Raw genomic sequence first — 118,524 nt, 5'->3', positions numbered from 1 at the left:
GGAAGGGAAGGGAAGGGAAGGGAAGGGAAGGGAAGGGAAGGGAAGGGAGGAAGGGAAGGGAAGGGAAGGGAAGGGAAGGAAGGGAAGGGAAGGGAAGGAAGGAGGAAGGGAAGGGAAGGGAAGGGAAGGGAAGGGAAGGAGGGAAGGGAAGGGAAGGAAGGGAAGGGAAGGGAAGGGAAGGGGAAGGGAAGGGAAGAGGGAAGGGAAGGGAAGGGAAGGGAAGGAAGGGAAGGGAAGGGAAGGGAAGGGAAGGGAAGGGAAGGGAAGGAGAAGGGAAGGAGAAGGGAAGGGAAGGGAAGGAAGGAAGGGAGAGGAAGGGAAGGAGAAGAGAGAGAAAGAAAGAGAAAAGAAAGAAAAAGAAAGAGAGAGAAAGAGAAAGAAAAAGAAAGAGAAAGAGAAAGAAAGAGAGAAAGAAAGAAAGAAACAAACAAAGAAACAAACAAAGAATCAAATGCACTATGGAAAATTCCTTAAAAACAAAACAACAACAAAACAAAACAAACAAACAAACAAAAACACCAAATGACCCAGAGATCCATACCTTAAATCTCAGTATTCAGAAAGCTGAAGCAAGAAAGTCATATTCAAGGCTAGCTTGAGCGACATAGCAAGACCCTGCTTCAAAATAAACTAACCTTCTCTCCCCCCACCCCACCCCTGCAAGACCTCAAAATATTTACATGCTTGTTCATAGCAGTCACATTTACAATACTCAAAGGCAGGGCAACCCAAGTATCTAGCAATGAATAAACAGATAACAAACAAAATGTAAATTATATAAAAATGGAATGTTATTCAGCCTGAAAAAGGATGGAGGTTAGGGGCGTAACTAGGTGCTAGAATGTTTGCCTGGCATAGATAAAGTCTTGTATTTTATTCATATCACAAAGAAATTCAGAGATACTCCAATATAACAAACGTTTAAGACATTCCATTAGTAATAATACAGTAAGACAAATACTGAATGATTCCACTTACATGACATTTCTAAAGCAGGCAAATCTGTAGACAGAGTAGAATGATGGTTGCCAAGAGTATAGGGACAGACAAGAGAATTGTTCAATGGACCAGAGCTGGGTGATGAACGGTGGTGACGGCTACATAATTTCAAATTACTTAATGTCACTGTACATTTAAAAATAAGGATTTTTTGTTGTATTCTACCATCCAAATGAAACCCAACAACAACAAAAAAATGCTGTCTGATAGCCAAACTCAGCTCTGCAAGGCCACCTCAGGCCAACCTAGACATCATACCTTAGTGAGGTTCTCAAAACAAGGGTGTGGTGAGCGTTGCTGGGGGAGTAGAGCTGCGGAGAAAGGAAAAACTACCTAGGCACATGGTCTAGAGTCCAATCACCACCTACGGAAAGAAGAAAAACAAAACGCTTTTTAAATGGGTTTAAAGATAAATGTTAAAGGAAAGAATTTAAGAAAACTAGTAACTAGTAACAAGCATCCCAGCATAAGTACAAGACTGAGGAAACCCTCTAAGTTCAAAGCTGGTCCCGCGAAGGCGAACCTCCAGCCCCTGCCCCACTCTGCCTAGGTCACCATGGTGGTTCAGCGCATAGACACTGCCCAGATCAATAGTCCACTGGTAGCCAGTTAGCCATGTGATCTTGGGCGAGCATCTACACCCGTGCGTCTGTTTCCCAGCGTAAAACGTAGCTGCCACAGAGCAAACAAACATAGTATTCATGATGATTTGCAACCTTGATGGCAAGCAGGCTTTCCTTCAGCCCTTCCAGACCACCAACAGGAAGTACATGCAGGGAGGACAGATGCAACAGTAAGGCAGCTCTGCCCAGCCCCCTCCAGTGCTCAGGACACCACTCGATGAGGCAGGAGTGACCTGGAAGCTGGGGAGCATGGATGGGGAGAGGACTGTGGCAGCAAGTACTGACAACTGATGACAGAAAGAAGAACCAGGACCAGCTGGCAGAGCATTTTTTAATTAGGTGGTTTTCAACTATTGCTGAACTAGGATTACCTTGGTTACCAAGATTCATATTTTCTTGGCCAGGGTTCTGAAATACTAGTCGACAGTCCATTAGTTCTCACAAATGACTGAATAAGAACAGGGTGTGGTAGTTTACCTATAACCCCAGCATTCAGAAGGCTGAGGCAGGAAACTGAGACTGAGTCATAGACAGTTACAAGCTGCCATGTAGGTGCCAGGAATTTAACACTTATCCTCTGGAAAGTGCTTTAACTGGCTGGAGCCATCTCTCCAGCCTGAGAAAAACTTGGTTGTGATAATCATTACGGCAGCTTGAGTGAAACTTACTTGACACCAAAGAACTATCTGCAGCTGCCTGTATATCTTACATGTATCCTGTTAACTTTCCTGAAAGATTTAAGAGCTTGAATGACTACCAAATTTATTTTTTTATTATTTTATTAATTACAATTTATTCACTTTGTATCCCAGCTGTAGCCCTCTCCCTCATCCCCCAATCCCTCCCTCTTCTCCTCCCTTGCCCCTCCCCCAGTTTTTAAACACTGGCTGTATAGCCCAGTCCACTGATAGGGGAGGTCCTCCTCCCCTTCCTTCTAACCCTAGCCTATCAGGTCTCATCAGGATTGGCTGCATTGTCTTCCTCTGTGGCCTGGTAAGGCTGTTCTCCTCTCAAGGGGAGGTGATCAAAGAGCCAGCCACTGAGTTCATGTCAGACACAGCCCCTGTTCCCCTTACTAGGGTACCCACTTGGACACCGAACTGCCATGGCTACATCTGTGCAAGGGTTCTAGGTTATCTCCATGCATCGTCCTTGGTTGTAGTATCAGTCTCAGAAAAGAACCCTGGGCCCGGATTTTTTGGTTCTGTTGCTCTTCTTGTGGAGCTCCTGTCCCCTCCAGGACTTTCTATCTCCCCCTTCTTTCATAAGATTCCCTGCATTCTACCCAAAGTTTGGCTATGAGCCTCAGCATCTACTTTGATACCTTGCTGTATAGAGTCTTTCAGAGGCCCTCTGTGGTAGGCTCCTGTCCCGGTTCCCTGTTTTCTTCCTTTTCTAATGTCCATCCTGTTTGCCCTTCTGAATGAGGATTGAACATCTTACCCAGGGTTCTCCTTCTTGCTTAGCTTCTTTAGGTGTACAGATTTTGTATGTTTATCCTATATTATATGTCTAATATCCACTTATGAGTGAGTATATACTTCTGGGATACCTCACTCAGGATAACCTTTTCTAGTTCCCACCATTAGCCTGCAAATTTCATGATTTCCTTGTTTTTAATTGCTTAGTAGTTTGACAAAGATGCCAAAACCATACAATGAAAAAAGATAGCATCTTAAACAAATGGTGCTGGTCTAACTGGATGTCTCCATGTAGAAAAATGCAAATAGATCCACATTTATCACCTTGCACAAAACTAAAGTCCAAGTGGATCAAAGACCTCAACATAAAACCAGGCACACTAAATCTGTTAGAAGAAAAAGTGGGGAAGAGCCTTGAACTCATTGGCACAGGAGACAACTTCCTGAACAGAACACCAACAGCATGGGCTCTAAGAGCAACAATCAATAAATGGGACCTCATGAAACTGAAAAACTTCTGTAAAGCAAAAGATAAGGTCGTCAGAACAAAACGACAGCATACAGACTGGGAAAGGATCTTCACCAACCCTATATCTGACAGAGGGCAATATAACCAGAATATGCAAAGAACTAAAGAAGTTAAAAGGCAATAAATCAAGCAATTCAATTAAAAAATGGGATATGGAGCTAGGCAGAGAAGTCTCTCTAGAAGAATATAGAATGGCAGAGAAACACTTAAAAGAGATGCTCAACGTCCTTAGCCATCAGAGAGATGCAAATCAAAACAATCCTGAGATTTCACCTTACACCCATCAGAATGGCTAAGATCAAAATCTCAAAAGACAACACATGCTGGAGAGGTTGTGGAGAAAGGGGAACCCTCCTCCATTGCTGGTGGGAATGTAAACTTGTACAACCACTTTGGAAATCAATCTGGTGCTTTCTCAATTAGGAATTCCAGCCAGGCGTGGTGGCACATGCCTGTGATCCCAGCACTCCAGGAGGCAGAGGCAGGTGGATTGCTGTGAGTTCGAGGCCAGCCTGGTCTACAAAGCAAGTCCAGGACAGCCAAGGCTACATAGAGAAACCCTGTCTTGAAAAGCCAAAAAAAAAAAGGAATAGTGATTCCTCAAGATCCAGCTATACCTCTCCTAGGCATATATCCAAAAGATGCTCAAGTACACAGCAAGGACATTTGCTCAACCATGTTTGTAGCAGCTTTATTCATAATAGCCAGAATCTGAAAACAACCCAGATGTCCATCAATGGAGGAATACAGAAATTGTGGTACTTTTACACAATGGAATACTACTCAGCAATTAAAAACAAGGAAATCATGAAATTTGTAGGCAAATGGTGGGACCTAGAAAAGATCATCCTGAGTGAGGTATCCCAGGAGCAAAAAGACACACACGGTATATACTCATAAGTGGGTGCTAGACCTACAAGATAGGATAAACATACTAAAATCTGTACACCTAAAGAAGATAAACCCAGGGTAAGATGATCAATCCTCAGTTAGAAAGATAAATGGGATGGACATTGGAAGTAGGAGAAAACAAGTAACAGGACAGGAGCATCCGCAGAGAGCCTCTGAAAGACTCTACCCTGCAGGGTATCAAAGCAGATGCTAAGACTCATAGCCAAACCTTCGGCAGAGTGCAGGAAATCATATGTAAGAAGGGGAAGTTAGTATGACTTGAAGAGGAAAGGAGCTCCACAAGGACCAAATATATCAGGGCACAGGGGTCTTTTATGAGGCTGTTTCTCCAACCAAGAACCATGTATGGATGTAATCTAGAACCCCTGCTCGGATGTAGCCCATGGTAACTCAGGATCCAAGTGGGTACCCTAGTAAGGGGAACAGGGACTATTTCTGACATGAACTCAATGGCTGGCTCTTTGCCCTCCCCCCCCCACCCGAGGGAGGAGCAGCCTTGCTAGGCCACAGAGAAGGACATTGCAGCCAGTCCTGGTGAGAAGTGATAAGCTAGGGTCAGATGGAAGGGGAGGAAGACCTCCCCTATCAGTGGACTTGGAAAGGAGCAGGGAGGAGATGAGGGAGAGAGGGTGGGATTGGGAGGGAATGAAGGAGGGGGCTACAAAGTAAATAGCCTGTGATTAATATAAAAATAAATAAAAATTATTAAAAAAAAAAGAGGGCCGGAGAGATAGCTCAGCGGTTAAGAGCACTGTCTGCTCTTCCAAAGGTCCTGAGTTCAATTCCCAGCAACCACATGGTGGCTCACAACCATCTATAGTAAAATCTGCTGTTCTCTGCTGCCCTGAGGCACACATGCAGGCAGAATACTATATAAATAATAAATAAATCTAAAAAATAAAAATAAATAAAAAAAAAAAGAATCACACCTGGAAAGCAGCTATGCTCACCACTTAGGAGGAGTTGAGGGAGGGGGCTACAATCGAGATATACAATGAATAAATTGTAAAATAAAATAAAAATGTGCCATGCATACAAAAAAAGGGGGTACAGAGTTAAACAGAGAATTCTCTGTAGAGGAATATAAAAGGGCAGAGAAAATCTTAAATACTCAACATCCTTAGTCATCGGGGAAATGCAAAGTAAAACGACCCTTAGATTTCACCTTACACCCATCAGAATGGCTAAGATCAAAACTCAAGAGACAACATATGCTGGAGAGGATGTGGAGAAAGGGGAACCCTCCTCTGTTGCTGGTGGGAATGTAAACTTGTACAACCACCTTGAAAATCAATCTGGCGTTTTCTCAGAAAATTAGGAATAGCGCTTCCTCAAGATCCAGCTATACCACTCCTAGGCATATATCCCAAAGATGCTCAAGTATACAACAAGGACATTTGCTCAACCATGTTTGTAGCAGCTTAATTCATAATAGCCAGAATCTGGAAACAACCCAGATGTCCTTCAATTGAGGAATAGATACAGAAACGGTGGTATATTTACATAATTATATTTTCTTATTAAAGGGTTTTGTTGTTCTTGTTGGGGTTTTGTTTTGTTTTTAATAAAACACATCTGTCGGGTGGGGAGGAAGAGGATGGAAAAAGGCTTTATCTCTTCAATTTCTTTTTCTGTTTACTTTCTCGCTATGTAGTCATATTGGCCTCAAACTCAGAGATCCTCCTGCCTCTGCCTTTCAAGTGCTGGGATTAAAGGCATGCCCAACTATGCCTGGATATCTCTTTAATTTCTAATTATCCTTCTTCTGCCCTTTCTCACTCCATAATGCATTTCTCAGCCTGACTTCATTTGTTGCCTTTACTTTGACAGATCAGCATTTATTTTAGATTCTAAGTAGAAATACAGATAATGTTAATGGAAATGTGGACGGGTACCTGGTACCCCAATCTGCAGAAAGGAACAGAAAAATAAATTTTCTGAACTTTTTCTTTTCCTGTTTGGATCCTAACATTTCAAGACATAAACTAGTCAAGGAGTTGGTGGCCCATTCCTAGAATCCCAGCACTCCAGGGTTGGAAGCAAAAGGATCAAGAGTTCAAAGCTAGCTTGGGCTACAGGAGTTGCTTCTCAAACAAACTAACAGAAAGTGTAACATGAAAATTAGGACAAAGGCCAGAGGCTGGTTGCTGAAGAGGTACATGTGGATATTTGGCCTCCTGTCCAGCTGTGAGTAAGCTCTGAATGTACCTGGCTATTCACTGCAAGGTGACCTCAGTGGCTCCAGCCATGGGGCTCTAGCCCATTAACCATGAGTCTCTGGTGTGAATAAACAGTCTGGCGACAGAGGCTGGAGGCTCCACTTAAGCAGGCGGAAAGTCTCCCAAACCACTGAAATCACAGCCTCTGGGACTGAAGTAAGAACTTTACCCTCACCTGACAAGAAATTCGCAGTGGCTGAGCCCAACTAGCACTCAAAGCTCTCAGGCTCCTTCCTGCTTCCAAAGACCAAGATGCCCTTGTAGTAAAGGCTCTGAAGCTCTAGGCATTTTTTCCCACTTCCCAGCATGGCATAAATTTTCCTTCAGTTTGGTATTGAGACAGTCACTGTAGCTCTTGTCATAATTATGACACACTTTATGCAGTGTTGTAAGACCAGGATTAGAAAACATTGTTCTGGAACATCTTTCTAGATTAGAGGGTTTTTTTCAACATCAGAAACACAAAAGCCTGTCAGAGCCAAAGAGATTCCAGGAACCCATTAAATTTAAGCCACTCTACAAATAAAGAAACAGAGGTCCAGAGAGGTGAGGTAATCACATCAGAAAAGGTATACAAATTGAAAAGAATGTTTGTTACCAGCAAGGTTCTTAGCATCCCTGGCAAGATCACAAGACCTGCCCCAAGGCCTTCCCACCACAGGGCCTGATAGTGCCTGCTCACACTAACCGCCGGATCCAGCAACATACTAGACTAACCACTGCAGCTCCAACCAGTGTGCTCACCCTAACCGATGGCTCCCTGTCCAGTGCTGAAGAGCGAGCTGATTTAATCCTTAGTAATTCTCACCCTGGATGAAGCTAACTCCAGCTCAGACCAGTTGTGTCTCCAGCTCTCCGGTGGGCCCTGCCCTCATACCTTCCCCACCTCCTGAAGCACTCTGGCCTGCAAGGTTTTGCATCTGCTTTCCCTCCACGCTGATCACCCTTCCTTCAGATGCTTATACAGTCAGTTTTCACCATCAGATCTCTATAAAGATCTTTTCGTCAGTGACATTTCTCTGATTTCCTTCTATTTTTCTTTGAAACAGTTTTTCTTTAATGACTAGGCTGGTTTCCTTTCCTCTTGCCTCAGACTCTTGAGTGCTATGCTTGACTTCTCATTCATCCATCCATCTAATTTTGCTGTGTGTGTGTGTAGAGGTCTGAGGAGGACTCCCTCTACCATGTGGATCCCAGGGACAGAACTCAAGTCATTAGGCTTTTCTACAAGCTACCTTACCCAATGAGCCATCTCCATTAAAAAAAAAAAAAAAGAAAAGAAAAAAAAGAAAAAAGAAACTGGCTGGGCAATGGTGACACATGCCTTTAATCCTAGCAATCAAGAAGCAGAGACAGGTGTTTGAGGCCAGCCTGGTCTACAGAGTGGAGTTCTAGGACAGCCAGGACTACAAAGAGAAACCCTGTCTCAAAAAGCCAAATGAAAAAGAAAGAAAAAAGAAAGGAAAAGAAAGAAGGAAGGAAGGAAAAAAAGAAAGAAAGAACAAAAGTGGGGGCTGAGAGCTGGCTCATGGCTTAAGAATACTGGCTGTTCTTCCAAAGGTCCTGAGTTCAATTCCCAGCAACCACATGGTGGCTCACAACCATTTATAATGAGATCTGGTGCCCTCTTCTGGCCTGCAGGCATATATGCAGGCAGAACACTATAAATAATAAATCTAAAATAAAAAAAAAAAAGAAAAAAGAAGAAAAAAAGAAAAACCAAATGAATGAATGAATGAATGAATGAATGAAACGATAAATCCAGGGACTCAGTGATTAAGAGCCAACTCCAAGCACTCACATGGCAGCTCATAACTGTAACTTCAGTTCCTGGAGATCCAATCCCATCTTCTGGCCCCTACAGGCTCCAGCCTTGTATACAGTGCATAAACATATACACAGGCAGAACACCCATACACATAAAATAATTTTAAAAAAAGCTTAGAAATAAAATAAACCCAGAGCTGGAGCTGGAGCTCAGTAGTATGGACTTTGCCTAGTATATGGCAAAACCCAGGTTCAATACCCAGTATCAAAGAAAGAAATCTGTCTCCCTAAAGCCACCTACCCAACACACCTACTTTGTTTTCCTTTATATACGTCTCGGCATCTTCCATATTTGGTATTTCTTGTTTACTGACTATGAGTCCCCAAATTCCTAGGAAATATGCTCTATGGAGGGAAGCTTTTAATCACGTTCTCTGCTATGTTCCCAGCACTTAGAACAGCGCCTGGAACACAGCCCACCTGCCTATCAGAACCACTAATCTCAAAACATGGCCTGCCAAATACACTGACCAGAACTCAGTAGCCTGAGGGGGATACCAAGTTTGAAGGCGATACAGAGACCCTATCTTACAAAGAAGAAGAAAAAAGAACTTAATGAAACAGAAACCATTTGAAAATAAGTATTTCTACTCGAGTTAATTCCTCTAAGGAGATTGTGAGTCAGGCAATCTGTCCCGAGTAACAAAGCTATAGAGACAGAAAGTAAAGCTGGAAGGAAATGATGGCATATTATTTCAGACAGCATCCTACTGTACTAGAGCTGTCAGATAAAGGATTACTCCACCCAAAGCAAAATGCTCTCAGCAGACCAGAAAGAACAGGCTCTTCTCTGGGGTGACCCTCAGAGATGAGAACAAGGAGAGAACCTCTACTCCCCATCACCATCCACCTAAGACAGCCTCTGCTCCCTACTTCCTCTTCACATTCACCTGCTTCTGAAACTTGTTTGAAACCACTGATCTGAAGGTTGGCAAGCTTTAAGGCCTCCGTCAGAGGCTACCCAGCAGAGGTCATCCTGCCATCACCAAGTCCCACTGATACCATTTGTTCCCTTCATGTCTGCCGATTTTCTGTCCTGTTGTCTCATTCTTGACCACCTCTGGTATTGCCCTATAAGATCACTCTGTGTGACTCTCTAAGCCTAATTCCCCTCAAGCTCTATTTCATCACATGATTTACTAAGCTCAAACCAAACAAACCTAAGAGTTTCTTTCTGCCCACCATCTCAGATTTCACCAAGGCTGGGCTTTCCGGAAGCTTTAGGATGTAGACCTAACCCAAATCTTCTGACCTGACATTGCAGCAGCTCTCCTTCACGTCCTCAGAACACCTAGCCACTGCCTTTCCTGGTATACCACCAGTTAGGAGACAAGACTGGAGACTATGATACTCAATCCTGTCCACCCTCCACTCCTACCAAGAGCGCTCTCATTCTCCCAGCACCTCTTTTTCCTTCTTTTCATCTTCCAGCTTCCAACTCTATGGCGTTCCCACCCCATATGCATAATATGTACATACATACACACACACACACACACTCATTCAATAATAGTTGCCAGTGTGGTAGTTCATGATAGTAATTCCAACACCCAGGAGACAAAGGAAAGAGGGCTCTCCCAAGCTTGAGGAAAGAAACACTGGTTCCCAACAGGGAATCAGAACGCCTTTCTCAGTTGGAGTTCCTACTTTCAAATCAGCAATTAGAGGGAATATTTCCTCAGTTCTGAAACACGTGGAAGTGCAGTGTGAATCTGGAAAAGAGGTTTTCCTCTTTTAGGCAGATGAGGGGGGGAAAATATATATATATATATGTGTGTGTGTGTGTGTGTGTGTGTATATATGTATATATATATATATATAAAATATATATATATATGTCCTGAAACAGGAGCAGAGGGAATGAATGGAGGTAGATTATGAAAGGCTACTGGAAAGACTTACTTTTAAGATTTGTTTTATTTTTAATTATGTGTATCTGTAGGTGTCTCTGTGTGTACATACTTGAGGAAGCTAGAAAAGGAGTTATATACTATGGAGCTGGCGTTATGTCTCTGCAAGCTGGAGTGCTGGTTCTCTGTAAGAGCAATATGCACTTTTTTAAAATATTTTTTCTCTTTTTTTTTTTTTCAGTATTAGTTACAGTTCGTAAACTTTGTATCCCAGCTGTATCCTGCTCCTTCATTCAATATGCACCCTCCAGATCCTAGAACTTGGATTTTATTTTATAAGGGAACTTGGGGTAAGGGACAATACATTCTATATTTTATGAGAGATCTATTTTCTCCTTATTCTAAAAAAAAAAAAGTTTTTAAACATTTAAAGATCAGTAACAATAAACAATGCTCACTTTCACATATATGTATATATATTTAAGCATTATGAATAATCAAAATAAAGCAAAATTTTATTCTGCCTTACCCATTTTATGTCCCCAGTCATTCTATACTTATCAAAAATACACTGTTTTGCTTCATTTTAATTTTAAACCTGTTCTCTGGCAATTTCACACATGCACATAATGTCCCCACCCTCTCTATGCCCATCCTATTCTTTCTTCCCCAGAGTCGGCCTCTCACATTCATCTTCTCACTGTTTTCTTGCGGTTTGTGTCTTATTGCACTATAGCAATATAAAAATTGAGTTTTAACAACATAATTTGAATCCAATAGTCTATAAGTTGGTTGACTTTAATAGCATTTTAAGGTGAACTGTAACATCATAAAAAAGGAAAAAAGAAAAATACTTAACCAAGTTTAGGAATTCTCTGATTTCTATCATCACAAATGTTTAAAATGATTTTAAAAGAAGCTTAGAATTACAGTTTCCACATAAAACCCTCCCATAACATTCTTCCATTGTAGAATGTTTCAGGTATAATCCCAACGTTCTCCCTTGAATTCATCCACATAACTAATTGGCTGACCCCACCAAAAACACGGATCAGATTTGCTTCTGTACTCACACTTCGTTTGTGCTCCACCCATGTTTACATTCATATGTCCTAATATCCAGCTCGCCGCATTAGTGCCTTAATGTGAGATTAAAGCACCTAAGAGTATGATTTAGTGCAAAGTCCACAAAGTTGTGTGACACGTGTCCTCGATGAGGGATAAAGTATCATTCTTGATGATATTTATCTCCATTGTTCCTGCTCTAATATACCCCAAGCCCTGTTCTTATGGTGCAGTAAAGTGCTAGGAGTTTAAGAGAGTCTATGAGTTTCAATTGATAAGAAACTTCAAATATGATTTATAGAGACAAATGCAAATGGTGAGAATACACTGAATTTTTTTGCTTTTCTTTATTATTTATTACAATTTATTCACTTTGTATCTCAGCTGTAGCCCCCTCCCTCATCTCCTCCCAGTCCTACACACCCTCGCTCTTCTCCCCCCATGCCCCTCCCCTGGTCCACTGATAGGGGAGGACCTCCTCCCCTTTTATCTGATCCGAGCTGATTAGGTCTCATCAGGACTGGCTGCATTGTCTTTCTCTGTGGCCTGGCAAGGCTGCACCACCCCTAGGAGGAAGTGATTAAAGAGCCAGCCACCGAGTTCATGTCAGAGACAGCCCCTATGGGCTGTCTATGGGCTTCCTCTGAGCAAGGGGTCTAGGCCATAGCATGGTCCCTGGTTGGAGTATCGGTTTCTGCAGGACTTCCTGAGCCCAGGTTTTTTGGCTCTGTGGGTCTGCTTGTGGAGCTCCTGTCCCCTCCAGGTTTTTCTGTCTCCCCCTTCTTTCATAAGATTCCCTGCCCTCCGCCCAAAGTTTGGCTATGAGTCTCCGCATCTGCTTCGATACCCTGATTGGTAGAGTCTTTCAGAGACCCTCCGTGGTAGGCACCTGCCCTGTTCCCTGTCTTCTACTTCTGATGTCTATCCTGCCTGCCCTTCTGAATGAGGATTAAGCCTCTTCCCTACAGTCCTCCTTATTGCTTAGCTTCTTTAGGTATACAGATTTTAGTATGTTTATCCTATATTATATGGCTAGTATCCACTTATAAGTGAGTACATAACATATGTATCTTTCTGCTTCTGGGTTACCTCACTCAGGATGATCTTTTCTAGTTCCATCCATTTGCCTGCAAATTTCATGATTTCCTTGTTTTTAATTGCTGAGTAGTATTCCATTGTGTAAATGTATCACAACTGTATCCATTCTTTGGTTTAGGGACATCTAAGTTGTTTCCAGGTTCTAGCTATTATGAATAAAGCTGCTATGAACATAGTCTAGCAAATTTCCTTGTTGTATGGTTGAGCATCTTTTGAATATATGCCCAGGAGTGGTATAGCTGGATCTTTTTTTAAATTAAATTATTTTATATTAATTACAGTTTATTCACTTTATATCCCAGCTATAGTCCCCTCCCTCATTTAATCCCACCCTCTCTCCCTCATCACCTTTCTTGCCCCTCTCCAAGTCCACTGATAGGGGAGGTCCTCCTCCCCTTCCATCAGACCCTAGCTTATCAGGTCTCATCAGGAATGGCTGCACTGTCCTCCTCTGTAGCCTGGCCAGGCTGCTCCCCCCTCGGGAGGGGGTGGGTCCCAAGAGCCCGCCACTGAGTTTATAACAAAGATAGTCCCTGTTCCCCTTACTAGAGCACCCACTTGGATACTGAGCTGCCATAGGCTACAACTGAGCAGGGGTTCTAGGTTATATCCATACATGGTCCTTAGTTGAAATATCAGTCTCAGAAAAGACCCCTGTGCCCAGATATTTTGGTCCTGTTGTTCTCCTCGTGGAGCTCCTGTCCTCTCCAGGTCCCACTATCTCCCCCTTCTTTCATAGGATTCCTTGCACTCTACCCAAAGTTTGGTTAAGAGTCTCAGTATCTGCTTTGATACACTGTTGGGTAGAGTCTTCCAGAGGCCCAGTATAGCTGGATCTTGAGGTGGCACTATTCCTAATTTTCTGAGAAAGAGCCAGATTAATTTCCAAAGTGGTTGTACAAGGTTACATTCCCACCAGTAATGGAGGAGGGGTTCCCCTTTCTCCACATCCTCTCCAGCATGTGTCACCCCTTGAGTTAAAAAAACTTTTTTTTTAAGATTTAATTATTTATACAGTGTTCTGCCTGCATATATGCCTGCAGACCAGAAGAGAGCACCAGATCACATTACAGAGCCACCATGTGGTTACTGGGAATTGAACTCAGGACTTCTGGAAGAGCAGTCAGTGCTCTTAACCTCTGAGGCATCTCTTCAGCCCCTCTTAAGAAAAAAAGGGGGAAATAACCAAATTCTACCTCTGTCCAAAAGCCCTCATACCCAATGTCAGACACACTTTACCCTATGACCCAACCAACAAAGCAGCAGACATCAGTAGCTGGTTTCACAGAGAAGGTGACTTAAAAGCTAGGAACTACATGGCATTGGTAGTGCACACCTTAAGTCCAGCACTTGGGAGACAGAGGCAGCAGATCTGAGTTTGAGATCAGTCTGGTCTTTAGAGTGAGTTCTAGGACAGGCAGGTTACACAGAGAACGCTTATTTTAAAAAAAAAAGTTTCTTTTGCTACCCTCAATTTTCTCCTGTCACTTCAGAGTTCTTGCCCCCAAGTGCCTGTCTGAGTCCTAGGCTTTCTCTCAGTCAAACTGATGTCTGATCATTAGTTTACTGTTTGATGACACTAAAGACTATAACCTCTCCCAGGAGTAATTTTTAAAATCCTAAATTAGGAATGCAAAAGTAATGCCATGCAGGCATGGAATGCAATGAACTGGGGCTCTTATTTTGTGGGTGGGGTTCCCTTTCCAAGAATATAAGGTCAGTGGAGACAGGTCTGTGGCTCGGTAATATAATAGAGTTCTATCCTAATGTCCAAAAGACCACAGCTTAAATCCCCAGTACCAACAAGTGAAATGGGGTGAGGTAGGGGGCAAGTAATGAAAAACAAAGTCATACAACTGCCACCATCTCCTTCCAAATGGTGTCGCTCTATTTTGGGTGCCAGAGAGTTCCTGAGACCTCAAAAAATGAGTGGCACTTAACCACCACCCTCAGAAAGAAAAGCCTCCTAAGGCACTTCTGGTCTAGAAGTAAATTATTCTGTAATTGCTCACAGTGAGAGAGCTCCTAAAGGCAAAGTTCATCTCACATGACTCTTTTATGTCCTACAAAGCTCAGTGCTTGGGCTGGGCCAACCGTAAGCCTTTCATACTTGACTGTACATTACCTAGCAATGATGTACAGGTGCAAAGAAATGCTATGCAGCATATTAAATACAAGTAAAACATTCCTGAGGCTGAGGCTCAAGGACTACAAATTTGATGACAGCCAGAGTTGCATGGCAAACTTCAGGCCACCCAGGGCTACACAGTGAGACTCTGTCTCAAAACAAATAGTGTGTGATGCCTGCATATAATAATGCCAGTCCATGGGAGTCAGAGTAAGAGAATCAAATGTTCAAGACTTGCATACACTACACAGAAATTTGAGGTCAGCCCACGCTATATGGGACCCTGTCTCAAAAAATAGAAAAATTAACCATACACGGTGGTGAAGGTTTTCAATCCCAGCACTTGGAGGCAGAGGCAGGTAGATCTGGATCTCTGTGAGCTTGAGCCCAGCTTGGTCTACACAGCAAGTTCCAAGACAGCCAAGACTATGAAGATCGACTCTGTCTCAAAACACACACACAGAGCAAAATAGGCCAAGACAGAGACTCTTTCCAGAAGAATCTATAGCTGCTTGGTGCCCACTCCTGGGCTTCTCGCTCCTCTGGAACGACAAAGCTGGGGTTTAGCTTTGTTTTCAGACCTTGGGACAGCATGGGTTGTAGTTACAACCAACCCATAGCTTCAAAACTGATTGCTTTGCCCTTTGCCTTGCACAAGTTAACACCTTTGACTTGATAAACTTAATTGGCAGAAAGGAGAATGCTGTAAATGGCAGCAAACAAGGGTATGGACATAAAGCCACAGCAACCCCACTGGCTCCCACTAAGGTAGGGTGGTAAAATGCTCCTGCATCCAAGGACTAAAACGAAGAAAAAGGCCCCACCTCACCCAAAGGGCTTAAAGGGCCAGGCCTGCAGAAAGGGAGAAGTCCTAGAAAGTTTATCCATGTTAAACTCACACATGGATTACACTAATCCCTTTCCTTTCCAATCTCCTGGCCTCCAAGTTATACCTTCAAGAGTCCTGGCATCTTTTATGTGGATGTGTAAGAGACTGAGGCCAGGAGTCCACAGAAGACAGCCCGGACCATACTGGAAACCAGGCCACCCAAGAAACAAATTGATTTCTCTGGAAGCTTTCATAAGTAAGCACTCAAGCCAGCCATGGTGACACACTTGTAGGCAGAGGTAGATGGATCTGAGTTCAAGGCCAGCCTAGCCTTGAACTACAAGGTCTTCCTGCTACAAGCGTTTGTTTCCAAAATTCCTGGACAGCCAGGCTACGCAGAGAAACCCTGTCTCAAAAAACAAACAAACAAACAAACAAACAAAAAACAAACCTCAAACTGTATGGTGGTACCTGCCTATATTCCTAGCACTTGGAGGGAGGGGGCTTGGAATTTTAGAGTTCCAGGTTAACCTGGAATCCCAGTGCTCAGGAAGCTGAAGAAGCTGAAGTGGCATGATTTTGAGTTGAAGCTATACTAGTCTACAAGACCCTCCATTCCACCCACCCCCAAAAAGAGACCAAGTTAGGTTCACACTGTACTCACTATACCAGGTTCTGTGGATTCAGGACCATCCTAACCAGAGGAGCTAGCCCACTGACTCTGACAAGACAAGCCATCTCAATGCACGTGTAAAAAGCGCCTTCCCTTCGGGGAGGCCCAGAACACACAGTGACCTCCAACATCACACTGCTTTTATAAGGACACTGCTGTAGTCAGTTTCAGTTTTTGCTACACAGCCTTCAGTGTTTGTCCCCAAAACGAAAGCACGTGTACTGAGTATTTAGTTTCCTGAAGACGAGCTATTAAAGCCTTTTAACAGTCAAATGATAGAAGAAAACACAAAGACTAACACTGAAAAACTACATGCCCCCACTCAGGCAAGGTCTCACAGGAGGCTGTCCTGGAGAGGGCGCTGTCTGCTGGGGTACAGCTGCTGCTGCTCTTGCCTTCTTTGCACGAGCCTATTTTTAAAAGATCCTTAGAGCTACCTCTGGACTACTCAAAAAAGTTCCAGTTAAAAAAATAAAAGCCAGGTGCGGCACTCCATGCCTTTAATCCTAGCAGAGACAGGCAGATCTCTGGAGTCTGAGGCCAGCGTGGTCTACACAGTGAGTGTCAGGACAGCCAGGGCTACACAGAGAAACCCTGTCCCAAAAATAAATAAATAAATAAAAAGTGAATGGCAAGAGATAGTTCTGAATATAGGATTTATCAGCAAGCTTTATTTCCTTTGTACTCCTATCTGCATCTCTAATTTTTCTATATGGATATAATTTTAGAGATTTTTTTAAACAAAGATTTCATTTTAAGTATGCGTGTATATTCCTGTGTCTAAGTGTAGGTATGTGCAGCTGAGTGTGGGTACGCACGAAGCCCAAAAGAGAACACAGGATCTACTGAAGCTGGAATGACAGGTACTGTGAGCCTCCTCGTCTCATATGGATACGGAGACTGAACTCAGGATCTCTATAAAAACAGTAAGTGCCAAACCGTCTCTGCAGCCTGAATCTTTAGTTTCAAAAGGAAAAAAAAATCTACAGTCTGGGTTACTTTTTGAACAACTCCAACACTTACGCCCATCCTACTACTCAGCCCCAAACTACCCACACCATGCAGAACCCGCATGTACTTTCTCTGTCAGCCTAGTTCTAAAGAACCTCTTTCATATCTCCTTGCTTTCTTAATTTTTTTTTTCTTTTGGCTAAGAAAAGGTCTCATGTTGGCCAGGCTAGCCTCAAACTTGGTATAACCCTGAACTTACCAATATTTCATTTTTTTAAGTTATTGTTCCTCTTTCTTAAGTTTCACAAGTTGAATCCCATCCAAATAACCCAGCACTGTTCACGTTCTCAATAACTACTATCAACTCTATGGAGTAGTGCTTGAAGATACACTAATGTAAAGAGAAAGGTTCATGTCCATGAAGCCTGAGAAAAGCAAATGGGAATTGAGGAGGGAGTTTGTTTGCTGCCCTAGCCCTAGCTAGAAAGGGGAAGAGAGCTGGGGAAAATGGCCAGAGGACAGAAACATCTGTCATTCCACAGTTCCATTTTCACGGTCAGTTAATAGTTTAGGTTTACACATCAGTCTCCTCCAAGTTTACTTAATGAGTCAGTCTCCCTGACCTGAATCAGCTGAAAATCTTACTAAACTCAAGTTCTGGTCTCCAAAGCTAGGACCGCATAGTCAGGGTCCCCCAGAGACAAAGCTGCCCCAGCTGACAGCGATCACTGCTCTCCAGCTGTGACACCCACCATGGATTCATGCGTTGCATGGATCTACCTCCCTGGTACTTCACTATGGCTTACAGAATACTACAAGCTTCTTGAGCTGTCTCTCACACAGCCATTCCCCAGCATATCTCCAGACAAGGAAGTCTCTAACAGTTGCATGCTTTCATGTTGTAGGAAAGTTCAGGGCTCTCTCTTTAAAATGTCCTTCACACACAATCTTACTAACCTGAAAAACTCCTATTCCTACCCCAAAGACCAACTCAGACGTCATCTCCTCCCTGAAGCCTTCTTTGCCTCTCACGAACTTTTAGGACCTCATGTATCCCAGGATGACTTCAAACACAACATAGCTGAGCTCCTGATTTTCCTTCCTCCTTCCTCTACCTTCTAGGTGCTAGGATTACAGGACTGGGCCTCCACAACTTGCTCCCAATAGCTCATTAACCACTACTATTTTAGAACATTTAAATAGAGATTTTAATTCACTTGTTAAAATAATTGACTTCTCCCAGATATTCTATTGAAAAAAAAAAAAAGGTATCTAACAGTTCTCACTTCGTAAGTTCTAGCATAGTATCGAAGCACGAAATGAGATCAATGTTGAATGATCATATGGAACACAGCATTGGCATTCAGAGGAAAGAGGGAAAGGAGCTAGAGAAAATTCAAGAACCGAATTATCACCAGGTGTGGTGGTGCACACCTGAAATCCTAGTACTTGGGAGGCAGAGGTAGGTGGTTCTCTGAGCTCGACGTGTGCGCCACCACACTTGGCAGGAAACTGAGGCATAGTGAGGTTAAATAACTTAAGGTCCACGGTTAACAAGTGTCAGGAGTAAAATGTAAAGACCTGCAGTCTGACTCCAAAGCCACTGATCGCTGGAGTCAGGCAGCTACAATCATCGTTGTGGACATATCACCTCACTCTCTGGGCTTGTTTCCTTGTAAAACAGACATGAGACCCTTGTCTCCTAGGGTGTACAAAGTAGTAAGGTAGCATCTAAAAATCCATTCAGATGGATTCTCCCACCCAGCAGACACTCAGAAATGCTACTTGATTTTCCCTTCCTAAAAGCTGTAAAGAACTCAGAGGACAGGATGTCCCCCATACTTAAGAGCAATCCTTGCCTTATCTAAGTCAGAACAGAGCTGGGGCCAGAGACCTTATAAAACGCAAATACTCCTAATAGCCCTAAACTCAATCCAAACTAAAGAGGGAAAGTCTGCTACGCGAAGGCCTGGGTAATGGACAGGCCCAGGTCTCGACACACTCTTATCTCCCCTCTCCCCTCTCCCCTCTCCCCTCTCTCCTCTCTCCTCTCTTTCTTTCTCTAGCCCCATGGACCTCTTTCACTTCCTCTCAGTTGCCAAGCTGAGTGCTGCTCCACACATGGTTAACTCTTAAGCCTTCTCTGGGTCACTACCTTCTGTAATGGTGCTTCCTCGGAGAAGCCTTCACTGAGCCCCCAACTCAAATCATTCTCTGTCCTCATTTTTTTTTCCTTGAACTCACCAGAGTCTATAACTTTTATATTGCCATTTCCTTCAGAGTTTTGTTCCAAACACTCATCTGCGGCTAGGCAGGGTAGAGTCTATGCTTAGCAAGTGAGTGAGGCCTAGGGTTGATTTCCCCCACTGCAAAAACAAACAAACCCGAAACACACACACACATGAGCTAAGAGAGGGAGAGGGTGGGACAGAGAGAAAGCCCTTCTTAAGGTTCCTGCCATTGTAATATTAATTACAATGATCCCAGCTTTCAAGAGGCCGAGGCAAGAAGATCTACACAGACCAGTCAGAAAGACAGAGTTAAATTGTATATAAAAAGAATAAAACACAAAAAAATCCACCCCACTTCACCTCAGATTCTTTCCCTCTTTTCTTTTCCCCCTTAGTATTTGGTGCTTTGTAACAAATACATGTTTATTAGACACTGTACTGATTGTTTCCCTCACACTAGAATAAAATTTCTACAACGACAGTTATATTTCATTGCTTTGTTTACCACATTGAAAGCATATATTTGTTGTCAAATATTTTCTTATTATTGGACTTTGTCTCTAGGCCAAGATCTCCAACACTAAAAGAGTAGTGTCTCTCTGGTTGACAGAGTATCTCTAAAGCCTAGTTCAGTCATGGCACATACGACAAGTGCTCAGAGAATTTTTTTACAGTCAGGCATGGTTGTCGTAAGTCCCAACTCTTGGGGAGGTTAAGACTAGAGCTTGGTGGCCAACCTGGCTAAAAGGGAAAATGGGGGAGGGGCGATTGCTAAATGAACCAAAGCCATCGACAGTGGAACAGTAGAAATGGTAAAGAAAAAGAAAAAAAAGGCATTGGCGTCAGGCTTCCGCTCCCTTTCACCGTGTAACGTACCTGTCAGTTTAGCAAACAGATCTCTGAAATCCCACTGAGCACTCGTCAGGGCAAGCATACTGCGAGCTCGGCCTGTGTGCACCTGACAGAGGCAGCCTCCAGCCCCTACGCCAACACAGGCTACGGGCAAGCCCTGGTCCAAACACCATTCCCTCCTAAGTCCCACTCCCCTAGCGCAGAAACTATCTAGGCTCGTCCCGGATACAAAACATGCCCCCTGGTTGGGCCTGCAGGTTTGTTCCAACCCTGGACTCTTAATGTCATCTCTGGCCTGCTCAGGAAAATAGTTTAAAAAATCCCCGACCACCTCCAATAACCCTACGGTGCTCGAGAGCAAGCATGCCTTAAGGTCATGGGACCCCTCCCCCTCACAAAAGCTGATCCAAGGCCAGGAGGCCATCTGTCCAGCAGACGCTCTCCCGTGCTCCCCCCGGGTCTCACGGAGCCTTCCTCCCCACCCCAGCCCCGAGGTTGGAAGAAGAGCCCCGAGGGGGAATGAATTCAACCCTGAGCAACAGGCCCGGTCACCCCCGTAAGGACCCCAACTCCGGAGGAGGAGGACCTGTCCGCCCCGGGAGAAACGTCCCCCGGGGTCAGAACTTGGGCGTAGCGGTGGGGCGGCCGAGGAGGGCCGACGCTCCAAGTGTGTCTGCCCCGTGCGACGGCGCCAGGTCCTCACGCGGCGGGGACCGCGGGGCTGACAGGGCGTCCCGGCCGGGTGAAGTGCACCGTTATCCCCGCCCGGGCCGGGGGCTCGGCGGGCGGCCGCCCGCGGCGCGCGCGGGACGGCGGCGGCGTGCCCCGGCCGCCCGGGAGGGAGCGGCGGGCGAGCGGCGGGCGAGCGGGCGGGCGAGCGGGCGGGCGAGCGGGCGGGCGGCGGAAGGGGCTGGCGACCCGGGCCGGGGGCGGGGTGGGGTGGGGTGGCGGCCCAGGCCCGCCAGGCGGCGGTCGGGGGAAGTGGCTGCCGCCTCGGGCGGCGGGCAGGGTCCGCCCGGCTGCAGGGCCCGGCCGCGGCTCGGAGCCCGCTGCGCTCGGCCTCCAACAGCTGGGCCGCAGCGGCCGGGGCGGCGGCCTCGCCCTGTCCGGGCGGCGGGAGGGGGGGCGCTTACCTGGCGGCGGCGGCGGCGGCAGGCCCCGGGCTCGGCCGCGCGCGTCCCCAGCGCCGGCTGCGGGAGCCACAACATGGCGACGGCGGTGGCGGGCGGGGCTGCGGCTCCGGGGGCGGAGCGGGGGCGGGAGCCGGGCTGGCGGCGGGACCAGGCTGAGGCCGCGGGCGGGGAGGGCAGGCGGAAGGCGACTCGGGCCTGGGCACCGGCCAGGGCGGTGCGGCTGAGGAGCTGCCCCGGCCCGGCCCGGCCCGGCCCGGCCCGGCCCGGCCCGGCCTCGCGCCTTCCGCCTCCCGCCCCTGGCTGGCGCAACCCCGGGGCCGCCGACTGCGGGGAGGGGAGAGGAGGAGAGGGGCGGGGACGGCGCAGCCCTGGGCTCCACCGGGGCTCCGACCCGGGCCGGCTGGCTCCCGCCGCCCTGGGCGCCGCCTCACACCCGGGGCGGGAGCGGCCCGCGCCCGCGGCCTCTCCCGGCCACCTGGGCCTGTGGGGCTCCGACGCGCCCCCGAGGCCTCGGCGCGGCCCAGGCCGCCCGCTAGAGGGACGAGCCGGGCCTGCGCGGCCGCGGGCAGAGCGGAGCGCGAGCGCCTCTGGAGCCCGGAAGAGGTCTTCCCCGAGACCTGGGCGAGCCGGTCCCGGGCACCGCTGTTAAGCGAAAGGAAGCCGGAGTGGAGTGGGCCTTGGGCGCTCAGGTTCGCCTTCAATGGCTGGTCACCGCCTCACAGGAGAACACGCTCGCAGGCTTGGGGGCGTGGGGGCGCTCAGACATGTTGCCTCTGGGGGAAAGCAAGGGCCGCGCGGGGAGTGGAGTCGGGCGGGGGTCTGGTAACCTCTCAGGGTGGACTGGCATTTCGTGGGCTTACCAGAGGGGCTATGCCTGCACGGCAAAAACTTGGAGAGGCGGGCAGAGGATCACGAGGATGACCCCGCAGGCCTTTCCAGGAACCTGGGGTACCTGGGGCTGCGGCGTTCAGGCAACAGGGAGGTCGGAGTGTGGGAACTAGCAGGCTGGTTCTGGTGCCAGGCGGGACTGCTAAGCGTGAAGAAATTCCTCCTCAAGAAACCAGGAAAGAGGTAACACTTGGCAAAAGGGCTGGAACTGACATTCAGCTGGGGCCTGAATCTGCTGCGAGCCAGGCCCTGACCAAACCGAACACTTGGATTTCGAGAAGCATGTTAGTGATGAAGCAATGAAGGCAGTTAAGAGAAATGATTCTTTCCAGAAGTTTGGCAGGGAGAGGGAGAGAAAACCAGGCCTCTATCTTAAGGAGGAGTAAAAAGAAAGGTTTGTTTCATTTTTTCCAGTTTGAGAGAGCGATAGCTCAAGTCAAGGAGCCAAAGGGAGATGGAATAGTTTGTATCCCAGAAAAGGTGGGAAGGAGGAAGTCCAAGAAAAGGGTGCTTTGTCCAACAAGATTTGAAGGGTGAATAAAGAGAAATATTTGTCCCGGGTCGTGGTGCGTGTGTGTAATCCCAGCTCTTGAGAGAAAGAGGCAAGAGGGCTTGAGTTCAAGGCCAGCTGGGGTTACTCATTGAAAGCCTGCCTTAAAAGCCAAAAAGAGAAAAGGGAAGGGTTTTATTTATTTATTTGAGGCAGGGTTTCTCTTATATAACTTTGGCTGTCCTGGGACTCGTTCTGTAGACTCGTTCAATCCAGTGCAGGGATTGAAGGTATACACCATCGCGCCGGACAGAATTTTTTTTTACGTCAGGGAGTCACGCATGTTGCCACAGATCAGCTGCCAAGATGGCCCTATGTGGCATCCAGAAACCAGTAGATTATTTTTTAAGTTTTAGCGATAGTCGGTTCAAATTCCCATGAATGTCTGTAATCCCAGCGTTCTACTCCTGAGACAGAAGGCTGGATAATCCGGATTTTACAGTTTTTATCTTGGTTATAGATCCACTTTGAGACTAGCTTGAGGTACGTGAGATCTTGCCCCCCACACACACCAAGAAACAAGAATAAAATCTATACAACAACTCAATATAGAAAATGACACAGCTAGCATAGCTGATATTATCACAGAAGTTTGTGGGGCACTTGATTTTTTTCCTAAATATCTGTGGTCCCAGCTTGTTTATTTTGTGTGCATTCCTGTGTATATGTGGAGGTCGGGGGACAACTTGGGAGAGTCCCAAGTTGCACCATGTGAGTCCCAGAGATTGAACTTGCATCATAAGGCCTGGCACCAAGAGTCCTTGCCCACTGAGCCATCTTTACCAGCCCTGACCCTAAACTTATTGTTTAAAACAACAAAAAACCCTTACAGAAATTTGTCTCCATTCCCTGATTATCAGAGATTTATCCCTCCCCAACTCCAATAATGTACTATACCCATGAACAAAATGCCAAGGATTAAAAAAAAAAAGTTAAATAAATTAGAGTTTATTTGTAGCCATTAAACTATGTTGAGGGGCTGGAGAGATGGCTCAGTGCTTAACAGTGTAGACTGCTCTTGAAAAGGACCTGAGTTTGATTCCCAGCACTCACCTCAGCTTGCCTCTGGCCTTCTCAGGTGCTGGAATTAAAAATTAATCTTAGCCTGATAGTGGTGGTGCATGCCTTTCATTCAAACACGGGGGGGGGGGGGGCAGAGGCAGGCAGAGCTCTGAGTTTGGGGCTAGCCTGGTCTACAGAGTTAAGTTCTGAGATAGCCAAGGCTACACAGAAAAACCCTGTCTCAAAAAACAAACATAAATAACTAAATCTTTAAATGAGTAGCTGGGCTCAGTGGCACAGACCTGTAATCCCAGTGCTCTGGGAGGCAGAGACAGGTGGATTTCTGTGAGTTCAAGACCAGCCTGATCTAAAAAGTAAGTCCAGGATAGCCAGGGCTGTACAGAAAAACACTGTCTCAAAAACAACAACAAAAATCTATGTAAAGGGATAGATAGTACAAAGATTCGGAATACCCACCAAGAGGGCTGTTTGGCCAAAGCCCAGGACTTCTCTAGAAAGCCTATCTAGAACAGCAGGGGAGGACTGAAGCACAAATGAGTCAGGCTGAACTCTAGACCTGGACGAACCACTGGAGCTTGAACTGTGCGGGCAATACAGTTTGAAGTGGATTTTACCTTTATCTCTTACTCAATAAGGTTGTATCCTTTGGCCCTAATAATTAGATGTTTGTTTGACTCAGAACAATGAGGCAGGGAGAACAAGCAGTATATGCCAGTTGTCTATACAATGAAAATCGACCACAGCTTCTCTAATTATTAATTACAATTTTTTACTAAACTATAGAGTTTTGTGTAGAAAAAAAAATATCAGAGAGATTGGGAAAAAAAAGGAAAAAGAAGCATGTATCTTAAATTAGGGTTCAAAAAATGTTCATTTTTTTGGTTAAATTTTAATATTTTTTTCTGTTTATGTATTTGTGTGAATATAGCCCATATATGGGTAGCTGTCCCCAGAGCCCAGAAGAAAGTACATAGACACAAGTGGGCTACTAGACGACCCTGAAGCTGAGTATTATAGGTGGTTGGGAGCTTCCTGAGGTGGATCCCGGAAACCATCATGAGAACTGAAGTTGGGTCCTCAGAAAGAGCAGCAGGTGCTCTTAACTACGAGCCATCTCTCCACCAAGTTATCCTTCCATCCTCTGCAATAGGGTCTGTCTCTCCTCAGGCTGTCCTAGAACCTACCTCTGTAGCCCAGCCTGGCTTTGAGCTCCTGACCCTCTTTCCTTTACCTCTTAAAGCTAGGATTATAGGCATGTACCACCACACCCAATTTATGCAGTGTTGGGGATCAAACCCAGGGCCTCATAGACGAGATAAATGTTGTACTAGCTGAGCTATATTCCCAGACCCCCTCCCCTTTGGGGGGGTTGGTTTGGGGTTTTTTTGTTTGTTTGTTTTGTTTTGTTTTTTGAGACAAGGTTTCTCTGCGTAGCCTTGGCTGTCCTCCTCTCACTTTGTAGACCAGGCCGGCCTTGAACTCAGAGATCCTCCTGCCTCTGCCTCCCTGAGTGCTAGGATTACAGGCTTGTGCCACCGCTCCCGGTTCTATTCCTAGCCCCTTGATTTTTGATTTTGAGACAGGGTCTAGATACAGTTCAAGCTGTTCTTAAACTTCCATTTTGCTCCTCAGCCTCCTGTTCCTTCCTCCTTACCTCCCTTCTTTCTGTAGTACTGGTGATTAAACATAGGGTCTCCCAAGGTTCATGCGTACTAGACACCCCAAGACTACAAACTTACTTTAAGTAGTTGAGGTTTGGTATGACTATCATAGATATCAAATAAACCAGATGTGGTTGCATATCCCTGTAATCCCAGCACTGGGGAATTGGAAGCAAGAGAACCAACTTTGAGAAAGTTTCAGGCCAGCCAGAACTACATAATGACATTCTGTCACAAAACGGACCCTGATACGTACACACTTCAAATTATTAGACTACTGAGGGCATTAGCAAAATGTACATGTACTTTCCAGTACTCACCCGTGATGAAATTGGTGCATTCAGAGAAAGTGCTGGCAGTGTAAATTAGCACAATCTTTTAAAAGCAATTCAAAGAGCCTCAGTACAAATGTGAGTCCCAAGGTGGGTGGTCCCAGCACTTCATAGGTAGAAGCAAGCACAGCTCTGTGAGTTTGAGGCCAGCCTGGTCTACAGAGCAAGTTCCAGAACATCCAGGGCTAACCATACAAACGTCTAAAAGAAAAAAAGAGAGAGAGAGAGAAAGAAATGTGAGTCCCTTTTGCCTCACCAGTACACTCCCAGAAACTTCTTGAGAACAGTCCTCCCTCAAGAAATAACTACATGCACAGCAATGTTTCCTATGATTTTGTTTGTGATAACTTGTAAACACAGTAAATTAACTGATGTGTATAACATTGTATAACTACACAGATAAGAGGCTGACTTGGAAACATTTGATTATGTAGTAAATTATAAAAGATACAATTCTCTAGTGTTACTAAGAACTATTGAACTACAGACTATAGATGTTGCTTTTCTTTACAAGATCAATTGTGTATTTTCTGCTTTTGTATCAGCCAAGAGCAGCAGGAAACAGATGGACCACTCAAAATGTGTAACTGAAGAGAAACAATGTACAAAGATAGGGAAACTGACAAGGAATTGTGACCCGCCCTACGTCTGCAGGGAAGTCACTATCAATCATCGGCCTAAAAGGCCAGAGAGATGAGACAGTTAGCAGTGCTGGTTAACTCTAAGACAGGAAGGACCAACAAGATCTTAAAGGCACATATACTTGCTTTCTTCCAACTCTGCTACAGTACCTCACACTATTTGAACCCAAATGGACACTAAGGTCAATTGAGCCCAGGTGAACTGTTTTTCATGGTCAGTCTCTATAGAAAAAGAGCAGAGTGGAGGAGCGTGAGGAATGGGTCAAAGGGCAAAGGCAGCTATCTAATTATGTGCAAACTGGGATTGCAGATGTAACTCAGTGTTAAAGCACTTGTCCAGCATGTACAAGGTGCCTGAGTTCAACTACATAAGAAAAAAGAAAAATTTAGAAATTAAAAAAAAAAAAAAAAAAAAAACCCAAAAAACCTAAGCATGTAGTCAAGGGAACCTGGGAAAGCAAGTTATCTAGAATTTGAAAGCACAGGTACCCAGGAAGCAGGACAGATAAAGAGGGCAGGAAAGACTGATTCATGCTGAGGCGAGGGTGATAGCTCCAAGTGAGGCCATTCTATTGTTTGTTATAACATTGCACCGGAGTGTAAGCCAGAAAAAAGTTAATCAGAAACGTACATAAAAAGGTTGGAGAGCTACCTCACTTGGTGCCAAGTGCTCTCTACACAGGCCTGAGGGCCTGCATTTGTTCCCCAGCACCCACAGAAGAGGCTGAGCGCGAGCCAGGTGTGGCAACCCATGCCTTTGATCCCAGCTCTCAGAGGGCAGAGGCAGGTGGGTCTCCTTCAAAGTCAGCCTGGTCTACAGAGAGAGTTCCAGGACAGCCATGACTACACAGAGAAACCCTGTCTCAAAAAAACAAAAAAGCTGGGTGTGGTGATACACACTTGTAATGAAAGCGCTAAGGAGGTACAGGCTGCCAGATTCCTGGAGTTCACTGGCCAGCAACCTAGCCTAATCAGGGAGCCCCAGGGACCAGTGACAAAACGTGGGCTGGAGAGATGGCTCAGCCGTTAAAGGCTAGGCTCACAACCATAAATATAAGAGTTCGGTTCCCAGCACCCAAAAAAAAAAAAAAAGCCAAAACATCTCCAAAAACATGGTAGACACACCTGAGGATCCACACCAAAGGCTGATTTCCTTCCTCTATATACACACCCATACAACCCCCCACCTACATATACATGTACAAAAATCATTTTTAAAACATTTAAAAAGATGTATATGAGCTTAAGCAGAGTTAAGTCATCTGTAGCATACACCATAGACAGTAGTGTAGATTTCTCTTTCCTAGCAAAACTTCATGCAGTCAGCACATAATTATGCGGTACCTATCCTGTACCAGGAACTGCCAGGCCCTGGGGACTGAAGCGGAAACAAAATTAACCTCCTTGCTCTGTGGCGTTTACATCCTGGTGGGGGTGGGCAGACAATGCTTAAGTGGTGATAAGAGGACTAGAGGAAAGCGGAATAGTTCTGCCCACTCTCCTACCTGCGATAAACCTCTTGATTTGAACCACATAATGCATTGTGTTCCAAACCCTCTGGGCAAACTGAGCCGTTGGTGTCTGTCACTTAGCCTAAGATCATAATGTCCGTAATTGACCATCCTGCCTCCTGCATCCTCCAGCTTCGAGGATCACTCTGAAATAAGTCATCTCAGTATTCTGCTTAAAACTCTTCTATAATATTGAGTAACAGCTAACCTGCTTATCACCACCCCTTTATTTTTTCGATTTTTAAATTTTTATTTTTATTAATTACAGTTTATTCGATTTGTATCCCCCCTGTACCTCCCTCCCTCCTCCCCTCCCAATCCCACCCTCCCTCTTCCCTATCCCTGTCCTCCTCCCCTTCCCTCTGATTCTAGTTTATCAGGAGTGGCTGCATTGTCTTCTTCTTGGCCTGGTAAGGCTGCTCCCCCCTCAGGAGGAGGTGATCAAAGAGCAGGCCAATCAGTTCCTGTCAGAGACAATCCCTGTCCCCATTACTATGGAGGCCACTTGGACACTGAACTGCCATAGGCTACCTCTGTGAAGGAGTTCCAGGCCATCTCCATGAGTTGTCCTTGGCTGGAGTATCAGTCTCAGAAAAGACCCCTGGGACCAGACTTCTTGGATCTGTTGCTGTCCTTGTGGAGCTCCTGTCCTCTCTAGGTCTTACTATCCCCCACTTCTTTCATAAGATTCCCTGCACTCTGCCCAAAGTTTGGTTATGAATATCAGCATGTGCCTCGATACCCTGCAGGGTAGAGCCTTTCAGAGGCCCTCTGTGGTAGGCTCCTGTCCTGTTCCCTGTTTTCTCCCTCCTCCTCGATGTCCATCCTTTCTGAATGGGACCACTCCTTTCTTATCTCCTGTCCATCCTTCATTTCTGCCTCCCTCATTCCTTATTTTCCTTTCACCTGCTATTACCTGTAGTTTATTGAACATGCCACGTTGCCTCTAGTTTCTGGTGCGTTCTACAGACTGTGTTTCTGCTCATTTTCTTTTTGCATTATTTGGGCTTGAAGCCAGGCTTTGCACATGCTAGATAAGAGCTCTACCATGAACCCTTTCACTCTTACCTTATTTTTAATACATATATGCATTTTCCATATGTGTGCAGGTGGTGTGTGTGTGTGTGTGTGTGTGTAGATACAGAGGCTAGAGGACAACCTTGGATATTGTAATTGTTTTAAGATTTATTTATTATATATACAGTGTTTTGCCTGCATGTATGTCTGCAAACCAGAAGAGGGCACCAGATCTCATTATAGATGGTATGGTTATGAGCCATCATGTGGGTGCTGGGAATTGAACACAGGACCTCTAGAAGAGTAGCCAGTGCTCTTAACCACTGAGCCATCCCTCCAGCCCCATCAGATGTTGTTTCTCAAATTTCCTTTCACCTTGCTTTTTGAGATGAGCTCTCTCATTGACTTGAAGCTCACAGGTAAGAGGCTGGCTGAGTATATCCCCCAGGGATCCTCTTCTCTCTGCTTCTCCAATGCTGGGGTAACAAATATGAACCACCACTTCTTACATTTTTACATGGGGATCAAGCTAGAAGTTATTGCCCCAGTTCAATTTATTTATACTATTTTTTTATATTTGTTCATTTTATTTGTTTGTTTGTAGTTTTTCAAGACAGGGCTTTTCCAGGCTTTCCTGGAACTCACTCTGTAGATAAGCTGGCCTCAGACTCAGAGATCTGCCTGCCACTGCCTCCTGAGTGCTAGGATTAAAGCTGTGTCCAACCATCGCCTGGCTTCAAAATTTTATTTTTATTGAAACATTTTTTTACATTTTATTTTGTATGCACCTGTGCCATGGTGCCATGTGCTGAGGTCAGAGAAACTTAGTTCTTGTCTTCTATCATGTGGGTCCCAGATTGTCAGGTTTGGTGACAGCCATCTTTACCAACTAAGCCATCTACCACCACCATCCTCCATCTTTGATTTTGAGTCAGGATTCGCCCTAGTTTTCCAGGCTGACCTTGAACTCACTTTGTAGCACTTGAATTCATAATCCTCCTGTCTCAGGCTCCTGAATAGCTATGATTACAAACTTGTACTACAAGGCCTGGCTTTATTTTATTTTTTTATTTTTAATTTTTTCAAGACAGGGTTTCTCTGTGTAGCCTTGGCTGTTCTTGACTCACAGAGATCCACTTGCCTCTGCTGAGATTACAGGCGTGTGCTGGGAGCCTGGGACTAGAGACATAGCCCAGCAGTTAAGAGAGTGCATAGATTCTCCAGAGAACCTGAGCTCCGTACTGTCCATAGCTGCAGATAACTTCCAAAAAGCATCCATATACACGCGGCATACACTTACACAGAAAGGTACACATAAGTAAAAATAAAATCTTCCTTTTTAGTATGCCAGGCCTCTTGGCCTGCTCCAGCAATCCACCGGCTCCTCCCCAGCCCTGGGAATCACAGGCAGATTTCATTATGCCTGGCTTTTCTGCCTGAGTCCTGGGGACTGAACTCAGGTTGTTACGCTTAGAAGGCTGTCTGAGCCATCTTCCCAGACCTCCCTCAAAAAAAATCCATATTTTTAAAAATTAAAAATGGTTTATGAAAAATAAAGTTGGAAGTGGTAATGCCTATTGTCTCAGTGCACAAGAGGCAGAGGCAGGAGGATCACTATAAGTTCAAGGCCAACCTGGTCCACGTTGTGAGTTCCATGGTAGCCAGGGTTATACAGGGAGACCCCTAAGAGAAGAAGAAAAAAAGTTGATGTTGAATGTATTTTTGTATATTTACTAGCTATATAGATTTTTTCTCTTTCATGAAGTTTCTGTTTGTGCCTCTTTTGCCTTCTTCCTTTTCTGGGAATCCAGGGTGCCTTTTTTCAGTCTAATCAAATACTGTGCCACTAAGCCACTGTGCGTCATCCTGTGTAAACTGAGCTTGCCTAACGTGTGAGGCCCTGGGTTTGATCCTCAGCACTAAAACATAAACACATGGATTACTTAAAGAAAATCCACAGTGGCACACACCTATAATCTCAGCACTCAGGGAGGCAGAGACAGGGGGATCTCTGTGAGTTCAAGGCCAGCCTGGACTACAAAGTGAGTCCAGGACAGTCAAGGCTACACAGAGAAACCCTGTCTCAACAAACAAAAATAAATAAATAAATAATTGAAAAATTAAAAGAAAAACAAAACCTTTTTTTACTGCTACCTCCACCAGCCTGCCTCCAAACAGGAATAATTCCCATGAACTTTGTTCCATATAGATAGAAATATAAGTGTAGTCATTGACACACACACACACACACACACGACATAAACGCTGGGCTCCACGCTCACTCGACCGTTGCCCTACCACTGAGCTGCATCCCACGACCAAAACAAATATTTTTAAAGACCAGATCGTTCTGTGTAACCAAGGCGGGCCTCGAATCTCAAACTCATTATACAGCTCAAATGTGCTGGCTGATTCTGTGTCACCCTGACACGAGCTGGGTCATCAGAGCGGAAGGAGCCCCAGCTGAGGAAATACCTCCAAGAGATCCAGTCGTAAGGCATTTTCTCACCTAGTGATAAGTGGGGGAGGGCCCAGCCCACGGTGAACGGCGCCTGTCGGGCTGGTGGTCCTGGGTTCTAGAAGAAAGCAGGCTGAGCAAGCCCTAGAGAAGTAAGGAGTAAGCAGCAAGCCAGTGAGCGGCATCCCCGCCCCCACCGCGGCCTCATCATTAGCTCCTGCCTCCAGGTTCCTGTCCCGGCTTCCTCTGATGACGAACAGCAATATGCAAGCATAAACCAAAGAAACGCTTTGCTCCTCAATTTGCTTTTTGGTGTTTGTTTCATCACAGCAATAGTAACCCTAACTGAGACACCAATCTGGCCCCAAATTCCCAGTTCGGCTTCCCAACACTGATTACAAGTGTACATCACCACGTGCAGTCCCTCCCACACATTTTTACCTTTGTTTCATTACGTAGTCACTCATTTATATCGTATGTGGGGAGCATGCCGCCACACTTGTGTGTGTGTCAGAAAACAACTTTCCAAAGTCAGTTCTGTCCTTCCACCATGTGGTTCCTGGGCATCAAACTCAGTTCTCAAGTTCTCAGCCTCGGCAGCAAACTCCCCTACCCCCTGAGCCATCTCTAAGACTATATTTTGATATATCTCTCTCCCTTGTTTTTTTTTTTTAATTTATTTATTTACTGTGTATACAATGTTGTGCCTATAGGCCAGAAGGTACCAGATCTCATTTTAGATGGCTGTGAGCCACCATGTGGTTGCTGGGAATTGAACTCAGGACCATCTGGAAGAACAGCCAGTTTTCTTAACCTCTGAGCCATCTCTCCAGCCCTCTCTCCCTCATTTTTAAAGATCATTTTTAAGAGTAAGAACTGCATTGTTTTTAGCTGTTGTCACAGCAGCTGTGGAGATTACAACCGGACTACCGACGTTGACTGAGCTGCTGGAAGGCAGCAGAGCTTCTCAGAAAATCAAAGTGTGAACAGAATAGATGATCCAAGCTGGGAGAGGTGGGAAGGCATACCAAAAGCCTTGACTGTTGCACTGAAGGATTTTTGGGTTTGCTTTTGTCATGCTGGAGTCCAAACCCAGTACTTTGTGAGCTGGCCAAGTAGGCTACCACTGAGCCACACCCAGAAACCTAAAGCATTTTATTTACATCACGGAGGTGGTGGGAGAAGGCGTTCAAGACCTTTAGATGGATGAAGTTATTTGCTTTACTTTTTTTTTTTCCAGAGACAGAGACATTGACAGCCTGGTCACCTAATAGCTTTCTGCAGGATGCTGAGGAAGAGAAGCAGGACATGAAACTGGAGACTGAATCAATAAGCCCAGGTGCTTTTAAAAAAAAAAAAATGCTGGTTAATGGGCTACATAGGGAGTGAAGAATTAACTTACAGCCTGTAGTCATTCATTCAGAAACACTTAGGGGCCTCCTTCACACAAGACACAGGCTGAATGCTGGGAACAGACACCACCTAACATCAGACTAGGGTGCAGAGTCGTACCTTGGTCAAAGGCAGACTCATGCCAGCCCTCTGCATTTCACCTCCTGCCAGGTGACCTTGGCTAACTTACTCAAGCCATCTGTACCACACAGGTGTTCTAGGCTTGAGCACTAAAGCTACCCTCACAGGTTCAACAATCCTCCACCCTTGAAAAGCACTTAAAATTCAGTGCCTGTAGGGAGCCCTGGAGGTGCCTTGAGACAGAAACCTAAGTTTAAAAAAAAAGAAGCAGAAGCAGCAAAGAAAGCCTGGGCTGGAGTTCTGTAATGTTAGCTAAAGTGAGTAAACAGAGATAGCCAGAAGGGAAGTGAGTGCAAGGAGGAATTCTTTTTCTGGTTTTGGTAAAGTTTTTCAGTTTGGCTTTTTTTTTTTTAACCTTTTGTTGCTCGGTTATAGTAAGGTTATGAGAGATCTGTGTTTCTTCTTTTTCTTTGGAGATTTATTATTTGCTATGTATATAGTGTTCTGCCTGAATATACACCTGTGCACCAGAAGAGGGCACCAAATCTCACTTTTGAACTCACCATGTAGTTGCTAGGAATTGAACTCAGAACCTTTGGAAGAGCAACCAGTGCTTTTAACCTCTGAGCCATCGCTCCAGCCCTGAGAGGTCTCTATATTTCTTAAGTGCTTCATGCAGTCATACTGTCAGCCCCAGATTGGGAAAACTGTCATTATCATCTTCCTCACCAAGGTGTTTTCTCAGTCACGTTCAGGGCACTCGATCATGTTCTGTTGGAGCTGTAAGGACCCAATTTCTTCAATGCCAGCAACTTCCTCTATCAGAAGACACAGCCTTTCCTTCTCATGGAGCTCATCTGCCTCCTGGAGGAAATAAGAAACAATGTCAAGGATGGTGATGGTGACCTTCATGTCTGGGGGAATGAGCAGATTCAGCAGCGGCCCCCAAGACTCCAGAGTACACAGCACAGTCAGCCGCAGTCACTGTCACAGGCCCTGAGAGGTCCCTGTTGCCAAACTAGTCACAGTCCACAGCTTCTTTATGAACTCTGAATTGTGCATTCTTTGGTAAGGCTACACACCATCAGCTGCTGGACATAGTGGCTGGGCCCAGCAGCACCATTGCTCAAGGCTCACGCAGTCTCCTTCTGGAGAGAGGACTTTGGGTGCTTCAGGAGCTGACCTAATACCTTCAGCATGCCAGCGCTGATGGCCATCTGGGTCTGTTGGTCTGTTTCTGTGACAATGTAGCCCATAATGCTGAGAAAATGGGTCAAAACATTGAGATCCCAGTTGGTCATGAACTCAATGAACCTGGGCAGGACGATAGAGAGACTATCTTTTATATTGTATGGAGGCAACACCTGTCAATAAAAAGACCTACGGCCTATAGGAAAGGGTAGAATAAAAGATGGGACATCTGGTAAGCAGAAAGGATCCTGAGCCAGTCAGGAGAGATTTGTCCAGAAAGATATGAGAAGGACAGATACATGCTACCTGAGCAAAGGTAACCAGCCACATGGAAGAATGTAGATTAGTATAAATAGAATAGTAAGTTGATAGTCAGAGAATAAGCATCAAAGGTTTTTTTTTTATGTCAGTTGTTAAAAATAAATGTCAAATGAGGGAGGGAAAGGAAGACAGGGCAGGACACGGTGGCAGAATCCCCTCTATTGGTAATAAAGTTCCAGGTTCATCCCATCGTGGATTTCATAGTCTCCCAGAGACACATGGTCCTTAAAAACTGAGTAACACTTCTTAAGAATGATCTTATTCCAGCCAGTGCTGGTTTGCACCACTATCAGTTCCTTGAGTCCTGGATCGTGTCCTCGGCGTTGCACTTCATGCGGACTTCCTTTCCTAGCCAGTCGCTGCAAACCACCTCAATCATTGTGGCTGGAGCTCTAATCTGCTCCTTGACGTGATGATCGTTGACTGTTGAAAACCCTAATTCGAAGCGGGTGTGGTGGGGCATGCCTGTAACCCCAGCACTCCCAAGGAACAGGCAGGCGGCTCTCTGTGAGTTCAAGGCCCTTATTTGACACTGGGATTGATGCTCATTTTTAACAATTCACATGAATAAACATTTTGATGCTGCAAGAAAAAGAATAAAAAATTTAAAATAACAACATAAACTGATAAGGATTAGATTCCAACAGAGAAGGTGTCCTGAATAAAGAGAGGACATAGTTTATCAGAAAGCTTGGGCATTGGGATGACCCTGGAACTTGATGACTAATAGAGGGGATTCCTCCACCACGTCCCACCCTGTCTTCTTCTCCCTCCCTCCCTTGACACTGGCATAGATGCTGATTTCTAACAATTGACACGAATAAAAACTTTAATGCTGCAAAATAAATAAATAAATAGAAAAAATAACCGTCTTTTCAAATGATAATTTACCTTAGGTACATTGCTTTATTGGCATGAAGTAAAATATATGTTTTCTGCCAGGTGTGGGAGCGATGTGGGGGTTTGGGGGGTGGTCAGAGGCTGGGATGCGCATGCATATGTAACCCCAGCACTCTGGGAGGCAGAGGCAGGTTGATCCCTGGGAGCTTGAGGACAGCCAAGGCTACACGTTGAAACCCTGTTTCCAAAAACCAAACCGACCAAAGAAACAGAACCAAAATGTGTTTTCTTAAACCACATGTCTTAGTTCCTTCTTAGAATCTCTGACTGCAGGTTGTCACATGGCCCCCGCCATCTTGTATATCAGCTTTTGAGTTTTCTTCAGAAAGAAAAAGGATGTTTTTGTTGTTTGGTATTACAAACAGTTAAGAGAGTAAAAATGTTTTAAGCAAATTCAAAGGGTTGCTACAGTTCAAACTCATTCTCTCTCTCTCTCTTTCTCTCTCTTTGGTTTTTCAAGACTAGGCTGGCCTCAAACTCACAGAGATCTGCCTACCTCTGCCTCCTGAGTGCTGGGATCAAAGGCTTGCACCATCGAGCCTGGCTTCAAACTTCTTTTCTAACGAGTTGGAGTGATTTGGAGCTGAGGTAAGATGTTCAAGTAGAGTGATGGTATCCATGTGTTTATCCCAGCTTAAACAGTCACATCTCTATAACTTACTTATTTTCTAAACTGTAGAGTTGCAGTGAGTAAGGTTGTGGTGGTGGCACCACCAAGGGACAAAACTCAGGAGCAGCTCCTAATTGGTATGTTGGCACACTAGAGAAATCACATACCACATTTACAGATTATTATAAAAAACCCTCTACAGGGTTATTAGAAAGACAGCTGATTTACAGTGGGGACAGGGACAAAGAGCAGCTTTTGCAACTGCAGGTCACCTCAGCTCCGTGCAGGCAAACCTGAGCATTACTGAAACAGACGTTCCCCAATTACAAAAACATATTCATTGGGGAATTGGCAACTGGAGACTCTTCGTGAAGCAGCAAGGAGTCCACCAACATTTGCGTGTTGGCTTCTATTGCAAACACTTTCCATATATGAAGAACAAATATTCTCTCCTTGAGAAACAAATCTGCTATTTTATGGGACACAGAGAACCTTATACTCCATCATTGCCGAGCACCCTGTAGTCATAAGGGTGCCTCTTACAGTGATGGACTGGATGGTTCCAAGGCCCAGTCCTTCACAGGCTTAGCCATGAAGGTCAGCTATCACAGTGGAACTGGTACCTATCTGAAGTCCTTTCTGACCAGGATGTGCTAGCAAAGGGCTCAGAGCCCACCCACGCTGAGGAAATAGACCAGTTGCCTCTAATCTCCACTCCTAAATAGCTCATCCCTCCCCCAAAAGAGGCACCTATTGAATTGTGAGGACCAAAGGAATGGTCACAGCACTTGGCTACTGCATGGATTTCTGATGCTCCCTCAACCACTGATGGAACCAAAACTAATGGAAAGCGGCAGCCTATGGTGGTGGGGGATGCAATGGCCAGTACTGAGGAAGACACCACAGAATCGGTGCAGCCCTGTTGGCTACATGACAAACAACTAGGAAAGCAAAAGGAAAATCTCTACCTCCTCCAGGTCATGGCGCATGTGCAACGGTATAGCTATGTGGTCATCGAAACGAAAACCACTAACTAGCGGATAAATGGCAAAGGTGTCTGGTCATGGGAGGCTTGAATGGAAATGGCAAAACTTAGCCAAGGTGTTTGTAAATATATTTTGAGTTTCCCAAGTCATTATTCAGGGCGCTATTGGTGCAGGAGGAAAAACCCACACTACAGAGTACCCTTGTGGCCATCACATGATGAATTTGCTTGTTGCAGCCTTCAGTGAGCTAGAAAAGGGCCCAGCAGGTGCCTGAGGGGCTGTCATCACGGTGCCAAAGGAGCTGACAGAGTGCAGGCAGAATCAAGCACCATCAAGCCACACCACCTCCTCGAAACGGTTTGAATTTTTGTTTCGACATAGGTTGGACAAAGCCCATGTGATGTACCCCCCCCCAAAAAAAATGTGATTGGTATGTTTGTCGACATAAGGTTGAGCAGGCACAGGATGGCATTGTTGACAATGATGTTGTCTGTGGATTCTGGGCCATCACCGGCTCTATGACTAAGGGCCCACACTGCCTGGTTACACGTGCTCAGATGCTGGGGAGACAGGAGTTCCGTCAGGGGCTGGATGGCACCCCTTTCACAATAACGCTGGAAGCCCTTGAGGCAATGTTGGTGAGAGCCCATGCTGCCTTGAACTTCAAGTTGGAGGGAAGTGCCTCCTTCAAGAACTCTACCAACAGGAATGAGCCCTGCCACAGTAATCAATTTCAATGGAGGGTTCTTTCCCTGAGATAGCCTTTTTCTGGCAGCCAGGACACAGGATTGGATCTGAGGTACTCACACCCTCCCATTGTGTCTTCCAGAGTGGCACCGGCCACTTTAACTGCTGCTCGAGAAACCAAGTCATTGGGGAATTGACTGCTTCTTCTCCTGAAGGCTTGTTCATCTTTCTCGGCCTTTCAGGATTCCGAAGTGGGCTTCTAAGGTGCATGTTGAACGGAGGGAAAAACCACCAATGGAGAGCTGCTCTGGCTTTTCTGTTTAAGCCAGGGTCTCTCATAGCCTAGAATGGTCTGTAGTTCCTGATCCTCCTGCCTCTGCTGTTGTTTTTAACAAAATCTCTTTTTTCCCCCAAGACAGGGTTTCTCTGTGTAGCCTTAGTTGTCCTGGACTCGCTTATGTGGATCCGCCTGCCTCTGTGACTACTGGGATTAAGACATGTGCTGCCATGCCCTGGTATTTTTAACAAAATCTCAACCATTGTACTTTACCGATAAAGACTAGGGAGCCAGACGCTGGGGTGGAAGCCTGCGAGCTCAGAGAGGGACAGAAAGCACCCAGCTGACCTTCCCCCTCAGCCAACATCCCAAAAGGAAAAGGCCAGCTCCCCATGCTGTCTCAAAAACCCTCGAGTACCATGTTCTTCCTTCTACTTCCTGCGCACCTGAGCATCTCTCTATTAACCCTCCCTACTTCCTCTGATTCACTATGGTTTTTTTTCCTATGTTCACTTCCTGTCAACTGGTTCCTTGCTCTGCCTCTTGACCTGCGTTTGACTTCATTTACTCCTGTTTACAATATTCAAGCAGAAAGCTCTTAAATTAAAGGTATATAGTAGGGCTGAGGCACACCACAATTAGAAATAGGTTTTTTTTGGTAAGCAACACAATCTTGGGTTTCACAGTGTGATCAAATATCTTGCAACATTTCTTTTTTTTTTTTTTTTTTTTTTTTTTGTCTAAACAGAAAGGAAAGGTTTTAACTGTATCACAGTAAAACTATTTACAGTAATGAAGCTATTTCTACCAAGCTTTCCACAATGTCCATCTTGGTTGTATTTGGCTGTTTTGGGATTAAATATTTTTGAGTTCAAAGTTCTGTAAAATGTCCATGTCAGTCTCCATGGACTCCACAATTTGAATGTCCTGAGCAGTTTGTATTCTTTGGGTGGTGGTTGTCAGCCTAGTGGCAATCCTGGCTAGGAAGAACACAGCAGTCAACCCAAAGGTGTCCACTGTTTGCTCAGAACCTGCCGGCAGAAGCGGCTTGGGGCAGTTTTTCCCAGTGGTCAGTGTTCCCACGGTTCAGGTGGATTCATCCTGGCAGGGCCCCATCATCTTGGAGACCTCAGGGTTACTGTTAGGAATGGTCATGGGTTATTGTTGAAAACTTAGCAGATGTCCACAAGGTTTGAGGACCATGATGTACTATTAAGTACATCGAGGTACACAAATTTTGTTCCTCGTTACCTGCTTCAGACTCAAACATGAAAACATATACAGGAAGCTAGATGAAGCTTATTTCTAGAATGAGTTGGTACTCTGTATGGCTACTAGTATAATGACAAAGTTTATATATACATAATAATCTTATAGGTTTTGAGGTAATATTTATGCCTTAAAAGTTTTAGAGAGTCAAATGAAAATGGAAAGTTATGAGATTAGTGGCAATAGACTAGTCACTTATTTTTTGTTTTCCTCTGCCCCACACCAGGTGGCTCTTCTGCTATGAGACAGAGATTTTGAATTCTTCTTTAACAAGCATGGGGGTGAGTTCAGAGAAGGAGAGAGGCACCCTCCAACCCCAATGCCAGCTTTAATTTTGAATTGAATGGACCACAAAAAGACTATTTGCCTGTCGGGCGTGGTAGCACACGCCTTTAATCCCAGCACTCAGGAGGCAGAGGCAGGCAGAGCTCTGTGAGTTCGAGGCCAGCCTGGTCTATGGAGTGAGATCCAGGACAGCCAAGGATACACAGAGAAACCCTGTCTTGAAAACCAAGAGATAGAGAGAGAGAGAGAGCATCTGTCACTTTCTTCTGTGGAGGGCAGCAGCGGCAGGCTGGAGGTGGGCAGTGCTGCTTGGGTTGCTCTTTGGGTTCTCTTTCTTCAGATGTTTCACTGTCCAGTAGTTTCCGGAATCCTTAGCTGTATGCTTTTATTCGCCTGCAAAGATAAAAGCAAAATTCTGCCCCAACCCTAACTTTGTGGGGATTTCCTTTTTTGGCAGGTTATAGCTTTCCTAGGGAAAAATAGTTTTTGGCAACAACAACCAAAAATAAATAAATAAATAAATAAAAATGTCTCTTTGAACTGAAATTTTAAAAATTCTTTTGTAACTTTGAAACTAAATATACCTTACTATGTGTGGATAAATATACCTATATTTCCCTTTCTCTTTATCTATGAATTCCGGGTTTAAGTGAATTTATTTTTAGATCACAAAGGACATTCACTTTGAATTTCAGCCTGCCTTTTACAAGTAGCTTTCACATTTAAGTCCCTGTAATCCTTGTCTGCCTGCCTCTACTGCCCAAGTGTTGGGCTTAAACACAAACTTTGTTCCTCGTTACCTGCTTCAGACTCAAACCTGCAAACACATACAGGAAGCTACATGTAGCTTATTTCTAGAACAAGTTAGTACTCTGTATGACTACCAGTACCATGACAGATACCCACAGCCTGGCTATGGGTTCCTTGGAACAGTTATTCTCATAGGGTTTTCCTACTTTATTCTGGTTCTCTTTTTCCCCTTATGTTTTAGTGTTAGGGGTAAACTTTCAAGTTTATTCTGAATTCATTCCCTGGCAAATATTAATATTCTAGCCTTAATTAAACATAATGCCAATTTGTCTGCTATCTCATTATTTTCAGATGTTTTGTCTGTCTTGCCTGTATGACCTACATAAATTTGATGTCTTGGCTAAGTTTTGCCATTTCCGTTCAAGCCTCCCATGACCAGACACCTTTGCCATTTATCCGCTAGTTAGTGGTTTTCGTTTCGATGACCACATAGCTATACCGTTGCACATGCGCCATGACCTGGAGGAGGTAGAGATTTTCCTTTTGCTTTCCTAGTTGTTTGTCATGTAGCCAACAGGGCTGCACCGATTCTGTGGTGTCTTCCTCAGTACTGGCCATTGCATCCCCGCCCCCTCCCATAGGCTGCTGCTTTCCATTAGTTTTGGTTCCATCAGTGGTTGAGGGAGCATCAGAAATCCATGCAGTAGCCAAATGCTGTGACCATTCCTTTGGTCCTCACAATTCAATAGGTGCCTCTTTTGGGGGAGGGATGAGCGATTTAGGAGTGGAGATTAGAGGCAACTGGTCTATTTCCTCAGCGTGGGTGGGCTCTGAGCCCTTTGCTAGCACATCCTGGTCAGAAAGGACTTCAGATAGGTACCAGTTCCACTGTGATAGCTGACCTTCATGGCTAAGCCTGTGAAGGACTGGGCCTTGGAACCATCCAGTCCATCACTGTAAGAGGCACCCTTATGACTACAGGGTGCTCGGCAATGATGGAGTTTAAGGTTCTCTCTGTCCCATAAAATAGCAGATTTGTTTCTCAAGGAGAGATATTTGTTCTTCATATATGGAAAGTGTTTGCAATAGAAGCCAACACGCAAATGTTGGTGGACTCCTTGTTGCTTCACGAAGAGTCCCAGCTGCCAATTCCCCAATGAATATGTTTTTGTAATTGGGGAACATCTGTTTCAGTACTGCTCGGGTTCACCTGCACGGAGCTGAGGTGACCTGCAGTTGCAAAAGCTGCTCTTTGTCCCTGTCCCCATTGGAAGTTAGCTGCCTTTCTAGTAACCTTGTAGAGGGTTTTTAAAATAATAATCTGTAAATGTGGTATGTGATTTCTCTAGTGTGCCAACATACCAATTAGGAGCTGCATCTGAGTTTTGTGTCTGAGTGGTGGGATTAAAGGCATGTGCCACCATCACCTTACTAACTGTAACTCTAGAATTTAGAAAATAAGTAACTTAAAGAGATACCACTGTCTCTGCTGGTATTAAAGGCATTGGCTACCAGTATACTCTTCAAATATTTTATCTTAGCCCCAAATCACTCCAACCCTTAGAGATTTACAAAACAAGTTTGAACTGTAGTAACTTTTTAAATTTACTTAAAAATGTTCAATCTCTTAACCGTGTTTTTAATACCAAAGAAGAAAACTGAAAAGCTGATGTCCAAGATGGCATGGTCTAGGTGGCAATTGACCATCTAACATCCTAACATGGAATGTTAGATCCATGGTTTTAGAAAACACTTTTGTTGTTTTTTTTGTTTTGTTTTGTTTTTTGAGCCAGATCTGGTGTCACTTGCCTTTAATCCCAGGACTCAGGGAGGCAGAGGCAGGTGGATCTCTGTAAGTTCGAGGCCAGGCTGGTCTAAGCAAGCTCTTGACAGCCAAGGCTACACAGAAAAACTCTGTCTTGAAAAAAACAATTTCATACCAGTAAGACAAGTATGCCTTTGGTAAATTATCATTTGAAAATATTGTTCTTTTTCTTTTCTTTCTTTTTTTTTTCAGCATTAAAGTTTTTATTCATGTCAATTGTTAAAAAAGAGCATCTATGTTGTTGATTATTGATACACATTATCGATTTATCTTTTAGTGAAACGATGGTTATTCCTAAACAGCTGTACACCCAAATCACCACCCAGAGACTAGGATGTATTTAGTTAACTTAGAGCACAATGCTGGGCAATGATTACTCCATCCTAAACCTCCAAGCCCACATATCTTCCTCTCATTCAGAATTTCCCACATTATACTTGCTTTTAGTCATATCTTAGGTCCAATTCATCTCCTCAAGATTCCAAGTCCTACTATTCTCCAACTCCTCCCACTCGCTTCTTTCTCCTTCCCTCCCGACCAGGAAGTCCCACCCTATTCTCTCCATTACTCAGCATAATTGACAATATAGAGAACAAATGGTACCATGATTATACAAACTTGAGACAGATGATGCTTAGAATAAGCATCACAACGCAATGTCCGGATTGAAACCAGATAATGGGGGAGAGAAATCAGCATTTGAATGAACAACGGTAAATTATATACATTCTACAAGAACATTATACCAACATGTCTTTATCAGTGTCAGGTGAGGGAGGAAGAGGAAAACAAGGCAGGACAAGGTGGAGGAATCCCCTCTATTGGTAATAAAGTTCCAGGTCCATCCCATTGCGGATTTTATAATCTCCCAGAGACATGTGGTCCTTAAAACCGTGTACCACCAGGAGACAACTTCCTGAACAAAATACCAACAGCTCAGGCTCTAAGTTCTACACTTAATAAATGGGACCTTGTGAAACTGAAAGGGTTCTGTAAAGCAAAAGACACTGTCAAAGACAGTCAAAAGGACAGCCTACAGACTGGAAAAAGATCTTCACCAACCCTACATCTCATAGAGGGAAAATATCAAGAATATATAAAGAACTCAAGAAATTAGACACCAACAAACCAAATAATCCAAGTAAAAAATGGGGAACAGAGCTGAGCAGAGCATTCTTCACAGAGGAATATCAAATGACAGAGAAACAAAGAAATGCTCAACGGTTCTCATCAGTTCTTAGCACTGTGAGTGTTTCAGGTGCGGTCACCATGCCTCGGGAAACTGAGGAAATCAAGGACTTTCTGCTCACAGCCCGGCGGAAGGACGCTAAATCTGTCAAGATCAAGAAGAACAAGGATAATGTGAAGTTCAAGGTTCGCTGCAGCAGGTACCTCTACGCCCTCATCATCACAGACAAGGAGAAGGCAGAGAAGCTGAAATAGTCTCTACCCCCTGGTTTGGCAGTGAAGGAGCTGAAATGAACCAGTCCTCTGCATTTAACTATTAAAAATTCTGAAAAGGCCAAAAAAAAAAAAAAAAAAAGCTCAACATCCTTAGTCATCAGGGATATGCAAATCAAAACAACTCTAAGATTCCCTCTCACACCCCTCAGAATGGCTAAGATCAAAAACTCAAGTGACAACACATGCTGGAGAGGATGTGGAGAAAGGGAACCTTCCTTCATTGCTGGTGGGAAGGTAAACTTGAACAACCACTTTGGAAATCAATCTGATGCTTTCTCTGAAAATTGGGAATAGCGCTACCTCAAGATCCAGCTATACCATTCCTGGGTATGTACCCAAAAGATACCCCACCATTCAATAAGGACATTTGCTCAGCTATGTTTGTAGCAGCTTTATTTGTAATAACCAGAATCTGGAAACAACCTAGATGCCCCTCAACGGAAGAATTGACACAGAAATTGTGGCACATTTACACAATTAAATACTATTCAGCAATTAAAAACAAGGAAATCATGAAATGTTCAGGCAAATGGATGGAAACAGAAAAGATCATTCTGAGTGAGGTAACCCAGAAAGACAGGCTTGGTATACACTCACTTATAAGCAGATATTAGCCGTATAATATAGGACAGCCATCTACAGACCTGAAGAAGCTAAACACTAAGGAGGATCCTAGGAAAGATGCTTAAATCTTATTCAGAATGGCAGATAGGAGAGACACCAGAAGGGGTAAGGGAGGAAACAGGATGGGAGCCTACTATAGAGGGTCCTCTGAAAGGATCCACCCAACAGGAGAACAAAGCAGATGCTGAGACTCACTGCCAAACTTTGGGTAGAGCACAGAGGGTCTTATGGAAGAAGAGAAGATTGGGGATAGAGGGACATGGAGGGGACAGGAGCCCCACAAGGAGACCAATAAAGCTAAAGGATCTGAGCCCAGCGGGTCCTGCAGAGACTGATGCACCAAAGGAGGACCATGCATGGAGAGGACCTTGACCCTGCTCAGGTGTGGCCAACCGGCAGCTCTGTCTCCATGTGGATCTCCAAGTGAGGGGGGCAGAGCCTGCCTCTATCATGAACTCAGTTGCCTGCTCTTTGATCACTCACCCCTGGTGATGAGGCCTTGCCAGGCCATGGAGAAAGAGGATGCAGGCAGTCCTGATGAGACTTAACAAGGTATGGGCAGATGGCAATGGTGGAGAGCTCCCCCTTTCAGTGCAAACCACCTCGATCATCGAGGCTGGCGCTCTCATCTCCTCGGGACTGTGGACCACGACACAAGCTGTAGCTGCAACGCTGATGGCTGGCCCGATGTAGGGCTGGAAACAGAAAGCAGAGGTCTTTTTATTGTCTCACGCCCGATCAAAGGAAAGGCATTTGTTAGTCTTTACATGTTAGTTAGGACTGAATGGCCAAGCTGCCTGACTAACTACGGCCTCTCCTCATTCAGATCTCGCCTTATCAAAATTTTTATTCACGTGGATTGTTAAAAATGAGCATCAGTACCAGTGTCAAGTGAGGGTGGGAGAGGAAGGCGGGGTAAGAGTAGAGGGGAATTAATGGAAAATGTACTGAAAGCCTCAGAGTTTCATAAGAAACACCACGTTAACAGCAAAGGTTTGAAGAGTTTTCTCTTACCTGGCAACACCTGCCTTCCCCTCCCACCTTCATTTGACACTAGTAGAAATGTTCATTTTTTTGTTTGGTTTGTTTTAGTTTGGTTTGTTGTTCAAGATAGGGTTTCTCTGTGTAGCACTGGCTGTCCTGGACTTGCTTTGTAAACTAGGCTGGTCTCAAACTCACAGTCAACCACCTGCCTCTGCCTCCCTGAGTCCTGGGATTAAAGGTGTGTGCCACTATGCCTGGCATAGATGATCATTTTTAGCAATACACATGAACAAAAACTTTGATGCTGCAAAAAAATCAGAAAAAGTAAAAGAAAAATAACAATATTTTTATATTAATTTAACTGGTATACTAATTATATGCCAGTTTAATTATAAATTAATTTTTATATTAACTAACTTACTGGCATAAAATGAAAAATGTGTTTTCTTCAACCACGTGTCTTAAATCCATGTTAGAATGTTGGACTATAGATTGTCACATGAAGCCATTTTGGATATTAGCTTTTGAATCACAAATTAATTTTAAATATATGGGCTGATTTAATTCAGCAATTTTCCCCCTACTATTTAATGTCTCTCCGTAGCTGTTGTTACTTTCTTATCAGCATTCAAAGAGTTTAGAGTTAATAGAGCACTGTGTAATCTTTCTCTAAGGAGTCTTTATTATCCCTTACTGTTTATTAAGCTTCTCATTTAAAGGGAAGGAGATCTTTCTAAAACTGCTTGTACTGTATGATTATGTGGTATTCCTCTAATATGCTTTGTTGTAATATGCAAAAAATTTGTTTCATTTTTCTAGAGACCTATGCTGGAGCATTGTCAATCATTGCTGTACAGGTATCCCCATAATATCCATAACTTCTAATAAATATGTAATTATAAAATCAGTCATTTCAGAACTTAACGCAGTTGCCTGTTGAAATCCTGAATAAGTATCTATGGTTTGTTGCACCTACTTTAATTTTTCTAAACTGCAAAATGAAAGACATCCATTTACCAAATTTCATTTCTTTGGGTACAAAAGATACCCAAAGTTATTTCCTGTAGGAACGGAGTTTGGTTATACAAAGAACAAGTAGAACCTTGCTTTGTGATTTCGTTGGCTTATTTCCAAGTGATAGAAAAATCTTTCTTCAAACCTTTGCTGTTGACATGGTGTTTCTTATGAAATTCCAAGGCTTCCAGCGCATTTCCTATTCACAGCTGATCAATTTCATTGTTACCTTGTGCTAGAGGGCCTGACCCATTTGGGATTTGATATGTGTTATATACAATGAAGGATTTCTAAGTCTGATTATGGTTCTAGTTGAATAAATAGGGAAGTTAATTCTGATTCATCCAGAATAACTTCAGTGGTTTCAATATGTAAAACAAGTATTTCTGCATACTGAGAGTCACACCTTCTGCATTACTCCATGAGACAGGGCCTTTCCTTTTGTATTGCCTCTAGAAAACAAAACAAAACAAAACAAAACAAAACAAAACAATATTTCTAAAAATGTTTTGCCAGCTGAATGGTGGTGGCATATGCCTTTAATCCCAGCATTTGGAGGGCAGAGGCAGGTGGATCTCTAGCAGTTCAAGGACAGCTTGGTCTACAGATCCAGCTCCAGGACAGACAAGAGAAACACTGCCTCCACAAAAAAAAAAAAAAAAAAAAAAAAAAAAAAAAGACAACTACAACAATCATAATAATGAATTGCTTACAATCCCTTATCAGATGACATGGCTTACACAATTACAATATCTGAATTTTGATTTTTCTCAAAACATTTAGAAATTACCTCTATTAGAAGAGCACCATAAACATGAGATCCATTATCAGCCATATTTCTACTCCATTCACCTATTGGTGCTGATCTTGCCTTTAAGGCCTGCATTTTATATTTAGAATTAACATTTATTTTATATACCAATAAAGTACTGAAGAAGAAAGTAACTATCTCAACATTACATGAGGACAGTTTCATCACCTTCCTACTAATATTGTATGAGCTCCAGAAAAAAACTAAAGAGGTTACAAAATGAATTCCCAGATAAGACAGAAATATAATGATTCAATTAAATAACCACACAGTTATGTCCTAAGTGTCAGTGGCTGAGTTAGGTTTTGAAATCATTAATATATATCAGTTCAAAGTTAGAAATGGTACCAAGGAGGAAAAAACATCCATACTATCACCCAAGACATGAAACTATTACCTTGAAAAATTCCTGGAGTCTAGATGAGAAATAATATTCAAAGGTCAACAGAAAATATGGAAGTAATTAGTGATGCTTCTAGCACTGAAAACATGATGCAGGAGAACCCTTCTGTGGAGGCGCCCAACAGCCTAAGGAACTAAGTTCCAGGCCTCACATCCCAAAGTGAGAAAATGCAGGACAGTGACTACAGTACACTTCCTTAGGGGATGAGCCAAAAACACAAGTTCATAACAACCTTTTCTGTTGTTGTTGTTTTCAGATGGGGTTCTCAGGTGGCCCAGGTTGCCCTTGAAATTAGCATAAATAGCTAAGCCTGGCCCTGAACACCTGAGCCTCCTGCCTCTGATTCCTGAGTGCTGGGATTGCAGGCCTGTGCCACCGCCTCCAGCACATAGCAACCTCTGAATAGAAAGGATGCTGGGGTTGGGAGTGCTGGCTGGAGAAATAGCTTGGGAGTTGAGGACACAGGGCTCTAACGGAGGACCTGAGTTTGATATGCATATCGTGCAGGAGGAGGCATTGAAGGTACAGAGTGAGGATTTTGGGGAAAAAGAAGGGATATCCTTTGGTGGTATAAGGATTACCTGTAGCTTGAAGAGGGATGGCTGTTTGTGTTTCATAAGACCAATTAGGAGGCAGAGATGGGTTTGGAAGCATATAAATAACCTGTAATTAATAAATCTATAAAAAAAATTTAAAAAAAAATAAATTAAGAAAAATTAATGACATATTAAAACAACCTGTTGAGTAGATTTAAAAAAAAAAACTAAGAAGAAAAAAAAAGAGGAAAAGGAGAGGCTTGGGGAATCATTACAAGCAAAACCTTACTCCATAAAATACTTTGAGAAATCCCAGAGCGCACTCAAGTGTCGGATAAGCTATGAAGCAATTGCTCTCACTTGATTAACTATCACCCATCTGGAGGCCAGACAGTTGGGTGATGTATCGTTAGTCTTCCAACAGCTTTGCTATGGGTAGGACCTGATATATAGATTTCTTAATTGCTTAGAGACAGGAATCCCCGTATAGCCTAAGATGGCCTTGAACTCTGTTTTCCTTTATGGGCTTCCTGTGTACTAACTGGGACTGGGCTGTACCTAAATGCCACCCAGTACACCTGCTTGATGGGTGTCTAATGACATAAAGAGGCTTGGGATGGCCAGGTGTCATGGTTTATGCCACTAGGCCCAGACCTAAGAAGGTAGAAGCAGGAGGATCATAAAGTTGAAATCAGCCTGGACTATCTCAGATGGTGAGTTTCAGGTAAGCTTGGACTATGAGACTCTCGCAACTAAAGCAAACAAAAGCTTGCACCGGTCATCACATTGTGTTAACTTCCCCTGCGGGGAGGCTGACACGGTGGGATACCTCGGGAGCCTGGTCTGTCAAAGTCAACCAGGAAATGATTCTTCAACCCGACAACAGGGAAGAATCCAAAGCAACACACAATACCCCTAGTAGGGCTTGGAAATGGATCCCCCAGGTTAAGCCTTTGGGTGAGGCATCTGTTGCTCTGGACTGCTAGAAATCTGTGAAAGACCTTCATCCAGAAATCATACAACTCTACTGGCTCCAAGTTTCTGAGATAAAATAAAAAGAAATATTTTAAGTTGTTGGTTTTTAAAATACGTATTCTTTTATTCCTGTGCATGTGTGTGTGCCTGCATGAGTTAATGTGCCCCACGTTTGTGCAGGGGCACTCAGAGGCCAGAGGGCATCAGATCCCCTGAAACCAGAGCCGCAGGTGATTGTGAGCCTCCTAATATGTGCAAAGATCCGGATACAGGTCCCCTGGAGGAGCGGTAAGCACATGACTGGCTAGTTGTTTTTTTTTTTAATTTATTTTATTTTATTTTTAATTACACATTTTTTACTTTATATCCCCCCTCTAGTTCCCTACCTCCTCCCCTTCCAATCCCTTCGTTCCTCCCCCTTCTCCACCCATGCCCTTCCATAAGTCCACTGGTAGGAGAGGGTTTCTTTTTCTTCCTTCTGATCCTAGTCTGTTAGGTCTCATCAGGAGTGGCTGCATTGTCTTCCTCTGTGGCCTGGTAAGGCTGAGTGCTCTCTGTCACAAACAATTCCACATTTGGCTAAGGCCGAAGATCTGGCTTGCTTCCATGTATGTGGACCTATCTGCATTGCCCACATGGCACGCTGGGGTTGGCTACCCAGAGGCTATTTAAGCTGTGGGCTGGCTTTCCCCAGGGTCAGATGATTGTTCAAGGTTCCTGAATAAACTGCATTGAAAAAAAAAAAAAAGAAGTGGGAAATAGTAAGATCTGGAGAGAACAGGAACTCCACAAGGAGAGCAACAGAACCAAAAAATTTGAACACAGGGGTCTTTCCAGAGTCTCATACTCCAACCAAGGACCATGCATGGAGATAACCTAGAACCCCTGCACAGATGTAGCCCAAGTGGGTTCCATAGTAATGGGAACAGGGACTGCTTCTGACTTACTAGTTTTTAGAGCAGTTTGTTACGCAGACATAGATACCTAACTCAGCAGGTAAATGTAGTTGAGGGCAAAGGGTCTAAGGTGTTGGGTAGCTTTCCACAGCCGCTCAAAAAACTACTATGACACACTCTCTGTCAGCGGTTCTCAGCCTTCCTAATGCTGTGACCCTTTAATACAGTTCTTCATGTTGTGGTGACCCCCCCCCCACACACACCACAAGATTATTTTCATTGCTACTTCAGAACTGTAATTTTGCTACTGTTATGGATCATAATGTAAACATCTGTGTTTTCCAGCAGTCTTAGGTGACCCCTGTGAAAGGGTCTTTTAAAACCCCCCACCAAGGGTTCTCAGAGCCAATAGTTTGAGAACCACTGTGCTATGTCATGCCTCTGTGTAATGTCCAAAAGTATCTTTCGGTGAAGGAATTTTGCCGCAAAGATTATTTTGTTTTCTTGTTAAGCGTGTTTATCATTAACTTTCTTGAAAAGAACACTGTGATCAGTTCCTGTGCTGGCTCTGAAAAGTGAATTGTAAAGGAGGGCTTTTTAGCCTTGAACACTTTTCATATTGTTACAGGGGAGTCCTGGGAATGATCTATTAAGAAGTATTATTTATATACTTTCCTGCCTTAAAACAAACAAACAAACAAACAAACAAAAACCTGTTCTAGCCAGGCAGTGGTGGCACATGCATTGAATCCCAGCACTCACTTGGGAGGTGGAGGCCAGCCTGGTCTACAGAGAGCTTGTTCCTGAAGAATGATAGCTACACAAGGAAGTCCTGTCTCCAGATGCACACACACACAGTTCTAACGTTCTGATTACCAGCATGCTTTTTACATTAGTTTATTTCATGTGTGTGCACCTGTGTCCGAGTGTGCACTCCTGTAGGTGCCACGGGGCACTTGTACAGGGTCAGAGAGCAACTTGGGGATCGAGGTCAGCAGGGGTCAGGTTGTTAGGCTGCAAGTACTTTAACCTAATGAGCCATGTCAGTAGCCCTTTCCTTTTTTAAACACTAAAGTTTCATCAGCTTTATGTCAGTACTCTCCTCCTCCCTCTTCCCCTCCCCTCCACTCAGCTAGTGCTCCTGGGCTGCAGTGATCCTCTCTGGCTTTGGCCTCCCGAGCAGCTGGGAAGGCAGGTTTGTGCCCCACCACACACAGCTTCGGCTGCCGTTTGACCAAGTGTCACCAAGATCACGTGTTTAATAAGACTTGCTTCCTAGAGGTTTATCATATTCTGCATTAGCCTGTTGGTCAGCCACTCTCCAGAAAACATCAGACGTATAAATCACTGAGCTCTCATTGTTACGACAGATTCTTGGTCAATGATTTACTGTAGCTCTTTTTACTGAGTTTAAAAGGTCAGTAGTTGAACTGTAGAGACAGTTGGGTAGGTTAAGGTACTTGCCACCAAAGTTGACAATGGAAGTTCAATCCCTGGGAAAACAGGGAATTGATCTCTTAAAGTTGTGTTCAGATGCCCACGTGGGCCCTGTGGCATGAAAAAGCTCCCTCATAGATAGGTGGAAGATAGATAGATAGATGTGATTTTTAAAGAGCACAGTGCTTTTGGACATAGTATCGCACACCTTTGATCTCAGCACTTGACAGAAGCAGGCAGATCCCTGAGTTCAAGATCTACACATACAGAGTTCCAGGCTAGCCAGAGAAACAATGAGGCCAGCCTCAAAACAAAAACAAACAACAAAACAATCAAGAAACTAAAAACATAGCACTCGACATTTTGTTTAATTAAGTTTTATACAACTTGTTCAAGCTCCTGACCCATTTCTAGGAGTTGTTAAGTGTAACAATAAAATTTCAAGTTTAGCATTTAATGTACATGAAACAATACATCATATTAACTATGTTCTTTAAAAATTACTGCATTCACTTTGTGTAAGTGCATGTGTGGAGTGGTGCATGTGGGCCATGGGCCATGTGTGGAGATCAAAGGACAATTTTGGGAAGTCAGTTCTCTTCTACCATGTGAATCCTGGGTATTGAATTCAGGCTGTGAGCCCTGGCAACAGTCTCATGTCAAACACATCCTTATTACTGGCTATTTATTGAGATAATCTGTAGCACCAATACAATCTCAGAAAAAAAAATTTTTGGCCAGTTGTGGTGGCCTGTGATCCCAGCACTCAGAAAGCTAAAGTTGGAGGCTTCCTGTCTGTTTGAGGCCAGCCTGGCCTACTGGACAAAAACAAAAAGCACAGGTGGGCTTCAAATGTCCACATGCTGGAATCACAGGCATGTAGCATCTGGTCTAGCAAACAACCTAAAAGTTTTGTGTGTAAGTGCAAGCTCATGTGTGTGAGGTGACTATGCATGCATGTATGTGTGCAAGCCTGTGGAGGCCAGAGGACAGCCTCTCCTGTTGTGACTCAGGTGCTGTTCACTCATTAAAAAAAAAAAAATTAGAGCGGGGCGCTGGTGGTGCATACCTGTAATCCCAGAACCAGGGGAGGCAGAGACAGGAGGATCTCTGTGAGTCGAGGCCACAGCCTGGTCTACAGAGTGAGTTCTAGGACAGCAGAGCTACATGGAGAAATCCTGTCTTGGACAAAAAAATAAGAAAAAAAAATTAGAGATTTATTTTTACTATTTTAAAATTATGTTTATGTGTGTGTTTGTATGGGTATGTAAATCTGAGTACAGGCGCCCACAGAGTCCAGAAGAGGGTGTCAGATCCCTTGGTGCTGGAGTTACAGGTGATAGTTGTTAGGACCAGCGCACCAATGTGGAGGTTACACACGGGTTCACAAATCACACCACGAGATCGGTTCCACATGGGAGGTTTATTAGGGGAAGGGGGTTGCAGAGAGAGAGGGAGAAAGGAAGAGAGGAAGAGGAAGAGAGAGAGAGGGAGGAGGGCTCCAGTTCTCTTATAGGGTGACCCAGGGCATGCGCAGGTAGTTCCAGGTGGTCAGCAGGTGGTCTGGGTGTCTTTACAAATGCCTGATAACTGGTCTGTCAGGTTCCTTGGGGCTGCCTGTAGAAGTGCCTGCTTACTGATCCCAACAATAGTAAGCTACTTGAGATGGGTGCTAGGAATTGAACTCAGGTCCTCTGGAAGAGCAGACAGTGCTCTTAAGCACTGACCCATTTTTCCAGTCCCCCTCCCTTTTTTGGGATTAAAGTCACTCTTACTGAGTTGGAACTTGTTAAGCAGGCTAGGGTGATCAATATTTATGAATGAATAAGTCATTCTGGTATATTATATATATATATATATAACACATATATAACATATAATATATATTATATATATATTATATATAACGTATTATATATATATACGTTATATATAATATATATATGGTATTGTATGGAAACTGGGGTACCGGCTCTCATGGGGCTTCCATGTATTTTCTTTCATAGAGTTTCCTAACTTGGGAGATTCCAACAAGTTCACTTTTCATCTCGGTAAAAGTGAGGTTTCTACTACTAGCTGAAGCTTCTCTCTTTCTCTTTAAATTCAAGTACTGATTGTGTGTATTATACGTGCCAAGCTGCGCGGCCACCGCTGGGAATTTAACAGCGAACAAGGCACCAAAGGTCTTCACACTCACAGCCGCTTTTTCTGTGATATAATTCACATACCACACAATTCACCAACTCAAATCCGTGCGCGTGTTTGTGAGTCTGCGCATACTATGCTTTAAAAGCCACACAGCTTCCGGAAGCGTGCCACAGCAGGCTCTACCTGAAGACAAACAGCAAGGCAACACGTCCCGGGCCACACCCAGGCCCCGGCAGCACGCAGGAAGCCGCCGGCTTCGCGCTGGCGCAGCCTCGGCTTTTGATTGGCCCGGCCTGCCCGAGGGCCCGCCTTGGGCAGGCCGCGGGCCTATCTAGCCCAGGGTCACCGCCTTCGCGAGCAGCTACGGGGTGAACATTGAAAGCGAGCTTCCGCGGGCTCTCCGCCGGTGAAGGCTAAGTCCTCCTTTGGAGAAGCCAGGCCCCAGGCTGTTCCAGGAGGGTCGCAAGTCCATCTCTGTCCACTCTCTGCGGCAGAGGGGCGGGGCCTCGCCTGCTCCCGCCCCGGAAGCGGAAGTTTAGGCGTCAGAGGGTCCTGTCCACTGTGAGAGCCCGGCCCGTGTAGCAGCGGTTCCTCCCGGCGATTCTATCGCGCCCTCTTGGCTGCGGGCTGTCGCGCACTGCATCTCACCATGCTGTCTCTAGACTTTCTAGATGATGTGCGGCGGATGAACAAGAGGCAGGTGAGGTTGGCCTCCCTCTTTGCCGGGGCTCTCTGGTCCCTTTGCCGTTGCGGGGCCCCGCAGACCTCTGGGCCGGGCTGAGGGCCTGCGTGGGTCGGTCGCCTGTACTAATCATTCCTTTCTTTGAAGTCTGTAGCCAAGGCCTCTTTTCCCTCCATTCATAGCACCAGATTCGGGGGAGCGAGAGGGAAAGCGAGCCTTCGAGATCCCTTCCTCCCAAGAAAGCAGGGGAGTAAGTGAGAACTGTAGGGCGCTTTGTAAATGGGAGTTGGGGTTCCTTATTGTTTTGGACCCTGTAAGGCGTCAGACTAACCGTTTCTGATGTGGCTCTGGGGATAGCCATAGCAGGTCCCACAAGAGCCGTTTTGTTGCTTTCATACCATAGCCACCTTTTAGCCCAGCTAGACCTCAGTGGACTTCATCCACTTTAACTTGGGTCTCTCTGAGCGCGGAGTTGAAGCAATTATGCCACTTGAGTGCCAGTTCCCTTAGCAGAAAAGTGACAGCTCTCAGAATCCTTGATTGCAGATGACAGTGGCACAGAAATCTTGAAATTTAGGTCTCCCGATTTTATCCTTAAACCTTACTCTCTTCTCATCTCCTAGTTCATGTGCTAAAAAGTACTGAGAACACTTATCGTTTCGTTTTTACAAAAGATTTCACCTTTTTGTCTTCTGAACCTGGCGTGTATGGTGATTACTTTTGCTAGCAATTGATCTTTGCCCCCTCCCCACCTCTCTTTTTAGCATTTTGGTATTAAAAATTTTCTCGACATGACTATTAAGGTTTGTTTTTTGGAATGGGACATTCATTTTGCACTGTTTATAATTATCCCATCTCTCCAGTTGGGTCATCAGAACACCTTTTGTTTGTTTGTTTGTTCTGGAGGCGGGGTTTCTCTGTGTATCAAGCCCTGGTCGTTCTGGACTTTGTAAACCAGGCCGGCCTCAAACTCACAGTGATCTGCCTGCCTCTGCCTCCCAAGTGCTGGGGCTAAAGACGTGCGTCACACATCACGATGGCTCTAAGGAGTGGCTGTCACTTAGCTGTATTTTTCTTGAACTCTTATTTTGTTGCTGGGGGTTGGTCCCAGAGCTTTGCCCATGTTCACAACAAGCTACCACAGAGCCATACTCCTACTCTTGAAAGACCTTATTTTTATTGCTTTACTTATTTTGAGAGAGTCTTGCTATGCAGTCCTCCGCCTCAGCCTCAGGAGTGGTAGATTTATAGATAAGTCATGGCAGGACCTCACTGGCTAGACTGACTATCTATCTGTCTATTGTAAAACAAAGTCTCCATATGTAGCCCCTGCTGCCTGGAACTTCACTCTGTATCCCAGGCTGGCCTTGAACTTGGAATCCTGCCTTTGCCTCCTGAGTGCTACACTACCATGTCAGGCCCCCAGTTTTTTGAGACAGGTTTTTTTTGTGTGTGTGTAGCCTTGGCTGTCCTGGACTCACTTTGTAGACCAGGCTGGCCTCGAACTCACAGAGATCTGACTCCCTCTGCCTCCAGAGTGCTAAGATTACAAATAACCGTATTGAGTCATGCCTAGGGCCTTTTGCAAAGTAGGCAAGTGCTCTGTCTAGGCAAATGATCTGTCACTGAGCTATATCCCCATCTGGAAAGACTCCCCCCCCCCATAGGGTCTCATTGTGTAGGCCAGGCTGGCTTGGAATTTAGAGTTCTGTCTACCTTTGGCAATATATTGAAGGTATATCCCACCATGACTGGCTAGGTGATCCTACCCCCTCTTACCCCTCTTATTATGTTACCAGAATGATTTTGTGTATGTTTGCTGCTGGGTGTCATACCCAGGGCCTTTCAGTTTGTTTTGAGATAGAGTGTCTCTGGCCCTCCTGGAACTCACTCTGTAGACCAGGCCAGCCTGAACTTCATCTGTCTAACTCCAGTGTTGGAAGTGAAGATGTGCACTGCCATCACCCAGCTTGCTCTTCCAGAATCTAAGCATGTTCTCTACCAGTAGACTATATCTGGAACTCTTGTTTTTAAATTTTTTTTTTCTTTAAGAGAAGTATGTATATTCACCATGTGGGTCCCTGGTTCTGGGTAAGCCAAAGGAAGGCCTCGGATCCTTTGGAACTGGATTTCTAGTGGGTGAGCTGCCATCTGGATGCTGGAAACCAAACCTAGCAAGTGGTCTCGACCACTAAGCTGTCTCCAGCCTTTGCTTACTTATTTTTATGAGTTATTACTACTCTGTGTGTGTGAGTGTGCGTGTGTGAGAACGTGGGCATCGCAAGCTATAGAGTGCACGTGAAGAGGGCAGCTTTTGGGTTGGTTCATCCTCTACCACCTTCCTGCTTCTCTTGTTTCTGCCATACTGGGTACCCTGAGTCCATGAATGTACAGGCTGAGCTGTCTGACTAGTTCCCCTCCCTCCCTTTTAAAATTATATTAATTTTGTGTGTGCGTATATGTGGATGGTTATGGTGGAAGTTAGAGATTGACTTGCAGCAAGAGTCAGAGCTTTCTGCCATGTGGGCTCAGGGGATTCATCAGGCTTGGTGGCAAGTACCTTTACCAGTTGAGCTGTGCTGTTGGCTTGTCCCAGGGGTTTTGAAAGACAGCTTTGCCTTGAACCAAGCATGCTAGCACACATCTGTAGTCCTGGCATTTGGAAGGCTGAGCTAGCCTGGCCAACATAATTGAAGGCTGGCATGTAATTAAAAGCAAAACTTTGTCCCACAAAGAGGAAAACAAAACCAAACAAAAGCCCTAAAACTGAAACCCCTGGTGGTACACACCTGCAACCCCAGCACTTTGAAGGCGGAGTGTGGTGTGTGTGAAGAATTCAGGGGTTACAGGATGACTTCTGGGAGTTGGTTCTCTCCTTCTATCCTATGGATCCTGGAGATCAAACTTAGCTTTTCAGGTTTCATCCAAGTACCTTAATTCTCTGAGCCATCTCTTCACACACATACCCAAGATCACCTTTAACGAGGGCTTCTCTTAATCCACGAGGCCCAGATTTTAGAGTGTACCTACTTCTGTGATACAAAGCCTTCTAAAAAGGTTAATATATTGTTAACACCGTGGAAGGGAAATTAAGAACAGCCAGTGCTCCTAACGTCTCGGCTATTTCTCCAGCCCGGAAGGGGAGTTAAGAAAAGATAGCTGCACACAACTATAATTTTTACTTTGTAGACAAACTAGAAAAAACAACCTCAAGAGCATAGGTGACAGTAAGCTAATAAAATAGAATGTGATGAATTTAGGACATTACTATTTCTATTATTTTGCAAGCTCCCCCCAGGTACCTTTCCTCAAACCCTTCATGTCTCCCCCACTTTTAAGTTAATAGCCTCTTTTTCCTTGATTATTACCAGTACATACATACAGACATAGGTATATGTGATCAAGTGCGGGGTTGTGTATGCACAGATATCTATAAATAAAGCCTGCTTGGTCTATTTTTGTTGATGGTGTATATATGATTTCAAGGCTGGCTGCTCTGCATTGGACAACTAGTAAGGGGACTCGTCCCTGGGAGAGGGCAATTCTCCTCCCAGAAGTCATTAGTTGTCTGTAGTTCTTTGTCTAAGGGTGGGACCCCTTAAAACTTTCCCTCTTCCGCCTTAACATGTCCGTTGTTCTGCTCTTGTTTATGGGGCTTTTTCTAGGAGAAACTGTTTCACCAAAGGCTTCCTGGAATTCTGGCCCTTACAGTCTTTCCACCTCCTTTGCTCTCTCTCTCTCTTTCTCTCTCTCTCTCTCTCTCTCTCATTTTCTTTCTTTTTCTCTCTTTCTTTCTCAGTTTTCAAGACAGGGTTTCTCTGTGTAGCTGTGGCTGTAGACCAGGCTGGCCTCGAACTCGCAGAGATCCACTTGTCTGCCTCCCTGAGTGCTGCGATTATAGCCAGACACTTTTTTGTGATGTTCTCTGAGATGCAGATGCAGGAGCTGTGCTGCAGATGCTTCTGCTGGTGCAGGACTCCACCCCCTCTGGGTCTCTCAGTGTGTCCAGTTGTGGTTTTCTAGGATGGTCTCCATTTGCTGTAAAGAGAAGCTTCTTTTTTTTTTTTATTTTTATTTTTTTTTCGAGGCAGGTTTTCTCTCTGTAGCCTTGGCTGTCCTGTAACTCATTCTGTAGACCAGGCTGGCCTCTATTGTGTTTTGTTTTGTTTTGTTTTGTTTTGTTTTGAGACCTAGGCTTGCTTTATAGCCTGGGTTAGTCTGCAGCTCACTATGTAGCCCAGGCTGGCCTCAAATTCATGTTGGTTCTTCTAGTAGAACCTCTCAAGAGCTGGTATCACAAGCTTAAGCCATTATGCTTGGTTCCATTTTACTTTTATTTTTTCCAGCTTGGTCTCCTTATGTTGTACAGGTTAGCCTCAAACACACATCTCCCAACATAGTCTCCCATATACAAAGATTGTAAGCATGAGTTATCACACCCAGCAAATTTAAATATTTTTGTTGCTTTGTCCTTCATGTCCCATCACCATCTCCCTCCTCCTCCACTGCCAGCAGAGGCCCAAACCCAAACTTAAACATTTAAAAATATTGGACTTAGAGCTGGGCATGGACTCACGAGGACTCCCAGGGCTCTGGAGGCAGAGGTAGGTGGGTCTCCGAGTTGGAGGCCAGATTTGAAGCTAGGGAGATGGCTTTTCAAGCATGAGTGCTGAAGCTTGGATCTGCACCAGCTGTGTGAACGGCTGGGCGTGGCAGCGTGTGACTGTGAACTCGGTGATGGGGGCTGATACAGGCACTCCCCCTGGGCTTGTTGGCCAGACAGTTGAGCTGAAACGACAAGCTCCAAATTCAGTGAGAGGTGGTCTCTACAGGCCGAGAGCACTGAAGAAGACTCAATGTCGACCCCTTCACACGCCCGCATGGGTGACTGCATCTGCACGCCTGCCTCACCATGCAGATATGCACACTTCTGCAACACAGAACACACAGAGGTAAACTTAGTTATAAATATGGCACCCTTTAATTTTTTCTTTTGAGATTTGTGTGTGTGTGTGTGTGTGTGTGTGTGGTTGTATGGTTGTATGTATTACACACTATAGAATTTCCTCCCTGCAAACCCTCTCATGCACTTCTCTTTTACTTCTTTCAAATCCGTGGCCTCTTTTTCGTTGTTACATATAAGTAAGCAACCATGTCTGTGTTTCTAAATACATAAATACAGACCGCTCAGTCCGTATAAGGTTGCTTGTCTGTGTCTGTTTCCAGGGCTATTGAGTTTTGGATAGCCAGTTGGTGTACTCTTCCCTTGGGGAAGATTAGTTTGCTCACTGTCAGCACGCCTTAGTTGCTTGTAGATCTTTATCTAGGGTTGAGGCCTCACAAGCTTTACCCCCTTTCATGTTAGCGTGTGCGTTGTTCGTGTCATGCCTAGGCAGTCAGGCTGGTAAGACTTCCTAGGTAGAGTTTCTGACACAATCCTACATAAATTTCCTCATCCTCTGGCTGGGATCTTCTTTCCCTCCTCTTTCACAGTGATCCTCAAGCATTGGGTGCAGAAGTTGGCTTGTAGATGTATCCATTGGAACTAGGCTCCACAGCTCTGCATTTTGATTGGTTGTAGTTCTCCCTGTCTGTTAACAAAGAGGAGTGAGGGGTGAAGACTAACTACACTTACCTGTGAGTGTAAGGACAAATATTTACCATGTAGTTAGAAGTTAGGTTGTTTTGAGAAGTAGTGCTTGGATACTCTCTAAGATGCATGACTTTTCTAGCCCTGGGTAGTTGGCTAGGTTTCTAGGATCAGTTGTGATTTCCCTCTTGTTGAGCAGGCCAGAAGTCCAAGCAGAGAGCTGTTGGTTACCTCGAAGCTGTGTGTGCCGCTGCTGTACCTTTAAGGTTATTGTACCATGGAGGTCATTGTTGTGGGATGGGTATCGTAACTGGGTAGGACTGTTGGTTACTTCCATCCTTTGGAAGCTTGTGTAGTACCTTCTGGTACCAAGGAAGTTAGTTTCAGGGAGGGACCTTTCAGGTCAGATTCAGCGCGGGGCCTCTGGGCTTCGTATCTAGAGTACATGGTGTCTTCAGCAATAGGGATTAACTTTCTCTCTTTAGGATTTACCTGCCCCACCCACCCACCCAAACACACCTTTTGAAGACAAAAATCTCATTTTAAAAAAATGCCATGAGGCTGGAGGGATGGCTTAGTGGTTAAGAGCACTGTCTACTCTTCCAGAGGACCCAAGTTCAATTCCCGGCACCCACTTGGCAGTTCACAACTGTCTATAACTCCAGTTCCACGGATTCTCATACCAATGCACAGAGAATAAAATTAAATAAATTGGGGCTTGAGAGATGGCTCAGTGGTTAAGAGCACTGTCCGCTCTTCCGAAGGACCCAGGTTCAATTCCCGGCACCTACATGGCAGCTCACAACTGTCTGTAACGCCAATTCCAAGGGATCTGACACCCTCACACTAATGCACATTAAATAAATTATATAAAAAATACCATCTGAGAACTTTGATTATTCAACAGACTTTGTGGGGTTTTGATAGTGTGTTTGTGTGAGAATTCTCTGTATCTTTGAGACAGGGTCTCACTCTGTAGCCCGGGCTGGCTTGGAATTCTCTGTGTAGAGCAGGCTTGGTGAATCTTAGTTATTCTCCTGCCTCCATTCCCCAGGTTCTAGGATTAAAAACATGAGTCCTGTGCTTGGCCCTGTTTGAGATTTCTTAGTGACTCAGGGGTGTTGGCTGTGATGTAACTTGATCCATGTCAATCTGACTCATCGGAGTTGCTTAATGCCCCAATAAGCCATCTTTTCTCTTTGTACTGTTTCTTGCCTGAAGAGCGTGTATGCACTACACAGGTGTCTATTGGAGTCCTTGAAGCTTTTTGTTTGTTTGCTTTGTTTGAAAGATAGGTTTTTATGTGCCCAGGCTGCTTAAAGATTCTCAGTACAGTCGAGACTGACTTTAAGCTCCTGATCCTCCTACTTCCTAAGTCCCGAAATCACTCATTGGCCACTGTGCTACTCTTCTTTGCGTTATCTGTCCTGTCTTCTTACCCAAGACAGGCTATCACTCCTTAGCCGTGGCTGTCCCGGAACTCACAGGGATCTGTCTCCTGAATGCTGCTGTAAAGGTGTGTCCCACCTTGTCTGACACGTGTAAAATCCTGAAGACTTAAAGTCTTACATTGTTTGCATCTTAGGATTCCTGACTCTGTCTTGCCCACATACAAGGTTTCTCTGTGTAGCCCTGGCTGTCTGGAACTCACAAGATCTGCCTGCTTCTGTCTCAAGTACATGTGCTACCACCAATCTTTTTTTTTTTTTTTTTTTTTTTGAGACACGGCTTCTTTGTGCAGCCTTGGCTGTCCTGGACTCACTTTGTAGACCAGGCTGGCCTCAAACTGGGATTACTTGCATGCCCCACGGAGCCTGACATGATTACTCAACTCGTAATAGCTACCAAAATAGATATTTGAACTCAAAATAATAGCTCTCAGTTGCTGTTGTTAGTGGATAGACCCTTAGGGAAGAACCTAGAAGCTTGGTGATGCCCTCGATACCTGCCTGATAGGAGTAACTGCAGTGAATAGCGAGGGTACTTCACAGAATACACGCTGCTTTCCCTGCCTGGTACTAAGGAGTCAGTTTAGGGCTGTGGGCTTCTTAGGTGACTGTTCTTTCACTGAGCTACACTTTCTATTTTTCTGTTATTTTGGGACGGCAGTCTCCCTGAGATGCCTAGGCTCCCTGAAACTTAGGATCCTTTTTTTCAGCTTCCTGAGTAGCTGGGATCAGAGGGATGTGCCACCATGCTTGCTTGTTTTTCTTTCTCTACTTTGTTCTTTTTTTTTTTTTTTTTTTTTTTTTGGTGACTTTTGAGACAGGGTCTCACTGTGTAGTTCTGGCTGTCCTGAAACTCACTTTGTAGGCCAGGCTAGCCTTGAACACACAGGGATTGCCTCCTGGGTGCTGGGAATAAAAGCGTGTGTGCTACTATGCCCAGCTACTGGTTACTTTTTTTTATTATTATTATTGAAAATGATTCTGATAATTGCATAAGATTAGGAAAAGCTATATTAGAGGGATAGTGTCAATATTCCTTAACTATCAGAGTGTCAGTGTGGAAACATTAGAGGCAGTCCCTGGTGCATCATAGGGAAATCACACGTGGAGTCTTATTCTAAGCTGCACTTTCCACCCACAGTTGCGTTCATGAACATCCAGAAATCACTGTCTGTCCTCTGGAACTGGGAAATCCAGCGGACAGTGCTTGGTAAAGTTTTTGTCACTGTTCCTTGATATTCTACATCTTAATACTGTCTTCTCCGTGGACCTAAAAACATTATTGATTCCCACAAGCAGATGTGAATATGGAAGAAGAGCAGTGTAGCGCTTCCTCAGTGGGGTTGTCTTCCAGGAGAGCAGAGCCTGAACACATGGACAGAAACTGCCTGGGAAACACAGTGTTCTAGTTTTATTCTGTTGCTGTGGTTCAAACACCCTGACAGAAAAGCGATGCGGAAGACTTCGTTTGCTTTCTAGTTCCAGGTCACTGTCCATCACTGAGAAGGCAAGGCAAGACCGTAAGCAGCCAATCACACCGCCTCCACAGTCAGGAGCGGAGAGAGTCAAACGCACCCGTGCAGCCTGCCCATTCTCAGCCAGCCCCGCTACCCTTCTGCAGCCCAGGGTCCGCGGCCCAGGGCATAGTGCTGCCCACAGCGGTCTGGGTCGCTTAGCAGTCAAGACAGCCTTCCACAGGCCCTCCCACATGCCAGTCTGACCTAGGTAGTTCCTCAGTTGACACTCACTTTCCTGGTGACTCTAGGTTGTGGCTTCGAGTATCCAAATGTCATTACTAGGCACAGTGGCCACTCCTGTAATCTTCATCATTCTGCAGCAGGAGGATTACCATGTTCAAGGCCAGCCTGTGCTACGTAATGATCCTCTGTCTCAGGAGAAAATTGTCACCGACTAGCTCTTCTGAATGGCTGGTGTGTGCAGGTGGGTGAGGCCACACTTGTCACTGAATCTGAGTCTGTCTGTGCCTGCTGGAGTAGGGCCTCAAAGGAGAACAGAAGAGGTAGACCTAGGGAAAGCAGGGGACTCAGTGTCCTCACTCCCTGTAACCACTGTGACCTTCAGACATGATCACAGCTTCCCTTCCATCTTCCAGAGGTACCGGACGGCCCTTTTGGGGCAGATTTAACTCAGAACCATTCAGCCAAGGAGATATGGAAGCTGTGCTGATTTGCCCAAATTAGCAGAGTACAAAGCTGTTGTAGCCTGCTGCCCTTTGTCACCTTGGCATCTAGTACCTATTTTGTTCATAACTCTCACATAAAGATGAACGCAGTCAGGTTTCTGATAAGAATGTAACTTTTGTTTCTGTAATTGATCACATGGTCATAGCTATTTTCTTCTGTTGCTCTGTACAACAACCACAGAATTGAATTGCCTTTTCTAAGAAATGACTAGACCAGTATGTTCAAATGACCAGACCCTCATTGTTCAAAGTCAAACTATCAAAGAATATTATTAAACCTATGAAAACACTGACCATGCCACACACATGTCATCCAGCACTGGGAAGCTGAAAAAAAGCTTAAAGGGTTAGCCTGGGCTTCATGAGACTATCTCAAATTTTAAAAAATGCAGGGGTGGAAGGTGGTGGCTGGAGAGATGGCTCAGTAATTAAAACATTCATTGGCTGCTCTTCCAGAAGACTGGGGTTCAATTTCCAGCACCTACATGGCAGCTCACAAGTGTCTATAACTCAAGTTCCAGTGGATCTAACTCCTTCACATAGACATACATGTAGGCCAAATATCAAATGAGCATAAAATAAAGGAATAAATGGATTTTTTTTTTTAATAAAAGAGAGAATTAACTTTTAAGCTCCTTTCAGCTAGGCAAGGTGGAGCATGTCTGCAACCTCAGCATTTGGCAGGAAGAATGCCAGTTCCAGGCCACCTGGACTATAGTGAGACCCCACCTCCAGAATGACTTGGGGCTGGCTCAGTGGGTAGAGGGCTTGCCTAGCATGCTCACAGCAGTGCATAAATGGGTATGATAAGGCTCGTCCAGCACTGTGGAGCTGGAGGCTCAAAGTTACCCCCATGACAGCAATCTTCCTCTCCAGCCCGAAACTTCTAAATTAATAGCTACTATCATTTACTTTCCCGAGTGAGAATTCTTGTGCTTGTTTTTAAACTCTTACGTTATTTGGGGTGTTTATTTCCTTCTATTAACCCCGTTACTCCAGATGAGAGAGGGAAGGTTAGAGGGGAGAGGAGGCACAGACCCCTTTACTTCTAGCAGTTAAGGGTCAGTGGGATTGGGGGGGACTATACCAATCTCCGTCAGCAACAAGCGCAGCAAGCAGTCTCCTTCGTCTGTCCCGACAAGCCTCTGTACCACAAAGCGTCTCTTCAGTGTCTCTCCAGACCACCACACCATCCGTCTCTCGCCTCTCCAAACTGCCACACCTTCTCTTTCTGAGCTCTAATATTTACATCCCTCAGAGTCCTAGACCACTCCCCCTCTGTGCCATACCAGGTAGGCTGCTGCCAGCTGGCAAAGACCATGCCCCACTGAGGCAATTATCACCGTGGACAGACTAAAGCCAAACTAAAATCCCACACTTGGGGCTAAAACAAAAGCATATTTACATAATGCACCTGAGTTTTTAAAGAAACCAGAACGTCCATTACAGAGAATAATAGTGGATCTGATTTCTTCTCTTTGTTCTTACAGCTGTACTACCAAGTCCTAAATTTTGGAATGATTGTTTCCTCGGCACTAATGATCTGGAAGGGGCTGATGGTGATAACCGGAAGTGAGAGTCCAATTGTAGTGGTGCTCAGGTAACACTCTTAATTTTCAGGACATAGAATTGCATGGGATGGCATGGGAGAAAATAGGGGTATTAAAAGAGTAGCTGTGGGGCTGGAGAGATGGCTCAGAAGTTAAGAGCGTTGGCTGCTCTTGCTAAAGATCCTGAGTTCAAGTTCTAGCAACCACATGGTAGCTTACAACCATCTAAAAATGAGATCTGGTGCTTTCTGGTGTGTAGGTGTACATGAAGACAGAACACTGTATACATAATAAATAAATCTTAAAAAAAAAAAAAAAAACGGTAGGTGTCTACCAGCTCCTTAGAAACTAGTACATAGGATCAGTTGCTACTCACTGTGAGAAATACCATGGGAGGCCTTTCTACCCATTCCCCCAAGGACCTGGAGGGCACTGGAGCTCCACAGGAGAGCAACAAAACCAAAAAATCTGAGCCCGGGCGTCTTTTCTGAGACTGGTACTCCAACCAAGGACCATGCATGCAGATAACCTAGAACCCCTGCATAGATGTAGCCCATGGAAGCCCAGTACCCAAGTGGGTTCCCTAGTAAGGGGAACAGGGACTGTCTCTGACATGAACTCTGTGGCTGGTTCTTTGATCACCTCCCCCTGATGGGGGAGCAGCCTTATCAGGCTACAGAGGAAGACAGTGCAGCCAGTCCTGATGAGACCTGATAGACTATGGGAGGAGATGAGGGAGAAAGGGTAGGATTGGGAGGGAATGAGGGAGGGGGCTACAGCTGGGATACAAAGTGAATAAACTGTAATTAATATAAAAAAGAAAAATTAAAATTAAAAGAGAGAGAGTAGCTGTGTCCAAGTTCTTTAGAAACTGGTACCTAGAACAAAGCCTGGAAGGAGATCGCTTACTACTGGGCTGTGAGAAATGCCATGGGAGGCTTTTCCATCCATTCCCCCAAGGACCTGTCCTCTTCTTTAAAAACAGGTTGTTTGTGATAGGCCCTCGGATAAAATCTACTGTTCTTATCTTGCTAAATTGTCTTGTTAAATTTCCTTCTATGAACTGATTTTTAATCTGAGGTCATCCCTTAAATGAAAGTACAAGACAAGTACATTTTTATTTATGTTTGAAGTCATTAAAATCATTGAACAAGAAAAAAAAATTCACTTTCTTTGTTTATTAACTTATCTGTGTTTATATGCATCAACAATAAAGTGTGTACAGAGCTCAAAAAAAAAAACAGGTTGTTTGTGATCACACGTCTGTGTGTGTCTGTGTGTGTCTGTGTGGGGGTGTGTGCATGCGAATGCGGGTGTCTGCATGCGAATGCGGGTGTCCGCAGAGGCCAGAAGACATTCAGGGGGTTATGACATGATATGCATATCAAACTCAGGTCCTCCGTTAGAGCCCTGTGTCCTCAACTCCCAAGCTATTTCTCCAGCCAGCACTCCCAACCCCAGCATCCTTTCTATTCAGAGGTTGCTATGTGCTGGAGGTGGTGGCACAGGCCTGCAATCCCAGCACTCAGGAATCAGAGGCAGGAGGTTCGGGTGTTCAGGGCCAGGCTTAGCTATTTATGCTAATTTCAAGGGCAACCCGGGCCACCTGAGAACCCCATCTGAAAACAACAACAGAAAAGATTGTTATGAACTTGTGTTTTTGGCTCATCCCCCAAGGAAGTGTACTGTAGTCACTGTACTGTATTTTCTGGGTTCTTCTGTCCTGCATTTTCTCACTTTGGGATGTGAGGCCTGGAACTTAGTTCCTTAGGCTGTTGGGCACCTCCACAGAAGGGTTCTCCTGCATCATGTTTTCAGTGCTAGAAGCATCACTAATTACTTCCATATTTTCTGTTGACCTTTGAATATTATTTCTCATCTAGACTCCAGGAATTTTGAAGGTAATAATCCGGTCTCTTGGGTACGGCTAGCTGAATCCACTCCCACCCCCCCACTCCCCACCCCCCACCCCCCACCCCACTTCCTTCCTTATCTTTGCACTGATAAAATCTTATGGATTTCAAAGCCTAACTCAGCCACTGATATTTGGGACATAACTGTGTGGTCATTTAATTGAATCATTGTAGTCAGTCATTTAATTGAATCATCAGTCTTACTTGGGGATCACCTTTGTAACCTCTCAAGTCCTTTCTAGAGCTAATACAGTCCGAAAAGGAAGGAAATGGAAACGCCCCCCATTATCTAGAGGTGAGATAGTTACTCTTCTTTCTTCTTCTTCGTCTTCGTATTCTAATTCTAATTCTAATTCTTCTAATTCTAACTCTTCACTTTAGGAGGTATAACTGATATGCCGAAAACAGTAGTTTTTAAGATACAGAACTTGATGAGTTTGGTAAGCACATACCTCGGAACCCACCATGATCACTACTGTAAATGTGCCTGTCACGTTCAGAGGGTGCTCTTTTTTTGTTGTTGTTTTTTTTGTTTTTATGGTAAGAATGTTAGAATGTTTATTTTTTTTCTTCCTTTTTCAACAATCTTGCCTCTGCTGGCATTGAATTTATGATCCTCCTGCCTCAGACACTTCCAAGTACTGAGATTATAGGTGTATATCAACCATATTAGCTACCATCTTTTTTTTTTTTTTAATCAAGTCCCCTACTCTCAATTCCCCATTTATTACAGAGGTGTCAGTCAGCCCCTGATTATTGTCCTTCAGCCCCTCTGCTAAAGAACATTAAATCTCAAGTAGCTCCAGAAGATGTCTCCCAAAGGAACTTACAAGACCCTGCACTTCTCTTGATGGTGTGGTGTCCTCCCTTAGTGTTAGAAGACGGCACAAACTGAAGCTCTCTGCTTCAAGGTTGGGGACTCAGGACCAGGTTAAAACGGGCTAGTACCTGGACAGACGTTTTCAGTGTTGAGGATGGAGCCTAGGGACTTGTGTGTGCTAGGTAAATGCTCTACAGCTGACTGATCCTCACCAGAATTAGGTCAGTGCTTTTAGCTTTGGGTTTTGAAAGGTCTCACTATTTAAGGCAGGGGCTTGCTGTGTAGCCTGGCTAGCCTGAAACTCACTATGTAGACCAAGCTGGCTTGAACTTCCATCAGTCTTCAATCTTCTGTATATGTACCACCATCCTGGCCAGATTTTTTTATATTTTAAAAAGCTCTATAAAGGCAGAAAAAAATTAGCTTTGAGCTATGCATTTGTCCCAGTACTCAGGAGATAGAGGATCTAGCAATTTTGAAGCCAGTCTGCTCTAAATATTGAGTGCCAAGCCCTATCTTTGGGTTGGGGGCAGGGAGATTTTTGCCTATTACCTGAACTCTCAGTTAGTATAAGTCATGTGGGAGTGTTTGTTTTTAGTCCCAGAATTAACCAGCTTTACCAAAGACCAGAAGGTAAACGCTGGCTTGGCATGAATCCTGCCAGGTGTATCTGACCACATGCAGGTAGATATTAAAGTCCTTGATGTTTAATACCTTCACTGAGAGAATGACATCTGAAGTAACCCAGAAGTTCTCGCTGTGCTGCCTGGCCTAGCTCCCAGCCTTCCAGCTGTGCCGCGTCTTCTTCCCTCAGTGTTAGCGATGGTCCATCACTGGAAACTCTTTCTGGCCACAGAACCAGGAGTTGGCGTTTTCTGGGACCTCCTCTCCTTTCAGACTGTTACTTTTTTTTCCTGGTTGTTGTTTGTTTGTTTGTTTAAGACCAGGTCTTGCTACATAGCTCAAGCTGTTACTGGTTTTTTTGTTTGTATGTTTGTTTCTTTCTTTCTTTCTTTTTTTTTTTTTTTTTTGTATGTTTGTTTCTTTCTTTCTTTTTTTTTTTTTTTTTTTTTTTTCTTTTTTGAGACAGGGTTTCTCTGTGTAGCTCTGGCTATCCTGGACTAACTGTGTAGACCAGGCTGACCTTGAACTCACAGAAACCTGTGTCTGCCTCCTGAGTGCTGGCATTAGAGGCGCGTACCACCACACCTGGCTTCCCCCCTCTACTTTGACAGGACCTCATGTAGTTGAAGCTGCCTTGAATTCTATATGTAGTCAAGCATGATCTTGAACTCTTGATTGTTGCTCCTCTTTCCCATGCACTGGGATTATAGGCATCTGCCAGTGAATCTAGTATGTGGTGCTGGGGATTGAACTCTGCTTTGTGCTTGGTAGACATGCACTCTGCCCAGTAAATCTGAGTTCCTGCCCCTAATATATAAACTTTTTATTACATTTTGTTTTATTTGTGTATGTGTATAGATGCACATGTGCCAAGACAAGAGGATAACTTGTAGGAGTCAGTTCTTTCCATCATGTGACTACCACGGATTGAACTCAGGTCTTCAGACTTGGCAGCAAGAGCCATTTCTCCAGCACCAATACATGCAATTTTAAATGTGTTAAAAAACTGACAGTGTAACTGAATGTGATGGCTCCTCGCTGTCATTCAAGTCGCTGGAGGGCTGAACCAGGATCACTGAGTTTGCTGCCATCACTGAGTTGGCTGCATAGTTCCTCCAGCCAGCCTGACCAGACTGCTACCATCCCTCTTCCGGCCTCTGAGGGCCCCAGGTCCGCACGTGGTGCACATGCATACATGTATGCGTGTAGAGTACCCACTAGGAAAAGTAGATGTGTGGAGGTGTATACCTTTGATCTGGGACTCAAGGAGTGGAGGTAGAAAGATCAGAAGTTCAAGACCGTCTTCTGCTACCTGAAACCCAAACCCACTCTCATTTTAAGAAGAGATTGGGAAGCATATTTGGCAAATTAAAGGTGTAATTTAATCAGATGATAGATTTACTAGTAATTTCTTTAATGTTTAAACAGTTTTCCTCGGTTTTATTTTTTTAGTGACCCTTGTAAGCTGGGGTTTGGTTCAGTAGTAAAATGTTTATGTACCACGAGAAAGGCCTGGATTTCACTTTCCTGCACCACAAATAGCAACAGAATGATAATGGTGATAATAACATCTTAAATGGTCTTCCTACATACTTTGTAATATTTAAAATTTCTTTCCTATTAGTCAGTTTTCTTTTTAAATATTTTGTTATTTTTAAATTTTATTGTTTTATGTGTTGAGGTATTTTGCTTGCATGTATGTTGGTATGCTACTTGTATTCTTGGTGTTTTTGGAGATCAGAAGAGGGCTTCAGATCCCCTGGAATTAGAGTTAGAAGTTGTAAGCTGGAGTGTGGGTGCTGGGAATTGAACCCAGAGCCTCTGTAAGAGCAGCTCTTACCTGCTGAGCCAGTGTTTGTGGCCTGTTTTGCACAGGAGCATTTTTATATGAGGTGTGCGAGCGTATTCAGGCCTGCGTCTCCCACCCTCAGCTGCACACTTTAAATCTTACTTCTTTATTTTGGTTTAGACAGGCTTGGCAGGTAGCTCAGGCTGGCATTGAACTCAGGCCTGCTGCCTCTGCCTCCCACGCACTGGTATTACAGACATTTACCACCATTTCTGGCTACTTTTCATGTGTTTTAAATTGGCATCTACATGTGAATTCTGAAAGCATTTGGTTTGTTTTTTTTTTCTTTCTTATCTCACTTTACTGGACAGCTTCTCCTGACTGCTGACCAAGCCCTTGATTCTGTGCATGATAAAAGTAAAATTCAGCTGCATTTTAACCCCTACCTCCTGTTTCTGTGGCTGTCACCACATCTGCTCGGTTGCCAGTGCTGCAAACTAGGGATCGTTCTCCATTCTGCTGTGTCTAATTGGCCAGTTGTTTTCCCCTCTCTGCTCGTTTCTTGCTGTTCTATTTCAGGCTGTTGTCATTTCCTGACTGTCATAGTGACCTTTAAAAAGAAGTGCTTTTCTAATAAGAGAAAGTTAATATATTCCCATGTGAAACAGGAAAAATTCTAGATTGAACCTGTCTTTGTAATTCTGAGATAAAAATCACTGCTAACATTGTAGTCTCATTTCATGTATATTTTATGCATAATTGAGATAATTTCTACATGTGCATCCTTTTTCCTTTTCTGTTTTTCTCCTTATTTGCATATATATGTAAGTATACATACATATGTACACATACATGTATGTGTATGTACCCCTGTTTGAAAGGTCTTTTTACGTTTTTGGTAGTACTGGATGCTTAATGCAGGACTTTGTTCCTTCTAGGTAAGTGTTCTACCACTGAGCTACAGCCTCAGCCAGACCATGCTAAACCATAGTTTTATTTTATTTATTTATTTAATTTTGAGACAGGATCTCACTGTGTAACCTTGGCTGGTCTGGAACTTGTTATATAGACCAGGGTGGCCTTGAACCCATGGAGATCTGCCTGCCTGTAACAAAAGATTTAAGAATAAACATGTGCTAAGCATGGTGGTGCAAGACTGTAATGCCAGCAGGAGGATTGCAGTAAGTTCAAGTTCAACAAAACAGTAAGCAAACAAACATGCCTGTAATCCCAACACTCGGGAGGCAAGAAGAGTGCTGTGAGTTTGTGTCAGCATGGGCTGCCTGCTCCAGGCTAGCCTGTTGTACAGTGTAAGATCTCGGCTTAAAAATATGACAACAAAACCAACCAAACGTTTTAAAAAAGAAACCCCACACCTGCAGAGACCGGTACTCCAACCAAGTAGCATGCACGGAGAGGACCTAGACACCCTCCCTGCTCAGAGGAAGCCCATAGATGGCTCAGTCTCCAAGTGGGCTCCCTAGTAAGGGGAGCAGGGGCTGTCTCTAACATGAACTCAGTGGCTGGCTCTTTGATCACCTCCCCGTGGGGGTGGTGCAGCCTTGCCAGGCCACAGAAGAAGATAATGCAGCCAGTCCTGATGGGACCTGATAGGCTAGGTCAGATAGAAGGAGAGGAGGACCTCCCCTATCAGGGGACTAGGGAAAGGGCACAGGGGGAGAAGAGGAGGGATGGGTGGGACTGGGAGCAGATGAGGGAAGGGGCTACAGCTGGGATGCAAAGTGAATGAATTGTAATAAATAAATTAATTAATTTAAAAAACCCCACAAATAACAAACATGTCTTCCTCATAGTCTCCCAATTTTGCTTTACGATGTAATTTTTGGAGAATCCTGAAATTACCTGATGCCTGTCTTTCATTCCCAGGTATTCTGATGTAAATGGGTTTGTGCGTGGCCTGGGCCTGAAAATTTTACTTCAGTTGCTTAGGTTTTTCCAGTGTACAGGAGAGTTTGGGAACCACTACTGTTCCTGTTCAAACAGCAATGTCTGTGGCTGGACATTATCTATCTTGAGTGGGCTTTTTTTACTTTTGGTTTTTTGAGACAGTTTCTCTATGTAACCTTGGCTGTCCTAGACTCACTTTGTAGACCAGGCTGTCCTCGAATGTACAGAGACCCTCCAGCCTCTGCCTCACAGATAGCCGGGATTATAGGCATGTGCCGCCACGCCTGGCTCTGTTTTGAGTTTTATTTCCTACTGATATTTTTACTTTTTACTAATGTTCTTGTAATTGAAAACTGGAGGGGTTGGGGATTTAGCTCAGTAGGAGAGCACTTGCCTAGCAAGTACAAGGCCCTGGGTTTTGTCATCAGGTCTGGGGGAAAAGGAAAGAAAACTGGAGTTTGAGTTCCTGAAGATGCAACTCTCTTAGGACCTTTTCAGAAATGGGTATGAGGCAGAGCAAGTGAGAGGGAAAGAGGTGCTCTTATGAGATCCTCTTACTTCTTCCTATTTTCTGAAATTTTTAGACAGAAATCTGTATAGTCTTTCTATTTTTCTCTTAAAACAAAGAAATGCTTGATAGCACCGGTGTTATCTCTTAGTGTTTTGTGACTTGATGAGCTGTTTTCCTCCATAATCAGCTGAACTCATAGGTCATCATGGTCTCTATCTTTGTAAATGGCAGAAGATGATCCAGTTCTCATTTGAATATTTGAATATGTTTAGTATTTTCAGATGAAGCCACAGTAAGGGCATTGTTTTTTAAAGTTCATTCTTCATATTATTTGTCATTTGAAATTTTAAAAGGTTAAGGAATTAGTAACACTGCCCTTTTCAAGACTTAAGCATCTTTGAATTGTAATGCTTAAAATGGAACTAGTTAGTTAAGACCAATAACTAAAAATGTTCCTTTACTAGTTGAGAGAGACCAAGCCAGGCGTGAAGGTGCACACATGTAATCTCAGGACTTGGGAGGCTAAGGCAAGAAAATTGCCATAGGTTTGAGGGCAGCCTGATCTATACCGTGAGATTGTAACTACGTCTCCCAAGTGAGTGAGTGAATGATGACTGAATGAAAGAGCATGGATTCGGGCAACCTGTTTTGAGGACAGTGTCATCTATGGTTCTTGTGCTGAGACAGTACCTCAGAGGTCCACTGGCAGCTGTTTGTTGAATGTCTAGTTTTGAATAAATGTAACCTGCCCTTGTGTATCTTTTTCCCTTCCAGTGGCAGCATGGAGCCTGCGTTTCACAGAGGGGATCTCCTTTTCCTCACAAACCGTGTTGAAGATCCCATACGAGTCGGGGAAATCGTTGTTTTCAGGATAGAAGGAAGAGAGATTCCTATAGTGCATCGAGTCCTGAAGATCCATGAAAAGTACATGCCAGCCTTTCGTCTGTGTTACAGTCTGAAGTGTTTAATTTTGATATACAGAATGTGTTGAAGAGGATGGGGGCTGGAGAGCTGGCTCAGCAGGAAAGAGCACTTGCTGCTCTTGCAGAGCGCCCAGGTTTGGTTCTCCAGCACCCACCTACAGGATGGCTCACAACCATCTGTAACTTCAGTTTCAGGTGATCTGATGCCTTCTGCCAACCTCTGGAGGCACCAGGCATGTCTTTGGTGCACATACATGCAGGCAAAACACTCATAAACATAAAACTTTTTTTTAATTAATAAAGAGGGCTGGAGATGTAGCTCAGTTACTGGAATGAAGCCCTAGCTCAACACTGAAATGCAAAACCCAGGCCTTGGGGTGCATATTTGTAATGTCAGGACTTGGGAGGCAGAGGCAGACAAGTTAGGGTCATTGTTTGCTTACATAGCAAGTTGAAGGCTAGCCTGGGCTAAATAAATGAGGCTCTTCTCTAATAATAAAACATTGTAAAGAACAAGAAACCCTTGACCTTCCCAAAAATCATGTTATAAAGGTTAATTCTAAAAGTAATTCCCTGATATAATGGAATAAGTAATCCTGATGAATAGAGAAACCTTAAAATGACAACAAAAGCAATAAGGCAGTATAACAATAATAAATTTGTCAACTTCTTTTGGAATACTGGAATTAACCAGGCCAGACCCAAATTTATCCACTTTTCAAAGGTCAGCCACCTGGCTGGGTGGCTCAGCAGATCAGAGTGCTTGCTGTCAGGCCTGATGACCTGAGTTCAGTCCCCAGGACCCATGGTAGGACAAAACCAAAGTTCAAAAGTTGTCCTGTAACCTCTACAGTGCCTGCTCCATGACAATATATAGACACAACATAATGATGAATGAATTTAAAGTGTAAACATTTTTAAGAGCCTGGGAAGATGGTTTATGACCAAGCCTGATGGCCTGAATTCAGTCCCCAGGACCCACATGGTAGGAGACCGGGCTGGAGAGGTCTGAACTCCACATGTACACGTGGTGTGCACAACACTGAATGAATCCTTCTGACCTTCCTGCTCTTGCCTCACGAGTGCAGGATTTATGAACATGTGCCAGTGCGTGAAGCCCAAGATAAAGGTCTAAAATATACATTGTCTGCCTCTGTCTTCTTTCTTTCCTTCCTTCCTTCCTTCTTTCTCTTTCTTTCTTTCCTTCCTTCCTTCCTTCCTTCCTTCCTTCCTTCCTCCTTCCTTCCTTCCTTTCTTCCTTTCTTTCTCTTTTTCTTTATTTCTTTTTCTTTCCCTCCCTTCCTCTCTCCTTCCAACAGTTTCTCTGTGTAATCCTATCTGTCCTATACTCACTCTGTAAACCAGGCTGGCCTCAAACTCACAGAGAAACACCTGTCTCTGCCTCCCTGAGTGCTGGGATTACAGGTGTACACCACCATGCGTGGTCTAAATTGTTTTTCTGAGTAGAATCTTTCATTTTAGAAGCAAAAAAAAAAAGCGTGTTTACCTCAGAGTGAGAACAGGGAAGAAAAACTTCTGCTTCCCTGGGTCTCATTTTCTTGAGATAATGTAAAGATTTCAGAAACATAAATCATGAGCTTTTAAGTGGGTGGTCTCTGCCCAGCTCTGCACTCCTGTCCTTTCAAGTCTGTAGTATTTGTAGTTAAAACTTTCATGAGAAGGGAGAAAAAAATGGACTAGGGACCCGAAAAGCTCTCTTGCATGGAGAAAGTCCTCAATTAATACTGACTGGCTCAGCATCTTATAGTTTTTCTCCATTTAATAGGTACTCATGTGGGGTGATGCTCACCTTAATCCCAGCACCAGAAAGGTGAGGTCAAGAGGGGAGCACATTGCAGGCCATCCAGGGTAGCAGAGTGAGGGAAGGTTGCCTGTACCCCAATACTCACGGTCAGAATTTTTGGTGACCTCTCTTGTGCCTTCTGGATGTTGGGATTCCATGCGGGCATCCCCACACCTGGCTGGAGCAGATCTTAGTAGGTGTATTGAGGGGTGGTCACCAGGGAAGAACATACGTTCTGCCTTCAAGTAGACGAGGAAGGAGTGTGCTGTTGCAGGAAAAGGTAGTACTCTCTCCTGATTACAGCCCAGCAGGGGAAAGCGTGTGAGTATTGTTCTGTGGCAAGCAGGTCTTTGGGGATAGCCCAGTCCGCAGCATTCCTTTCCTTCGTGTCTGTCTCTTCTGTTGGATTTTACTTCCCGCGCTGAGTGGCTGGTGTCTTTTCCTGGTTGAACTTACTCTTCCCCTCTGATGCTCTTGATGCTCTCTTACAGTCAGTGGCTGCTGGCACCTGTCCTCTTTAACCCTCCAGAATATCTCAGACATTCTTGCACTTACTGACTTGTCAGCTACAGTGCTCTGTATATATTTGCATCTTTCTTTTAAATCGGAACCTCATTTTGAATGTGGCATTTGCACTTAACTGTCTTGGTGTTTGCAACACCTCCCAATTTTCACCTGCAGTTCTAGCATCTTGGGAGTGAGTTTCCTGAGTGGATATTAGTCAGTAGAAACCTGAAGCTAATTTTTTTATAGGCTGCGATTGTTAAAGACACTTGGATTAATTTAGTTTGATCTTTATTAACTGTAAATTTTGCTTTGTTTTCAATTAAATTTTAAAATTACCAGAGGTTGGGCTTGAGAGGTGACTCAATGATTGAAAGAGTTGTTGCTCTTGCAGAGGACCTGCTTCCATTCCTGTTATCCACATGTACCTTCAGGTCCAGGGGATCCAGTGCCCTCTTCTGCCCTCTGTAGGCACCAGGCGCATGCATGTTGCACATACATATAAGCAAGCAAAACATTAATACATAGACAAATAAGTCTAAAAAGCAATTTGTAAATTGCTATTCTTTAGTAGCATTAAATTCCTTGACTTTTTTTTTTTCTTTCCTGAGACGGCCTGTAGCCCAGGCTGTCTTCCAGCTCTCTGTGAGCAGAACAGACATCAGGATTGTGTGCTGTGCTGCCCTGCGCAGCTGGTGCGGGCTGCGACTGAAGTGAAGGCCTAGGGTAGGCTAGCCAAGCACTCGCGACACTCTGCTGCCAGCCCCAGAGCAGCCAGCCCCAGAGCAGCCAGTTTTTTATTGCGCAGAATATTTTGTAGCTTTGCTTTTTCTGTTTTGTTATGTTTGTTTTTGAGTTGGCTTCTCTGTGCAGCCCTGGCTGTCCTTGAACTTGCAGTGTTGGTTGGGCTGACCTTGAACTCACAGAAATCCAGCCAGCTTCCTCTGTGTTGGGATTAAAAGCATGTGCCACCACACCTCACCCAGGATAGTGTTCTTACAAGGGCTACCACACCTGAAGCACTGGAGCTTTGCTTTCTGGTAAAACTTGTTTTTCCAACAACTTCGTACTTGCTAGAGAGAAAAGAAGGCACTGTGCAGTTAAAGCATGCCGTAGGTCGCTGCTGTTTATCCCTTGCTCTGTTATTGTAACCCTGAGATTTTGTATTTAGAGGTTTTCAGGCACGCGCAGTGGGATCTAATGAACCCCATGTGTCCGCATCTGCCAGGCAGCATGTGGCCATTTCTGTGTGACTACACGTTCCTTTCTTCCTCCTGTTGTATTATTTTGGCCTAGATCTTCAATATTATAGTATATAACGAGTATTTTGATAAATTTCTATAAAACAGCCATTTACAAACTAAAACTATAATTAGTGTGGGGAATAAATTATGCTATAATAGTGAGTATAATGAAATATAATAGAAATAATAACTAAATATATGATAAATTAAAATGAACAATTTCTTAAAATTATTGAGTTTCTAGTTGTTGTTCAACTTACCAATTTCATTGTGACTTTAAGTGTTTGAACTTAGGTCAGGTAAGGTCCTTGGCTGAGGTTGGTTGATGTAACTGCAGCAGACACTTGGAACATTGTTTAATTACCTCTGTTTTATGAATTGCTGTTCTTCATTTGGGAGGCACTGCTATACTAATGGAGGTCAGGGAACAACTTGGGGAAGTTGGTTCTTTCCTCATACAGTGTGGTTTCTGGAGACCAAATTCGGGTTGTCAGACTTGGTGACAAGTGCCTTTACCTGCTGAGCCATCACACCAGCTGCACTTTATAGACACTTAGCTCTAGAGGTTCCTTTTCCAACACTCTTTTTTTCCATGCAGAAATTTTCATGTTGCTTAAAGGAACTGAGCTATTCAGTGGTCTTTACTTTGACAGTTACTTCCTGAGGGGTAATTTAAGGTGTCCTTTGAGTTTTACGTTAGTAGGAAATTGGTTGTGAATATTAAATATAAAATGAGGTTTGTTTTATATGCTAGTTTTTCTTCAAGTAAATCTTCATGATCATCTAGTATCATTTCGTTCATTTCCTCTACAAAGTGTTCATAATGCTTATATAGTATTTTGGCTCCTCAATGTTAAACTTCTCACTTATTTCTAATCTTTCTCTATGCTAAACAGTCCAACTATAAACATTCTTTTAGCCAATTAAAAGAATTGCAGGCTGGAGAGATGGCTCAGAGGTTAAGAACACTGGCTGTGTGTCCTAAGGTCCTGAGTTCAATTTCCAGCAACCACATGGTGCCTCATGACCATCTATAGTAAGCTGTGGTGTGCTAGCACACATGCAGACAGAATGCTGTATAACTAATAAATAAATAAATCTTTAAAAAAATAACACAAGAATTGCTATTAGACATGATGATTGATCACGCAGTGCTTGTTGATAAGAGCCAATTCTGTGCATTAAATGTTGTGAGTGTGTTTGGTGACTTGTGTTTTTCTTTCTTTTTTAAGGCAAGATGGACATATCAAGTTTTTAACCAAAGGAGATAACAATGCTGTTGATGACCGAGGCCTCTATAAACAAGGACAACATTGGCTAGAGAAGAAAGACGTTGTAGGGCGAGCGAGGGGGTAAGCATCCAGGGGAACACCTTGAGCTTTTCACATTACTTTAAACAGGGTCTTACCGACTGACGGGGCAGAGCTGTGTGCACAGTTGGTCCTGGTTCCGCCAAGTTATCTCTTTGTCCTTTAAAAGATACACATCTTACAAAGCAGCCAAGTCTTAAGGCATACTATTCCTGAGGGGAGGAGTGGGCACATAGAGAGTAGAATACTAGTGAAGAGAGAGAGTGCATATCACAACTAAAAAACAATGTGTTAGCCAGGGGTGGTGGCACACGCTGTAATTCCAGCTCCTAGGAGGTAAAGGCAAGAGGATCAAGAATTCAGGGCCAGACTCACTACAAAGCTATGAGTTTACCACTAGTCTGTGCTACCTGAGACCTCGTCTCTAAGAACAAGAATCACTTCTTCAGTTTACCTAAGGAGTATTGATAATCAGGATCTAGAGTAGTATTATTACTGCTCATTAGAATTTTATTGAGACAATTGTTCATCTAAATTAATTTTATTGTGTTAATGTGTCATATTGTTTTATTTCTAGTCTTGAAGTTGATGAGGTCAAATGAAAGTCTTAAATTATATTAAGCCTATTTATTTCAGATATCAGGAGAACAGATCAGTGGAGGAGAGGAATTGTAAGTTACTGGTGTAAGGAAGTATGGAATTACTACTTTGATGTATTAATAGTATTAACGACAACTCACCTTTATTAGGGCTTGCTGTATTCCAGACACTCATTGTATGTGCCTTCTAAGTATTGCTTCATTTTAACCTCCAAACAACCCTAAGATTCCCATTCTGCAGATGAGGAAACTCAGACAAGCCATGTTATGTATCTGAGATCATGCTGATGGTGGCACTAAGTGGCAGGAAACTCCAGCGCCCACCCTCTGAGCCATCACAGAATCGCTGGCATGGTGTCCCTCAAATGGGTGGGTGCTGGTTCTTTCTTCGGGTGCTTCATAGCATTCTTACTGTTGACAGAACCCCTGGTCCTCTGTACTAAATAAGTCAATTATGCATAGGCCATCTTGCCCTGACACTATGCTGTGCAGAAGGAAGTGACTATTGAATGAAAGTTTCTTCAGTTGCAGCGTGAAAGATGTAAAGGAATCCAGATCAGAACAAGGACTGTTGTGTTGTGTTTTGTCTGCATGTGTGTGCGTGCGTGCCGATCTAACTTCAGGGGGATTTGTAGCATAGTCCACACTAGGTCATTGGTGGCTCTGAGAAATAAATATATTTCCAAATTTCCTCATTTCCGAAGATGCTCCTCTCATGGTTTTTTCAGACTCATTAATCTCTTTAGTCTTTGTTTTTCTTCTAGTTGTAAATCTGCAGATACATTTAGAATAAGGAAATAGCAGTTATCAGAAAGTAGGGTTGCTTTTTTTTTCTCCTCCGCCAATATTTACTATTAACCTGTGTAGGGATAAAGATGTAAGTGGTTTGGTTTGGTTTTTCAAAACAGGGTTTCTCTGTCTTTTAAAATTCCAAACTATATAAAAATTAAATTAAAATTTCACCTTTGACGATATAAGTCCTTTAGTGGCGTTTAATTTAAAAATGTAATAATCTGAATTGAGTAAAGTTTCTTTGAAATATAAAACACCTGGGACATGAGCAGCTGGCAGACAGAAGTTTCACTGTAACTCAGTTTTCATCGATTATCCCCCCCATTGAGTTTGACGTATAATGTAATGAATCATGTGGAAATTGTATTTATAAAACACAGAATCAGCCTGTGCCTCACTCTTACAGGCAAGCTTGTGACTCTGGTACAACTGTCTTTAGAAAGTAAAGATAGTTTTGCACACATATACCTATGGTTCTGAGCCAGACTGTTTCAGAAAGTATCTTTAGGAAGTAAAGATTACTGCGCTCATATACCTATGGTTCTGAGCCAGACTGTTTTTAAAAATGTTGCTGAAACAATTCACATATAAGATTCTCTGAGGAGAATAACTTCCAGACGTTAGTATATCTATAAATTTGTGGAGCCATCACCACTATCTAATTCCAGCACAGTTCTGGCCGTCCTCAGTAATCCTCCACACTCACTAGCAGTCACATCTCCTCCCCTTCCTCCTGCAGCTGCTGACCACGCTAACCTACTCTCTCGGGATTGGCCTGTTTGCAGTATTTTTTTTTTTAGATTTATTTATTATTTTCTTATACAGCATTTTTCCAGCATGCCAGAAGAGGGCACTAGATCTCACGACAGATGGTTGTGAGCCACAATGTGGTTGCTGGGAATTGAACTCAGGACCTTTGGAAGATCAGCCAGTGCTCTAGACCTCTGAACCATCTTCTCCAGCCCCCTGTTTGCAGTATTTCATGCAAACAAAATCATACAGTTGTGGTCTTCTCTGTTTGGCTTCCTTCATCTGTCTTAATTTTCAAGGTTAATTCCTCTTGCAGCATGCAATAAAGTTTTTAAAAATGTAACTAATACTGTACCAACTAAATATTTAATAGAGATGATTTTGGAAAGTCAGAAAGTTAAAAAAAAAAAACGCAAGAGGACCTGTTAGTCACTGAGTTGAGAGCAGTGGGAGAAAAAGATGAGAAAGTAGTTGATACAAAATATTATAGTGAAAAAAAGCATGAAACTAAGGAAGGAAAAACTAGAATAATGATGTTTGAAGCATCTCAGCAGAGCTGTCCCACTGGAAGAGGAAATATGTTCTTAAAGGGAAGTGTACCAGGCAAAGTGTCTGCTCTTAAAGTTTGCCACAGGCTTTGATAATGGAATGGAAATGCTAATTACCCTGACTTGTTTACTGTACACTATATACATATATGAAAAGAGCCCATAAAAAGTGATATCCCATAAAATGCACGCAAATTAAATGTAAATAAAAAGTAAAGCTTATGTTTAGATGCAAGTGGCGCGTGTGTGTAACCCCAAGTACGTGGAGCTGGGACAGGGCCTCTCTTGAGGGGAAGCTGTTTGCAGCAGCATAGTGAGAATATATGTTTTTGGGTTTTTTTTTATTCTGAAACAGGGTTTCTCTGGGTAGCCTAGGCTGTCCTGGACTTGCTTTGTAGACCAGGCTGGCCTCAAACTCATAAGGATTCACTTGCCTCTGCCTCCCCGAGTGCTGGGATTACAGGCGTGTGCCATTGCACCCAGCTGAGACCATATTTTGAAAATTAAATAGGGCCTGGATTGTGGGTAAGAGCCCTTGTTGAGTTCCCAGCACCCCATGGAAGCTCACCGCCTCCTTTGTCGAGTAGCAGGCCTGCATGAGGTGTGCAGACGGGCATGCAGGCAAAACATGCATGCACAGAAAATAATAAATCTTAAAATAGTTCCAAACGTTTGGTGTGAGTTCTTTCTTGACTGAAATCAAGAACTACAATTTATTTATTCTTTATGAATATACCTTTTAAAATGCACTTTTACCAGGTAGGCTTGGTGGTTGCATGCCTGTCCTAACTGGATGAAAAGTTCATGACTAGCTTGAGCTACACGAAATCTTATCACTAAACTCCAAGCAGGTCATTCCAGAAATGAAACACGATCCTGGGATCATTATATAGTATAGTATTTTATTAAGATGGCTTCTGAGCCCAGACTTTTTTTTTTTTTTTTTTTTTTTTTTTTTGACAGTTTCATTGTGTAACTTGACTGTTCTGGACTCACTTTGTAGACCATGCTGGCCTCAAACTCCCAGAGATTACCTCTCTCTGCCTCCCTGCTGTGTGTGTGTGTGTGTGTTTTTTTAATACTTTCTTTTGTATGAGTGTGTATGATTATGTCAAGATTCCAGTGTAGAGGCTCGAGGACAGCCCAGAGGAATGGGTTCTTTCTTCCCACCATCCATGTTCCAGGGCTCAAACTCAGATTGTCAGTCTTGGTTGCAAGACCCTTTACCCAGTGAATCATCTTGTCAGCCCCAAATTTCTGTTTTATTTTATTTTTTGTTTCTTCGAGACAGGGTGTCACTGTGGAGATCTGGCTGGCTTCATATGGATCAGACTGGCCTCAAACTCATAAGGATCCACTTGCCCCTGTCTCCCAAGGGCTGGGAGTATGTTACTCTCATCACTACCATAGTTTTTGAGCCGAATTTGAAACAAGTTTATTAAATACTAGCCAGGACAATTTGGGCAGGTCCATCCCTGGGATTCCCAGAGCATGACACCAAATTACAAAAGTCAGGTGCTTATAAAGGCCAAGCCAATGAGGCTGTGTGCTTCCCACTTGGTCCTGTTAGGAGCAAGCATGCATCTTCCCGTGCTTGCTGTTCCTCCCAGCTGTGTGCCATCAGGCACACCCTGTGTAGTCGGGGCAGCTTTCACAGACTCGAAAACATGTGGCTTGCTGTCTTAAATGAACAATCCCCAGCCTTCTAGAAAATTACCTGTTGTTGGAGGAGGGAGGCTCACAGGTGAGAGGCATTTTTGGTTTCTAGATGTCTTCAGCACATCAGTTTAAACTTAAAACATAACTTTAGCCATCACATTTAAAGCTGTGCACTGCTACTCCCAGCTTGCCTCAAAATTCTTAAATCTAGATCCACTCTTAATTTGTGTATCCTATTTTCTTTACTATTTGGTGTTTAAGCTGATATGTTCATTCTTGCTCTCTCTTTTTAAACTTTTATTAATTACACTTTATTCACTTTGTATCCCCCCATAAACCCCTCCCACCTCCCCTCCTAATCCCACCTTCTTTCTCCCTTCTTCACGCATGTCCCTCCCCAAGTCCACTGATAGGGGAGGTCCCCCTCTCCTTCCTTCTGATCTTAGTCTATCAGATCTTATCAGGAGTGGCTGCATTGTCTTCCTCTGTGTCCTGGTAAGGCTGCTTCCCCCTCAGGGAGAGGTGATCAAAGAGCAGGCCAATCAGTTTATGTCAGAGGTAGTCCCTCTTCCCATTACTATGGAATCCACTTGGACACTGAACTGCCTTTTTTTTTTTTACCTTTATGTGCATTGGTGTTTAGCCTGCATGTATGTCTGTGTAAGGGTATCAGCTCGGAAATACAGACAGTTGTGAGCTGTCTTGTGGGTGCTGGGAATTGAACATGGGTCCCCTGGAAGAACAGCCAGTGCTCTCAACCGCTGAGCCATCGCTCCAGCCCCCTTCTCTTTATTTTTTAAAATATGTTTTTAATGTGTATGTGAATGAGAAAAGAAATAGAAAGGAAAGGATAAAAGGGAGAACATCGCAAGAAGCAGACACATCTGGGAGAGTCCAGAGTGGTCATGACACTGAACCATGTGGGGAGAGGGGGAAGAGAAGAGAGGGGAGAGACAGGACCAGGTACAACAGCCAGGAATCCAGAGGTACAGAAGGGAGGGGCAGCCCAGGTCCTGGGCTGCAGAGTTCAGGGTAGATGGAGGGTAGGGGATGCCAGGAGGACCTGGAGGCCAGGTCCGCTTGCCACTGCCCTGGGTTTGAAACTTAACAGCGTGACTGTTTGGTTTGCATTTACGTCTACACCTCGTGTGTCTGCTGCCAGAGGAGGCCAGAAGAGGGACCAGGGTTACACACCATTGTTAGGCGACCGTGGGAGTGTTGGGAGTCTCACCCAGTCCTCTGGATGAGCCTGTGCTCTTAACCCCTGAGCCATCTCTCTAGCCTTTACTTTTTCTGTAAATATCAGTTGTAATGCTAGTTATTTAGCAGACCTTTTTTTTTTAAGTGAATATCTTACTTTGTACTCCGGCAGTATATTAAGAGGAATATATTAAGAGGCGTTCCATAAAAGTGTACAAGTCTACAAAAGTGTACAAGTGTACATGTAAATAAAAGGTGAAGCCCCTGTGCAGGCGCAGTCAGTCCAGCCTCCGCCTCCCTCAGAGCTGAGGTGATGGCATGGCGGTGCCCCAGCAGCCTTAACAGCACTCACGGCAATCAACTCCAGCCCATACTCTACCCTGTAGGTGATGGCATGGCAGGAGCTGGTGCTGGAGGTAGTTGTGAGCGCCCTTTGTTTACTTATGTAAAGTCTTACTCTGCTGATGAGCAGCCCTGCTTTAACATGCCCGTGAGCCTGAGCAGTGCCGGAGAAAGTGCTGCAGGCTCGACTTGCAAGCCATTAGCGATACCCTTCTTCCCAGAGCTTAGCAGCATTTTGTAGTTGTCTCCTTCCAGCTCTCGGAGAGCCCACATGTTCACATGGGTGTGCTGTGGCGAAGCTGCTTGCCCCACATACCTGTTTCATGCACCTTATGTCAGACCTTAACATCCTGAACTTGAGTGTGCAAGAACTTACCTGGGGTGTATCTTTCAGGGATTTGTTGACTCAGAAAATCTGGGGACAGTAGAAAATTGTAGGTGGTGGTTTTATGTGTGTTTGATACGAGGTTTCAGGTAGCCCACGAGGGCCTCAAGCGCTACTGTAGCTGAGAATGACCGATCATCCGGCCTCCGCCAAATGTTAGCAGCGCAGGTGAACCCCACACCTGATTGTGTGCTGTTGGAGATCAAACCCAGGGCTTCATGCCGGGCATGTGTGTGTGTGTGTCTGTGTCTGTGTGTGTGCCTGTGTGTGTGTACCTGGACACATGTTTACTGGAAGGTTGGACTTACTTACAAGGCCTTGAGGGTGTGAGAGAAGAAGATTGCTGTCTCCTAGAGTCTGAAGGGGAGGCGGAAACCGTGTAATTAGCAGTGCAACAAATTAGTATAAGTTGTGAAAAGACCTCAAAGGCAAGTGTGTTTAGTGCTTTCAGATCTTCCACCCAGTGGGTTTGCCCACTTTGAAGAGATGAAGAAAAAGAAAGCTAGTGTGAACACAGGACTGAGGAGGTGGTTCAGAGGTTAAGGGCACCAATTGCTTCATTCAGGGGACTTGGGTTGAATCTCAGCCCCCACATGCAGCTCACAGCCATCTATCTCTAACTCCATTTCCAGGGGATCCAGTGCCCTCTACTGACGTCTGTGGGCACCAGGCATATATACATATACACACACAGGCAAAACACTCACACACATAAATAAAATAAATAGATCTAAATATTTTTTTAAAAATCAAATACTGGAGCTGGACAGATGGCTCCAAGTTAAGAACGCTGACTGCTCTTCCAGAGGACCCAGGTTCGATTCCCAGTACCCACAGACAGCTAATTACTGTAACTCCAAACTTTGACACCCTCACATGGACATACAGACAAAACACCAACTCACATAAAATAAAAGTAAATATTAAAATCATCAAATAATGAAAAAGTGTACAGGAAGATGGAGGGTAAGACTTGTTTGCTCGATGGGTGATAAAAATAGTTCTAGAAAAATTTCAGAGCTAGGCATGGTGGCACATGTCCTCACTCCAACATTTTAGGAGACTAAGGCAGGTGGGAGTAAGCTCAAGGCCACGTGGGCTACATTTCAAGATCCTGTGTGAAAAGTAAAATCGGGATTAAGAGGGCCAAGAGCAGACCATGGGTAAGTGGGTGGGCGAGGAAGCCCTGAGCTCTGGAACAGAGCCCTGCTGTTCCCTGGCCGCTCGCAGCGTACTGCTGTGCGCCTAATCTCTCTATGAAGAGCAGTTCCCGAAAGGCTGTGAGGCCACCCAGCCCCTAGTGTCAGAGGTACCAACTAGAGGCCTGAGCTCTCCAGTCTGCTGCTGCTCCTGCCGCACACAAACCGTGCACCTTGGGTGCGTGATTCCGTTTCCTCATCTCTGAAATGGTGAAAATCCTAACTTCCTTGTAACAGGCTGTTGAAAGGAAGAATGGGATGTATGCAAGGGGACTCTGTGAGCTGAAACTTAGTTCTCTGGAAGGCACTGGTAATGAATACTCAGTAAAGGTTAGCAGTTTTATTTAGGGTGTTCTGTGATGATAAGTTGTGTGCTTGTTCGTTCTAGATTTGTTCCGTATATTGGAATTGTGACAATCCTCATGAATGACTATCCTAAATTTAAGGTAAGAGCTCCTACCGTATGTTTGATTAAAAAGAAGCAGCCTTGGGTTGAGGGGATAGCTCAGAGATAGTGCATGCGTGAGGCCCTGGATTCCGTCCCCCTCCCATGGTGATCTCGTGTTTAATTCGGGAAACTGTTAAATGGATCACAGTTGACGCATGAAGGACTAATTAGATAGTGCAGTAACTGACCCTGGTCACAACCGAGTTAGGAATGATGGAGACTTGAGTGCTGTTGGAAGCGTCCCTGACGTGAGCTCCTGTTTGGTTTTCTAGTACGCAGTACTGTTTCTGCTGGGCTTGTTTGTGCTGGTCCATCGTGAGTAAGGAGTCGGCTCGCTGTCCTGGGAAGATGCTATGCCTGTTGTTACTGGATGTTTGGAGTAGATCCTGCTCTGTGATTGGCAGATATTCGGAGGACACACGTGTTGGCACGTCTTGGTAGCACTGGTTTGCATTAGTTTCTGTTTCCACACCTGAGGATGTGTGGGCGGGTGATGTGTGCCGTGGAGTGCACTCAAGGGGACTTTCAATCACAGGATTTCATATGTTGTCATTGTCACTCTTTCACAGTTTTGTACATCAGTGAATTTTTTATATTAAAAGGTTGAGCCAAAGCCCCCAGTGTTTGTATTTTGAAGCCAAGCTTCACTTTTAAAGTGCCTACAGAGTTCTGTAAATGAAAACACAGCTCTGCATGAGTTCAAACCTGTCATTCCTCCTGCAGTGGGAATGGCACAGACTGAGGTGGTCAGAAGTCTGACCTTTTCGAAATTTTAAATAAAAGACTTTGCACATTGAACCCTTTCCCTGAATTGTGTTTGTTGGGAAAGCTCCTGACATGTGCCTTTCTTGGCTGGTTCTTAGTACCCATTATGGGTTTAAAAAGGCTTTGATGTGGCTGGGCATGGCAACACGTGCCTGTTATCCCAGCACCTAGATATCTCAGCACGAGAAGCAGGAGGATCAGGAGTTCTAGGCCATCCTCAACTATATTGTGAGTTCCAAGCCAGCCAGTGCTAAATGAGATCTCCTCTCAAGAACTAGAAAGAAGAGGCTTCAGGTATGACGGCGGTCAACCAAATACTAAAAAATGGGTTTTTTTGTTTAGGTTTGGTTTTTGTTTCTATAAAGCCAGTTGACGTTCATAGGAAATCTCTTAGTCACATAGTTAATCTCTTAAAATTCTTCACCAAGGTGTGACTCAGATGTGTATAATCCCAGATGGTGTGACTGAGAGGTTCAGAAAAATCTCACCTAGTCGTAAAAACACCTAACCCTTTGTCCACTGGAGGCTTCTCAGCACGTATCCACACTGTATTAACATTTGGATGAGGCAGGTGCAGGAGCCCAGCACCTTCTACTCTTTAACTCTCTCTAATCTGCCTAAACCCGTCCTTTTAAGTGGCTGGCTTTGCATTTTCTCTAATGCAGCTTAAGGAGACAGAGTTTGAAATAGTGACTCAAGGCCCAATTGTGTTTTCTTTAAATTTTGAAGCTGCCAGGGAAACAGAATGTAGGGTAAACCAATATGCAGTAACATGGAATACTTCTCTTTCTGCCTTTTCTGTTTAATGTGAGGTCCCAGGGTTAGCACCTGGTCAGATCCTGTTTATTCAGCTGAGGCCACAGCTTGTGCTGTATTACTAATAGGGTGAAATATACAAGCTTCCAGAGCCTTCCCTATAGAGAATGCTGCCATGTGAAACCCATTAACTAAGCCTTATCCTTCATACTTTGCATATGGCACTTAAGGGTATCAGCTCTTATCAGAAGGCCTTTTCAGCCTGTGAGACATGTTTTCTCACGATCCTGGAGAGTGCTCAAGCTGCCTCTCCAGTGCATGGCAGAATATTATTACTCTGTTTCTTCCTCGCCGGTCATCTGTGGGAGATAGGGTTAATACTCTTTCTGTGCCCTGCCTCTTTTTTCCTTTGCTAGATGCTCCTGTTCCAAACATGGACTAAATTTCTCTTTAAAAGTAGCCAGAGCATTTGAAACACTTGGCTTGCTATAAAAGTAAAAAGCCAAAAGTAAAAAGATTATTTTGGGGAGAAGTGTTATGTTCCCAGTGTTTATATTGTTAAAGCTAAAACGTAAGACTTAAAACTAAGAGATGTGGGGAGCTAGAGAGATGATAGCTCAGCAGTCAGAGAAAGCACTGGCTGCTCTTTCAGAGGACCTGGTTGTGTTGACCTGCTTCCGTTCTCAGCTGCCACCTGGCTGTTCACAGCCACCTGTATCTCCAATTCTAGAGGAATCTGATGCACTCTCTGGCCTCCATGGGGACTAAAGACATATGGTATTCCTGCATACATTCAGGCAAAACACTCACACGTTAAAAAAAATAAAGGCAGGCTGGAGAGATGGCTCAGAGGTTAAGAGCACTGGCTCCTCTTCCGAAGGTCCTGAGTTCAATTCCCAGCAACCACATGGTGGCTCACAACCATCTATAATGAAATCTGGTGCCCTCTTCTGGCATGCAAGTGTACACGCAGACAGAACATTGAATATATAATAAATAAATAAATTTTTTTAGTGAATAAATTTAAAAACAATAAATAAAGGCTGGCTAGGCATGGTGGCGTGTGCCTTTCATCCCAGCGCTTGGAAGGCAGGTGGAGCTCTTGTGATTTTGAGGCTGTCCTGGTCTGCAGTGTGAGTCCAGGACAGCCAGGGCTCTGTTACACAGAGAAACCCTGTCTTAAAAACCACTAGAGAGGTAGGTAGATAGATGGATTGAAAAACTACTAGATAGATAAAAAGGTAGGTGGATTAGATAGATAGAAAGAGAGCGGCTGGAGAGATGGTTCATTGGTTAACAGCACACACTGCTCTTTCAGAAGATGGGAGTTCAGTTCCCAACACCCACATGAGGCAGTAACTCCAGTTCCAGGCAATCCAGTGCCGCCCTCTCGCTTCTGCAAGCGCGCGCGCGCGCACACACACACACATATTTTTCAAAATATAATAGATCCTTAAAACTACAAAAAAAAAAGAAGAAAAAATTTTGAACATTTTGAGGTCTTTTAAAATATAAGAAATTAAAGCAAATCTTGAATGGGGGGTCTGCTGGAGACGGCCTGCTTACTGGAGCAATGGGTGCTTGATGCTGTTGCGGAGGAGCTGGGTTTTCAGCACCACAGGGCAGCTCACAACTGCCCATAACTCCAGCTCCAGGGGATGCCACGCCTTCTGGTCTCCTTGGGCCCCTGCACTCATGTGCACATACAGAATTAAAAATAAAATAAATCTTAAAAAGAAAATGTAAGAAATGAGCCACACATGTCAGTACACACCTGTAGCCCAAACCACACAGGAGGCCGAGACGGGGGGACCATTTGAGCCCATGGATTTGAGACCACCTGAGCATCGTAGTGAGACCCAACTCGCCAAAACAGAAGTACAGGGTAAATGTAAGAAGTGGCAGGGAAACAGGATTGAATGGACATCCCAGTTCTTTGGGATTTGGCAAGATGAAGGAGAAGTGTGGAGGATTCAGCCACGGGAAGGAGTTAGGAAAGGAGTGAGCACTAATAAAACCTTAAATTGGAATTTGATACCAGGATGATCTCTTAGCTCTTTCTCACAACTCCAGTCTTTGTGTCATTTCCACAGCTCCAGGCTCAAAACCCTGACTTGACCATTCCATCTTTGAACTCAAGCTCGTCAGCCAATTCTCACAGGTTCAGCTGGTGCTAAGTTGTATTTTCCTGTGTGTCTCCTTGCTAAGCCCCAAATCTTTCTTTAGTCATCCATTTTCATGAGTGTTTACTGCTTCCTATTGCTTGAGTTCCACAGTGGTGTCCATGCTTATTCCTCTCCTATCCTGTATGTTCTCTGGCCCCAATGATCCAAGCATTGTAGGTAATTACTTTGGGTGTGCCTTCTGCTTTCAAAGAAGTGTCCTTTGACTGAACCATCCTGCCTCTCCCTCCTGCCTGTGAGGTTCAGGCTTTGAATGCAGCTAAATTGAATGAGCGTCCCCTTGCTGCTGTCCCTGGTGTTTTCACTGCATTGTCTCCTTTCATCTGTGCTTGGCTGAGGCCCACCATCTTTGGACATAATTCTGCTGCTGCTGAGCCTTGACAGCTGTACAGTGTTTTGGATTTGGGGTATGGTGTCAAGATTCCTGGCGGCTTTGAGCTCCTCTGCCGCAGGAGCCTTGTTTTAGAGCCTTCGTACTCTGCTTCCTGGTAGCGTGAAGCAGCATATATTAAATGTTGGGTGTAATCAGGCCCTTGGAAGCAGCGGCATAGTATCACAGATTAGTGTTGTTGAGCAGAGAGTATGAATCATTAAAGTGATTTGTACTTTCCTGTTATTTAGTAAGTACATTCTCTCTCAGCTTTGCCAAATTGGAATCTGAAAACTTCCTCTCGCCATGGTTCCATTTAAGCAACATCTACCCTTTCCAGATTTTTTTTTCAGGTTAATTCTGCTCTCTTGTATCTGCATGCCTGTCTTCCCGTGTCCTTTTTATTGGTGGGACTGTTGGCATTTGTCACTTTACCTAAGGCTTCCGAGAGAGCATGAGCTCTCTTGATTGCTTGTGCATTTTTCTGGGGGTTGCACAGAGGCTCTAGCTTTGGTTTCTGCTTTAGTGTTTTGTCAGGTCCCACTAGCCTCTCTTCACACGGGGAAAGGCACTATCCCATCATCTGCTTTCACCCTCCTATGACAGCATTCTGCCACTGCTGAACTTGAAATGATCACCTAATTGTAGCTGGCATTGCCTCCAGGCAGCTGGTTTTCTCTCCGTTCCTTGAGGTGTCCTTTGAGTTAGGATGGCCGGTGCAAGCTGTTTTCTGCCTACCTGTACCCTCATGGCTCTTCTGTTGCTAGAACCAAACAGTACCCGAGGCTGTGGGAAATCAAACAGCAGATAGGACCCTTTCCACACAAAGTCTGGATATAGAAAAAATGCTGCTTAGTCAAGGAACATTACTGAGATTAAAACAAGCAAAGCTTACCACAGATTGTAAAGACATTGCTTCCAAGAGTCACTGTAAGTCCTCTGGACTCTTCTGCTCTCTGCTCTCCCCAGACCCCATTCTCTGCACCCACATGGGTCTTGCCATGTAGACATGCCACCTTCGTCTATGCGGGTCACTGCCTGGGGTAAGCATTTTCTCATTCACTCAGCAGATGCTTATTGAACATCTGCTGTGCCCGACTTTCAGCTAGGCCAGCTACAGAAGTGAGTAAGCAAGGCCTTAGCCGCCCTCTGCGAACTCTACCTTAGTGGGCGGAGCATGTGTACACACCTCCCACACATGATCACTGGGACCACAGAAAGGTGCTGGGGAGCTCCCAATGGGGTTCCGCTTTTTTGATTAGTGTGTGTAGACTCCCTGCTCCAGACTGCCCAGCGCTGCGTCCACGGTCCTCTCTAGCATCACCTCAGGCAGCTGGCGGTCTCTGTTCCTCTTCCCACTAGAGTGAGTTAGGGTTGACTCCTTTAAGCCCGGAGGCAGGTTGGTTTCGTATTCATCTTTGGGTATCCCCTAGTGCCTGTTACAGTATTGTGGTTATTTTTACATTAATTTGTATACTTGTCTTGTTCCATACAGATAAATCTAGTACAATGTATAAAATATAAAATTGTAACTGAAGAAATTAGCGCTGAAATAATTGTTGAAGAGGAAACAGATAAAAGCAGATGTGAAACCAGTTGCCTTACATAAAGCCTTAGGTGGCAAAAGATTCTGTTGTCTCCTGGACAAAATCTGTATCTTTTGACTTGGTTTCCTGGTATCTAGTACAAAAAAGGAAACTGCCAAATCTGTGCTCTATGAAATGTGCATAGTATGTGATAAAAAGAAAATCAGGGGCTGGAGAGATGGCTCAGAGGTTAAGAGCACTGCCTGCTCTTCCGGAGGTCCTGAGTTCAATTCCCAGCAACCACATGGTGGCTCACAACTATTTATAATGTGATCTGGTGCCCTCTTCTGGTGTTCAGGTGTACATGCAGGCAGAGCATTGTATGCATAATAAAATAATAAATAAATCTTAAAAATAAGAAAATCAGGCGTTGGTGGCACACACCTTTAAACCCAGCACTTGGGAGGCAGAGGCAGGCAGACAGACCTCTAAGTTTGAGGCTAGCCTGTTCTACAGGACGAGTTTCAGAACAGCCAGGGCTACACAGAGAAACCCTGCTCAAAAAACCAAAAACAAAAAGTAATAAAAAGAAAGCGTATAGTAGTAGTTCCCAAGGTCAGAGAACTCTTGGAGCAGCCTATGGTGTTACATAATAGTTCCTGTCCAGATTAACATGGCATTCCTAGGCTGTTTCCCGGGTTTCTCCGTAGAGTTAGTTTGCCAGCATCTACAGAAAGCGGCCTCTTGGGTGGGCGGCAGCCCATGCCTGTGATCCTAGCACAGGGAGGAACGGAGGCAGGTGCAGCAGGAATTTAAGACCCAGCCTGAGCTGCAACAGTGAACTCAAGGCCAGCTTGAGCTACGTGAGACCCGGTCTCAACACACAAACCAAAAAGGCCACCTCCTTCCTCACCTGTGGGAATTTCAGATTTCCTTATAGTCTCCTGCAAACATCTAACTCCTTGCCTCTTTAGGAAATAGAAGTCTGTTATCCACATTAGTCTGAGACCCCCAGTCTCTTACCTCATCAGTGAAGAATATTTTACCTTGCTACCTCAGTTTTTAAGCTTATATAATAAAGACACCCTTTTCTCATATATAGCTAAATTGCACTATTTACTCTGATTTTCAGTTTGTTTTGGGTGTTTCCAGCATGCTTTTACCCACTCTCAATTAAGAATCATTCCTCTAGAGCCATCACTTTAATTGTCCCATCTATTTGGATTGGTAAACCGGGTTCCAGCTTTAATTCAAGAAGTCTAGTTAGACAAATTTATATTTAGAACTTAATGTTAGGCAAGTAAATAAATTAGCGGACATCAAGCTTTGGTCAAAGCTCTTAGTCTGACAACTTACTTAAGCCAAAAACAGGATGCTGTAGAATTCTTTTCTCAGAACTGGTCAAGAATTGAGGTGCACACCTTAAATCCTGCCGGCGCTTGGGAGGCAGAAGCAGATCAAGCTCTTAAAAAAAAGAAAAAAAGGAAGAAGAAAGAAAGGAAGAGGGAAGACGCGGGTGCAGCAGCGTCTTGCTTGGGGACCAAGCTGTCACAGGCACGTTGACGGGGCCATGCTCTCTTGCGTGGACAGTCTGGTCTCACTATGAACAAGTGAACATTTCTTGGCTTCCGACTTCAGGCTTTGCTCCTCCTAGGATCCCACCAGCTACTCTACCAAAAGTGCTTTACAGTTAGAGCAAGCTGCACTCTCCGGTCTTTTTCTGCATTTGCAGTCTTTAATGAAGTCGCGCATGGTGTGCTTCTACCCCTGCGTTTTCCTAGCTGTCCTCATATTTGCCCTTCTCCTTTCCTACTGCGCCCACTGAGCTTTCCCTTCCAGGATCTTCTTCAGTCTCTGTCCAGCGTTAGCCTGGTGATAGCCACCTTGCTGGGCTGGCTGCCCACACGGACAGTTGCGCCATTAGCCTTTTCTTGCTGCACCTTTTCAGTGTAGATGGCTCACTTCTTTCTATACACCAGGACCGCCTTGCCAATCTGCTGGCCTTTGTAGTGTCCTCAGACAACCTGCACTTGGTCATTCCTTGGAATGTGCGAAGATCAAATGGGCATTCTCCTTCTGTTTCAGCTCTTTGGGCAGAGGGGAGGACATCATGTTCTGAGAGTAAGGGCTGCACTGAAATGCCGTGTATTTACTTCAGTCAGAGCTCGCAGAGGGGACTGGGCCTTACTTTGATGGCTGCTGCCCCCGAGATGGCTACAAAGGGAAGAGCTCTTGTTCGCTATCCACCAAGCCTCAGAGTAGCCTCCGTTCTACCTGGGAGAGAACACAGTTTAGGAGTTTGCACTGTGTCTTGGCAAGGCCTGTGCACAAAAGTTCTGCTGTTCTCCTGCTGCACCGAGAGCCATTCCCTATCCTACCTTTGGAAGTTGAGTGGGCCATTGCAGAAAACCTCGGTTTGTAAAGCCCTTCTCTCCCACGGGTTTGCTCAGACTCTCAACTCTCTTAGAAATGATGAGATTCTCTATCACATTCCCAAGTCCGTAAACCTCTTTGAACAGTCAGGGGTGTGGCACATCCCAGCACTGGAAAGGTTGAAGCAGGAGGATTTTGCCAGCCTTGGGCTCCACAGTGAGTCTTAGACCGTAAAATCCAAAAACATTTTTAAAACCCTCTGTGGGGTTGAAGATACTGCTTGAGTTATATAACTGTCATTCATATGCATATCCTTAAATGCATGACTGTTACATGCAAATAGTTAGGAGCCTTGCCCGTGCTGTGCACTTGCAGCGCTGCTTGGCACCCTGAGCTCTCGGTGGTCAGCAGAGTGGCATGTTCCTGGCTTCCTGCTGTAGGCAGGGACCGTGTGTGTCAGGTGGAGCTAGTCTTCTGATCTGTGAACTTGTGAGAACCCAACTCAAGGCCTCGGTCATGCTCAGAGCAAGGCAGTGAAACCAGAGAGGCAAGTGCTCCTTGAGAACTCAGAACTCATCTTGCTTCTGAGATGATGGCGTGAGAAAACAGAAGTGCACATGTTAGGGAGAGCTGCATCTGTTCTCACAGCTTTGGGCGCGTGAGGCAGTGCCCCAAAAGTGTCAAGACAGACCCGAAGCCTGACTCCAGTGAAATGTCTGGGCAAGGAGCTTAATCTCTGATGTGATGCTCACCGTTTAACGCAGGAGAGAAGCTTGTTAAGTGAGGTCCTGCAAGCATTTAAGGAAGGCAGCGCTCATCAAATACTATTTTCCTTGCTTTCTACATCCATGGACCAAAGAGATAGTCTGGGAGTGTGATGGATGCAGAAGAGAGAGAGGCGGCCGCAGAGGGAATGATTATTATGAGGAGGTGATAAGAGCTATATCTGAACACCATGGCTAAGCTGTGACAAAAAAGCAGGGAGGTGTAAATGTCAGGTTGGGGGTGAGAACCGAGGAGACTGAAGGGAAAAGCCAGGGCCAGAAATGGACTGTCACTGCCCCGTGTGCCACATTGCAGAACCTCAGCGTCACAGCCTCAGAACGCTTCTCTGAGCCTGGGAGATGGCACAGTAAAGTGCTTCCCATGTAAGCATGACGACCTGAGTTCAAATTCCCAGCAGCATATAAAAGGCCTAGGGTGTTGGCAAGCACCTAAAATCCCAGTGCTGGGGAGCTGGAGACAGGAGGATCCCTAGGTTTGCTGGCAGCCAGTCTTAATTAGTGAGCTCCAAGTTCAGCAAGAGATCCTGCCTCAAAAAATAAGATGTGGACTGGAGAGATAACTCCTTGAGTAAAAGCACTTCCTGCAGCAAGGCTGACCTCAGTTCAGATGCCTAGAATCTATGTAGTAGAAACATGTAACACATGTGATGAGTGTTCCAATGGAGAGATGAGAGGTGTAGACAGGAGAATAACCCAGAAGCTTGTGGCCTGCTAAACTGAACTACGTGGCAGAGCAGCAAAAACAAGAGAGACCCTGCCTCAAACAAAACAGAAGGTAAGAACTGACCCCTGAAAATTGTCCTGGCCTCCACATATAGGTGTGCGTGCACACATTCTCATTCTCTCTCTCTCTCTTTCACACACACACACACACACAAAGGTGGAGCACGATTGAAGAAAATGCCTAACATGCTAACCTCGGCCATCCACAAGAATGTCAAAGATCTCCCAGGATGGTGATCCATAGGACTGCTGGGCCTTGCTCAGCTAGCTATGTCTAGGAGCAAGGACAGCAAACCAAGGATAGTGACTCACACCTGTAATCTTGATACTTGGGAAACTGAGACAGGAGGATTGCTATAAGTTCCACCTTATCTCAAACATAACAAAAAGATTGATAGCAGGTGCCAATTTGGGGCCAGACTATGAGGTTCTGGAGTGGCCCACAAGTATTCCGGGAAAGGATCCAAGACTTCAGAACCCATTCCATCAGACACCACGTGACCTACTTTACAGTGAGAGGTTGAACTCTTGGGAGCAGGGAGTTACTGTCCTCCCTGGTCCCTCCCACAGTGCTCCAAAGGTTGGTGTGCGGTGAACAGTTAAAGGGGTTGGAGCACAGATCTGCCCCTGCTCATTAAGCGATGTGACTGAAGGCTCAAGCTGTTTTCCACGACCAGTCAGGACAAGCTCCTCAGGAAGACAGTTCGGCTCCTTAACTAATAGCTGTCCTTCCCGGCAGTGGTGGTGCACACCTGTAATCCCAGCGCTCGCTCGGGAGGCAGAGGCAGGCAAATCTCTGAATCCCAGACCCTCCGGGGCTACACAGAGAAACTCTCGGTCAAAAAGAAAAACAAACCACAAATAGTTACACTGAATGTAAAACTATTAAAGGTATAGGGGCATGGGTATTTCTGTTTTACAATAGAAGAAAGTGTCATCCGGCCCAGTGCTCTTTCCACTGCCTCCTGCCCAGCTGTGATAGGCCAGGCCCTCCAAAGGGTGCCACTGCGGGAGACAGCTCCTCGCTCCCCTTCCCCATCATTCTATGCCCATTCTGGGCTCAGAACTTTTCCAGGCTACCCAGAGTGTGCTACTGATGAGAGAACAGGCGGTACAAGCAAGGCTCTGATCCCTTGAGACAGAGGAGGTGACAGGATTCTTTTATGGAGTTCCTCTGCGGGAGGATGCCAAACACCCAGCTGCCAAGAGCAGGGCTTCTTGCTCCACGTTATCTTTAAGGAGAAGCTTTGAGGGGTGATGTAACGACAGGATGGCAGAAAGCCAGCCGTGTCGGCAGCCAAGGAGGGCTTTTGAGAACCACCTTTGCTGCGGGGCGGTGCCACACGCCAGGTGGCTCACGATTGCGGTAGGTTTCTGCGAGAAACCCCAGTGAGGCAGTGCCCACCGCGGGGCTTGGGGGCGGAGCCTCGGGGGGCGGGGCGAGCTCGGCTCCTCCCGCAGGCTCCGCTCCAGGCCCTAGTTTAAAAGGCTGGAAGGCGGGCTTCAAGAACTAGTATCCTGAGAGTGCCAAGGAGCCGGCTTGGCACAGCCATGACCCGGCAGGCAGGGGGCTCTTGGCTGCTCCGCGGTCTCCTGCTCTTCGCGTTGCTCGCTGCCGGCGTCGCAGCCTTCAGCTGGGATCTCCCGGAGCCCCGCAGCCGAGCCAGCAAGATTCGAGTGCACCCTCGGGGCAACCTCTGGGCGACTGGTGAGTACTCTTAGGGGACCCCAACAGGCATGCCGCCTTCTCCTTGGTCCCCAGTTTCCTTTCAACCCTCTTGGAAGCTCTTAGTGGCGGAGCTCCTGCAGACCCCGGGGGTTCATCAAGTTTAACAGGCAGGAATCCCGAGACGCCCAGCAGTCACAGACTTGGTCAAGATAACCCACTCAGCAGGTTTAAGATAGGGCTGGGTCAGCATCTCAGATCTGGTTCCCAGGCGGTCCCCCTTCCCTTAGGAAGATTGCCAAGTCTCACCTCGTGTCTTCTCTGCACATCCATCTTTGAGGTACCTTCTCCACTTCCCTCCCTCGCCCCAAGCTCTCTCCCCTTCTTCCGGCTGTACTGTCCTCCGGTGGGTCAGAAAAGGCTGGCGTAGTCAGTCAGCTTTGCCTCCACCCAGACGTCTGTGGCCTCTTGCTGAGGGAAATGTTTCTTGTCTTCCCTCTGTGAGAGCTGAAAGGTAGACTAGACCAGAACTTGCCTAGAGTAATAAGGTCCTCACTCCCTAGCTTCCGTGTACCTTGGCACCTCCTTTTTAGGTCACTTCATGGGCAAGAAGAGTCTGGAGCCCCCGAGCCTGTCACTGGTGGGGACGGCACCCCCCAACACCCAGAGGGACCAGAGACTGCAGCTGAGTCACGATGTGCTCAGGATCCTCCTGCTAAAGAAAGCTCTAGGCATGAACCTCAGTGGCCCAGCCCCCCCCACCCCAGGTGAGCCCCTGCCCCAGGACCAGCATGGAAGAACCCAGCAGGGGTTCAGGGTGGAAATGCCTAGCCAGGGTACAATGGGTATGGATTCCACAAAGCCAGGGTCCTGGGGCTCCAAGGGGGAATATCCCAGCGAACGGAGAATGACGCAGCAGGCTGCATGAAAAAAGTTCCTCCTTGCCCATTCCCACTGTGAAGTCACGGACCGGAATTATTCTAGCCCTTAGACAGAGCTTTCTCCTCCATGCCACACAGCCTTGCCCAGCCCAGTTGTCTTCCACTACTAGCCAAGACCACCTTTGCCATGCCAATCTGTGCTTGCGGCCTGAACTGCGAGCCGTGAAACCTAGAGGTGGGAGGGGAAGTTACCAGTGGAGACAGAACTCAGGACCAGCTTGCTTTCCATCCTCCCGTCCATTTACCAATGGCAGGCTTTGTCATATCAGTGCCCTTGACAATAAAGGCCCTGGGGGGCTGTCCTGTGCATTTAGGATGCTTAACACATCCCTGGTCTCCACCACCACATGCCATTCCCTCTCCTCGCCAAGATCCCTCCACGCCGAGAGTGGTGCACTTGCCTTACAGTCCCAGATAGCTCAGAGGCTGAGGCAGGAGGATGGTTTGAGATCAGTTCAGGAAGAACAAAAACAAAAAAAGCCTTCAGACATCAATGTTGATGACCCCCAGGGGGAAGTGGACCCGAGTCACTGCCGGTTATAAAGCCCTGACCTGTGGTGCCCAAGGCCTTAGTGTGCTGCCTGGCTGGTGGCAGCTCCTCCTCCATGCTCTGCTCCTGGTGTTGTCCTCACTGCACGCTGCCCTCCCTGGCCCTTGTGGCTGTGTGCAGAAGGTGGTGTGGTGGGGTAGACTGGATGCTGGGGCCATACCCAGCTACCTAGTTGCTGGGTGACCTTAGAAATCCCTCAGCTACTCTAAGCCTCATGTTCTTTATCAAATGGAAATACCAGGCTCACCTCCCAGTAGATGAGACCATCTCCACCACGTGTGCAGTACAGTGCTGGGCACACAGAGAGCTCCTATCACCCCTCTGCTGCTGACCCCCTTCACATCCCCCGCTGTGACGAGCGCAGTGTACACGTGCTGAAAGGAGAGCTTCCTTAGAGAAGGGCTACCTCCAGTCCCAGCAAACATCCCAGAAACCTTGGAGGCAAGAGCAGGAAGCTTAGGCTGGCTGAGTCCAAAGAGAGATATCATCACCTCCAGGGACATCATTTTGAAAGGCCTGAAATACCAAAACTAACCAGGGAACCTCAGAGGAGGCAATACTGCACATGGACAGTAGTAGCAGGAAGAATCAGAGTGAGGGCTGGAGCAGGGCTTGGGAAGGAGACATGTTGCTGACTTGATTTCTGTGATGTCCTTTAGCTCCTGTGAAACTGGAGCTATACTCTGGGAAAACCATTACCCCTGACTCCAGGCCTTTCAGGGAGAAAGGTCCTCACTCAGAGGCTCAGCTGAGAGCCTGCCCCTGTCCACTCTGTCTACACCCAGCATATCCCTGTGATTTATGGACTCAAGGGGCAAGCATTCTCATTTTGCCTTCAGCACAGGAGCCTGCTGGAGCCAATACTGCAGAAGTGATGCCAGCAATGAAACAAACGCAACACTCGGCTTAGAATGTGCCCATCCAGGGAAGCTGCTGAACGGAATCCTTGCAGTGGCCCCATCTGGATATAAATCCTAAACTGAAGTGTGTTACTGTGATTTCTGGTTGGGTCACCAGGAATGTTGACGATGCAGACACGAAGTCTTTCCTACTGTATTTCTTGCTTCCCTGGTGAAGTCGTGAATAAAAATCCTGCTCTTTACACAGAATGTCTGGGCCTCTCCTTCCACCCACATCTGAGGAAAGGGGAAAGTTCTCTGGAGGGTGGCATGTCCAGCCAGATAGGGTGGTCTCAAAAAACCCTCACCATGGCACCAGCCAGGCAATGAGTGATTGGCAGCTCTCAGCAGTCAGGTATTGTGTTAGCTGCACAGGCCCATGGCCAGCCCTGAGCTTCGCTTGCTTCTGCTCCCTAAAGTTTCTTCGCCTGCAGTGCGAGGCTGCCTCCACTATGCTACACTCACCCCAGCGTTCAGCCCCACACCAAGCCTTAGTGCGGTACCTGGTGCAGACGAAAGAGACACTGGAATTCAGCCTTGCTGTGTCCTTACCCTTCTCTGTATGCAGGGACCTCCTCAAATAAAAATTAAATTGGGACGTCACATACTTTATTAATAGTGTCTCGTGTAACATAGACTGGCTTCGAACTCCGTCTGTTCAAATGATGACCCAAAACTTCTGATCCTCCCGCCTCTATCTCCTGCGCCCTGGAATTCCGAGTGGTGAATCACCAAAAGGAGGGGGAGCAGTTTACATGGTACTCGAAAACTATTTGGTGCTTGCTAGGCAAGCACTCCACCAGCTGAGCTTCATCCCCAGCCCAATAATATTCCTTCAATTAAAAAAAAAAAAAAAAAAAAATCCCTGCACGGACAAAATCACGCAAACTTCTAAATTAACTGTTCACCTGAAGTTCCAATTCAGTCTGTACTGTACCTGGCTTTGGGACACTGACAGCTCTTTGGCTGCACAGACTTGATCCTAAACAGGGGCATATTTGATGTCTCGGATCCTGGTTGTAGCTGCCAACAATGAATCTCTGCTTTTGCCCGGACTCTGCACACAGACCCATGGAAGCATCAACCTTGCTTCCGCGCAGCTCTGAGCGCTCACGACGCTGCTAGGCGGAAGGCCACGCCCTCTCCTCGCGAGAGCGCGCGCCTGCCCAGGAAGTCTGGCTGGCGGAAGTGGAGCGGCAGAAGCCACAGTTGCTATGGAGCTCGCGGAGGACTGGCTTGTGGAGTCTTTGCGCTTGTAAATCGGGCTTGGTGGGCGGTGGGAGAGGGCGCGGGGCCGCGTCCCGCATGACCGGCCGGAAGGTCCTAATCCCCGGCCTCTCGCTCAGGGACATTCGGCCCTTTGTAAGCAAGTAATGTGACCAGAGCCGCGCTTAAGAAGGCTGATCTAGCGCACATGACCAGTTATGTTGTGCCAGCCGCTAGGTTAACTTAAACACAGATTCTCATTCGCTTGTTCATCCCAACCTGGGGAAATCAACTTTTGTGGAACCCCAAGGGTTCCACAGATGAGAGCCAAGGCTGGGTTCCTGATGGCTGGCCTGGTCCTATATACAGTAGGCAGACTTAATCCCACGTCTACCTAACTCTAGAGCCTGGGTCCGCTAACCCTGCAGCGATCTCAGAGTTCTTGGTCAGCTGTAGAGTGTCGGTCAGCGTGATTTTTGTATCCCTGTCCTGCAGGTACCAAGATTTCCATGCATTTGACCTCTCAGGAGCCACTCGAGTCCTTGAGTGGGTTGGTGAAAAAGGTAACATCCCTTGACCGCCACTAACAGATGTGTTTCTGCCCCTCAGGCTGAGTTTCGTAAGATCTCAGCCTTTAGGGAGAGCCTTCCATTCCCTGACAAAAGGCTGCCCAGTGAATGGGGAAGAAATCAGCTGCAGCCTACGCCATTTCTTAACAGTTTGTCATGGTTACTGTTTTGTTTCAGGAGTCTTGGTCGCTGGTTATGAAAGTTTGAAAAAAAATGAAATTCTTCATCTGATACTACCTCTCAGACTCACTGTGAAGGAAAACCAGGTAACTTAAATAGGAAAGGTGATCATACGTGTCAGTTTATTACATTTCTGGAGTGCCTGTTACCCACCAGCTACTATCTCTGACAAACTCTGGTTCTGCCCTTAAAATCTAAGAGAAGGAGCCAGGTGGTGATAATGCACACCTTTAATCCCAGGGCTTATGAGGCAGAGGATCTCTGTGAGTTCCAGGACAGCCAAGGCTACACAGAAAAAGAAAGTCTAGTGGAAGGAGGCTCCTGTGCCTAGGGCCGAATGCCAAGCAAGGTCAGATGGTTCACAAGGGCGGTGCTACAGGGCAATCCTACTCTATCAAGAATAGATTTAGGGGCCTGGAGAGACAGCTCAGGGGCTCAGCACCGGTGCCATCCACACTGCAGCGATGGGAGCGCACAGGCTTTTCTAACTACTGCCCCGGAGCATCCAGCATCCTGTTCTGGCCTCCAAGGGTACCAGGTGTACATGTGGTAGACAGACATGCATGGAGGCAAAACACCCATACACATAGAATAAATAATCAAAAGTAGATACGGGCACGTGAGAAGTAGCCCAGTGGTGTAGCACTCACAAAGCCCTCTGTTCAATCCTTATACCATCTCACACACACACACACACACACTAGATGAGGGAGCCATTAGGGTATTAGGGGTTGGTGGATGAGTAAGATCACCTGGAATGAAGGATCTGAGGATTAAGACAGCAGGGACAGACAGACCTTAGGGAGCACATTTAAATGATGCAGAGAAGGAGTAGTCTTTGAAGTAGGAGGAAGAGAATGTGTGAGCAGTAGCTGGGTAAGTGTAGCCGTTGGCTATGTCTGCTAGCCAGCCAGAGCTGCACAGCGAGAACGTGCCTCAGGAAGAAGAAGGAAGACAAAAGAACAAGAGTTGAATGTGCCTGAGAGAGGGAACGCTTGCTGCGTGGTCATTTGGTCTTTGTTGCTAGAGGGACTCACCGGGCTTCTAGTGGGGGTGAGTGCTTGGTGCTAGTGATCCTTGGTTTCTTGGGTGAAACCATTTACCCTCTTCGACTCCTCCAGGAAAGCCTAAACTGCTTTTTGCCCCGTAGTGAGAGGGGCAGAGGACGGGCCAGAAGAAGGTTTGGAGATAGGAAGGAAAAGAAGAGGGACATGTAGTCACTTACATGTCCTGCCAAGGTCCAGCTGAGTGACTCCCATGACCTCCTTCCCTAGAGTTCAGCTGAGGCATTCATATGGAAAGCAGGTACTGAGCCGAGCGTGGAGGCGCTCATCCTTAATCCCAGCGCTCTGAGTTCCAGGGCAGCCAGGTCTACAGAGAAAATCCCAGGCGGGCCAGGGCTATACAGAGAGACCCTGTCTAGAAAAGGGAAAAAAAGCAAAGAAAAGCAGGTGCTGACAGATTGCGCCCACCCCTTTCTGTTTTAGGGCTTATTCCCAGAGAGGGATTTCAAAGTGCGCCATGGAGGATTTTCAGACAGATCTGTCTTTGACCTAAAGCATGTGCCAGGTACCAGGTATGGCCAGTCTGTGTCCCAGACCTTCCATTCTTTGGGGATGACAGGAAACGCTCTGCAGTGTTCCCTCTTTTTATCACTATGCCCACTTCTCAGTATACAGACATAGGTGTGCACATGACACCGGGCTCACACAGATTTGGCGTGGGAGGAAACCAGCAGCTTCTCAGCTGTTTTGATTAGTGGAGCCAACAGTGTCGAGTTGCTCCAGGGACCAAGTGCAGAATGGAGAAGTACTCTCAAGCGCCTCAGAGCTGACAGACACCTCCTACGGAAGCTCGGAGTTTCGCTCAGGGTTACGCGCTCAGGCTTCCCACTTGCGTCCTTTCTAGGTGACCACCACGACCTGTGGAAGTGTGGGCTCAGACCGCGGCTCTCTCTGAGCTGTGATCCTGTCCCTAAAGCAGGGTGAGCCTGCTCATCTGAGTGAGGGCTGCTGGTCGCAGGGATCCTGAGTGGGCTGGAGGGGAAAGGCTGCGGGTGAGCGTCCCTCCATCCGGACTGAGGTTTTCTGTCTCCGGAACAGATTGCTGGTAACCAGTGGCCGTCCGGGGAGTTACCTACAGGTGTGGCAGATCGGGGAGGACAATGGTGAGTAAAGCTCAGTTGTCGGAAGTTGGCGTTTAGGAAAGTGACTCACACACTCTCGTCCCTTCTGCTGAGCCAGTAAAAAAGCACTTATGGGAGGGGGCAGGGGACAGCAAGTTTCTGTCTACTTTTGTAGAAGAAAGATGAATCCACAGTGTGGCAGACAGGCCTTAAAGCAGTTCTTTGCACTTCCAGAGTGGAGTTTACCAACCCAGCCGCTGGCAGCGCACCTAGCCAGGACCTCTCTGCTGGACAGGGCCAGGGGCAGGGCTGAGCACTCAGGAGCACTCGGCTCTTGGAGGAGGGAGCATGGACGAGGGAGGTCCCTCCTGTTACAGTGCACTAGTTCTGGGAATGGAAAATACAAGCTACCAGGAGGCTCACGGACAGTCTCTCACCCAGCGATTATGCTACTTCCCAAGAGGCACAGAGAAGGTCCTGTCCCTTCTCGGAATGGTAGGAAGTCCCCCTGTGGGGACAAGCATGGTCCCCTGTCAGGCAGGCACCAGAGCATGTGTCCCTCTAGCCTGATGCAACCATTCATTCCTTCCCTCCTCCGGCGAGAGGTGCGTCAGAGCAGGCAGTGGCCGCCCCGTGCTGCACCCTGCAAAGCTTCCCCCCATTACCTCTCTAAGCCTTCCCTGGGGCGGGGGTTCTGTTGAGTTCATCCCTGACCCTGGGCAGGCTCTTTGACACTTGTCTGTGCGGCTGTTCCCAGTGCCTTTCGTCATTTATCTGTACATGTGGTAGGTTTTGCTGTTGCTGGGGTCGTTGTTGGCTTTTCTCTGTAAGGTTTCGCTGCATAGCCCAGGCCGTCCTGGAACTTGCTCTTGTAGACCAGGCTGTTCTCAGAGATCTGCCTGCCTCTGCTACGAATTAAAGGCGGGGGTCAAAGGTGTGTGCCGCCAACACCCGGTGTTGCTGCTCTTGTAATGATTTTATTGCAGTATGTTCTACCTCCCATACGCTTCATCCATTTCAAGTGGACAGGTCAATGATTTCTAAAGAAAATGCGCCAAGTTTTGCAGCCATCCCTATAAATCAGTTTTAGAACATTTTTATTGCTCCCATAAATTCTGTCATGCCATTTATTATTAATCTCACTCCACACCCTGCTCCAGGCAATTATTAATATATCTTCTCTATAGTAGGTTTGCCTATTCTGAAAAAAAATCTTTAAAAAAAAAAGATTTATTATTTGTACAGTGTTCTGTCTGCTTGTACCCATGCCTGCAGGCCAGAAGATCTCACTGTGGATGGTTGTGAGCCACCATGTGGTTGCTGGGAATTGAACTCAGGACCTTCAGAAGAACAGCCAGTGCTCTTAACCCCTGAGACATCTCTCCAGCCCCAGAAAAAAAAAATCTTATCAGTGGAACCTTTCACATATTCTCTTGATTCTGACCTTTGCCCCCTACCATATGCTTTTTTTGTTTGTTTTGTTTTGTTTTGTTTGTTTTTTCAAGACAGGGCTTTTCTGCGTAGCCTTGACTGTCCTGGACTCACTTTGTAGGCCAGGCTGGCCTCACACTGACAGAGCTCCAGCCGCCTGCCTCTGCCTCCTGGGATTACAGGCGTGCACCACAGCCGGCTCAGCAAATGCCTAAGACCACCCATGTTATGCTGCGTGCATCAGTAATGTGTCCCTTTTATTGCCGATACTGTTCTCTTGTATGGGTAAGGCACGGTTTTTCTGTCTGTCCTAGCCCTCATGTACAAATCCTGATATGGACATATATTGCTGGATTATGTGGCAAACGTACAGGGTTGTGTTTTGTTTTAAGAAATTAAAAGCGGAGAGTGGAGAGATGGCCCGGTGGTTAGTGCTGTTGCTGCTGTTCAGAGTGCCTAGGTTTGGTTCCCAGCACGTTTACTCGTCAGCTAGTTCACAGCCACCTGTTACTCCAGTTTTCGGAGAGCAGGCACCCTCTGCCCTGCGTGGGCACCTTCAGCATGGTGCCCTTAAACTCAGCAGGCACATACACATGCATAAAAGTTTACCAGGTGAGTTCGTCTGTGTCCCGCTAGCAGTGTGCAAAGGTTGCCATTTTTCCGTGCATTTGTCACCAGCTCTCAGTGGTTAGAGATGAAACCTCCTGCCTGCCGGGCAAGCACTGGTCCCTAAGCCTGCCTTTTGTATTACAGCCATTCCAGCAGGTGTAGCATTGTATATCACTGTAGCTTTCATTTGCTTTTTTCCACCAACAGCACTGAACGTCTCGTGTGTGGTTGTGAAGCCATTCATTTATTTAGTGAAATGCTGACCTTTAACCCACCTTTCACCAGCAGGTGGATTCATTGAGTCATAAAAGTTCTTTGTGTGTGCTGGATACAAGCTCTCCCTTAGAAACGATTGCTGACAATTTATCCCAGTTCGGTGTTTTTCTTCTTATTGTTATGTGTGGTGGTGGTGCTTTGCTTTGGTTTTGGTTTTGGTTTTTTGAGACAGTTTCTCTGTGTATCCCTGGCTTTCCTGGAACTTGCTCTGTACACCAGGCTGGCCTCGAGCTCACAGAGATCCGCCTGCCTCTGCCTCCCGAGTGCTGGGATTAAAGGTGTGATACAGGGTCACACTGTATAATCGTGGCTGTCCTGAAACTCATTTATATAGTCCAGGCTGGTCTCCAGCTTCCAAGCGCTGGGGTTAAAAGTGTATACCACCACTCCTGGCTCCTTGATCATCATAATGTGCTGGTTTGCAATATTGGGTGGGGATATTTTAGAGGCTATACTAATGTACTGAGTGGAGAAAGAGGCTGGATTCTTGTTTTATGTATGCATGTTGTTATTATAGTACTGGACGGAGAGGGAGCCCAGGGCCTCAGCTATGCCAGGCCAGTGCTCGGACATTGAAGCTTTGAAATGTCCAGCAGCTGAGAGCCCTCCCCATGCTCAGAGTAGCAGGTCCTAGAAGAATTTCCTTCAAATTCCAGAGGAGTCGGGAACTATAGAACAGGAGGGCCAGGCAGGCTCTGCCGACGTGGCCTCAACTGGATAGCCTTTCAGTGCTCCCTAGAGACCAGATAATAGTCCTGACGCTCAGGTGTTGTATCTGCTGAAAGCGCTTCTCAGCTCGTGTTGAGAAGTGTGGACGGAATACCCTAAGGGAGCCGTGGCCCTGGGAGGACAGAAGTCTTGGGGCTCGTGCTTCAGGGGAACTGTCCGGAAGGAACCTGCTGCCACACACTCAGGATCAGCTGTTCACTGTCCTTCTCACATTCTTTTTGGGGGAAAGAAAATACAAAGGATAAAATGAGATTTCGCTTTTCAGTAGTTTGTTCCGCAAATGACTTGTTCCAAACTGTCACAAGTGACATCAAGAGAAGTATCAAATGACTCCCAGCACTCAGGAGACAGAGGCAGATGGATCTCTGTAAGTTTGAGGCCAGCTTGGTCTACATAGTGAGACCTATTTCCAAAAACTTAACGATAGTGAAAAGGCCTCGGGGCTGGAGAGATGGCTCGGTACTTAAGAGCATGGCTGCTCTCCCAAAGGACCAGGATTCGATTGCCAGTACCTATATGGCCGGTAACAACTGTCTGTAACTCCACTCCAGGGGGATCAACACCTTCACACACATACAGGCAGGCACAACACCAGTACACATAAAAATTGTTTTTTTAAAGAAAAGCCTCTGATGATCTAGAACAGACTAGAAACAGCTAGCTAACCAAGCAGCCTGAGCCAGAGATAAACAGGAAAACTACAGCGATGAGAACCAAACAAAAGTTGAAACATTCATTCCAGCACTAGGAGATGGAGACAGGAGGATCAAGAGTTTGAGGCCGGGGCTGGAGAGGTGGCTCAGAGATTAAGAACAGTTGCTGTGCTTCTAAAGGCCCTGAGTTCAATTCCCAGCAACCACATGGTGGCTCACAACCATCTACAGTAAGATCTGGTGTACCGGCAGAATGATGTATAAATAATAAATAAATCTTTTTAAAAAAAAAAAGAGTTTGAGGCCACTCTAGGCTACGTGGCGGGACCCTGTCTCAAAAAAAAAAAAAAAAATAGAGGTCCAGCAAGACAGCTCAGCAGGTGAAGGCACTGGGTGCCAGGCCTGACCATCTGGCAGTCTAAACCCAATCCCAGAACGCCCCCACAGGGTAGGCAGGAAAACTGACTCCTGCAGCTTGCTCTCTGACCTCCACACAGCCACAGTACGCACCCGTACAGTGCGCGCCCAGTGCCCAGTAATAAGCAAAGTAAATGATGGTTAAAAATGAAAACTGAGCTAAAATTTTACGCTACTTGAAAATACATCTTTTTTTCCATTTTGTACAAGAGGCGGCCCTCCCTGTTTCTCCATTTTCATGGGTGCCATCTGCGGCGCCGCCGTGAGCCGCAGGTCTGGCAGGCTGCGCCAGGTCAGAGTGTATCTGGGAAGGAGCAGGACTGGTTCATGAGCTCGTGCTTGGTACTTTTCACTGGGGGTGTGACTGACAGCAGCAGCGTGTTCATTCCCTTCCTCTTCCCCTCTAGCTCTTCTCCACCAGACAAGTCACAGGGGCATGATTGCAAGATGGCTGCAATGACTCACTGTCTCCCATTTGCAAAAATAGTTCAGAAGACAAAGTGAAAGTGATTCTGGCAGGTTCAAAATGTGAACAAAACCCAGAGTGTTTTTGCCTCAGCACTGTCTCACCAGCCCTAGCGCTCTCTCTCCCCTGACCTTCTAAATGTCAAGGAAGGTTGCCAGCCAGCCCTCACTGACATTCTGTGCTTTGGCCTCTTCCCCTTTCCTTCAGATGTCATTGAAGCTGTCAGTACCATTGATGCACAGGACAAAGAGGAGAGTCTCTGGCCTCGGGTGTCCGTCTTCTCCTCTGCGGCACCTGGGATCCTCCACGGGGCTCGGCTCAGTGGCCTGAGGACTGTGGATGTAGAATCCCTGAAGATCACATACAGCTCAGGTACCACCACAGTGCGCCCCCTGCTGGCTGCCCCAGCCTGCCCCCCCCACACACACACACACTCGGGTCCCCCCCTACCATCACCACCACCCGTGAGCCATTGCTCAAGCCTTTGTGCCAGGTGCAGGGAAACCCTGCCCTGGGGCTTATGGAGCAAACCCCAGCCTCCGGGACCCAGCGCCTGCCCAGCAGAATAGACCGGCAAGATGGAGGGAAAGGTGTGAGCGTGACTCGTTCCCCCGGGGCCTGGCGCAGCCCACCAGTGCTGCCGCATTGCCAGACCCGCCTGGCTCCAGCACCGTTTCTTCTTTGCCCTCTGTCATCTTACAGGTACAAGTGACAGCGAGCCGTTGAGCAGCCTTCAGGTCCTAGACGCAGACACCTTTGCTTTCTGTGGCACCTCAGGTCGGCTGGGGCTTGTGGACACCCGCCAGAAGTGGGCACCATCGGAGACCGTCAGCCCCAGCCCTGGCTGTAGTCCGGAAAGATGGTGTGCAGAAGTCAGGGACAGGGGCCAAGGCCCTGCGCCCTGCATCGCCAGCCTTGGCTCACATGGCCAGCTCTGTCTCTTTGACCCCCGGAATCTCTGTCAGCCTGTGAGCTCAGCCCAGTGCCCAGTCTCCAGACCCAGCCCTGACCTAGAGCTGCTGCGGGTGACGTGGGCTCCGGGCCTGGACAACTGCTTGGCTATTTCAGGTACTGTTGAGAAGATGTCTGTTTCTCCACTGCTCTCTCCCAGGGAGATGTCTGTTTCTCTACTGCTCTCTCCCAGGGATGGTAGGTGCCTGGGGAGGAATCTGCAGCCCGTAGTTAACCTGGCTGCAAAAGTTCGGGTTGCCTGCTGGAACACCAATTTGGTCTCTGGGCTCCTCAAAGTTGGGACCCTCCCACCCGGTCACTGAACTTGCAGCTGCCAGCAGTGGCCCTTACAAGTGTAACAGGTTCAGCGTATCGAGAGACTTGTAGACAGTAAGATCCAGAACAGCCAGAGGTGGTACCCAACGGCATCTCTGTGAGCTGCTTGCTGCTGGTATGTCTAGCTGTAGCCACGACAGCAGGCTCCTAAAGCCTGGGGAGTCTCATTTTGAGGACATGTTCAATGGGGCATCTAGGATCCAGTGAGAAAGGTCTGTTGCAAGCACAAAAGGGGCGTTTCAGGATCCGGAAAGAGAGAAGAAACATTGTGCAAGAGAGAACAGGAAGACAGCAGGTGGCATAGGGATAGATGGACAAGAGGGTGACACTCTAAAGAAAAGACAGGCCGTCTGCTGAGACCACAGGTGGAGGGGCTGAACTTGAGTAGCTTGAAAAGGTTTGAAAGTTTAGTCCTCTGTTATGAGGACTAAAGTTGACACATGCTAAAGTTGGGGGCATAGCTCACTAAAGCTAGCAAGCATGAGGGCCTAAGTTTGATCCCCAGAACCCGTGTAGAAATACTAGACAGTCTACACAGAGAAACCCTGTCTTGAAAAACCAACATGTGCCTGGGCAGTGATGGTGCACACCTTGAATCCCAGCACTCAGACAGAGGCAGGTGGATCTCTGAGTTCAAGGCCAGCCTGGTCTACAGAGTGAGTTCCAAGATAGCCAAGGCTACACAGAGAAGCCCTGGCTCAAAAAAACCAAGGAACAAAAAAAAAAAAAAAAAACACTAATATATGTATATTATATTGAAAAATAATTTGTATGTAAAAACAGAGTGTGTGTCTGTGTCTGTGTGTATGTGTGTGTGTCTGTGTTTTCCTGGTCAGCCAGGGCTACATAGTAAGTGTCTTGGGTCTGGGGGAAGAAAGCTGGACATGGTGGCATGTTATAATTATAGCACCAGAGACACAGAAACAGGCAGGGTTCATTGACCGACCAGCATGGCCAAGTTGGTGAGTGTCAGGCCAATGAAAAGACTATAACAAACAAGGTGCAGTGTGCCTGACAAGTGATACCTAAGGCTTCCCTCTCTGCCCTCCACATGGACACACACACTCATCTGCCTCAGGCCTGAGTGTGTGATGCATATCCTCTCATACACTGTGATGTGCGATAGTTACCCTCAGTGCCCATGGAGACGGGGGGTGCAGGCACAGCTTTCTCCATGGGTGGCCTCTGGGTGTCTTATAAAGTGAGGCATGTGGGGTCATGCTCCTCTTTTCCTCGTTCTTTTCCAGGCTTTGACGGGACAGTGCAAATCTATGATGTCACATCGTGGGATGGAAAGAAAACCCAAGCGGAGCCTCTCTTCACTCACAAAGGCCACATCTTCCTGGATGGAAATGAGGTTGACTCTGCCCCTCTGGTCACCGCCCACACCTGGCACCCTTGCAAATCCAGAACTTTGTTATCAGCAGCAAGCGATGCCTCTCTGCATGTGTGGGACTGGGTGGACCTGCAGGCCTGTTGACAGCATCAGTTGCCCTCGTGGGCCTCTGAGAAGAGGAGCAGTTGCTTGAGCGGGTGACCACAGGTCTACCAAGGCCAAGTTAGCCTGCCCTTCCCATCCCTTCTCCTTGCCTGTCACGTTAGGGTGGTAGTCACTACCCCCCAGGGCTGTGGGGAGTGCCACAAGTAAGGCGCCTGAGGACAGTTGGTGGGGCGCATGGCATGGCCCCGCCGCTCCAAGTGTGAATGGCAGTGCTGTGTTCCTGTCTTCACAGCATCGTGGAATCAGGAGAGCTGGAGCGTGAATGTGGGCGTGAGCTTTCTCACAAAAGGAAGCAGTGTCTAAGGCCCAATAAACATTGAAAAAAATGCCAGTAACAAGCAAATAGCAGTGTGTTTATGTGTTTACTTACTTAGTTTTTGTACATGGGATTAAACCCAGGGCCTGCTACACTGAGTTATGTCCTAACTGTTTTTACGTGTTTTTGAGTTTTTCCTCTGTGTGTGTGTGTATCCACGTCTGTGTGCCCACACTTGTGAGTGTGGGCACTAGGAGTACTGGCAGTGGGCTCATTCTGAGGTGTCTTTGCTTGGCTGAAGGCCACACGAATGTCCTCTCTTTGTGCTGACTGGAGTGAGCTCTGCCTTCTCACTGTTGGATAAGGGTCCCATCTTTATGACCGTATTTAACCTTAATTCCGGGGCCAGGAGAGATGGCTCATGGTTGAGAACACTGGTCTGCCCTTCCAGAGGTCTTGATTCAATTCCCCGCAACCACATGGTGGCTCCCAACCATCTAAACTATGATGCTCTCTCCTAGCACCAGGTGTACATGCAGATAGAGCACTCATCTACATAACAAAAAAACTTTAGTTCTTAGAGCCCCAACTCCAAATATGGTCACACTGGGGGTTGCGGCTTCAAGTAATGAGTAAGGAGTAGACTTGCGTTCACAACACTTAAATATTTGGGGATAAGAAAAACCTTTTAAAGTAAATTTTATTTTTATTTTACCTTTTGTTTTTGAAATACAGATGTACTGTGTAAAGGCTCAGGCTGACCCTGAACGTGCAAAGCCTCCTTCCTCAGCCTCCTGAGGCCATTTCCCAGCAGATGTAGACAGATGTCTATTCTCTTCCCTTAACACCAGGCTGAGAGCTCAGGTGCTCCACCCTTCCCGCCTCAGCTTCCTGAGTAGCTGGGTTATGGCTAGTGGCACCAAGACCAGGATGGAAGTGACTTACTTGATTATTTAGCAGTGGAGTAGATAGATCGGTTTTAGAGGGCTTTGAGACTTGCAGTTTCACGACTTGATGATGCTCAGTGTTTCTGAAGCTCTCTCAGTACTTCCCCCCTCTCCTGAAATTCATCCTGTAACCCTCCCCACTCAGAGCTCAGTGCTGTCACACTGAGAGCTTGAAATTGGCCATGGTGGGAGTATTTACATCTCAGGAACTGGCAAATGTTACAAAGCAGAGCTCTTGTTTCCCCCAGAGATGAGGGTTAGCAGCAGCCGCTGGCTGAGCTATAGTATTTCACTAAGTGAAAACAGAGGGAGTAATTTAGAAAACCTGAGAGTTGGAGTTGCTGTGTGCTTTGCTGAAATGTATCAGTCTGACCAGGAAGACCAAACCCACTCTGGGTAATTTAGTTGAAGCTAAATGGTGCAGAAGAAGCCAAGGAAGGTGAGGCTTGCAGAGGCGAACAGCTGCAGGAAGTCTCGAGGCAAGGCCTCCAGGTCTAAACTGTGCAGTCTGGCCGGAGCCCTACGAGATGGAGCGGAGGCTGCCTCGGGGTCCCCAGAGAAGATGGCTTGCAGCAACAGGAGATTGGGACAGACTCAGAAGGTTCATAGAGGAGTACAACATCCCTTCAGATGAGCTGTGTGAGCAAAGGCAACCTCCCGCCACAGGCGGAGGTGATGGGGCCTTGAAGCATCAGCAGAAAGAGAAAGCCGGGACTATGAGTGAGGCAGAGTAAGGAAGCCTTAAGGGGAGCGAGAGCCTTCACTTGAAGCCCAGGGTGTTAGAGTTAGGACACTACCTGTAGATAGCTCAGAGGGAGCGAGAGAATAAAGGGAGTTTCTGGCGCAGCGCTGGCTGGCTGGCTGTGAGGAGTGTTCGTTCCACAGCATGACCTGGCCTGGCCTGGCCTGTGTGTCAGAAGTCAGGAAAGCCGGTCACGGACCAGCTGGAACTCAGTGTTGTTCTTGGTCTAGGGAGAAGGGTGAGGGCTAGGCATAGGCACAGCTGCAGGGGAGGAGGGAGCTGTAAGGCTGGCTTGTCATCTCTGTCCCCGGGGAGAGCTGCAAAGGGGGAGGGGAAAGGCCTGGGTTAACAGAATGAGAAAGCAGAAGCTGTGGGAAAAGTCATGCCACAGACTCCATCTCTCTCTTAGCCATCTCCCAGCATCCCCGAACACCACACACCACACTAGGTGCTAGGACGAGATAGTGAACTGTCTCTACCAGAGGACCTCACTGAACTCATCCTGACAGCGGAGATGAGTTACCCGCTTGTGCTTGAGAGAGCCACACAGGAAAGGTGACAGTGGACTTGTATCCTCGTGTTCAGAAAGAGGGGACGTCACTGGGAAAGACAAAGCCACACCCCTAGGAGTCAACGGAGCTGGGAATGCAACTGAGAACACAGGCTTGAGGCCTAAGCGATACTCGTCCTGTGACATGAGCATTGGAATTGAGAATGGTATGGGATTTCTGTGTAATCTGGTCTACTCATCGCGTGCCAGGCCAGTCAGGGCTACAGAAGGAGGCCCTGCCTCAAAATGCAGGGTAGTATGAAGACATTTTAAATCCAATGTATGTATATATGTATTTTGTGGTGTGTGTGTCTGTGTCTGTGTCTGTGTGGTGTGGGTGTGGTGTATCTGTGTGTGGTGTGTCTGTGTGTGTTACAGGTGCCAAAGCACCTTGAATGTTGGTGCCCACCTTCTACCTTACTTGAGGCAGGCTCTCTTCTGGTTCGCCGCTGCCTCCTCAGGCCTCCTGGCCCTTGAGTTTCAGGTCTGCTCCCTGCGCCTGGCTTCATGTGCTTTCTGAGGAGTCAAACTTAGGGCTTCATATTTGCAATCCAGTCCTCTTCCCCACTGAGCCATCTCCTCGTCTCTTTAAATAAAAACAAAGGGGAGGGGGTCTCTTAAAAAAAAAAAGTGTAGTGGTGCATACCTTTAATCTGAGCACTCAGGAGGTAGAGGCAGGGGGATCTCTGAGTTCGAGGCCAGCCTGTTCTACAAACAGGACAGCCAGGGCTACACAGAGAAGCCCTGTCTCTGTGTGAATGGCATGCAATGAGACGTGAACCGCCTTGTCACAGGGCCCCTGTGGAGGTCTGAGGACAGCCTCAGTGGCAGTCCTCACCTTCCACCTATTTGAGACAGGGTCTCTCTGCTATTCTTCCACTACGTACACTTGGCTTGCCGGCCCGTGAGCTGGGAAATCCCCTGACTCTTTCTCCCATCTCACTGTAATTCACGGGGATTACAGGCGTGTGCTAGACACCTGTCTTTTACTTGAGTGCTGGGGATTTGTTTCAGGTTGTCATGCTTACACAGCAAGTGCTATTACCCACTGAGCCATCTCCTCAGCCCCAAATCCTTAAACTCAAAGAATGTCTTGAATACCAAAACAACAACAACGAAACCCCCACGGCCCTTCAAAATGTCTGCTTTCAACAGGCAGGTTTTCTCTGGGAGGCTCTTCACCTCCCATCCTTCTGTGTGTCCATGGTGTTACAGGAAGCAGACAAGAAGACACTTTGCAATGGAGCAGAGGAAACGCCTCCAAATGGGAGCCATCCTGCACTGCGAGTTGTGTGGAGAGCTTGGCTGAGCTGTGCTTCAGGATAGGAGATAACTATTTCCCCAAAGACATCAGCGTTTTCCTCTCCAGGAGGACTAGGGTAGGGTAATGGGTGTAGGAGGAAAAGCATGACTGGAGAGATGGCTCAGTGGTTAAGAGCATTGGCTGCTCTTCCGGAGGACCCTGGTTCAATTCCCAGCAACCCACGTGGCAGCGCACAACTGTCTGGTCTGTAACTCAAGTTCCGGTGACTCTGACTCCCTCACACACATATCTGTGTATGCCAAACACCAGATGTGCATAAAAATAAATGAATTAAAAGAGAGTCATGATGGACAACTCATAGTCCCTAACCCTAATGCCGCCCTCGGGCTGTGTCCCTTACTTTCCAAGCGCTCTGGAGAGGAGAGCTTACCACAGAGATCACCCCACACACACCCAAGGGTTGGGGCCCAGCCTCTGGGCTCCTCTGAAGACTCCTTCAACACCTCGGTACCATTCCCCACTGCACCTAATTGACACTGCTCCTTGGGAGTCCCCTCTGGGGACAGAAGGCTTCTTATCACCTCTAAGGCCTCAAAGATGTCAGCACGCATGCAGGAAGACCCATAAGAGTATCCTAGAAGGTGCTCGGTGCCCCTGGCTCTGCAGCAGTTGGGCTGCAGGCTTTTGAACCAGCAGGGACGCTGCTTGTGTATCCCCGCTACTGTCTGATTCTTGAGGCCCTGCCACTCCTGCCCGTTCACGACTGTGCTGGCTATTTCTGTCAGCTCGACAAAAGCCAGAGTCATTTGGAAAGTGTGAACTTCAACTGAGGAAAATGCCCCCACCAGACTGACCTGTGAGCAAGCCTATAGGACATTTTCTTGATTCATGACTGCTAGGGGAAGGCCCAGTTCACTGTGGGCATGGACACCCCTGGGAGATGGTCCTGGGTGCTCTAAGAAAGCAGGCTGAGTGAGCCAGGGGTGGCAAGCCAGTGAGCAGCACCCCTCCATGCCGCCGTCTGCTTGAGTTCTGGCCTCCACGTTCTGGCCCTGCTTCAGTTTCTGCCCCAACTTCCCTCAGTGAAGGAGTGGTATATGGAACTGAAATAAACCCTTTCCTCCCCAGATTGCTTTTGGTCATGTTATCTTATCAAGGCAGCAGAAACCATAAGGCAAAGCCTTGGCTGTCTCCACACTGATACCAGACCAGGCTTGGCCCTTACCTACCTGCCAGAAACTCTCTCCCCGACAGGTGTGGTAGCGCACACCTTTATTCCCAGCACTCAGGAGGCAGAGGCAGGTGGATCTCTATGAGTTCCAACCTCATCTACAGAGTGAGTTTCAGGAAACCAGGACTACACAGAGAAACCCTGTCTCACAAAACAAAACAAAACAGGAATTCATCCACTGGGACTAAGAACCCACAGTGCTCAGGTTGTCACTGCTCCAGAGCGTGGTAGACGCTCTGTGATTAGCATGAATGAAGAAATAGGGGGAGGGCTGGCGAGATGGCTCAGCAACTCATTGCTCTCGCAGAGGATGGGGGTTCTATTCCCAGCACTCACACGATGGTTCGCAACCTTTCTTCCTTCCTTCCTTCCTTCCTTCCTTCCTTCCTTCTTTCTTTCTTTCTTTCTTTTTCTCTTTCTTTCTTTCTTTCTTTCTTTCCTTTCCTTTTCTTTTCTTTTCTTTTTGTTTTGTTGTTTTCTGAGACAGGGTTTCTCTGTGTAGCTCTGGCTGCCCTGGACTCACTTTGTAGACCAAGCTGTCCTCAAACTCAAAGAGATCCTCCTGCCTCTACCTTCCAAGTGCTGTGATTAAAGGTGTATACCACCACGCCCAGCTTTCACAACCACTCTTAATAACTCCAAGGGACGTGACGCTCTCTGCAGGCACCTTTGTGCACCAAGGCATGCAGTGGGCACATACATACATGAATGTCTTACTCATGCACATAAAATAAATAAACATAAGATATTTTTAAAGGAAGAAACAAATAGGAGGAAGACGAGAAGGAATCATTCTCCACCACTGAGTGGTATTTGACTTTCTGTTTCTTTTGAAGTAGGTTTGTGGAAAGGAATGAACTTTTAAAATGTAACATAGAAATGTTTAGGGACTGGAGAGATGACTCAGCAGTTAACAGCGTGTGCTGCTCTTCCAGAGGACCCCAGTTTGGTTCCCAGGACCCACACCAGGCTGTTCACAACCACCTGTAACTCCAGTTCTCCTGTGTGTTCTATGCCTCCTACCTGTACACACCTGGCATGGACACACACACAGAGACATAAAGATAAATCTTTTTTCAAAGGTCTAGTGTAGAGACTATTACAGAAACCCCAAAGCTAAGGGACAGCCTTCCCTTGCTTGTAACTTTAGTTCCAAGAGATTTCAGCACCCTCTTCTGGCCTCTGTGGTAACTGCAAGCATGTGGTAGACATACAACATGCAAGAATTCACATATTAAAAAACAAAACAAAAACAGTAGCTAATACATTTTTTTTTTCTAAATTTGAGGATACATATTTGAGTGAACCACCCTTTGAAGAGTTTAAGTTAGCCTGGGTATAACTCCACTTTGAAATAAAGAGCCATCTTGCCTGGGAGCTGAATTCAGGTACCAGGAAATATCACAGAACGCACACTTGGCAGAAAACAAAGTTAACTCTCCTAGCAACAGCCTCCAGGAAATACCACAGAAAAAAATACTTCATAGTAAATAGAGACAATCTCTCTGGCAATAATCAATGAGAATCGGTTGGGAATCGCCTGGGAAAATTCTCCCCAATGTTTCAGATATAGTTTAGAAGAATAGCCATTGTGATTATATGCCTTGGGCAATTGTGATTATGTGCCTCAGAGGAGGTCACCTCACCCTTCTAACTTTTATGTCAAGGCATGAACCCCCGTGCTTGCTGTCATGGAAACATGTGCCCCCCTGCTTGCTGCCTTGGAAACCCCCTGCTGGCAGTCTTTCCCTTTAAAAACCCTGCTCATTCAGGGCTCGAGGTCCCACTTCTCTACTGCTGCGTCAGTGAGACTTGGGTCCCAAGTTCAATACCTATCATAATAAAGCCCTCTTGCTCTTGCATCCAGTCATCTCCTGGTGGTCTCTGAGGGTGCCGTGATGCTGGCATTACACCCTAAAGCTGAAAAAGTTACTGTGCAGGCTCCCCCTAGTGAGGAATTCCCCCAGGCCAGTGTGAGCTGCCGCAGCCAGAAACTACCACCAAGTGCCACCTTTCACATCCTGTCTTCGGTTTGGGGGCCGGAGACAAACAGCACAAGCTACCATCTTTGTTTTTGTTTTATTTCTTTGTTTTGTTTATTGAGACAGGGTCTCCCTGTGTAGCCCTGGCAGGCCTGGAGCCCGTAATGTAGACAAGACTGGCCTCAAACTCCTAGAGATCCAATTGCCTCTGCCTCCCCAGGATTAAAGGCATGTGACACTGTGTCAGGCCAACTACTGTTTTTCAGTTCTGTTTTTCCTGTCTGCGGGTCTGTCTGTTCCAGAGCTGAGTTTGTTTAAAAAACAAAAAACAAAACAAACAAACAAAAAAACAGCAGCACTAGCCAGCTCGGTGGCGCATGCCTGTAATCCCAGCACTCAGAGACAGGCGGATTTCTATGAGTCCGAGGCCAGCCTGGTCTACAATGCAAGCTTTAGGAACGGCTGATAAAAATGCAGAACCATTGGAAGCTTCTGGATACTCTGACTGCGACTCCATCGGAACTGAAGCAATCA

The 118,524-nt window shown here is 45.8% G+C and overlaps 5 protein-coding genes and 2 pseudogenes across 7 annotated transcripts in view; 4 read left to right on the top strand and 3 right to left on the bottom strand.

Moving 5' to 3' along the window:
- Znf592 (zinc finger protein 592) overlaps window positions 1-21,444 on the bottom strand; it is a 56,200-nt gene extending 34,756 nt beyond the window's left edge. Inside the window, exons 1-2 of the mRNA XM_060367438.1 lie at window positions 21,341-21,444; window positions 1,258-1,363 (exon numbers count right to left, since the gene is read on the bottom strand). The gene's annotated coding sequence lies outside the window, so the exon portion shown is untranslated. The remainder of the gene's footprint in view (window positions 1-1,257; window positions 1,364-21,340) is intronic.
- Window positions 21,445-33,619: 12,175 nt separating this feature from the next.
- Window positions 33,620-38,695, bottom strand: LOC110565532 (importin subunit alpha-8-like; annotated as a pseudogene).
- LOC110565535 (ubiquitin-like protein 5) lies at window positions 34,255-35,264 on the bottom strand (annotated as a pseudogene).
- Window positions 38,696-41,226: 2,531 nt separating the features above from the next.
- LOC132647248 (large ribosomal subunit protein eL38-like) lies at window positions 41,227-45,929 on the top strand. The gene has a single exon (XM_060367429.1). The coding sequence runs from the start codon at window positions 43,190-43,192 to the stop codon at window positions 43,436-43,438; it is 249 nt and encodes an 82-aa protein (XP_060223412.1). The 5' UTR covers window positions 41,227-43,189; the 3' UTR covers window positions 43,439-45,929.
- Window positions 45,930-48,999: 3,070 nt separating this feature from the next.
- Window positions 49,000-86,830, top strand: Sec11a (SEC11 homolog A, signal peptidase complex subunit). Of its 3 annotated transcripts, XM_060367436.1 has the most exons (7): window positions 53,642-53,987; window positions 64,701-64,810; window positions 73,100-73,249; window positions 78,033-78,152; window positions 78,747-78,781; window positions 85,973-86,030; window positions 86,305-86,443. In XM_060367436.1, the coding sequence occupies exons 1-6, from the start codon at window positions 53,937-53,939 to the stop codon at window positions 85,996-85,998; spliced, it is 492 nt and encodes a 163-aa protein (XP_060223419.1). In that variant the 5' UTR covers window positions 53,642-53,936; the 3' UTR covers window positions 85,999-86,030; window positions 86,305-86,443. The 3 variants fall into 3 exon arrangements, with proteins under 3 accessions (XP_060223420.1, XP_060223419.1, XP_021518903.1); XM_060367437.1 differs by lacking the exons at window positions 53,642-53,987; window positions 78,747-78,781 and adding an exon at window positions 49,000-49,094 and having other exon boundaries at window positions 86,305-86,830; XM_021663228.2 differs by lacking the exon at window positions 78,747-78,781 and having other exon boundaries at window positions 53,645-53,987; window positions 86,305-86,830.
- A 1,275-nt stretch (window positions 86,831-88,105) lies between these two features.
- On the top strand, window positions 88,106-99,773 carry Nmb (neuromedin B). The gene is made up of 3 exons (XM_021663230.2): window positions 88,106-97,221; window positions 97,773-97,946; window positions 99,510-99,773. The coding sequence occupies exons 1-3, from the start codon at window positions 97,065-97,067 to the stop codon at window positions 99,578-99,580; spliced, it is 402 nt and encodes a 133-aa protein (XP_021518905.1). The 5' UTR covers window positions 88,106-97,064; the 3' UTR covers window positions 99,581-99,773.
- A 959-nt stretch (window positions 99,774-100,732) lies between these two features.
- Wdr73 (WD repeat domain 73) lies at window positions 100,733-111,361 on the top strand. The gene is made up of 8 exons (XM_021663226.2): window positions 100,733-100,824; window positions 101,271-101,338; window positions 101,522-101,610; window positions 103,012-103,100; window positions 103,627-103,691; window positions 108,438-108,602; window positions 108,933-109,298; window positions 110,765-111,361. Exons 1-8 carry the CDS (start codon window positions 100,784-100,786, stop codon window positions 110,995-110,997), a joined length of 1,116 nt encoding a protein of 371 aa, XP_021518901.1. The 5' UTR covers window positions 100,733-100,783; the 3' UTR covers window positions 110,998-111,361.
- Window positions 111,362-118,524: the final 7,163 nt, after the last annotated feature.

The sequence above is a fragment of the Meriones unguiculatus genome, chromosome 14 (assembly GCF_030254825.1).
Source record: "Meriones unguiculatus strain TT.TT164.6M chromosome 14, Bangor_MerUng_6.1, whole genome shotgun sequence".
In the NCBI taxonomy this organism is placed as follows: Eukaryota; Metazoa; Chordata; class Mammalia; order Rodentia; family Muridae; genus Meriones; species Meriones unguiculatus.
The sequence above is the reverse complement of the archived record's forward strand: the minus strand, read 5'-3'. Positions and strand labels throughout refer to the sequence as shown.

Excerpts from the sequence above, each read along its gene's own strand:
- LOC132647248 (XM_060367429.1), top strand. The coding sequence starts at position 43,190 with ATGACAGAGAAACAAAGAAATGCTCAACGGTTCTCATCAGTTCTTAGC.
- Sec11a (XM_021663228.2), top strand. The coding sequence starts at position 53,937 with ATGCTGTCTCTAGACTTTCTAGATGATGTGCGGCGGATGAACAAGAGG. Across the intron at positions 64,811-73,099 it reads CCAATTGTAGTGGTGCTCAG|TGGCAGCATGGAGCCTGCGT; the intron begins GTAACACTCTTA and ends TTTCCCTTCCAG. Across the intron at positions 73,250-78,032 it reads GTCCTGAAGATCCATGAAAA|GCAAGATGGACATATCAAGT; the intron begins GTACATGCCAGC and ends TTCTTTTTTAAG.
- Nmb (XM_021663230.2), top strand. The coding sequence starts at position 97,065 with ATGACCCGGCAGGCAGGGGGCTCTTGGCTGCTCCGCGGTCTCCTGCTC. Across the intron at positions 97,222-97,772 it reads GGGCAACCTCTGGGCGACTG|GTCACTTCATGGGCAAGAAG; the intron begins GTGAGTACTCTT and ends CCTCCTTTTTAG. Across the intron at positions 97,947-99,509 it reads CCCAGCCCCCCCCACCCCAG|CACAGGAGCCTGCTGGAGCC; the intron begins GTGAGCCCCTGC and ends TTTTGCCTTCAG.
- Wdr73 (XM_021663226.2), top strand. The coding sequence starts at position 100,784 with ATGGAGCTCGCGGAGGACTGGCTTGTGGAGTCTTTGCGCTT. Across the intron at positions 101,611-103,011 it reads TCACTGTGAAGGAAAACCAG|GGCTTATTCCCAGAGAGGGA; the intron begins GTAACTTAAATA and ends TTTCTGTTTTAG. Across the intron at positions 103,692-108,437 it reads GCAGATCGGGGAGGACAATG|ATGTCATTGAAGCTGTCAGT; the intron begins GTGAGTAAAGCT and ends CCTTTCCTTCAG.